The sequence below is a fragment of the Balaenoptera acutorostrata genome, chromosome 3 (genome assembly GCF_949987535.1).
Source record: "Balaenoptera acutorostrata chromosome 3, mBalAcu1.1, whole genome shotgun sequence".
Classification (NCBI taxonomy): domain Eukaryota; kingdom Metazoa; phylum Chordata; class Mammalia; order Artiodactyla; family Balaenopteridae; genus Balaenoptera; species Balaenoptera acutorostrata.
In genome coordinates, this window is record NC_080066.1 from 137,152,761 (window position 1) to 137,296,939 (window position 144,179).

The window sequence follows — 144,179 nt, forward strand, 5'->3', positions numbered from 1 at the left end:
TTATACTCCAATAAAGATGTTAAAAAATTAAAAAAACTAAAAAAAATAGTATGGGTTAAAAAAAGAAAAAGAGTCTATTAGCAGAAAATAGGCAAATAAATTAATAATAACAGTATTAAATTGTTGTTTTTATTATTAAACAGGTTACATGTATTTATCCTTACCATGTGCTAGACACAGTTCTGAGCACTTCAAATGTCTTAACATTTTTAATCCCCACCATAACTCTTTGAAATACATACTATTCTTATTCTCATTTACAGTTGGGATTTAATATTCATATAATATTCATTATATGCAGCTTTTAAAGAATGAGATAGTTTGATGGGCTGACATGGAAAGTCATCTGTGATATAGTGTTATGCAAATAAAGAAAATCATAAAAGAGAATATTTAAGATGATTACTACCTTCTTTGCTTTTACAAAAGGTGTATACAAAAATGTTTGTAAACATTTGTATACATGAAAAGTTCTGAAACAACAAACTAAATTATTGGTAGGGCTTTCTCCAGGGGAATGAGAGTGGAAGTGATGAAGAGAGTGACATTTTCCTTAATATACTTCTAAATTTTTATTTAAAACATAAATATTTATTCTCATAATTGAAATATTATAGCCTTAAAAGAACAAAGAAGAATAAAATTACCCTACTTTTATACAACTAATACTTAGGAAGACAAAATATAATCCAGCTGGAAAAAATCCACAAGCCACCTAACAGAAGCTGATGTATATAAGCCAAAAGATATTTGTTATTACCTTAGTCAAGGTTATATGGATAAAAAAAGTGGGGATGCTTGTGAGCAAGGTTACTCAACAAAGAGTGAGAAGTACAAGTTTAGGGGGTATAAGAGAGCAAAAGGTATTTATCAGTAAACAAAGGAAATTAATTTGATGAGGTGAGATAGTCTTAATATTTAGGATTTGATTCAGTAGGCATCAGGTAACTACTGTAAGTTCTAAGGCAAGAAATGACACGGTAGGTCACAGAATTTAAGAAAAATTCATCTTACAAATGATGTAGATGACGTGGCAGGAGAAAAATGCATAGGTGGTTAGAGCTACTTCAATATCAAGATACAAGATAACTAGAACCAGGTCTAAGAAATGGAGGGGAAGAGACATATCAGGACAGTTCCATCCTTAGACCCAGGCAAGACGGCTGGGATTCCAAGCTTTAGAGGGTTCTACGTATCACAAAATTCAAAAAAATTAAATTTAGTGAAAAGCACATGGACATGTCTTTCTGGATCCAATGCTCTGCACCAGCATGGCACAACCCATAGCTCTAAACATTCATGCTGCCAACTAACACTGCTTAGGCCCCAGGGAAATACTTTTCCACCTTTCTTGCCCCATACCCTTAAAACAGAATGCAGTGGTGTTCAGGCACCTGTGTCCAGCACCATGAGGGTGGTCGGCTGTGCAGCTGAGGCCGCCCTCCTAGAGACAGACACTGCTTTGGAGCACAGGAGGGCTTCAGCAGCAGGACTGCTTAGATTCAAGAGAAGACAATAACTTACAAAGCCTTCCTCCCAGCATGAATGCCACAGATTCTTGCACAGAGAAATATCTTTTCCTAGTAGAGTTGAGCATCCATTTTCTTGCTTCTCTTTGTGTCCCAGTTTGTGGTTTCAGAGTCCTCATAAATTAGTGTATATTGAAAACAATTGCACATGGAAGCTGACGAACATTTTGCTATATTCAACAATTCACTTACTCTTAAATTTGAGGATCTAAATACAACACGTTCGTAAAAAAGATCTTTCACTGCTGCTAATAGTTTCATTTTGACAAGCGTAGTTAATGAAATTGAATTCATTTTTTAAAATTAAATTTAAAAGGTTAGCTTTATCTAAATAATTTTGCTTTAAAATATGGAAATTCATTACTATTTGTATTTTATCTTTTAAACTTTAATATGTAAATTTAAATATTTTAGAAGAAAATAACTTTTTGGAAGACCTATTAAAACAATTTCAATTTTTCGAACTAACTTAAATGTTTCAATGTTTATTTTTACGTTAAGTTATATTTTTGCTGAAAACATTCAAAATTTGTACATTTGAATGCATTTTATTTTTCAGTCCTTTAGATCATCCCTGTTAATAGAAAACCAATTATGTGAAAATCTTCATTATAACAACATAATTGGTGATTTTGCTGAAAAGAAGACAAAAATTTTAATAAATATATACACAATAAGTTATGAAATATGTGTATCTTTATTTTATTACTCACCTAAACACTGCCAGCTCGTCAACAATACACCCAGATATGTGCAATTATAATTAATGCACAAAAGCAATGTCAGTTGCCTTTGACATTTTGCCAACTTTCAGTCACACATAAACCATAGCTTCACTCACACTTTTCTATTGTGTCATTAGGAAGGTATTATTTGTCCAGGCAAAAGAGAACATTTTGTTCAATAGTTTGTGAGCTCAATTTTTTATAACTTTCAAGTATTTAGACACAGGGTGTATAGGCCACTATTATTTTACTCTTGCTCTGGGTCCCTCAAATGATAGAGGCAGTCCTGGATTCCAAAGACATTGAAAAGAAAGATATGGGGGAGCATATAGGATATAGGGTACGGGGAGCAAAGGAAATAAAGACAATCAGAATAAAAAAGTTTATGAGGGGGTTGGGGTTGGTGGTGTGATGAATTGGGAGATTGGGATTGACATGTATACACTAATATGTATAAAATAGATAACTAATAAGAACCTGCTGTATAGCACAGGGAACTCCACTTCGCTGTACAGTAGAAACTAACACAACATTGTAAAACAACTATACCCCAAATTAAAAAAAAAAAATCGGAAACTTCTTTAGAGAGAGTAGCATTTTGAATATATGTATAGTGCCTTTGAATAGTATTATATAGATTCCATGTAGTTTTCTCCATATCTGTAGGTTAAGAAAATGATTAACGGGACTTCCCTGGTGGTGCAGTGGTTAAGAATCTGCCTGCCAATGCAGGGGACAGGGGTTTGATCCCTGGTCTGGAAAGATCCCACATGCCATGGAGCAACTAAGCCCGTGCGCCACAACTACTGAGCCTGCGCTCTAGAGCCCGTGAGCCACAGCTACTGAGCCCGCATGCCACAACTACTGAAGCCCACGTGCCTAGAGCCCATGCTCCACAACAAGAGAAGCCACCACAATGAGAAGCCTGCACACCACAACAAAGAGTAGCCCCAGCTCGCCACAATTAGAGAAAGCCCGTGCACAGCAACGAAGACCCAGCACAGCCAAAAATAATATAAATAAATTATTTTTTTAAATGATTAGTATATTTGCCATGCCTTGCTACTGTTCAATAATATTAAAAAATAAACTAATCATGTTGACCTTAAAAAAAAAAAAGGAAGATTATGAATCTGGTGGTCCCACTGACAAGAAGAGGGAAGTTGAAGAGGATAACCTGAATCTTATCTGTCTTGTCATAAAGCCTGGTGAGTTTGGGTAGTTGCAATCAGTCATCAACTTGAAGTCATAAACTGAGGAGCTACAAAATCAGAATCAGTACCATTAGTCAGGAATAGCAGAAGGATATCCTCGGGCATCAGCCCCATTAGGACACCACTAGTATAGCAGTCCCTGATGGGCAATGACTAGATGAACAGATGTTCTGTTGGGTGGAATTAGATTTAGGTATTTCTACTATGGATAATTCCAGAGTGGTTCTTTAATAGAAATTTCAGAAACATGGGCATTATCTCAGAATTTCTGAATCACACCAGGGGGGTTTTAGAAGCAAATTTTACTACATAAAACATCTAGATCTTTCTTGTTACTGTACTGAAAATCACTTCTTTTTCTCTCAAGTAGCCTATGCATCTGTGCATTGTCTTACATTATGTGGGCTCTGTTGCCCTCATCTTCATGTCTCTACATTTTATATTGAAGATACATTTTTGTCTAAGGTTGCCGAACCCTTTAGAAAAAGGAACTAAGCACCGTCTACTTGGCCGCAGGTCTAGGACTTGGCTGGTCACTTTTTGTTTCTCATCACATTGGCCCACCACCCAGGTGGTCACAGCCAATGGCTGGGTGGCCGCACACTGACCATTTTACTTTCATGGCCCCAGTCCTGCTGGTCTAATTGATCTCAGTCTCCTCCAGCTTTGCCCTACATGAGGCAGCTCTGGATATGGTCCCTGCAGATTTCAGCGGGGGGAAAAAAGAAGATCTCAGCAAAGAACCATGAGGAAGACTACCCCCACCCAAGCATGTAAAAGCCTTTTCCTTCCTTTCACATCCATCTCTCCCCATTCCACCCCTAACTACCACCACCCAAGTCTTCAGGAATCTCCCAGGGTCAAAGCAGTGCTTTTGGCAACTCTGACCCACATCAGGCAGTCTTTCAATACTTTTAACCCTTTAATAGACTGTCCTACTCATTTTTTGAGGTTAAGATGTAGCATCCCTAACCCCTACCCACGTTCAATTTATGTTGTTTTTTAAAAAATTCAGCTCAATTAATCATTTCTGGGATAAGCCTTATTAACATGAGTATTCCCAGTCTCCACCCACACTCTCCCACCCATGCACACACACACACACACACCCATCACCCCTACCAGCTGAAAGAATGTAGTCCACTTCTCCCCACTCTCTCATCCTCTAAGCATATTCCGGCATTTGCCAAACCAGTTTGGGCTCTTTGAGAGACAGAATTTGAGGAATGAGTAGACAGAAAAAGGACCCAAAAGAAAGAGGAAAATGGGGAAGAATCTTGCTAGTAGGGCCACCTCCATTGCTCTCCTTTGTTGTAAAAAATCTAGGGGATGGGAAAAGCAGAAAGGAATTTTTTTTAAAAAAGAAGCACGAACAGTTTAACTGGTCTACACGATAAAGAACAGAGGAAAGGAGGAGGTACAGAGAGAGAAAATACCACAGTATGTGGGATCTAGAGATTATTTCTGGGGTAGGGTTGGTAAGTGAGAGTCTTTAGAACTGCTGTGGGGTATGGAAGAAGAGAGAAGGGGAGAAGGGATTTTTGTCACTGTGGGATATGAAATATACCCCCTAAAATGCTCTTTAAGTGATTTAGTTAAGAATTAGAATTCTTTTAATATCTTGTGGTTGCTGGGCTTCCCAGAATATAACGCCTCACAGAGACTAGGTTAATTGGGCCTTAGTTAATATTTAAGTTACATAATTATAAGCCTCTGGTTAGAAAGGTATTATCAACTCCTTTTTACAGTCCACAGGGTGAAGCTCTCCACACAGAAGGAAGAGCAGGAACAAAGGCACAGAAATATGTTCAGGCAACAAGGAAAGTTCTAGCCGGCACAGCGATGAATTCAACATTTCCCACTGACATGCTTTCCTTTTTTTTCCCCGTTAGGAATCTTTCAAAAACCAGCTTCAAATGTTTCTTACCTTTCCAGGAAGAAAGATAGAATTTCAAAATGATGACCTTTCCCTACCTGAGAAAATTTACTATAGGAAGGCTTGCCACACTCTATTCCTTGGCCTGGTGGTGGATCATTGGGCTAAACATTATTTATTTTTGCAGTTTTCTGATGTGTGTGTGTGTGTATTTCACAACAAAAAGGCTAAAAAATATTAAAAGCATTTCTTACCACTGTGTTGGTCACTAATAATTGAAACAACTCAAAATGCTGGGGAAAATGAAAGGGCACTTTTATTCTCTTTGATAATCTGAGAGTTGGGGGAACCACTCTTAAATTTGGAAACACCTAGATTTTCACTTTCACTGTGCCTCTCTCACTCAGTTGAGAACACCGGAAAAAGACTGACTCACTTTAAAACTACTCGTTACACATTTAAAATTGAAGAGGACTTCCCTGGCACTCCGTGGTTAAGACTCTGCGCTTCCACTGCAGGGGGAACGGGTTTGATCCCTGGTCACCCTGGTTGGGGAATTAAGATCCTGCATGCCGCATGACCAAAAAAAAATTAAAAATTAAAATATAACAAAATTAAATTGAAGAAGATCCTGGAAATCCTTACCAAATACTACCCAGCCCCATTATTGTCACTTCACTAGTGAAATGCATGTATTTTTTTACCTTAATAAGGTGATCTAGATATTTGCTTATAACTCTCCCATGTTTATTATTTCAAGCAGTGTGGATTTCCATCTGTCAGAATTTGAAGTCAGATTCCAAAACAGGCCTAACTGAACAAGAACCCATGGAAATTGTTAAGACCCATTTTTCCAGAAGGATATAATCCAGCCCTAGAAGCAGCCACAGTCTAAGTATGCCAGATTTGGGGATAAAATCCCTTTTGGTCTGTGAACGGGGTTGAAATTTTAATCAACTATTTTCTAGCTCATAGAATCCCATATGGTGTTGGGTCATTTTTACCTTGGGAATACTTTGACGCTGCATGTCACTTTTGTTTCTCCCCCTACAGGAAAGCCACAACACCCTCCTTTATGTGAGGAGCTGCACTGGATGGAAGCTACTCCCAAGAGCCCGTTGTTATCTGCTGGCAAAGCCACCTGAGCAAGTCAGGCGTGAGTAGTTTCCTTGCTAATGGTTTGGCTTGTCATGGTTATGCACTGCTAAGTCTTTGTCAGGAACAGACCTGTTGCCAGTGTTTGTTGTTCATGGCTGTTGTTATTAATTTTCTTTCTTCCCCTCCCCTACAGCAATCACACTCTGTTGTAAATGGAAAGAACTAACAAGGAAGCTGAAGGTTGCTCTCCTTCCACTGGCTTGCAAGAGCAAAGGGAGATGAGATGCAGGAGAGAGGAGAGAGAAGAGTATATCAAACAACCTCAAGAAAGGAAGTTTCACTGGTATGAATTCCTAAGTCTAAAGCAGTTGTATTCTACCTTCGCTGCACATTGTAATCACTGGGGGAGATTTGAAAAGACTGATGCCTGGACCCCTTCCCCATGATTTCACGTGTCTGGGGATAGACCTAAGTATTAGAAGTTTTTTTTAAGTTCACGAGATGCTGCTGATGTGAAGTCAAGATTGAGAATCACTCTTCTAGACTCGGTGAGTCAGCACAATGATGATCACTCTTGAATCATTTCTATCTTCCACTCAGACTCATTGAATTGTACCCTCTCCATCATCATGGGACCGTGTTACATTACAGCCATACAGGACCTGCAAGATCAGCTAGTCTTGCCTGCTTTTGAGGCAGCTGTGATGTGACAGAAAGAGCCCTGGATCTAGGTCCAGGGATTAGACCCTCCTGTTCATAGTTAAATGAACTAGACAAATCTTGAACAAGACACTGCATCTCTCTGTGTTTCCTTTTTCTAAGAAACTGGACTTCAGGTAATTCAGTGACCATTATGAATATACCTAACTCAGTTTCAGGCATATGGTAATGTACAGTTGCTCAGTAAATATTTTTGTCTTTGTTTCTGTTTTTATAGAGGAGGGCACTGCACCCCACAAGGATAAAGTAATTGCCCAGAGCTCTTTCTATTATATCTAAGGCCATCAGCAGTTTTCTTGTTTGGATGTATTTTTTATTTAATTGGACCCGTTGAAAACGTATCATTTAACTCTTCCCATTGGTCACCCCTCACCCCCTCCCCCTATCAACATACAAACACATATACTCACAAATGTGGTTCAAGAGGATCTACAGTCCAGGGGCAAACAGATAATTTAAAGCTGCCTCGGGATTTCTAGGGCTTGGACTGCTCACCAAATCCCAGCTCTGAAAACATTCCACTTTGAAGTCCCAGACAATCTATCTATATCTCCTCCATCTACAAAATGGAAAAATTCCACCAGAGATTAATTCTTGCCTGCATAGCACTTTAAAGATTAAAATGCACTTCATAAAAAAAGCAAAGCATTAACCATAGGGCAGGATAGGAAAATTACCAAGGGAAGAGGTAATGGCAAGTGAATCAACCAGAAGGTAAGCCTTTGCTAAGAATGAGCTACACAATTGATATAAACTTAAATTTCCTGTCTTGATCCCTGCAGTATCTGTAGTTTGCCTGATTGAAACTTAACTAAAATCAAATTTCCAGGCCAGGCTGTTGTGCTTATATAAAGGGCAAACCCATTTTTTAAATTAGAAAAATGCAGGGTAACTTAATTCTTAATTCTTAGGTGAACATTGGAGCACTTTTTCTCTTTCTCTCCATCTCTCTCTCTCTCTCTCTCTCATGTGTTGATCTTTACATTCAAACATGTCATGGCTGATGGTGTTTTAAGTAATGCATTAGTACAGCTAAATATCTATCTGTGAAAAAGGCCCTTTTCTCTAGTGCCAAAAGTGCTTAGGGACGGGAATTCCCTGGCAGTCCAGTGGTTAGGACTCCGTGCTTCCACTGCAGTGGGCACGGGTTCAATCCCTGGTGGGGAACTAAGATCCCACAGGCTGTGCGTGTGGCCAAAAAAAAAAAAAAAAAAAAGTGCTTAGGGGCCATCAAATATTTCGAAAACAGCAAGCACCATCAGGTACCAATACAGACTCTCGTCCCTTACTATCACCCAAAAGATCCCAAAGTTCCCAAAATGTATCTTATTTGGTCAAGTACATTCTAAATCAGGTACATGTTTTCCAGAAAACTGCAAAATCAGCTAGGAGAATATTTTTTACTTGATATTGTAAAGTTTGTCTTTCCCGACTAACTATATTTCACACTTCCACAAAAGGTGCAAGCCTAACTTCTTTCAAGAAATCTTTGCTGCTACAACATACACTGGAATAACTACTCTCCAAGTTTGTGAAATAAAAAAATAACAAAAAATTTTAAAGAACAGTAAAAGGTCAATCTGAATATGACAAAAGTAATGATTGGCTGCCGTTGCCTGCCTAGCCCTGTTCTCAAAGAAGCTGGAGGGTGGGAAGACAGGCTGCTTGGAAGGAAAAGAGGAACTATGCAGGTAACCCCATCAGGAAGCAGGGAAGCCAAGGTGGTCACCACATCCCCAATTTCCTTGGATTGAGCTAATGAAACGGATGCCAACTTTCTGGGAGATTCCTGGAATTGCTACCTCTTTCCTGGAAGTCCCATCAACCACAGGGCCCAGAATCATTCCAGGTATATTTAAGCTGGAGTGGACAACTGCCACCAGGTGGCACCAAACTGCGGCCAGGACCAGGGCGGATTAAATGGCAAAGACCCCTGTAACTCCCAGATGGCTAGTTGGGTAACCTCACTCTGGTCATTTCATTAATCTTGCAATATGACACCAGGTTTTAAGCAAATGAATTTGTTGGAACATGCTTCTCTCATCATGAAGAGAGTTTTACTCTACTTATTATTGTACTCAATTTTATTATCCAGTTACCTTTGAGTTTGTGTATTTGAACCCCCAGCCAAATTGCAAGCTCACTGAGAAAAGGAATCATGTTTTCTATCACTCTTATATATGCCACAAGTTCTAGTGTGGTACAGATGAGGGTTAGATATTGAACAACTGCCAGTTTTATTGCATTGCTGAAGCTTTAGTACAGTATGAACTATCTCAATATAGATTTCTTACTTGTCTACCATAGATACTCTTCCTGCAAATACATCCCTACATACATAGGAGGCCCTGGCACTTGACTCTATCATTGGCCAGACCTTCAGGATACAAGCAGCTCATTCCTTTATCAGAGAAGTAAACAAAGGAATGAAGTATCTTTATTCGAAATATCTTTGGATTCCAGTGTTCAGTTATAAACACAACTTTCTACTTTTTCTGGTTTTGCACATAGCTACTTATCAAATGGCTATTTATTTTTTCCTATTTTTGCTTAGTGATCAAGGAAAATAGAAAACACACAAACACAGACACACATAGTGTCCTTCTCGGAAGGAGTCACCAGCACAAAAGTCTGGAATGTGCTTGGCTTTGCACCCATCACAGCAAGGCATTAGAAATATTGGATTTAGTGTTGTGTATCCACAGATATAAAATTAGGCCGACAGAAGTCTGGATCTGGGCCTCACTCCATACTGCTAACTTGTAGAGCACTGGTAGCCAAAAGGGTTTGGAACGGTTGTCTCTCTACAGATGCTGCCATTCATTTCTGTGGGAACAGGACCACTTACATCTAATTACAGTTTCTGCTTAAATTAACAGGACAGATATGACAGCAAAAACTTCTTCAGACTAACTGGTAGGGAGACCTTTAGCTGACACAGCTTATGAAGTAGTTGGCTTGCAGCAAAGTAATGTCAATTTTAAAAAGTAATTTAGAATTCATATGATTCCATCCAACAATTTGCAGCAGCCTGAGAAAAATATGGGGGGGGCAGCTGAGGAAGCAGGCAGGAGCTTCCACCATTTCAGAAAGAAAAATAGATTATCTTACAGAGTCAACAATTTTAGACAGATTAGGTTATTTTATACAGCACCATTATCAGCTAATAAGCGGTGAAGCTGATGTTGAAACCTGACAGTTGAACTTCAGAGCCCTTGTTTTTAACCTTGACTGCCTCCAAGGATATCTAAAGCCCTAACTCGTGTTGAAAATGCCACTAACAATGAAAGGGGATTCTGTGTCTAATACTGGTTTGATGACAGTTTTACTGGTCTTCTTTCTGACTAGTCAACTTTATGCTGTGGGATCCAAGATGAATTGACCCTTCAGAACTCCACAAATCCCTAGAATGGGTCACTAAGTAGCCTACAGAGTTCATTCACTGTTAAAATTGGCCTCCACCCAACAAAAGGTGCCAGGCTGCCCTTGAGAAGGGACATCCCAGCAGATGCCCAGGGTTCATAGAATTTACCTCCAAAGTGCCTTCTTGCCTGTTTTACACCATCTCTTTCAGTGCTCTAAACCTATCCTATCTACCTAACCTGCCAATTCCAACCTTTGTCTTTGCAACCTGGGCTCTGATTACCATCTCTCTTTACCTTGATCAAACAACCTGGCAAACAGCGACTTTGGCACAGGGCAGCCCGAAGCCATACACTGCCCCATGGACAGCTCTCACCTGGAACAGACCAACCCTTCAATTACTAACAGACATATGGTGGATTGGGATGCTTGTTTCACTTGGAGTCTAGAGAATGACAAGGAGGGACCCAGTCTTGTTCTTTGTGAAAGTAGCTACTAAAAATAGAGTTTGAAAAAGGTGTTGTAGGGTTTCACAGCATGCTAGATATAAGTATAGATATATCAGATACGTAGATGCAATATATGGATATATATGCAAACATGCTATATATTTCCATGAGGAATATACCTCATTTAAAAGTTGTATTTTAAAATGAAGCAATTAAATTAAGTTCTCTTAATTGCTCAGCCTAATTCCTGATGTGAGGACAGCAAGTCCCTCATTTAAAGGTATAATTCTGGAGCCTAAATCATAGGAGTCAGAATCATAAAGCTTCTTGTCTACAACTAACTGACCTTTTTATTTTTTATCTGATATAATCTTCTACAGTTCAGAATAACAAATTTATTCCAAGAAGCCTCTAGATCAGAGGTCAGCAAACCACAGCCCATGGGCCAAATTCTGGCCCACTGCCTGTCTTTGTAAATAAAGTTTTATTGGAACACAGCCACACTTATTTGTTTACATACTGTCTACAGCTACTTTCACTCTACAATGGCTGAGTTAAGTATTTGTGACAGAAATTACACGACCCGCTAAGGGAAAAACTCTGTTTCCTTTTTCTACTCATAACACTTCTGACACCACTTCCCCACACCAACCAGTTCTCCAACTCTCCAAACACCAACTGGGTGTACCACAATTCACTTCCATCACTAACTACCCAGAGTTAGTGCAGACCCCCGGGTTAAGGGCTCAGTTTCAGGAGACTTCCATCACTTCAGATGCCAAGCACAAGTCTCAGGTTGTTACCTATGCTTCTGACCAACAGGTTATAAATTGGGGGTTCCTGCAAACCCTTCCTCAGGTTCGACAACTTGCTATAATGGCTCATAGAACTCAGAGAAACACATAGATCTACTAGTTTATTATATAATAAAGGATACAGATGAGCAGCTAGATAAAGAGGTACATAGGGTGAGGTCTGAAAGGTCTCAGGCGCAGGACCTTCTGTCCTCATGAAGTTGAGGTGTACCACCCTCCCGGCTTGTGGGTGTGTTCACCAACATGGAAACTCTCCAAACCCTGTAGTTTAGAGATTTTTATGGAGTTTTCATCGTTTAGGTGTGACAGAGTATTAACTCCATTTCCAGCCCCAGAGGATGGAGGGTGGGGCTGAAAGTTCCAAGCTTCTAATCATGGCTTGGTCTTTCTGGTGATCAGCCCCTATCCTGAAGCTATCTAGAGGCCCCCAGCCACCGGCAATCTCATTAGCATACAAAAAGACACTCATACCACTACAGGGATTCCAAGGATCTTAGAAGCTCTTGTATCAGGAACTTGAGTCAAAGACCAAATAATAGAACAAAGGATGCTCCTAGCACCCCTATCATTCAGGAAATTACAAAGGTTGTAGGAGTTCTCTGCCAGGAACTGGTACAAAGACCAAATATATTTCTTATCATACCACGCCTGCAAGACCTGAGATATATGCTTTATGACCCTTCTGACCCTTTACAGAAAGTTTGATGACCCCCTGGCCTAGATGAATAACACAGGACAGCTTATATGAATAGCTCTGCAACAACAAAAACGTAGCCTCTTGATAGGTCCACTCTAAGACTAACAATAACACCATATCTGATGTCTGAATTCAGGACAGACGGTTCCAAAGAGCTAATTTTTTAATTCATACACTTCACACTCAAATCATTAAAAACTCAACCTTGAACTTAAATACCAAGACATTTTTGCCAGTTACTTTCTCCAGGGGGTACTCAAGTTATAAAATAAAATCATCATTCTTTATTCACACAATCTCAGACTAGAATGAGTACATATTCGCCTGGTTGACTTAAACAATGAAGAATAACTGAAAAAAGCGCAACTCATAGGGTTAATATAAGATCTCCATTTCTTTGGAGGTAAAGAAAAAAGAGTTGGGGAAACAGTGACAAAGTTTTATTTCTCGTTAGAGGGAAAAAAATACTGCTTCCATCTAATTTAAATAATTATTCAAATAGCATTTGACTGTGTAATAATGAGATAGGTCTGTAAGTTAGTGGTTTCTAACCTTCTAAAATCTCTTCTAAACACAAAAAATAATGATAAAACACGCACAATGAACCAAATGAACACACTTTTACCTGTGAACTTAAGGAGGACGTAAAGGGAGCTTCCCAAGCTCACACTGTACCAGAGGTGAAGAAGCAGAGCATGGGAAGTTAATAAAGTATGTGCTGGATTCATGACTATATATAAAACCATCTCCAAAACCTTGGGCACATGTATTAAAACTGTTCTCTTTTGAGGAAAAAAACCCAAAAAAACAGTTGTCCTTTTTGAGTCTGGTTCTCATTTTGTTCATTTTAGTCACTTTTCAAAAGGTGTTTGTTTTATTGATGCTAGACTATTGTTTGGATTACTCTTTTGGTTGAGGGGAAGGAGAACAAAGTTTGCAGCATCTCAGGTATATAACTGCCACACTAACACTCATTGCTTCAAGGGAGGAAGAAAAGGGTTTGGGCTGGACATCGCAAGAACTGATTTGAGTCTCATCCCCATTTCTGTCAAAGCTGTGTGATTTTAGACCTGCCTACTCTGTGCCTCAGGTTCCTCATCTGAAAAACGTAGATCATGAAAGAAGTCCCAACCTATCAGAATGCAAAACTGCAGGAATAAAATGAGGTAGAAGATAAAGAATAACTCTTAAAACATTGAAGATTTAATAAAGATTAACTTTTTCTCCCAGGGGTATACTACCTGTATATTCAATTCAAGTCATCAAACATAAATTGAACATCTTCTTACCTCAAGTGTGCCGACAATCTTAATACAGAAAGCCCCAATTAGTTTGGATGTATCAAGATTTGCAATTGACTCCTGTTTTCTCCCAGTCCTCGTTCTCAAACAGGGCTGGTTAAAGTTCTAACCTTTTGTGGGGAGAGGCTGAGGCTTCAGGGGAAAACACTGGGAAGCTGGGAAGCAGAGAGTGGGACCTCATAACCGTATATCCTCCGAGCCCAATCTCCCACCATTGGGTCAATGCAAGGAAAGGTAATTATCTGGAAAATTTTTGGAATTGTTATCATAGTCTTGTTAGTCCCAGAGAGCTACAAGACCCAGAATTATCCCCACTGATATATAAGCCAGAGTGAAATATCGCCACAGGTGGTGCCAACCAAAGTTGGGAAAGGGATGGATTTGGATGGTTCATTTTTACCCAGAACCCAGCAGCTAGTTGAACAAGCTTGCCCTGGCCATTTCCTTGGAACACTGTGACTCACAACTCAGCCAGTTTATTTTTTCAGCCATCATTTGTCACCTTATGATGAGTAATGATGACAAAAATTAGGTTAATAAAATGGGAGTGAAAGTAAAAGATCACTGGCTCTCCCCTGAAGTATTTGGTGGTGAGAAAATGAAAGAATCTAGCATATTGGCTTTAATGGTAAAGCTTTGGTGAAGGGCTCATTGTTACACAGTAGAATCTTGAATTTGTGACCAAATGAAGAGGGGATCTTATTTAATATGGACCTATCTCAGTGAATCCTAGAGTTGAATAACAGAAAACACCATTAAATTTGTAGGTCCTGAATGGGCCTTTTCAATTAGAACCTTCTGAGAAACAAACTTTTAGGGCTCAAGACCAAAAACAAGATAAGGAAAATATTTTTCCCAGGTCTCCCTAATGTTACTACTCAGATATTAAAACCATGGTGGTGATCATATGCAAAACAAGAAAATATACGATACTGGACAGTGGTAAAAAATTTACTCAGATCTCCAGCACATTTTGAAAGCAGAAACTGACACAAAACCCTACTTAGAGAGTGAGTATGACCAACAGTCCCTCAGATAGCCACTCCGGTAGGTAAAGAAAAAACGATAGAAATGGAAATTTCAGCCTTCAGCGCACTGGTACTATCCTCCTTCAGGCCACCAATATGTGTTATGATCAAAGGAAAGGCAATTTAAATTTGTTGGGCAGAATTTTTTTCCCCAGCCTATGGGCAAGGCTGTTTTATTTGCTTGACCCTCTCTAGTCCTAAAACTATTTATGGTCAGATATCACCAAACGTGTGAAGAGCCACAGAACAAAATTACATTTCTTTTAACCAAGGGTAGGGGAAATAAGTTAATTTCATGCTATTTCTTGAGGTCAGATAACAAAATGCACATTTACCCAGGAAGAGAAATCATACACTTTTCTTCCCAAAATTGTTCGGCCTGAAAGTAAAGGCAGCTGAATCCAGGAAGTTGATGAAGCAAAGCGCTGAGGGAGCAGTTAGCTGGATGGAGAACCCAATGCCAGCCAGTCAGGCTGCTTTCAGAGCACAGGGCCATTGATAATGGCTCCTTCACTGGGTGACTACAATAAGGTACCTAAGAGAAGCGCCTGAAGATCGTCATTTCTACTTCCAATGAAGTAGAACCCAGGAGAGAACACAGGTGGTCACAGCTTCCTAGGTAGCTGCCTTCTACATCAGTGGTTCTCAAACTTTAGTGAATCAGAATCACCTGGAGGGCTTCTTATAACACAGATTGCTGGGTCTCACCCCCAGAGTTTCTAATTCAGAAGATCTGGGGTGGAGCTGATGATTTATCTGCATTTTTAACAAGTTCCCCTGGTGATGCTGCTGCTGGTGGTCTGGGGATCACACATTGAGAACCACTGTCCTAGATCAAGACAAGGACAGCCTAGAACAGGAAAGGATAAACAAGCCCCAATATTTCCTATTGAATTGTATTTGCATAGCAGATTCCATCATACCACACTGATGAACAGCCACAAGTCCTATCAATAAAGTTCTTAGAGAGTGTCTTGGATTGATGTTATAGGAGATTCTCACAACCCCAAGGAATTACAGACCACAAAGGGGTCCTCTAAGGGCTTAGAGATTGGTGGACCCAAAGCTAAAATGATAATCTTGAGAGGAAACTCTGGTCTTTTACCTTCAAAGCCACGTGGCTCACTCTGATTATCACAAACTGAAGAGCCCTACCCAAGGTCAAATCCACCAACCCAACAGTCCATACAAATCTCTCTGATGTCAGATTCTGGGGCAGAGCACCCAATGAGTGATGTGCCCAGAGGCTGGTGATGATGAATCTTGAGCCGTGGCTTCAGGAAGGCCAGAGGATGATCTCAGCACATTTGTTCTGAAATGATCCATAGACCAAGAGCAGATGTCTGAAAAATATCCCTGGGCTTCCCTGGTGGCGCAGTGGTTGAGAGTCTGCCTGCCAATGCAGGGGACGTGGGTTCGAGCCCTGGTCTGGGAAGATCCCACATGCCGTGGAGCGACTGGGCCCGTGAGCCACAACTACTGAGCCTGCGCCTCTGGAGCCTGTGCTCCACAACAGGAGAGGCCGCGACAGTGAGAGGCCCGTGCACCGCGATGAAGAGTGGCCCCCACTTGCCACAACTAGAGAAAGCCCTCGCACAGAAACGAAGACCCAACACAGCCAAAGATAAATAAATAAATTAATTAATTAATTTTTTAAAAAAATCCCCCAATAATCCATCCCCTTTCATCCTATCCTGAAGAGCTTTAATAGGCCCTCCCTGTGAGAGGGCCGTGGAAGGGGAAAAAATCCTTTACACAGCATGTTATATAGTTTATAAAGCAATTTTCACATATATTGTCACTCAATGCTCATAATTCTGCCAGTGTATTAGCATCGTCCCCATTTTACAGATGAGGAAAAGGAAATCAACAAGATTTGCCCAAGGTCAAAGACTTGAGATTCAAACCCAGGATGCACAAGTTCAGTGCATGATGCCATACTGCCTCTCAGAGGCTGTGGATTAGAGGTAACGTAGCAGCCCTGGAAAATGTTCTAAACAAAAGTCAGGAGGACAACCAACAAAACTAATTAAAATTCTTCATGCCAAGTAAAGTGACAAGTGAACGGGTCAAGGGGCAAACTATTTGGCTAGCAAATGATGGAGAAGCAAACTAAAGCAAGATAAAATTGGATTGGTGTTTTATAAAAGGATATTTACACAGTGATTTTACAATAACAAAATATGACTTATTTCTCTGAGGGCACACTTCAAGGTTCTTATATAAACTGTCTTGAGGGATCCTTAAGCAAATACCTCATTTACCACTACTCCCATAGATATTTTAATACTCAATTTTGTGCTAGTTTTTATTTTAGGATTTTCCAGGTAGAATCAGTACTACAGGAATTAAAAGTGCTTTGTTAGAGGTGGTCAATTTCCGAAACCCAGTGATGTTGAGAATGCTTGTTAAGACAGTTTTTAAATATGTATTCATGAAGATGCACTTTTCTCATAAACTCACTCTCCTCCTCGCTTCTTATCTCTATGTCCTGGGTCAGAGCCAGCCCTAGGCAAAATTGACAAATAGAAGTTTATTTTCAGCACCACCTCCTCATTCCTAATCTCCATTCTCCCCATCTTTCTGTAAAAACCCCAGGTACTTCTTCCTACTTCCCTTTGCCCAAGGATTCAGTTTTCTTTCCTTCCCAATCAAAATCTGCCCTCCAGAAAGGATATGATCAAATTTTTCACACTCTAGACCAGTGATTGCCAACTTTGGCTGCACATTAAAATTACCTTTCATTTTTAAAAAACATATACTAATGCCTAGGCCCTACCCTAGACCAACTGAATCAGAATCTCTGACAATGAAGCCCTGGCTTCAGTATTGAAAAAACAAAACTAACAAACCCTCCAAGTGATTCTAACATGTAGCAAGGGTTGAGAATCACTGTATAGACATTAATGGGGAGGCTTGTTGCACTTTCTGGAGATAGTTGTATTTTATACCAAATAACAAAGCCTAAACGGTGAGATTTTCAGGCAGGCCACAAGACTGATGCAGAATAGAGGGAGAATTGGAAAGAGAGAAGAGCCCTGTGTTGAAATTGCCCCCAGCCTCCTATGGTTCTCATCTCCACTAGTGAGTTTCATGGAACTGGACATTGGAGGGTCCTTCGAACATGTGTATTTGGCTTAGGATTGTTCTATCTCACGGTCTACTTCTCAGAGACACTGCCCTTTGACTGGTGTTCATGCCTGCACTTAGACCCTTCAGTTATCTCTATTTTGTCTCCAAGCTGTCAGATTATTTTTCTTCTTAGACCCAAGTCAAATGCCTGCCCATGATTTCCAGCACTCAGCTAAGGGAGTAAGAGGCCCCAATTTATTCAACATGGTAAATGCTGTGGGATGGTTCCTGGGTCTTCCTGTAAAGAGACGGACTTAAAATGAAAGAGACGTCTCTTTCTGCGCAAGTCTCATGGGGTGGCAATTTGGTAGGATCATCAAGAAAGCTGGGTCTGGTTCTCAGCTTGGTGGGCTCTGCACCACAGTTTTATCATTGCACCTGAGAGTGATCAGGCCTTCATGAGGTGGCTCATACACAAATTGTAACGCCACCATATTCATTTTTATTGAGATCTTTGATTGCCAGATGGACTACTCCTGTTGGCTAGCTTATACCTTAGCTTAGGAAATTTAATTAAAGTCAAGAACTTTCTTACTGAGAATAAAGGTAGAGCAAAGGTACATAACAAAAAAAGTGCCTCCACAATATGTTTCCTGAGACCCTACCTAGAAACTCTAGAAAACCAGAGATTCCTATGTTTTAGCCATACTCACTGCCTCTCCTTCTCCTTTCCTTTGAAACAGAGACCTGCTTTCTGTGCATTAGATTTGGGGAGTGGCAGAAGGATCAATCCAAGAGAATACCCTTGTTGAGGAGATATTGCAAAGAGTCAATTACCTGACATCTGATCTAGTTTCCTCAACTAGACCAGTGGTTCTCAAACACTTCTGCACATTAGAATCACCTGCTAGCTTTAAAAAATCCTGAGACCTAGGTCAAACCTAGATCAGTGCCCCTAGGGGTGGGAGCCCACGGCATCAATATATTAGCTCTAAAAATACCACAGAAATGTGTTGCCAGTGAACTCAGGTTATTTTTTAAAACTGCCCCGGGGTGAGTGCAAAGAAAAGTCAACTTTGTGAACCACTGAACTGTATCTGTTAATCCAATTAGCACATCCACGTCAGAGTCCCTTCCTCCTCAGACCTGGCTGGAAATAAATCCTTATTCCCTTTTTGTCTGCCATCCTGCTTAGGAGGGTTCAGGGTAAGGAAAGTTTATATTTATATGTCAAAGTCTTTACATACTTTGTTCCATCAGTTCTGGACATGGGCTGCACATCCCAATCCACAGTGCTGAGCTTCCTGGGTGCTAGGAATCTGAAGACTTTAAAAACTCTTCAAATGCGTTGATTCAAAACTAACTAGGGTTGAGAATCGCTGAGCCATGGAGATCAACCTGGAACTTGTGACATCTTTTGGCACTTTTCATAATAATATCCCTCTTTATACAGAGTCAGATTATGGAGTGGACCAACCAGACCAATATCTGTGGTACCAATATATTAGAAGTGCTAAAAATACCACAAAATGTGTTGCCAGTGAACTGGGGTCTCTATACATGCCTCCTAACATAAAGGGCAAAATGTAACATGGTCCCATTTCTACTGAAATACATAAGCTTTTAGAGGAAATTGAAAGGGGGAAAAGGAAGCATTCTTGCCAGTGTTGACCCCTCCCCACTAAACAAATCTTGAACAAGTATATTCGACATCCACGGTGCTCACATAAATCAATCCAGCCCTAATTTCAAGTCAGATTTTCACTGATGCTATTTGGGTGGTTTGCTTCCACATAGAACATATGACAAAATAAAGTCAATGGCACTGCCATTTCTTGAGCACTTACTACACACCTGATGCTAAGTCTCACTTCAACTTCTTACTTGCTTCTCAGCAAAACTTCTCACTTGTAAGGAGAGTACCCGTTCATTTATTCATTGATTCATTCAACAAGTATTGACTACCTGCTGCAGAAAAAGGTAGTATTTGATATTGGTAAGTACACAGGCTTTGGAATGAGACAGCATGAATTTGAGTCCCGTCCCCGTGAGATATTGGCTGTATGCCTTTGGATAAGTGATTTATTCCTTCTGAGCCTCAGAGTTTCTTCCTCTGTAGAATAAGGATAATAATATCACCATAAAAGAGTAGTTCATTAAAGGACTGAACACAAAATCTGATAACTATTCAGTAAGAGTCATAGCATCAGAAACTATTATCACTACTATGCACGCTAACTGTGCTGCTAGGCTGGGTGCTAGACACCTTTATCTTATGAGTCAATTCACCCATCTATTTGTTTATTCATCTATTTAGTAAGTCAATGCATCAACAAATCATTTTTTAATGCTGTGCTAGGCTGTGGGAGCTCACAGGTAAGGAGGAGACAGATAGTAAATAAATGGTGGAGACTGGAGGTGATGAGAGCTGCAGTGGAGGTTTGTGTGTGTGTGAAGGGTCCTCTCAGTGTGGAGGGAGGTGCCAGGAACCTTGCCAGGGGCAGGAGACAAAGGTTTCATGGCGCAGGAGACATCGGAGCAGCATCTCCAAGGAAGAGTGCAGCCAGTAATGTGAGGATGTGAGGGAGGGAGGGGAATAGCATGCCAGGGAGAGGGAAAACCACGTGACAGGATAGGTTGCTGGGATGATGGCCATCGCTGACTGGAGAGGAAGGTCCTTGACTTTTCCCCAGATTTGGCATTCTGAGGGGTTGGGATTTAATTTTTGAGCCTGTAGACTTAGGTCTACCTATTATACTTCTCAGAAAATCCTCATTAAGATTTGATGAGTTAACCTATGCAATTCTTATGAATACATTGAGCAAAGCTGTAGGCAAGTCGTGTTTTCATTTTCGCAATCACTCAATCATTTACTGGCAAGAAACTGAAGGTCCAAAGGCAAAAAGGAAATTTGGGTTTAATAACTGTTTGAAATGGATATTCCAATATGATTTTCATACTATTTTTCTATTACTTGGATTTATTTTATTAGCCTTTAAATATCAAACACATGATTCTGCAGCAAAAATGGGCTTTTGAAATGTTAACAGAAAGAAGTATTATCAACATTCACTTATTAGGTTAGAATATATATATTCTAAACACAAAGGTTCCCATCACTGGGGTTTCTATAGGAAGAAAGCACTGCTAGCGCAGCTACAAAACAGACCAAACCTGTAGCCCTTTGTGTCACTTACCCCGGATCCAGAAGCTGCAAGGGACCCTTTCTGAACACTTCTGCACGCTCCCAGCAGCCAGAATGTCTCCTGGGAGGTATATTTTATACTTAAATCTGGATTAAACCAAGATAAGGGGAAAAAACTGACTTTACAAGACAGTGACTGTCTCTGAAAATTGGAGTTGAGGGTAATATTTATTTTCTTTTTATACTTTTCTGTATTTTCCAATTTTCTGTAATGAACGTGTTTTACTTCTTAAAAACTTCCCCCAAATTACATAATTAAAAACATCATAAAGAGAACACAGGTCAAACACTAAATCACTTGGGCTTCACATATAGCTCTCTCTCTCTTCCCTTAAGCCCATTTTGCTTTGTTTAATTCAGTTGTGACGGAGACATTAACATTAGTGATTAAGTGCCTCAATAAAAACCACATTTATTGTTACTGTTGTCAAATTCATCTGTTAAATTTCATTTCTGTTCATTTCCTTTTCTTAGCTGTATCATGTTTTGGAATTTATAACTTAATTATATTTTAGTAATGTGTGTTTTTAAATCAATTTATTGTCACAAATGAGAAAACAATAGGAATACAATGGCTGAACACTGATCTTTTTCTTACGAAAGCTTCCCTAGAAACCTTGTAATAGGCGCAGTAGACTTGGAGGTAATTCACTAAAATTTCTCCCAAGAACTTAAAACAAACCACACAAAGCCAGTAATGACAACATTTTAATCATGTGGAAATACCAATGGCTAATATTATACTTTAAGAATCAAATCAGGATTATAATATAATCTTATAGACTGCTTCTTTTCTCAAGAAATTAAATTATAGGGAAAAAACGTCATCTGGTCATAGCCTTACACAGCAAGAAACATTTTAATTGTAAATGTCTCTTTTAGAGCCTTTAAATTTCAAAAAGATGAGGAGGAGGATGGATCCTGTGTACTTACTAATCTGTAAATAGAGTACCAGGCCAGGAATCAATTCTGAAATGCAGCATCAATTGCATAGGCTTCCACTTAGTTTTAGTTGAATAAAAGCCCTACTAGATACGCAAATAACATCAAACTTGCCAGATTAAAGAGAGGCCCCTCATACTCTAAATCATGATTGTCAATCATCACCCAGGATTAAGGGATATATTTTAAAAACCTAAAAGCAAGCGCTTCCTTTTAACTTCTGCCTACTGCGCATTTTGGATTATCGCCCAGAAATAGTATTACTTGAAACAAGACTGCCTCCCTCCTACCATCTATGAGAAGTGCATTGTTACCATCTGCTGTTGTCTATTTGGAATAAAACTCAGCGAGGCATGCAGCTTAATGTTCAGAGCCCTTCAGCAGACTCTGCTTGTGTTTAGAATGCAGCTTCACATTTAAATGGAGCTGATTTTCGGTTTAGTCAGTGTTTTCTCCACATTGCTATCCTCCCCACCAGAAAGAAGCAAATTAGTCTAAGGACTAAGACGACCACAACATATTCACATTGTAAAGTGGAAACTTCCTTTAAACCCTGCAGTGACCAGTGAAGCCTTACTTGTATACTCTCCAGGTTTATTCAGGTGAATAAGTTTTCCCATTTTGTATTTTCTCATTAGCATTACCCTCTCCAGACATATTACTTTCATTATTAGAAAATATTTTCTTTTAAAAGGCATGTGTTCTTAGAAAATAATACCCCAAAGATGTGATCATCAAAGGGCCTTGAATATAAATATAATAGGGAACTTTTAAAAAGAGTTATAATAGGTCTAACAAACAACAGATTTTGTGAATTTGTATGAAAGAGATGTGCAAATAATATCTCTAAAGTATACACAAGAAACTAATAACAGGTTTCTTTAGTTAGGGGTAGCAGGGAGACAGAGTCTGAAGTGGGAAAGACATTTACTTGTCTATACTATTTTGTGCTTTTTATTTTTAACATAGAAATGTATTAAATATTTTTATAAATAACCAATAATGCGGTTATTTAAATTGTGAAAAAGAAAAAATATATACTGGTTCTTTAAATTTAAAACAAAATCACATTCCAGGACTAACCTTATCAAGAAACAACCTTTTAATAAGATTATTAAAACAAAGTGTTAATTTATGAAAAGTTCAACATTCTATTAAATTGCTAACAAAACACTGAATTACAACCCAACAGGTTGCTTCATTGAATTCATTCATCTACTCCTGGCAAAGACATTCCAAATTTGAACTTAATTAATATTCCTTCTTCTGGTTTCCATAGTTTCTTTTTAAACATGAGTACCAGTAGAAACTGGCAGTAACTTCACCCATGTTCTCAATAATAACCCCCTCTGGCTGTCAATATGTATGAAAAGGGAATTTTTTTCCATACCGAGAAGAGCCGGCATTTTCATGTCTATTGTTTAAAAATATGCTGGTAACATTTCTTTCTCCCTCTTTTTTATTTTGTGTATGCAGTTTGACATACTTAACTCTTTCCCTGCCCGTGGTTCTCACAATGCTCAGCTGAAAAATGAATGTTCAAGAGCAGTGTTGCCATACTGGATCCTAATAATAGCCTCCCATTCTGCCTTCCAGGAACCTCAAAAGAGCAGTGGTTGATGAAACTGGGGCCTGACAATTAACTGTTCTGGCAGAAACCAATATCATGGCTTATTGGTTTCTAAATGTAGCTGGGTGCAAAAGACTCTTGTTTCTGTCCTAACACCTAAATGAAGATCTCTCTTGGCCACTGTAAATGGCCTTTATCCTAAGGCCAGGTATTTTCCTATAGCCCAAAGCAAACAGAAGCTGTCTCAGACATAGTCTGGTACCTCTTCTCTCTGCCTCATTTCCTCTTGGGTCCATGCTTGTCCTTGCTGGGCTGATTGTCCTCTATGAGTCACAATGTCTCCAGCAGTATGCTGCTGGGTTCTGGCTGCATACCAAAACATCTCTGTGTCCACTTAATTTTAGTCTAGAATGTTCACCTCTTTCTGCCATGGTGCTGTTGCTACTTTTAAGATTTTGCTCTTATTTTTCATCTAGCTGCTCCATCTCTGTGCATTTGCACATCCTACACTGCTGGTGAAAATATTTCTGCTGACTAAATGGGTCCGTTGAGGTTTACAATAACATTTACAGTCTTCTTCATCTGGGATGAGCTTCATTTTCCTTGGTTTGCACAGATCAGGCCTGGCCACACATCACATCAGCCCCCGTGGTCCCTGCTTGTGCTGCTCTTTGCATTTAGTCCTCAGTGGCCGGGGTGTCAAAGGTACATATGTAGACCCCACCCAAGAGGCCATGGGGTCACTGACCTCTCTGGCTACTTCTCTTTGGTCTTGCTGACAGCCATGGTTATCCCAACAAGTAACCACACAGAGCAGTCTGTTCTCATGGCCAGTACAGGCTTTGTCTTATCCACTACTACTCTAACTTTGAGACTCACTGATCCCTGTATTTTCCCCCCAAAAGGATTATTTATCCAATTTCAATGGGTCTGAAGGAGAAGAATAAACTTGCAAGCAAAGGATGGCCAGAAATACAACATGCCAGGAAACAAAAAGACTATTTTGTTCCTAGTTGTGTGTTTCTCTGGAACTTTCTCCCTTCTATGATTTTAAGTCAAAAGACAAAATGCTGATTTTTAACATTAAAAAAATGTGCCTTGCATCGAAACTGCTGTCCCCCCAGAAAAGGCCTAGGAATAAATTAAAATAGAATTTAAATAAAAAAGAAATGTGCTTACCCTAAATAGAAAATATCTATATAATATCACCAGAGGACATAAAAACAGATAGAAAAGCATACCATCTTCTTGAATGGAAAGAACTTAATAACCTAAAAATGCCAAATTAATACACCAATGTAATGCAGTTTTCAATTAGAATCTCAACACACATGGCAGACATGCAAATTGTGCATACATCCTCTGCTTATACACATACTCCATTGTCCCATCAGACTTCACTTAAAAAACATAAGTTCAGGGGCTTTCCTGGTGACGCAGTGGTTAGGAATCCGCCTGCCAATGCAGGGAACACGGGTTCGAGCCCTGGACAGGCAAGATCCCACATGCTGTGAAGAAACTAAGCCCATGCACCACAACTACTGAGCCTGCGCTCTAGAGCCTGTGAGCCACAACTACTGAGCCCGTGTGCCACAACTACTGAAGCCCATGAGCCTAGAGCCCGTGCTCTGCAACAAAGAGAAGCCACCGCACCGAGAAGCCCGCATACCTCAACAAAGAGTAGCCCCCTCTCACTGCACTAGAGAAAGCCCAAGCGCAGCAAGTAAGATCCAATGTAGCCAAAAGTAAATAAATAAATTTATTTAAAAAAACCCAACACATAAGTTCAAGGACAAAATTATTAAGAATTTCAAGATGATGTCAGCAGAGCATTAAACCAAGTGCAATCCCTTCTGAGTATGGGCCTTGTGTAACTGCACAGACTGCACACATATAAAGCTGATCCTACCATATTGAAAAGAGAAGCTCTTCCTTGCCAACTCTTTTTCTTTATAACCTGATCTGTTTTTTTTTCCCCCAAAGCACTTATCGCTTTCTAATGTACTGCAGAATTTACTTATTAATTGTATTGATTCGCTTCTGCTGCTAAAAGGTAAGCTGAACAACGTCTGGGACTTTGTTCACTGATGTATCCCATGTGCCTAGACCAATGCCTAGCACATAGGTGTTCAGTAAATATTGAATTGAGTGAATGATAAACCCTTGAGTGCTGATAGGGCCTTTATCCTAGGCTAATAAGACTCTGTAGACGTAGAGTTGTGTGGTGATTCATCACTGGAAACATGCCACGTTGACTTCTGAACTTTGGGCACCCTTCCATAAGAGCAAAGGAGACACTGAGGCCTCTCCACTCACACACTTGTATTGCTGCTCTTTTGCAGGTTTGTAAATTGGGTCAGAGTAATCTTAAAATGAGTTCAAGTCGTTTTTATTGCTCATCTTTGAACGTGGATCAGGCTTTGGGTCTGGCCTAGCCCAACACTTAGGCAACATTATTACTAACCGGCCTATGAATTCTCACCCACTGGCTCTAAATAACAAAGGAAAGGCTTACTCCCTAAACTCTTCATGTTGGTTCAGGTATTTTCATCCTCTGCTCGTGCTATGAAGGGTCACATCAATGTTCAACTTGTTGCATATTTAAATGTGAAAGGTATGGATTTCTTTAAGAGTAAGAACAAGTTTGAGAAGCTACCCAAATCAAAATTCATAACATGTCTACTAACAGAGTTGAGCACTGAGCAGGATTACTGCGATTTTCCACTTTTTAAATGTACTGGTTTGTTTTGTGAAATGATCTGGCTTTGAGGAGCTGCTGGATAGTTTGGGTTCCTGGTAGTAGATAAATCCATTATATTCTGAGATGTACCCTTTGTTTGGGGAAAATTATTCAGGATGGTCTCTTGTTACATGAAAGTAATAGTTCATCAGTTAATCTTGGAGAAACATGTGAAGTCGTCACAAGTCCAAAGCCAGATGTTATCATCTGAGCAGCTTATTTTCCAAGAAATGTAACATGGTGGTGGTTAGGAGTACAGGTACCAATTGCTGACTGCCCATGTTCAATCCTGGTTCTAACTTCCCCTACCTGGGTGAACTTGCTTTAGGTTTCTCCACGCCTCCACTCTTTTAACCATAAAATAATGACATTATTAGTATCTACCTCATAGAGTTTTTGTGTAGATTGACTATATAGTCATTAAAATAACATCTGACATAAACGTTCCATTGAGTGTTAGCTATCATCATGAGGAGTTCTGTTTAGCAACCAGATGTGGTGTTGGCTGTGCTGGGCTCTTGAAGCACTGGAGAAATGCTTTCCTATATGTATATTTAGATAGGACTCTCAGTGTTCCTCTGTGGTGTTATTAAAATGAACTAACTTGGGCTTTGAGAAATCCACTCTACTGTGACTTACCATCTAGTCCCTCTCTCAATCATTTTAAAGCAGAAAAATGAACGGGCCTTGGAATCAGGAGTGTGGGCATGGGGCAGACAGAGCCTCTTTGAGTCTGGATTTGGCACATGAAAGTTCTTGGAGAGTTTTGTTGATGGGCATTAAATTAGCCTCAACATCTGGGAGCCTGATAGAAAGTCCATGGGGTCCCTGATATTGAATTCAGGGCACATGAACCTGAGAAAAATCACTGCCAATGGCAGAGTAAACCACTTTTGCTGCTGTTCTTTGGTTATCCCCCAAGCATGCAGTAAAGCTTTATTATCCTCTACAACCTTAGGTTTGGGGGAATTCAAGGTGTTGGATTGGAATTCTTAGAATTTTAGTATTTTTAAAAAACTGACCTTTTGTAGACCAAGCCAATAAAGCAGGGGTACACTACGTACATATTTCTGGTTATACTGCATTGTATATTTCTGTAATGTCTGGAGTATTTAGAGCATGTATATATTACTTTAGAATGAGAAAAGAGAAAAAATATTATATATACACACATGGGTTTTAATCCACCTACACAGGAATTACTCTAGTAGGTCTTATCCTCTGAGGTCATATAAATTATTCAACAAACAGCACAAGCCAGGAGGTGTATTATATCCAGAAAGTTCTAGAAAATGTGCCTCTAGATTTTACATTATTTTTAATAGCATCATTAATGGCTATGAATGCAAAACCAAAGTAGTTCTGTTTCAATTACTTTAAATAACCTCTTAATTAGAATATAATTTAAATTCAGAAAAGTGCACAAACTGTAAATGTACTTTTCTATGAATTATTACAAAGTGAACACACTCATGTAACTGTTCCCTGATCAAGAAATAAAACAATACCCCAGGGGCTTCCCTGGTGGCGCAGTGGTTGAGAATCTGCCTGCTAATGCAGGGGACACGGGTTCGAGCCCTGGTCTGGGAAGATCCCACATGCCACGGAGCAACTGGGCCCGTGAGCCACAATTGCTGAGCCTGCGCGTCTGGAGCCTGTGCCCCGCAACGGGAGGGGCCGCGATAGAGAAAGGCCCGCGCACCGCGATGAAGAGCGGTCCCCGCACCGCGATGAAGAGTGGCCCCCGCTTGCCGCAACTGGAGAAAGCCCTCGCACGAACCGAAGACCCAATACAGACAAAAATAATAAACAAATAAATAAATAAATAAATAAAAGAAAATCCTTTAAAAAAAAAAAAAAAAAAAACAATACCCCAGGACCTAAGCTCTTGAGCTACCTCCTCAGACACTACCTTTCCTTCCCTTCAAAGGAGAGTGGAATTGCTGGGTATGCATATGCAGTAGAAAATAGCAAATAGTTATCCAAATAGCAATATATCTGTTCCTACCAGAAATGTATACAAATCCCACTTGCTTCACATTTGCCAATACATGGAATTGTCAAGGCTTCTTAATTTTTGCCATTCTGTGGAATGTGTAATAGTATCTCATTGTGGTTTTAATTTGCAATTCCCTGATAACCAATGAGGTTGAGCATCTTTATATCTATTGGGTGCTGGATATCCTCTTTTGTGTACTGTGATTCAAATCTTTTGCCAATTTTTCTATTGAAATGTCCTTTTCTTAATGATTTATAGAAGTTATTCATACGTTTTGGACACTAATCTTTTGTCAATTATGCATATTGTAAATATTTTCCCTACTCTCTTTGGTCTTTTCAACTTAACTCCCACCAACAAATTTCTTCAAGAATCTTCATGCTTTTAAATCCAGTTCCCCAATCTCTAGCCTCCAGAGATTCAGAGGCTCTTTCTGTCCTGACCTTCTCACTCCTGATTGCAGTCTATTCATTTTCTGCCTTAGCATGACTGGGAGTTCCTAATTTATACGTAATTCAAGTTAGAGTTAATTCTTTCTGTCACTTGCAAAGATAGTTTTTCCTATTCTATTACAAATATATTTGCCTGTTATTTTTCAGAAGCTTTATTATCTTTCACACTTCGGTGCATAAACCACCAAGAATTTGTGTATGGTATTAAGCAGGGAGGAGGGATCGAGATTCATAAATATACTACTCCTCAGCACCAATTTTATCATAAATCAAGTATCCATGTATGTGTCAGTCTATTTCTGGACCCTTTATTCTGCTCTATTGGTCTATTTTTCTATCCTTTTGTCAATATCACAGTCTTAATTACTGTAACTTTTTAATAAGTGTTGGTATCTAGTGGTGAAAGTTCTCCAAATTTTTCTTCTCTAAGAATATCTTGGCTATTGTTGGATCTTTGCATTTTCATATGAATTTCAGTCAGTCTGTCAATTTCCACAACAAATGAGCTGGGATTTTGATTAGGATTTTATTAAGTCTATAGATCACTTTGTGGAGAACTGATTTATAATGTTGAGTTCTGATCAATAAACATAGCCTTTCACTCCCTTTAATTTCTCTCTGTAATGTTTTAGAGTCTTATGCATAGAGGTCTTACATGTCTTTCACTAGTTTCATTCTTAGGTATTTGATGTTTTTGTAACAGATAACATTTCAAAATTATCTTCAAATTGTTTATTGGCATAAAGAATAATTTCTATAGTTAATCTGTAGTATATAGATTTTGTAACCTTGTTAAATTCACTTATGATAACTTATCTGTACTCTTTGACTTTCTATGTACATAATCACAATATCGGCCAATAATGAGTTTTATTTCTTCCCTTCTGCCTTATACATACATACATATATATATATATATATATATATATATATATATATATATATATATAATTATTTTTTTGCATTAGTGTATTGGCTAGGATCTCCATTATGATGTTAAACAGAAGTGGTGATAGCAAGCATTTACTGATCTCAGGAAGATAGCTTTCAAAACTATGTTACCATTACTAATCAAGGAAGTCATCTAAGCCTGCTTTCTTCACAGGAAAGTCTTTAATTACAGAATAACTATTTTTAATAGATATAGAATTGTTAATATTTTCTATTTTATCTTGTATCAGTGCTAAGTTTTTAAATTTTTTTGAAGGATAATCTTAATCTATTTTTTAAAGTTTATTAGCAAAGAGTTGGTATTATTATTATTTTTTTAAAAGTTTTTTTGGCTGTGTTGGGTCTTCGTTGCTGCACGCGGGATCTTTGTTGCAGTACGTGGGCTTCTTTCTAGCTGCAGCGTGAGGGTTTTCTCTCTCTAGTTGTGGCATGTGGGCTCCAGGGCATGTGGGCTCTCTAGTTGTGGCACGCAAGCTCAGTAGTTGTGGCACATAGGTTTAGTTGCCCCGCAGCATGTGGGCTCTTAGTTCCCAGACCAGGGATCGAACCCGCATCCCCTGCATTGGAAGGCGGATTCTTTACCACAGGACCACCGGGGAAGTCCCGCTTTAGTTTTCTTTTTAATGTCTGCAGAATATGTACAGAAGATTCCCTCTTATTTCCTGAAATAATATTCGTGCTCTTTTTTTACTTGATCAGTCTTGCAGAGGTTTATGTTTCATTAGTCTTTACAATAAAGCCAATTTTTGTTTTTATTTATCCTGTTTTATATTTTATTTTCTGTTATTTTCCTTCCTTCTTTCCTATGTGTTTAATTTGATGCTTTATTCTAACTTTTTCAAATAGATTTAAATAGTTGTTTTCTGCTTTTCTTCTTTTAAATACATTCACATTTAAGGCTTTAAATGTTTCTCTATGCTTTGGCTGCATCTCACAAGTTTTGATAAGTTGTATTTTTACCAGTCAGTTCAAATATTTTCTAATTTCCAGTGTAATTTTTTTTGACTCCTGAGTTATTTAGAAATTGTTTATTTTCCAAGTGTATGAAAATTTAGTAAACTTTTATTTCTAACTTTATTCCACTACAGTCACAAAACATACTCTGAATAATTTCAAATTTTTGAAAATTGTTAGGACATTATAGACCTAGCACATAGTCCATTTTGTAAATTTCCATGTGTACTTGAAATGAATTTGTATTCTGTGGTTATGTATGACTATCATTTGCTTTTTTATAATCTCCTTTATAGAAAAATCAAAATATTACAATCTATTTTAAAAACACATTTCTCTGTACTGATGAAAGTTAAATGTGTATTAAAATTAAAATATTTACTAAATATAATCACAAAATTTTAATGAAATTTGTATCCACTATTTTCTTAGTTAACAAAAATATTCAATATTCTGTAAATGATCTCTTTTGATCAAAGCCATTAGTAATCACAATGAAAATAATTTTATTTCATTGTGTTAAAAAATTGCTAAAGCAGAGTAAAAGGCATCTGATAAAAGGATGACAATGTGTGAGTTTTGGGTTTTTTAAAAATCAGATTCAGAAATAAATTACCTCTAAAGGATTTTGCTAATCCTTTGGTTAACTATTAGCCTGCTTAAGACAACTCAGTTATGTCAAACTCCTAAAAGATCCAAAAATATGCCTTCAAAACATGTCTGAAATCCATCAAATACAATTAATTTGTGGTATATCCATAATTTGTAATTATACTTTCCACATACTATTGCCAAGGAGTCATTTGTTAACCTTAATGAGGTAAACATGCTTTCTTTGGGATTACAGTTAAATATGATGGCTGAGAACTGTGTTATAGATCTGCAGTGTCTTCCCATAAGAAGATACTTGACATCCTCAAGGTTAAAGGTTAAAATTCTGGTTCAGAATCGGGAAGCATTCCTAGCATATAAACAGTCCAACTATAGGAAGTCATACTTCCCAGCTTAAATTTTCTAGAGAACTGGTGTCATTCCATTTGAGTCTACCCATTATATCCATACATTAAAATGCTAGAAAGCTTTCTTTTTTGCTTTAAGTAAAAAACAAAAACTCAACAACTATACATTATCAAAGTATTATTCAAATTTCAAAATCATTCCTCTGTTTCAAAGCCATAAAGAAGGGATGTTTTTCTTCTCCCACCATTTCTAGTATTTCTGAAAAAATGATGATTAAAAAGTTTAAAAAATTTTACATGACCTTAACCAAGTTCTCTTGGTGAGAAAATAGATGTTCTTCCAGCACTCATTGACATTCCCCCTAAACCTACTTTTGCTAATGTACATAATGTAAGTAAGTAATGTTGGTATTCAACAAGATATGTAAGCTAAGAATCTTGGAATCATTTTTGATTCCCTCTCTTCCTTGCCCTCCACATCCAATAATCAACAATAGATAAGTCCCATTGGTTTAATCTTCCAAGTGTTTCCTGAGTCCATCACTTCCTCTTCATTCCTGTGCTACTCCCCCAGTTCAGGCCCTCAGCATCCAGATTAATGCAGTAGCCTAGCTTCTGCTCTCTTCTGCCCTCTCACCCACAGCACACATTCCTATCAGCCGCCTTTTTAAAGAGTTGTTCATGTCATTCACCTACTTAATCATTAATGGTTGGTTCTCTATTATTTTTATGATAAAGCCTAAACAATTAGCATAGCATTTAAAACTCTTAATAAACTAGCCCTGACCCAAATATTCCAGGCTTTACTTGCCTTTCTGACAGACCACATACCCTAAGCTCTACTCACATTCAGTGAATACACCAGTGACTCATGCACCACACCTTTGCAAGTGTGAGTCACATCTACCTGGAATGCCCCTCTACCTGTTCCATTTCCTGAAATGCTCCTTGACTTTTAAAAGTCTAGTGTGAAATCTTCTTGGAGGTAACAGAACAAAGTGGTTAAAGCACTGGCTCTGGAAGCCTGTGGTTATAGTTTGAATTCTGACTCTACTATTTCTTAGATATTTAACCTCTGTCAAGTTATCTAACTTCCCTGTGCCTCAGTTCCCTCATTTGTAAAATGGGGATAAAAACAGTACCTACCTCCCACTGTATTAAGCACAATAACAAATGTATTATTAGCAAGGTGTCTGACACATAATAGGTGTTTAATAAAAGGTAACTTTAATAGTTTTAATTACCTACCCTCCCCAGCAGCCCACAAGTTTAGTAACAGCTCCCTGTGGACTCTCACAGTACTTGGTTCCATGCTACTGTTATAGCACTTATTATACAATACTATCATTGGTTGCATACATTAACTTTCTCACTAGGCTACACTCTTGAGGGCAGGATCTTATTACTTAATCTTAATATCCCTAACTTCTAATACAGTACCGGACAAAGGACAACATTTCAATAAATGTTGGTCAGATGAAAAATGAGCCAATGAGGTGATCCCACATAGGACTGGAAATACCTTCAAAAAGCTGACAGAAGTGGTGAGGATGAAAACCACAAATGTCTTTTCTCCCCACTTTACAACACTCGCACAAGGTCACATAATTAGCAAGTAACAAAGCCAAGATGCACATCTGCCTTTTGTCTGATTCAAGAGCCTTAGCTCTTAACCAAAGTGGTGTACGGTCACTGCAAGCTGGCAGCACTGGAGGAGGATCTAGCTCTCAGATACTCTCAGTTGGGCTCAGACATGACTTCTTAAGCTAATCTATTTCTGACATCACTATACACTCTCAACAGAATGCCTGCATTTGGAATTACAGAATTTTAGCCTTAGCAGTGATCATAGAGCACTAACAAGGAAACTGAGGATTAAGTACTTTGCCCATATATAGACTCCTATTTCAAACGAAGTTTATTTTAAGATGTATTAAATCCAGTCTAGATACAGACTCCTTTCTCATATAAAGTTGATCTTACTTAAATATATTTTTATTTGCTGGCCTACAAAACAATTTTATGATCATTTTTCCTTTGAATTTTATTAGTAATAAAATACCAATATCCTATTGGTATTTAGTCCTTAATGGTCAGATTTCCTTTCTCAGAATCAGTTTCTCTGATGTACTTTATCATTAATTAACAACTACTCATAGTAGCAAGGACACGTATTATAGAAAAACATATGATATGATTTCAAATTTAATTCCTTAAAATATAAGCCTCGTGTTTTTGGCATAAACACTTTACCCTTCTCAATTCAGCTTTATTAATTTGATCACTACAATAAAAGAAAATACACCAAAAAAAAATAGTTGTTTCTGAATGATGAAATTATGAATAATTTTTATTTAGAATTTTTAAATCTTTACATGTTTTCTGTAATGACTGTTTTCATTCCCCCAACCTGTCCTAAAGCCAAAGCCTCAGAGGCTGAGTGGAGTGAGGAAGTCCCCCTCCTGCATGGGGGAAGAGAGAAATACAATATGGGGTACTGGAGCTCAAGTGAGGTGAAAAGGGTGCCACACAGTAAAGTGTATGTGTATGTAAATTTAAAACATATACATGTATATACACACATAAAGCCCTAGAGCACCATCCACTGAGAAGGAGTGTGGCACCGATATCTCAATTATAAGCACATCTCATGCACAAATTGTTGTTTCTAAATACCAATTTCCACTAAAAGGCAGAGAAACAGCTGATTCCAAAGATGGGGCAGGTAAGTACAAGGTAAGTTTGGACAAACCTGTGTGCCCAAATGTAAGAAAGTACTTAAAAAACGATGGTAACTTGTCAAAGGACACAGGAGCCAACTTGAAAGGGCTCCCATTGACCAAATGTGGGATGATTTGAGATTCAAAATAAATAACAGATTATAATCCATTGACTAGAAAACCGTGAATTCATACTGATATTAATAACCTGAAATTTTGATTAGGAGCAGGATATATAAATAGCTTCAAACTACCTCCTCACAAAATACTTACAAAGGGAGGAAGTAACTTTACAGTGAAGAACCCTGATAGATAGTACCTTAAGCAAGTGATCAAAATGAGTATCATCAGAAACAGTGCACTGAAATTGTGCACTACCTCATAGGATGCAATGAGAACACAGAATTGCTTTTATAATACCCCTGCCAAAAAAGCACAACTGGAATCTATTCACAAGGAAACAGATAAATCCAAATTTAGGGACATTTTACGTAATAACTGGCTTATAATCTACAAACATGCCAAGGGTAGTAAAAGTCAAGGAAAGACTGAGGAACCACTCCAGAGTGAAAGAAACTAGAGACACTACAATCTAAGATAACACATGAATTTGAAGTGGATCCTTATAAAACATTATTGGGACAACTGGTGAAACCTGAATGGGGTCTTAGGATTAGATGGGAGTAATATATCAATGTTAATTTCCTGATTTTGATGGTTGTATTGTGGCTATATAGGAGAATTTCTTCTCTTTGGAAACACAAAAGTATTGCAGGGTGATGGGGTATCACGACAGCAACTTACTCTCAAAGTGGAAAAATTTTATTTGTACAATGTTTACAACCTTTCTGTAAGTTAGAGATTGTTTCGAAAATTTTTTTTTAAAAAGCAGAAAGCAAAAAAATGAATCAATAGATTCTTATTATTCTTAAAGAGCTGATAAAAGAATTCAATGATTAAAAAAACAATTTTAATGACGAAGTCTGTCCAGTTCCTGGGTCCACTGTGCACATATATGTTCTTTAAAACTGTTTTAGTTTTGTGTCATTAATTCACCCAGAAATTCTTCTCACACATGACTTTCAGAATCTTAAACACACACACATACTCACACACTCTTCCTGTTAGTTAGGACAGTGACATGTTCATAGGTGCTGTTCAGTAGAGAGAAGCTATGTGAGTTCTATTTTTATCAAACAAAAATGTTTGTAAGTATTACTATAAAAATAACTTCTCCCCCTTGTGGCAAAAATTGAAAATACATTCTACTGAAGAATCCTAATATAGAGGCACTTAGTATTATTCCTTATAAAGTATTTTCACATAATTTTATGTGAATCCTCTAGCACACAGCATTTGCAAACAATATACTTAAGACGTAGTTTCACAGTTTTCTTTAGTTCAGCATTGTCCAGATTCTATCTGGATAATATTCTCTATAGCAAAAAGCTGCAGGTTTGATAGACTGCCACAACAAAATGTCAGAGTTCAAAGAAACCAAATTTACCCACAGTATAAAGATTAAAATGACAGGCAGGTAAAAAGGGATGGCCCCATTCCAAGGCACCTGCCTATTTAAGATTATAGGGGCATCAAGAAGGCTTCCTACCTCTCAAAGTTTAATCTAAAAAATCTGAAAGTCCACCACTGGAGATTAATTCCTTGGAGTTGGTTCCATCCAATCTTCAAACTTAGTTTATTAATATGAAGATACTCTGGAAGAAAGACATTTTCCTTCATTTAAGATTGCCAATGGTGAAAACAAAAGGAAGTCACTCATCTGAGTATAAATGAAACTTAATTTAACTCATTCCAGATTCTTATCCCTATTCTTAACCCTCCATACTTCTTCCTATTAAGTGACCAGTCACTGATAATTCTATGTTTTATTGACCTTCCAGTGATTATAAAGTAACTTAAGTGGTTTTTGAAAGTAAACTTAATTCCAGTTTCAGATTTTTAAATTAAAAGTGGCTCAGTTGCTGCGCGTCTGGAGCCTGTGCCCCGCGACGGGAGGGGCCGCGATAGAGAAAGGCCCGCGCACCGCGATGAAGAGCGGTCCCCGCACCGCGATGAAGAGTGGCCCCCGCTTGCCGCAACTGGAGAAAGCCCTCGCACGAACCGAAGACCCAACACAGCCAAAAATAAATAAATAAATAAATAAATAAATAAGAAAATCCTTTAAAAAAAAAAAAAAAAAAAAAAAAGTGGCTCAGTTGGATACTGTCTCTTCAACACAGTAATATAAATATTAGTATCTCGGCTAAAATGAATTATTGACAATTTTAATACATGTTGCACAGTACATATTAATATAGGAAAATACATGTTAGCAGCAGCATAATGTTGACCATGTTCTAATCCATTCCACCTGCTCAAATATTAGTGAAAATAATTATATATTTGTAATGCATCACTGCTGTCTAGCGCAAATCTATGCCTTCTGAATAAATGACTTTCCTCTGAGCTTGTTTGCTGTTTGAAGTATGATTGTTATATATTCATATTTAAATTAGCTTTGTATGGTGAGGCAGACTGCAACCTTCTAAACCACTTAGAAAATGAGCAAGTATGGTTAATTACTTGTCTCTCCCCCACAAAAGTGTTATTAATCACAAGAACTGAAGTTTAGTGTTACCTCCCAGATAACTATGTTAAAGTATACAGGGCCTAGTTTAAAAATATCAATCTTGTTAAGCCCAGGGTTATCAACCCAGCTGCTTCAAAACACCAATTAAAATTCTTACTCTCTAATGTGTCAGGTTTCTCTCCTATATACACTTGAGGGTTGTTTCTCCCCTAAATTTGGAAAGAGAAAGATTGATCAGTGGTAAGAATAAAAGTTAAGAGTTAAGGCAATTTTAAAAATATTAAATATGCAATATTTGATTACATAAAAATGACTGCCTATTGCTAATACACTGAGTACATTTTTCTCCATGTTTTCACTCCAGCATTAGCCATTTAAAAACTACCAATGCACTAAATAAACAACAGAATTGGCAAACTTGTGACACTAAAATAGTCTGTTTTTGAAGGTAGAAATACTGATTTCTTCATATCTTTCAAGGTAGAGTTGTCATTCACTCCCATGTTACAAAATATTGTACAAAATACCTGAAGTCTTTCTGTTGCAAAAATTATTACTCAAACAGTATTATGATTATGCAAAATAACTCACTGAAGAACTTTTTGATGGAAAGATTTCTAGTAGGTACACACTTAATAGTCAATTAAAATTTCATGACCACTCATAAAATTTTAAAAACCAAATTTTATAAAAGTATGACCACACACCGGAGACACTACGAAAAAGTCTAACAGTAAATTAGATATTAGCCCTGTATCTCAACTTCATAATCTAAACACTACAACGAGAACCAAATATTGGATGAAAAGAAAATTAGACTCAGCAAAACTAATGAGCCTATCAAACAATATTTTATGTTGCATAAGGAGAAGAGTGTATAGAAGATAAAGTGTGAGAAACATTCAGGTTTCTATCTGAGTCTTTTACTTAGCTGTAGAATTTGAGCAGATCTACTTAAAACTTTCTGTGCACGGGGTCTGTCAAATGGAGATAACAGTACCCTACTCCTAGGGCTCCTTTGAAACCAAATGAGATAATGTATGTAAAGGGCTTAGCACAGTGCATGGGACTAAAGTCAATAAATATAGCTATACTTTATTATGCATCAAAAATTTTTAAATGCTATTTTTACTTTATGTAGAATTATTTACAGTAACAATATGGACTGGTCTTTTCCTCCGAAGTACACGACGTATTTCAGGACAGACTTCTTCAAGCAGAGAGAAGTACTACAGGGACTGAATATAGTTAAACTAATTGGATGAAAGCTCAAAATGCTTCATATGTCAAATTCTCCACTAGAAATCACTATGCTTCTAGAAAATATGTCATACTTCTGAGTCAATGGGCAATAATCGGTAATACATAGAATATTTTTGTATTTAAAAAAAAAAAGTTAAACTCCCAGATCAATTCCTCATAAGAAGTATTCAGCTACTTTGGTTAGCTGTCATTTTTAATATCATAACTTATAGAAGCTAGACTTCCTTCTTAAACCTGTGTTCTGTATTTCACTTTCTGTGTTATGAAAACATAATACACTCAAGCTTTTTATCGAGTGTTTCTGCATTTCCTAAAAACGCAGTGTTTAAGAGTCTATTATCGATTTCAAAACATTATCTAAACATTGCATGTTAGCTCATGTGAAACTACGGAAAATTATAAAGATTCTCCTTATTCAAATGTTGACTAAAGTTACTGATATACAAAGTTCCATTATCGCTACCTAAAATTTTACCATGTGCGTATGAAAAACATTTACTTATTGACCATCTCTTTTGAGCCATATATTTTGAGCAGAATTTTGTAGTGCCCATTAATATGAAAAATACTTTCAAAATGAAATACAACGAATGCAAAGAATGCATACTGCTTTATACAACAAATTATTTTTTCTTAGAGAAAGACGATCTGTTTCTAATTTTGATTATATAATCAAGTATTTTTCTGCTTAAAAAGGAAAACCTATGCTATGAAAAATAAGAAACATCTTAAAAATTTAAATAAAAAATAATTTATAAAATTCAGTATGAATGTCCTCAAAATGTAAAAATGGAGTGAAATAAAAAAAAAAACAATTGCAGGGAATTTGTTTATTGAGCATTAATGTTAACACTTCTAAATTAAGTAGTCACTTATGAGTTTTCTTTGTTACTGTCCTGTCAATGGACATAATGGAAAATATTGCACAGAATTCAAACATGGAAATAATAATTAACAAAATATCTAAGCAACAAATATATGTTTTACATTTAAAAAATTAATCCAAACAAAATAATTTGAAGCACTTTTCTGATTTGGAAGTCTTAAAGTGTTCTCTCATGTTTTATTTGATATTTTTTTCCCTTTTTTATTTTTTTATAAATTGACACTGTGTACAAAGAGTTCAAGTGGCCAGTAAAACTACTGCTTTAAAATTGTTGGCTTTAAGTAACAGAGGTATAATTTGAATTCACATCAGAGCTTTCTAAAACGGCAATAGTACAAGCATATGACTTTCTCTAGTATCCAAAACCTGTTCTGGCTTTCCTTTGGCTAAGGAATAGAAAACTAGACAGCCTTCTAAAGCTGCCACAATTTCCTAAAATGCTTTGATAAAAGTTGGCATACTTCATTTCTCTTGCTTACCCTGATAACACTGGGCTAAACAGAAAATGAAGAAAATTCAGTCAATAGTAACTTAAACAGTAGCTAGCTCGCTCTGGACCTGGAAGTTTTGGTAAAGTTGATGAACATTCAGAAACATAATCTTAAAATTAGTTTTCCAAAATTAGGCCAAAAAGCCTACATTAAAAGAAAAAGAAAAGTCAAGAATGAGTTGAACATTAAAGTTTATCTGTTCCTGAAGACTATGAAAAACACAATGAAAGCTGAAACACTACATATAGCTAAGAATGCATTCTCACAGAGCAAGTTTATAGTTTTTAGAGTAAAGATCTTTCTAAATTTCTGCTTGATGTTTAAAATTTTATAAGTGATTTATTATGCCACCATATTAAGCCAATTCAATTAACTACATTCAGTAGGAATCGCTTCAGAAATGCCTTGAAAAAGGTAATGACAGAAACTATAGATTTAAAAAGCAACTAGTCCTTGCAAAGTTTATCTCGAGACTTAGAATATAATGCTAACTATCAATTCCCAATTCCTCTTAAAATAGAAGACTACCTGCATGTTTAGCCATTCCATCTTATTCCAGTTTTGCATAAAGGTAGAAATCTTAAAGGACTGTATTGTTGCTAAACACTGTCAATACTTCTCATATGTACCATTTAGACTATACCTCATTTTTTTACTTCCCTTATAATATTAAAATAATGAATAAATATGGTCCTTTAGTTAAGATCCTCCACCTCATCTTAAGCGAAATATAAAATAATTTTATTAATTTCTTGCTAGCACTGGCTTAAAAATCTGTTTACCAAATAAGAAATTGTAAACTTTTAAGTTTTTTTTTTTACCCAGAAAGCAGATGTATTCTGATCCACTGCTAATACCTACATAAAACATTTCATCATTTTAGTTTTGTTTATAACATTTTTCTTGGAATAGTATTATTGTTGTACCTCAGAAAAATCCAATCAACCAACTACAAAAATTATGCCCAATTGTTAATTAACCTTCTGAAAGAAGCAAAAAGTTCTCTAGAAAAACCTAAAATAACCTGATTCACAATTACCAGTGCTGAAAATTGATAAATAATAATGTAGTTTTGCTGGATTTTACCCATCTTTAGTGCAAAATAGGATGGTGAAATTTCCCAATGGACTATGTTAAAGAACATGAACCAGAACACTGGTAACATCTCATTTGCCTTCTGACACCAACATTTTCCAGGATGAAAACAATGACATATAGCTTTACAGAGTTTCAAATTTATAAGTTCAAAAACGGAATTAAAATTCAACTTAAGGGAAAAGAGCAAAATATGCTTAGTAGTGTCCAAATTTCAAAAAAATCTCAAGGGTAAGTATGGCTGCTGTTTTTCTAAACAGTCATCATTTTTCAATAAAATGTTGGCTGTATCATAAGAAACCGCCTGTGCTTTCTATCAACCAAGGCCTGCTGAAGTACAACACACTGCCCTTGTAAATTCAACCTCAGCTGAAATGTCGAGCAAGGCGGGCAGATCTATAGTCAGCACGAAGTTGTACGAAGGAGTGAAGAATGTTCTTGTCCAGATTAGCAAGTTGTTCTCCTGAGCAGACTTGCTTTAAATTATCTGGGTTTACTACCAGAAGATTGCAAAGTGCATGCAGAGTATCAAAAAGCTGTAATACCAGAGGAATCTGAATTGAGATAAGAAAAGGAAAAGAATAACATTGAAACAAAATAATGTTTAGTTTTACAATCAGTTTGTAAATTCTTCTCACTTACGTACTGTTATTCAGGACTTAACTAATGTTGGAGAGTTCAACGTTAGAATTTTTTAAAGTTCCTGAAGTGTTAAAACTCAAATATTTCACACATTATAAAACTCACTATAATCTTTTTGAAAAGATTCATATTATGCCAATTTTCTTAAATAGTAATAATCATTTATACTTTTGTAAACTAGAATTAGTTATCATTGATTTAGCAGGTTTCTTAAATAATTTAAACATTAAGGGAAACTGATTTCAGAGAGATGTACATGAAGAAAGAACATATTTTCCTGATATCTGATATATGCAGCATTAGTCATGCGCGTTATTTAATAAGGTCATTCGGACTATGGAACTGAAATATGGCCTTGTCTAAAATAAAGCTCAAAGCAAAAATATGTTAATATTGAGAATATGACTGCAACAATACTTTTTCAGTTAGGAAATGTTAGATCTGTCTCACTATAATGTCAACAAAAGTTATAAACTTTTCACTAATGATTATAAGTCAGTACACATTTTTTATGATCTGACTTATGTTCTTGAACCTATTTACAAGTTTGATATTTGTGAATACATACCTTGAAGTCTTTGGCACACTTCCTATATTCAGCAACATCACAAATTGCTAACATGCCACCCATACAACTATAGGAATATTGTTGAAGATGCTCATAAATAAGTCGATGAAAACGTACTCCAAGTTCCATCAAAACTGTATCCACATTCTTCCCATCCATGGAATTTTTAATCTTCTCCACTTGTTTTCTTACATAAGCACAGACTTTAACACAGGCCTGTAAAAATTTTTTCTATACTTATTACATAGAAATGTGTATCAGCTTATTAGCTAAGGAGAAAATACATATAGTTTCTCATTAATTAATCTCTAAGTATAAAAGAAAAAAACTTGGAGCAGAATAAGATACATCAATGAAATGTTAACAAAAGCACAAACAAAGCAGATATTCTTACTAGCATACTGAATCATTTTACTCACATTAGTATACTGAATCAAAACATTGTTTTCATCTTCTGGCTTAAAATCTGTTTTCTTTTGTTCTGCAGCCAAGATATGCTTCATTTGTCCAATCATACAATTTAATGTCCTAGAGAATTGAGAACACCATGTATTTGATCCATTTAATTTACTTTATATTTACTTTTATTTATATTATTTATAACAAATTAAATTTAAATTATTTAATTTCATGTCACCATGAGACTATTTTACTATGGGTATACTTTAGATTTTAAAAAAGTAAATTCTAGGTCTTGACATCAAAGACCTATTAGTTTTATTAGCTTCCTACTCAAAACACAGGGCAAAGATTCATTTGCCCATTACTCTATTTAAGGAAATCTTAAAGATCTTAGAAGACTGTCACTAATTTGTTTCCTTAACAACTATATTTGGAGAATGCTTAGGAAGGCAGTAAGATAGAGGGGCTTATGAGGAATGGCCAAAGTTTAGAAGAACAGGTGAGAAGAACCCGAGTTTCGCAATCTAAGGACAAGCAGGAGGCTGAACAAGTGGTACTGAAGACCCAGTTGAGAAATGAGAGTATGTGTTTGTAATGGCACGAATAATGTTTGAGTTACGCGGTATTCTCCAACAGCAATCAGCCATATGGTTATGGGAATAAAAGAGTCTGCATTAATCCAGATTTTAGGATCTGTAAGATAATTATGGTTAAAGGAAATAAATTTTAGGGTAATTACGAGGGAGTAACTAAAGAGATGGACCAAGCAATCTAAGCACAACAATGAATAAAATAAAGCTGGGAAAGGATAATAGATTGGCAAAAGACAAAGATATTAAGGGCTAGAGTTCCTGTAACTAACTTATATTCAAATATGTTTTCTTGAATAGAAGAGAAAGGAGTAGAATTACAGTAAATAAAAATATGCCCAAACCTAGTAGCATGGGCTTTAGAATTTGAGTCCCAAATATCCAGCATTAGATCTTGAGCAAACTACCTCATTTCTTTAAGCTTTCATTTCCTCACCTGTAAAATGGGAATAGTATTTCCTACTTAAATAAACAAAATTATACAGGTAAAGATCCTTGTACTGTGCCCAGCACATAGCAAATTCTTGATAAATATTGAGTTGGCCAAAAAGTTCGCTCGGGTTTTTCATGTTACAAAAACCCAAACGAACTTTCTGGCCAAACCAAATAGTAGCTATTGTCATCATCAATAAATAAATGCCCACCATCATCTCAAAAGACAGAGATCCACTGCTCCATATTATGAACAGGTAATTAACTACAATACACATTACAAAAATTTTTTGAATGTAGAGTCTGCATTCACTTAATGGAAGTTACTTTTAGAAAATCAGTATATTTATTTAAAGCATTTCAGATATTAGCCTGACAGTTCTAACTGAAAATAAAATCCTCTATGTTACATACCATTTTTAAGGAGTTTGGAGAGAGAGGGAGAGTGAGAGGGTGTGTGCACACACGCATGTGTGTGTGTGTGTGTAGGAGGGGTCATTTACAAAAAAAGATTTTAAATAGAATCTGCTTTAAAAGTAAGTCTAAACATACTGACTTCCATAAATAATAAACCTGGAAGCCAATAAAAACAACATTCTAATAAAGATGAAAGCAATATTTAAAAATAAAATCAAACGTTATAGCAGGATGGTGGAATTAAAATAGACTTTTTTCTTCTCTGAAAATCATTTTCATGTTGTTACAATGGTGTTTTTACAATTTTAAAAAAATGCAAGAGATAGCACAGGGAGATCAGCTCGGTGCTTTGTGACCACCTAGAGGGGTGGGATAGGGAGGGTGGGAGGAAGATGCAAGAGGGAGAGGATATGGGGATATAAGTATACATGTAACTGATTTACTTTGTTGTACAGCAGAAACTAACACAACACTGTAAAGCAATTATACTCCAATAAAGATGTTAAAAAAATTTAAAAATAAAAAAATAAACACAACAAAAAAAATGCAAAAGAAATAGTAAAACTAACAACTTGCCTGTCAATGCCAGTATCTAATTTCATCTCCATCTGTTCAATTATTTCTTTTTTCTTCTGAAGGCATTCAGATAACTTAGGAGAAGAGCTATTGAATGTTTAAAGGGGGAAAAAGATCACATTAGTAGCCTTACAATTCTAACAGTTTTTCATAGGCATATGTGTATTGCTATATACCTACACACACACACACACATTATTTTAATTTGCTCACCAATCCAAGAAGCATATAAATAGTAAAGTAATTATTTAGTATTCACTATGCCCAATTCATTACAATACTCACGCTAGGAAAAATTAACCAGTTAAAAGAGAAGGAAGAGGAGGATTTAGATTTATTACTTTCATCTGTGAGGAGACATCCCTTTAGAATATAAACATGTGATTTAGAAATTCTGAAATTATTTGGTTTCCTTTTTAATTAAATTTCTGGTATATCAGTAAGAAAAATCACAAAGTCTTGAGAATACAGCAAATTATAATAATTAAAATTTGGAGACTAACACCCAATTCAATTGTATTTAGCTTTCCTATATTAAAAAAAACGAAAAACAAAACCAACTTGGTAACCATATTTACCTTCTGAATATTACCTAAATGTCAAAAAACACCCAAAATATTAAAGAATATGCAACCCTAATAATTACGTGAATTCTTTGTTATGTGACATTAGAGCTCTTTAAAAAGTAAATTTCCCTTCAAAATGTGATTCAGGGATCACAAGTAATCTTTATCTTTGAGATCGTTTCTAGACTATTTCTTGGCATATCAACGTTTATACAAAATGTCTAGAATTGTATCTTCTATATGAATATTCTTCCTCTTTAATTATAGTACTACACATACAATTTTAAAAAGCATGTTCACATATACACTACCTTATTTAATCCTCACATGCTTTAAAAGTTCACATAAATTGATAGGAAGATATAAACTAAACCTTATTTAATGCCTCATCAAAACCTGTCCTACTGATCTCACAAAATTGTTATTGTACATCTTTTTATTATAATAAGTGGGAACAAGCTAGAAGTTGTCTTTCATATCAGATTTAGGTTTCTGACACATTCAGTAAACTAAAATTAATACCACAGAAGGAATACAGGAAGGCAAAGAAGAGGAAAAGGGCTTTTACTTATTTCACACCCTCCTGTTCCTGTTTGATGTTTTAACGAACATCTATTACTTTTAAATTTTAACAAGAAGTAGAATATTATAATATTCATTGAAACACCAATGAAAATCAGACAATTTGACTAACCTTATTAGTGGCATAAGGTGATCATTAAACTGCTTGTCAAAAAGATGAAAAACAGTATTGGCCTGGTGCACAACATCCAAAAAATAGAGATTTGCATTCCTAGAATCCGAAGAAGGAATTCCTAAAGTTGGAAGGCATGTATATGTTAGAATCATATTAAAGAAATTCATATAAGCAACAGAAAAAAGAATGTGGTTTTATATATACAACATGCATAAAAGTAACTGCTGTTTCATTAAATCAGCAATAATTTTTGTGGACAGAAGAGTAAAGTTAAGCTTGTTAATAATTTAATAAAATTCATCCAACGTTTTTACGTCCAAATTTTCACTATCTACTCAAGTCTTCATTATTTGCGGAGATAAATAAAAAATAAATAAATCAATAAATGAATCGTCTTGGACTATACCTTCTCCTTCCCTTTCCTGCCCTCCTATGCCCAATGATTCACATGAGCCATGAATACACTTCTACCATTTTTCTTATAACCAGGCCTCATTACCTCTGATAACAGTTAAAATAATTTTCTTATTAGTATCCTGGTTCAAATCTCCTTATCTTTGATGCTATATATTGTTGCCATAATAATGTATTAAACATATTTCACTCACCATGTTCTCTACTATTTCCTCAAAAATAATTCAAAGTCTCCTCACTGTCAACATAATAAATTCCAGATTTTCAGCACTGTATTCAAGCCACTTCACATTCTGACCCCAAAACAGACAGCTGATCTCTCCAGATTTCAGTTTCCTCTTTTGTTAAGAGAGTAATAGTTAAACTCTAAAAGTCCCTACTAACCACAGACATTTATGTTTCTAGCTAAAGTTCAAAGACATAAGGGGCTAGGAAAAATACTCACAGAAAATGAGAAAACAGAAGTTTAATACCTAGAGTTCTTTACAGGAGGAGGATTTTTTTTCAAAGTTTTAAAAATGGAAAATAAAGGTGTTTTATTTTCCCATAAACGACAAAATCACCAATTGATAAGAAAATTAAAGGCTCCAATACAAATTTACAAGAGAAAAAAATAAAGTCAATACACATGTAGAAAATACTAATCCTTGCTATTAATGAAAGACATGAAAAGGCAATAGTGATGTGTGTTTTTAACCACTAAATTATTAAAGTTTTTAACGAATATTCAGTGGTGTGCAGAAAAGCTGGTATAATCATACATGCCAATAGCAGTATAGATTAGTGGGAAAAAACCACTTAGGAAAATAGTTTATACGTATAAAAATTTTTTAATTTGCAATACGCTTTGATCTGGTAATTTCACTTCCAGAATTTTATCCAAAGAAAATAATTCAAAATAAGGAAAACACTTTAAGCTCTACAATGTTCACTGTAGCATTATTTATACTACTAAATTGCTGAAAAGATCCAAGATGTCTAATAATAGGGAGTGGTTAACTTTATAATATATATGCATGACAGAATTTTATAAAATCATTAGAAATAATAGCAGTATGTACTAACTAAATAGCTGCATGGAAAATGTTTATGAGTATAAGGGACATTCTCATCCTACCAGGAAATTTTCTAAGCCCTTCCAAATTATGAATACTGCTATTAAAATGAAGAAGCTAGGCTTCCATACTAGCTAAAGAACAACTCTTTCATACCATATAGAATCAAATTCATGTTACTTTTTTATTATCTTCTTTAATCTTCACATCTTTGAGGTGGATATTGTTATCCCAATACAAATTACCACATTAGCTTATTTGTAAATGACAAATGTTAAATACTTGATGTCAAGTTTCTGCTGTATGGGGTGGAGGAGGGGGGGAAGCAGGCTACAAATGCTTATCTACGTCCTGCAGGTTAAAAAAAAAAAAAGAAAGGGTAAGAATAAACCACAAGGTTACTGAATTATGGGTAATTTTGCTTCAACCTTAGAAAATTTATGGAATGATGTTATATACAGTCAAACATTTTTGAGCATGTGCCATGTGCTTTCTAGGTGCTAGCCTATAATGGCAATTAGGACAGATAAGATTCCTAAGACAGGTAAGATTCCCATGAAGTTCACTATTCAAGAGAACTTACATGCTGTTCTCTCTACTTAAAATACTCTTTCTCCAAATACTCAATTTACTCCTTCACTTCATTCAGCTCTCTGGTTCATGTCTCCTCAGAGAGGCCTTTTCTGACCAGCCTTTCTAAAAAAGCCCTCTGCCCCTGAATTCCCTATCCTACCTCCCATTACTATTCTCTATCCCTTACTCAATTTTATTTTTATTCATTGCACTTACTAGTCATTTGTCTATCTTTTCCACAAGAATGTAAGCTGCATGAGTACAAGGGTAAGGACTTAAGCATGTGTCCAATGAATGAATTCTGGTGAGTGAGGCAGATATTAACAAATGAAAATTTCATTGTAACAAGTGCTATGAAAAAAGTTAATTCAATGATGAAATAATGCATAACTAGGCTGGGAAAGGGGTGTCACTTTTTAGCTAAGTCGATCAGCAAAGGCCTAAGAAGGTAGCACTTTAGCTAAGATCAGACGGGTGAAAAGCCAGACATGAGAAGAGCTGAAGGAAAAGGATTGGGGGGTAGGGAGATACCAAGTGCAAAGAACCTGAGTGAGGAAAATGAATGAAGGCCAAAGGGGCTGGGGTAGTAAGGGGAAATGCAACATGAGATGAAGATGAATATATAAGAGGAGGCCAGATCAAAAGCTATACTTTCATGAAGAGTTTCTTGTTGTTTTTCCCCTAAGAGTAACAGGAAACCACTAAAGGGTCTTAAGCAAGAAATTTTAAGACCCTTGAATTTATAACATAACTGTTACATGGAGTCAGTTATTTGGAAAGGTAAGAATGTACACAAAGAGACCAGTTAGGAATGGATAGAGATGATGATCTTTAAATCAGGGTGGCATCAGTGGAAATGGAGAAAAGGAGACGAATTTGAGTTATGTTTGGCAGTATACAGACAGGATTTGCTGATAGACTGGCTATCAGGTTTGATGAAAAGGAGAATTATGATAACTCCGGGGTTTGGGCCTTGAGCAAACAGTAAATAGTAATGCCTTTTAAAGACATGGAAAAGAAGGGGAAAGGAAGAAGTTTAGGTGGAAGATAAAGAGTTTCATTTGGCATATATTAAATTTGAGATGCACACAGAACAGGTGAGAGAGGTCAAGGAGGCAACTGAATTAATGGGACTGTAATTTAGGGAAAAAGTCATTATTATCCTATTAATACCAGTAAACCCAGAAGACCAAAAATAAAAGAAAAAATTTTATATGAATCTACTCCTCTCCAGGCTTATTTTGAAAAGGCTTACTTTCCTTTCTAAATCTTACTTTACTCAACTGTCTCAACCAGAATTGCTGTCACTTCCATTTCTGCTCCTTTGGCATTTCATAGCTTACAGCACTGTGTTACATTCTTCCATACACTGTAGTGACTTATGTAGCCCTGGTCAATGTAAGCAATATGAGAACTGTGTCTTTCTATAGCTTCTAGTATCTGACAAATCCTTGTTACAGAAGCTCAAAAAGCATTTCATTGCACTGAACTGCTTTTGACAGATAGAGTTGAATATATATAAAACAACATTATGCATACAGTTTAACCGAATAGGATCAAAGGAATTTAACACGAAGTATAACACAAATAAATATACTTACCAGCAAGTCCTGTTTCCAAGGCATAATCAATATGTTCAATACATAAAAATTCCACAAGAATGGTAAAAATTCTAAAGGCATTCCTTGGTAAATCAGAAGGATCAGAGAGCTTTAAAAACAAAAACCAAATATATCACTCCTCAAGTTTACCTTTTAAAAAAGGCAATACTTTTTTTTTTTTAGCAATCAACTTTGTATAAGACATAGTCAGTATTCAGGTATCAAAATGATAACTTAAAACTCTTCCTGCCCACCCAAAATGCCTTCCTCATGTACATAGTTACAATGCTCCGTGTCTGTCTACAACTCTCCTGGCTTAGACTAGATCAATGTTTTTCTGACCTGGATTGTAACCTATTAGTGGATTGTAACAAGAAAGAAAGAGAGAAAAGAAGAGAGAACCAATAGAAAATAATGTCTAAAGTACACATTAAAACCAAATATGTTTTAATGAAATAAACACTTACAAACATACACACACACATAAATACATATAAAAAATGTACACTCAACTGCCATGTAAAGTGCCTTTCTTATTGTGAGTCACAGTAAAAGAATTCTGAGAGCCACCAAATGAACAAATGCTATTCTAGTAAAACTCAGAACAAAAAGGATTCTTTATTTTATTGGAGGGTAGGGATGGGAAGTCAATAACAGACACACTATAAAATACGACAGGCTCAAATCCCACCTTCATCACTTCTTGGTTGAGTGAACCCTTGAGATGTTATTTAACCCCACCAAGCCTCAATTTCTTCATCTGTAAAGTAGGAATAATATTAATAGTACTTATATCCTAGCCTTGAGGTGAAAATAAAGTATGAAAATGCATGTAAGGTATTTTTAGCTCAGTGTTTGGCATATAATAAGTTCACAATAATAAATTTTCATTTTGATGTTGATGTTGCTGCTGCTGATTAACTACTTAGTAAAGGAATTATTAGTAATTATGCTGAGAAAATTAAATCCCTCTTTAAAAGTTAGAAAATTACCTCTCAACTTCTTATAACTGCTTCCTATATTATTTATCAATTGATTGTTGCCTATTTGTAGTCTCCATCTGTGATCCACTCTCAGCGTAATGGGCACTGAAGTGCATAACCCACTTTAAATTCCCTAAATCTCTACTGATTATAAATACTAATTTGGTATTACTCAATTCCCTTCCTGGTCTTCTTAATACAACCCTAACCTTTACCCTTCTCATCAGTCTCTCTACCACAACCCTCACCTCCCTTCTTTGCTCACTGATGCTTAACAAATGTCCTTAGCAAGCCACAAAGAATAAATTTAATTTTTCACATTCCTCCTCTCTACATCCGTACATTCATGCATAACTCATTGAAGAGGTAGACTGAAAATGTGTAAGGATATGGAAGACATAAACAACACTGTTAATCAACTGGACCTAACTGACATTCATAGAATACGCTATCTAACAACATCAGGATATACATTTTCTTTAAGTATTCATAAAACACTTACCAAGATGGATCATATTCTGGGCTAAAAAACAAGTCTCGATAAATTTAAAATGGATTCATATCACACAAAGTATGTCCTCTAACCACAACGAAATCAAATTTAAATCAATAACAGAAAGACATCTAAAAAATCCCCTAATATCTGGAAATGAAATAACATACTTCTAAGCCACTCTTGGGCCAAAAGAAATCAAAAGGGAAATTTAAAAGTATTTTGAACTGAATGAAAATAAATACAACAAATTAAAATTTGTGGTATGCAGCTAAAGCAGTACCTTAAAGGGAAATTTATAAGACTAAATGTCTATATTAGAAAATAAGAAAGGTCTCTAATCAATGTCTCACCTCCACCTTAAAAAACTAGAAAAAGAAGGGCAAATGAAACCCAAGTAAGCAGAAGGAAAAGAAGTAATAAAGAGCGGAAATCAATGAAATACAAAACAGAAAACAGAAAAATCAATGATACCAAAAGCTGATTCTCTGGGGAAACCAATAAAACTGATAAACCTCCAGCCAGAATGATCACACACAAAAAAATACCAATCATCAAAAATGAATAGGAGACATCACTATAGATACTACAAACGTTAAAAAGATAATAAGCTACTATATATAAACAACAAGGTCCTACTGTAAAGCAGAGGGAACTATATTCAATATCTTGTAATAACCTATATTGAAAAAGAATATATATATTATATATATTATGTATATATAACTGAATCACTTTGCTATACACCAGAAACTAACACAACATTGTAAACAAATTATACTTCAATTAAAAATCACACACACGGACACACACACAAAATCAATTGACCATAAAAAAAAGGGATAATAAGGCAACACCATGAACATCTTAATCCCAATAAATTCAACAATTTGTGTGAAATATACAAATCTTAAAAGACACAAACCACCAAAGCTCACTTAAAAAGAAACAAGTAACTAAAATAGCTCCATATCTACTAGAGAAGTTAATTTGTAGTTTAAAACCCTCACAAAGTTAAAAACTGCAGGCCCAAATGACTTCACTGGTGAGCTCTACCAAATATTTAAGGAAAATATAACACCAATTTTCATAAACTCTTCCAGAATATTGAAGAGGAAGGAACACTTTCCAACTTAATCTATGAGGCAAACATTACCCTGATACCAAAACTACACAAAGACATTACGAGAAAAAAATACGTATACGTCAATATCCCTCTTGAAGGCAAACACAAAAATTCTTAACAAAAGTTTAGCAAACCTAATCCAACCATACATAAATAGGATAATACATTATGACCAATGGGGTTTACCAAAGGAATGCAAGGTTAACATTTGGAAATCAATCAATGTAATCCACCACATTAACAGAACAACAACAAAAAAAGCATTTGACAAAGTCTAACATCTAATCCTTATAAAAACACCCAGAAAACTAGGAATAAAAGAATTTCATCAATCTGATAAACACACCTATGAAAAACAAATGGGACCTAATTAAACTTAAAAGATTTTGCACAGCAAAGGAAACCATAAACAAAACTAAAAGACAACCTACAGAATGGGAGAAAATATTTACAAATGATTCGACTGCCAAGGGATTAATTTCCAAAATATACAAACAGCTCATAAAGCTCAATATCAAAAAAACAAACAACCTAATCAGAACATGGGCAGATGACCTAAATAGACATTTCTCCAAAGAAGACATACAGATGGCCAAGAGGCACATGAAAAGATCCTCGACATCGCTAATTATTAGAGAAAGGCAAATCAAAACTACAATGAGGTATCACCTCACACCAGTCAGAATGGCCATCATCAGTCTATACATAATGCTGGAGAGGGTGTGGAGAAAATGAAACCCTCCTACACTGTTGGTGGGAATGTAAATTGGTAAATGTAAATTGTAGCCACTATGGAGAACACTATGGAGGTTCCTTAAAAAACTAAAAATAGAATTACCATATGATCCAGCAATCCCACTACTGGGCATATATCCAGATAAAACTATAATTCAAAAAGTTACATGCACCCCTATGTACATAGCAGCAAGACATGGAAACAACCTAAATGTCCATTGACAGATAAATGGATAAAGATGTGGGGGGTGTGTGTGTGTGTGTGTGTGTGTGTGTGTGTGTATATAAATTTATATATACAGGGGCTTCCCTGGTGGCACAGTGGTTGAGAATCTGCCTGCTAATTCAGGGGACACGGGTTTGAGCCCTGGTCTGGGAAGATCCCACATGCCGCGGAACAACTAGGCCTGTGAGCCACAACTACTGAGCCTGTGCGTCTGGAGCCTGTGCTCCGCAACAAAAGAGGCCATGACAGTGAGAGGCCTGCGCACCACGATGAAGAGTGGCCCCTGCTTGCCGCAACTAGAGAAAGCCCTTGCACAGAAACGAAGACCCAACATAGCCAAAAATAAATAAATAATTAATTAATTAATTTTAAAAATTATATATACATATATATATAATGGAATATTACTTAGCCATAAAAAAGAAGGAAATAATGCCATTTGCAACATGTATGGACCTAGAGACTATCATAGTAAGTGAAGTAAGCCAGACAGAGAAAGACAAATCTCATATGATATACCTTATATATGGAATCTAAAAGAAAAAGAAACGACACAAATGAACTTATTTCCAAAACAGAAAGAGACTCACAGACACAGAAAACAAACGTATGGTTACGCAAAGGGGAAAGCGGGATGCGAGAGGGATAAATTAGGAGGCCGGGATTAACATATACACACTACTATGTATAAAACAGATAACCAACAAGGACCTGCTGTATAGCACAGGGAACTATACTCAATATTATGTGATAACCTATAAGGTTACATATTTATATGTATACATATATATGTATACATATTGCTTTGCTGTACACCTGAAAGTTACATGATATTGTAAATCAACTATATGTCAACAGGGACTTCCGTGGTGGTGCAGTGGTCAAGAATCCACCTGCCAGTGCAAGGGACACGGGTTCAAGCCCTGGTCTGGGAAGATCCCACATGCCACAGAGCAACTAAGCCCATGCGCCACAACTACTGAGCCTGAGCTCTAGAGCCCTCGAGCCACAACTACTGAAGCCCGCGCACCTAGAGCTCATGCTCCACAACAAGAGAAGCCACCACAATGAGAAACCTGTGCACCTCAACGAAGAGTAGCCCCCGCTTGCCACAACTAGAGAAAGCTCGTGCACAGCAACGAAGACCCAACACAGCCATAAATAAATAAATAAATAAATAAATAAATAAATAAATAAAACCTATACGTCAATAAAAAAAATTTAACAAAAAGAAAAACCTACAGTTAGCATCATATTAATGATAAAGACAAGAATAATGCAGGGTATAGGGAGGGTGGGAGGGAGATGCAAGAGGGAGGGGATATGCAGATATATGTATATGTATAGCTGATTCACTTTATTATACAGCTGAAACTAACACAACAGTGTAAAGCAATTATACTCCAATAAAGATGTTTAAAAAAATTTTAAAAACAAACAAACAAACAAAAAGAATAATGCAAGGTGTATGCTCTCGCCACTTATAGTCAGCATTGTATTGGAGGTTCTCACCAGGGCAATAAGGCAAGAGACAAAACAACAGGCATCTATATTGAAAGGAATAAGTAAAACTGACTTTATTGGCAGAAAACATGATATTCTATACAGAAAATCCTGTGGAATCTACAAAAAATGCTATTAGAATAAGTGAGTTTAGTCAGGTTGCAGGTACAAAATCAACATATAAAAATCAACTGTATTTGAGAACTCAATATTGCTAAGATGTCAATTCTCCACAAACAGAACTATACATTCAAAGCAATTCCAGTCAAAATCCCAAACTTTTTTTTTTCCCCAGAAACTGACAAATTATTAGACTTATATGAAAACGCTTTCTATGGTAATGTTAGAGGACTCACACTACCTGATTCAAGATTTATAGTTACAGTGATCAAAACAGTGTAGTATTAAACTTCCAGAAGAAAACATAGGCAGTACGCTCTTTTCCAGAAGAAAACATAGGCAGTACGTAGGTCTTAGCAATATTTTTTTGGATCCGTCTCCTCAGGAAAGGGGAACAAAAGCAAAAATAAACAAACGGGACACAATCCAACTTAAAAGCTTTTGCACAACGAAGGAAACCATCAACGAAACAAAAAGGCAACATACTGAATGGGAAAAGATATTTGCAAATGATATGCAAGATAATGGGTTAATATCCAAGATATATAAAAAACTCATACAACTCAATATCAAAAACAAAAAACCTGATTAAAAAATGGGCAGAGAATCTGAACAGACATTTTTCCAAAGGAGACAAACAGATGGCCAACAGGCAGATGAAAAGATGCTCAACATCACTGATCATCAGAGAAATGCAAATCAAAACCACAATGAGATACCACGTCACACCTCATACAGAAAGGCTATCAAGTCTACAAACAACAAATGTTGGCAAGGATGTGGAGAAAAAGAACCCTGTACAATGTTAGTAGGAATGTAAACATTCCTAGTGGCACAGCCACTATGAAAAACAGTATGAGGTTCCTCAAAAAACTGAAAATAGAACTACCATATGACCCAGCAATTCCATACCTGGGTATATATCCGAAAAAAAACAAAAACACTAATTCCAAAAGATACATGCACCCCAATATTCAGAGCAGCATTATTTACAATTGCCAAGATATAGAAGCAACCTAAGTGTCCATCAGCAGATGAAGGGATAAAGAAGATGTGGTATATATATACAATGGAATACTACTCAGCCATAAAAACAAAAAAAATTTTTGCCATTTGCAGCAACATGGATGGACTTGGAGGGCATTATGCTAAGTGAAATAAGTCATACAGAAAAAGACAAATACTGTATGATATCACTTATATGTGGAATCTAAAAAAATGCAACAAACTAGTGAATACAACAAAAAATAAGCAGACTCACAGATGCAGAGAACAAACTAGTGGTTACAGAGCAGGGGGGGCAGGGGGCAATGTAAGGGTTGGGGAGTGGCAGGTAGAAACCACTGGGTGTAAGATAGGCTCAAGGTATTGTACAATGTGGGGAATATAGCCAATATTTTGTAATAACTGTAAATGGAAAGTAAACTTTCAAAACTGTTGAAAAATTTTAAAAAAATTTTTTTTTAAAAAGAAAGAAAACTTAAAGGAAACAAAAGAAAGAAAATATAAGAGGAAATCTTTGTGACCTTAGGTTAGGCAAAGATTCCTTAAATATGATACCAAAAATACCTTCAATAACAGAAAAGTGTTAAATTGGGTATCATCAAAATTAATAACTTCTATTCTTTGAAATACTCTTTAGATATGAAAAAGACAAGCCACAGACTGAAAGAAAACATTTGTAAATCATATATCGAATAAATGAATTTTAACCAGATATACAACTGTCAAAAAATAAGAAAACAGACAACCCAATTTTAAAAAATGCACGCAAAATACACCAAATAATATACATGAATGGCAAATAAATGCAAGAAAAGATGCTCATCTTTAGTCATTAGGAAAATGCAAACTAAAACCATAATAAGGTATCATTACATACCTTATTAGACTCTAAAATAAAGACTGATCATACCAAATGTTGGAAATCATGTGGAACAAATGCAACTCTCTCATATACTGCTGGTAAGAGTGTCACATGAAACAACTTTGAAAAACAGTTTGGCAGTTTTGTAAAAAGAATTACCATATCACATCATATAGCTACTCAGGAGAAATGAAAGCACATGTCTGCATAAAGACATATGCATGAATATTCATAGCAACTTCATTTGTAATAGTCAAACAATGGAGCCAATCTAAACTGCCATCAATAGGTAAATAGATAAACAAATTGTGGCGTATTCATTAAATAAAATACTACTCAGCAATAAAAGAACATACGAATTAATACACACAACATGAATGAATTTCAAAACATTTATGCTGAGTTAAAGAATCCAGAAACACATGTATACAGTATAATACACTATAATCCCATTTATTAAAAATTCTAGAAAATTAATCAACTTCTTGAAAATTCCTATTTGGCTTTCAAGACTCAGTCCTGAAGCATCCCCTTCTTTTTGAAAATGAATCTACAGTGAAGCAGATCAGCAGTTGCCCAAGGACAGAAATGGAGGCGAAAGGGAGATTTTAAAAGGGCAGAAGGAAACTTCTGGAGGTGATGGATCTGTTCATTATCTTGACTGCGTTATAGTTTCACAAATGTACACATAATTTACCAAAGTTATCAAATTGTACAGTTCAAATACATGCAGTTTATTGAAGGTCAATTATATCTCAAAGTTACTAAGTTTTTTAAAAAGAAAGGAAAAAAACACCAATCTGCTCATTACACTGCCCTTTTTAATATCCTTTAAAGTCTCCATCATCACTTAACACGGTCAAGTCCAAATTTCTAAGTATGGTATACAAAGAGTTTTTGTCTACATTTTCAACCTCCTGACTTATTACTCTCCCCACATCCTTTTTTAGTTCAAGCATTTCATACTGCATGATTGATATTTGTATATGTCTTTGTGCACGTAATTTTCTCTATTCCTGAAACAGCTTGCCAGAATCATCCTCTTGAAGATATCCTATTTAGCTTTCAAGATCCAGACCTCAAATGTCTCCTCCTTTTTGAAATCTTTCCTGATACTCTTTCTCAATTCCTTAACCAGGCAGAGCTGGTTGTTTCCTCTTTGGTCCCAGCAGTGTTTACCTACCTTGCACTAATTCTTTTTATGTCTACCTCTTTTCTCCACACTAATCAAAAGTAATGTAAATGTCTTGTATTTATAACCTCAATGCCTAACATGGCAGATGGTACAAAGTAAACACAAAATAATGTTTGTTGGATCAGACTGCAATGAATTAAACTGATTTTCAATCTCATGACTCTCCAGACAGAAGGTCATGATTTAGACCTAGTTGCTGTGATTCAAATAAATATGTTGACAGCTTCATGTTTGATGATCCGATGCTTTAGAAACATTTTAATATATTTCCAGTATTCAGAAAAGTACAGATATTACTGTACCAAATATACCCATCACCTACCCAGATGTGTCATATCTTAACATTTCTCCAAATGTACTTCAGATTTTCTTCCTTTTGGGGGGCAGGAGTTGTCCAACATTATACATCTAGATAACGTCCCTTGGGTATTCCTCCCAAGGCAACCACTACTCTGAAGTTGTTTACCACACCCATGCTTGTGTATGCTCCTTAATAATATAAAGTATTGTTTTGCTTTTTAAAATTTTATGTTGTGGTATACTGAATATATATCTTTTCCCCATTTTGCTCTTTTCACTAAACATTGCATTTTTGAGATTTATTCATGCTGCTGATACATGTAAGTCTAGTTCAGTCATTTACACTGGCATATAGTTTTCTAGTATATGAACAATGTCAGTTTATCAATTCTCTTTATGGCACACTTTGTTTGTTTCTAGTTTTTCACCATGACAAACAACATAGCTTACGATGTCAGACATGTCATGTGCACCTACAAATTTCTCTAAGGAAATAACAAACTACTCTCCAAAGTATACCAATTTTTACTTCCATTGGCAGTGTATGAGAACTTCTATTGCTCCACACCCTTACCAATACTTAGTATCAACAGACTTCTTAATTTCTGCCAACCTATTGAGAATGACATAGTATTTTCCGTTTTAAGTTTCATTTCCCCACTAGTGAGACTGAATATCGTATTGATAATTTATATTTTCTGTATTTATGTGTAGTCTTTGACTTGTTTTCTATTGATTTATATGTATAATTTATATTGATTTACTATCTATCAATATAAGTATACAGATGATATACATCAATACAAATAAAAAATTAAGACTGCTTCAACTCTCAACTTCGTACTTAAGAAGTATATACCTCAGTTTCTTCCTCTGTAAAACAGGAATAATAACCACACAGAAATGTTACAATGATTAAGTGAGTTAATAACATACCCTAAAGTGCTTGGAATAGTGCCTGGAACATAGTATGTGGTATACAATTATTAACCACTACTATTTGTTTTATAAATCTTCTGTTAGTAATATTGGTTACAAATACCTTCTCAGAGGCTGTGACTTATCTGTTACTTTGTTAAAGTATGTTTGTGGAAGAAATTCTAAATTTTAATGGAGTCAACTTTTCCTTTCCTTTGATATCTGTGTTCTTAAACATCCTTCTCTCCCTAATACTCTATTTCTTTATAAGATAGGTCTAACTTTCCCTTTCATATCTTGCTTTAATATCTCACTAAAGAAAATTTGATACGCTCAACTTTAAAATTATGTTAAAATATACTTCTAAATAATTTAAAAATAATTCTGTTCCCCAAGCAAAAATCCTATTTTTTATTACAATAAACAATTGTTCCTAACCAGAGAAAAATTAAAATACACAACTATATACAAATAAAATAAATCTACAATTACTCTTACCCTATGACATCTTTCAAAGGCTTGCTTGGTTTCTTGTAAAAGATTAACCACCACTTCTTGGGATAGGAAAGTCTCTCCATGAGTATCGATACTTGGCCCCAGTGGTAAGTTGGTACGCTGTCTAATTCTCTCTTTCAAATCTTGAATACTAGTGCATAATACCAACAAATGAAAAAAGAACACTACTATACATAGATTTCAATTTCAAATACTCTCAAACTTAGTATACATGAACTAAGAAAAAGAAAGAAGAAGAAACAAGGACCAACAGCCAGGAGACCTAAAACTTCTAATTTCAGTAAGTAGTTCTGTAAAGTGAAGCAAGCATTAATCTCTAAACAGAAGACGTTCGTCTGAAAAATGAGTAGATTTGGAGTTATTATCTCTAAAGTCTCTTTCAACTCTACAATTCTGACTCAGTAGCCCAAAACTCCTTGTCTGGTTTCCTTAGGAAGTGGGCTTTTCCAAATAAGTTAATATTCCAGATAACTAAATGGTCCTGCTTAAAACAAACTTTAAAATTTTAAAGATTTTTAAACACATTAACCATTTAAACATATTGTACATTTCATTATTATTAAACATAATTTAGCTTTTCTCAATGACTGAGGGTCATTAAGAACATTTATTACATGAGAGTATCTTTAGAAAATTACATTTTTTTTGGTCCTAGAATATACAGCTCCAGACTGTGAACTAATTTTTCAAAAAATTCCTATGATTGTTTTTTAGTTTTTCTCTTTTACTTGCTACTGCCTTTCAGATGTCACTTCTTATTGCTAATTATAATCTCTCCATGATCATTATTTAATATATGACAAACTGGGAAACAAGAAAATGATTTGGGTGTGCATTATGTGAACTGTCAACTCTGATTATATGGCTCCACAGAGGTCATTCTGATTCATCCTAAAATCAACTCAATTCCAGATAGTTGAGATCTAGATAACTGAGTTGCCACCAATTCTTACAGCAAATAATTTAATTTTATTCTAGTAGGTAAGTACATTCACGTTTTAATGTATTACTTAAATAATTTTATGCCCAAGTCATGAAAAAGCTCAGGGTACAAAACTGTGAACTATCTGCATTTTTCTTTTTAACCACACCTGCAATAGCAGCAATAAAACAATGTGCTTCCTAGTTAATAACATGGAATAATTTACTCAGTCTAAAAAAAGGAAGGAAGGAAGGCAGGCAGGAAGGGAGCGAGGGAGGGAGGGAGGGAGGGAGGAACTCTTTATGGTACTAGTATTCTGCTTTACATTTTAATAACGTTATGTAGGAACATTTCAACATGTGGCTCGAGAGAAAGGATTTGATGAATGGTGTAAACAAACTGTATTAAAAAAATTCTTCACAGAAAATTCTAATGACTATCAATATTTCACAAGTTTGTCCAAATATAATAGCTTTTAGTATCTTTAGTTTTAACTATAACATTTAACAAAAACACTTACCCTCCTGTGCCAATGGATCTCTTTTGATGGTTTTTTGAATCATAATAGCGCTGTAGGATCATAGCACTTCTGCTTTTCAAATATCCAGTCTCCACTTCAATATAGTTCTCCAAATAGGAAATGAAAATGGACTTGATAAGCTTAGACAAGAAAGTCTGTTTATCAGTACCTAAGTTAAACTCCATCAACTTGCTGGAAAGATTTGTGGTTCTTTTCATGCAAAAGGGAGAGAAAAGATTAATGTATATTTTAGGTATAGTAACAATATTTAAGAAATACATATTTTTATAACGTGACTTTTTAATAACTTATGTTACACCACCATTTCTTAAACCCTGGGAAGTTACTTAGGATGCAGACAGCAACTGTATAGGGTTATATATATTAAGTAGAATGAATATTACAAACAACATCGTGGTTTTGAAAACTACCATAAACTCCTAGAGATGACTCAGGAGAGAAAACTGAGGCAACCAACCAGACTAGAAATGGCAACAGTGGCAGAATGGCTTCAAGTATGCCATTCATGACATGGTACACAAGTCAAAATACTGAGAAGTCTATGCGCTGTTCATTCTCTTCAGTCTTTGTCCCTGGACTTTCCTCTAATTTTCTGTTTCTCACTGTTCAAGATAGGCTCACAATAGTGCTGTTGTTGAGATGGACTTCCTGATTATAGTTACTTTTGAAAACCCTCTTCTCAAAGTGATGACAATAAAGGAAAGCAATAGAGTTGGAAAAAAAACTCCACATGAAGCTTCTACAAAGTATAACACTGCCATTTACAAAAGCACAAGACAAATTTTCACATCAGACTTAAGTTTGAAATTGTCATATAAGAGTTTGTCACTCTGGGGGCTTCCCTGGTGGCGCAGTGGTTAAGAATCCGCCTGCCAACGCAGGGGACACGCGTTTGAGCCCTGGTCCGGAAAGATCCCACATGCCGCAAAGCAACTAAGCCCGTGCGGCACAACTACTGAGCCTGCACTCTAGAGCCCATGCTCCACAAAAGAAGCCACTGCAACGAGAAGCCCGGGCACCACAACAAAGAATAGCCCCCGTTCGCCGCAACTAGAGAAAGCCCGCACGCAGCAACAAAGACCCAACAAAGCCAAAAATAAATATAAATAAAATAAATAAATTTAAAAAAGAGTTTGTCACTCCCTTTCTCAACTTTTAAAGTTTTAACTGCAGATAAATGTAATTATACTAGTTCTTAAAGAAAAAAGTTAAAGAATAATGAACTAGCTTACAATTAAAATCAGAAACAAAATTCTCAAGTCTTAAACAAGGTTTTTATATTTCATTAGAGTACATTAATATAAAGCATAATATCCGATTCCTTAAGTTAACATGTTAAGAATGCTGCTCTTGTACAATACTAGTCTATACAGTCAAGTATTTAATGCTAAAAGGTATATTGTTATCTGACAAACTGTTATTCAAAAATACCTGAATACTTCCCCATTTTCTATTTGAAAAAAAGAAAATGTGAGATATTACCATTTTCTAATAATTAAAAATATACCTTGTATATAAATCGTAGAGACTTTTGAGATACTGCTCTGCATCGGACTTCCTACATTCTTCTAACTGGTCTTTCACAAAGCTCTAAAAAAAAAGTCAACATTCTGTCAATTAAGTAAATATTAAATTATATAGCCAATTTTTTTTTTCTCTAGAATTACTCCACATTCTTGAACTGTTCTGAATTAAAATCCAGTGGAAAAGGCAATGCATAGAAAAGAGACCAATATAAAAAAAAATAGGTTTTTAATTTTTACTGCTTCTCGTATTTACTCATACATCTTATCAGTGTTGGGAATAAGCATTAAGAATCTCAAATACCTTGGGGCTTCCCTGGTGGCGCAGTGGTTGAGAATCTGCCTGCTAATGCAGGGGACACGGGTTCGAGCCCTGGTCTGGGAAGATCCCACATGCCACGGAGCAGCTGGGCCCGTGAGCCACAACTACTGAGCCTGCGCGTCTGGAGCCTGTGCCCCGCAACGGGAGGGGCCGCGATAGTGAAAGGCCCGCGCACCGCGATGAAGAGCGGTCCCTGCACCGCGATGAAGAGTGGCCCCCACTTGCCGTAACCAGAGAAAGCCCTCGCACGAACCGAAGACCCAACACAGCCAAAATAAATAAATAAATAAATAAATAAAGTAGCTATAAAATTAAAAAAAAAAAAAAAAAAAAAAAAAAAAAAAAAAAGAATCTCAAATACCTTGTCTTTTGAAATCTGCCTATCCTGCCTCATGAAGTACATTGGGAGAAAAAATTAAAAATCCCAAAAAACAAAACCTGAAGCTATATCAATATGGTCAATTCCTTAAAGCAGCTTTTCCAAAACTGTAGTTAAAGTAACACTACTGCCCTTTAAGACATTACTATAAAATTGGGAAATGCTGTACATTACATCTCCACTTCTAGAGAATCACAATACATATTAGTATCTTTAAAGGCTATTAAAAGTCCTGAATTGTGTTTTAAAGACAACACTTATTTAATGTTGCTCAATCAATTGGTAAACATAGTTTAGGAAATGTTGCCTTAAAGTATAGAGCTATGGAAGCCAAGGTTGTAAATGAAATTCCTGTGTGTTTTCCTTTAATCTTAGTACCATATTATAAAAAATTCTACAGATTGAGCTTGTAATTCTTGTTCAATTTCAAAAATGCCATCTATTGGTCGAGGTAAGAAACCAATAAAAATTAAAACTGAGGCTAACTTACCACAACCTGATACACATGTAATTTCAAACAAATGCTCTGATGACACTGAGTGATGAGCACCTTTTTTCTTGGTGAAGAATAAAACATTTTTTTTTTTAAAAGCATGACACTGTCACTCCTTTCTCCTACACTTAATAAGTGGATTACTATGCCTAAGGATATTACACAAATAAACTAAATTTTAAAAACTTTTAAAACACAGAGGAAAAAAATCACATATTGCCTTAAGTACTTAATCATCGTTTAAAATTACCTGTAGTTTGATTTCAAATACATTTTGAATAAGTTTAGCCAGTACTGTTTCTGGATTACTAAAGATATCTCCAACTTGTTTGTTCACCCGTTGACAGAGTATTGCTGCATCTTCAAATATATCATTTCTCAAGTAAGCACCCTAAACAGCAGAGGAAATTTCATTGAATATATAATTTTAAAATGCTTTTTTAAAACACAAATTAGCATAAAATAAAATAAAATCCAATAAAGTGTACTGTTATGTTACCTCCTGGCACTGCTTTATATAAACATCAACACAATGGGAATAACCCTAGGAAGAAGAAAGAAATACACATCACTGTTGTGGTTCAATTATAACAATAATAACAACAATGTCAATAAAAGAGGTATTATATGTAATAAAGCTATGTCTATGCCTCAATAAATGACCAACGGTAATAGCTACTCTCTGGTTCCTATATTCCAAACTTAAGGTCAAGCTTTCTGGCTTTTGAATTATTTCATCAAATGTCAGACTGGAAAAAAAAAATACATTAAACACCCCGAAGGCAGACAATATGATTTTCTATATCAAACTATGTAAAAATTCAGTGAAAAAATATTAATATTATTGAATATAAGATCCTTATTTAAATAATATTAACTACCTAAAATTTAATATCATTTCCGGAGAAAGATACAAATGTACATTCAAATTATTCCAAATAATGAAAATTATCACTGACTCATACAACCAGGGAAAAACAGAGACTATAATACATAGAATTCATATAATCTCCGCATTCTTTAAGACTAATCTGCATTTTAAATTTTTACTATTTACCTTAAAATGGAGTAAAACAGCTGCTACTTCCCTCATTCTGGTGATTTCACCTCTTCTTTGAGCACCGGTAAACTCCTGAATCAGTTGGCATTCTAAATCATGGTATTTACCTAAAAATAGAATGTCATTCAGCTACAATGAGACAAAGTATCCAAGTTATTTATGAGTATATGGTTTCTTTATAAATATAATGACTACGAATCTAGCTTTCTTTTAAAAGAATTGCAAAAACTATATGAGATTATAGGTAGTGGATCAAAACCTTATAATATACTGTGGTATATAAACCTATATTTTCAAGACCAAAAAATCTTCCCAACTGGTAAAACAGGTGAGCTCCTACAGTGTGACTGCCATTTACCACTGCTATGTAAAAAAGCAGCTGGCTGGCAAAATCGTTCTCAATGGTGAAAAACTGAAACCATTTCCTCTAAGATCAGGAACAAGACAAGGCTGTCCACTCTCACCACTATTATTCAACATAGTTTTGGAAGTTTTAGCCACAGCAATCAGAGAAGAAAAAGAAATAAAAGGAATACAAATCAGAAAAGAAGAAGTAAAGCTGTCACTGTTTGCAGATGACATGATACTATACAGAGAATCCTAAAGATGTTACCAGAAAACTACTAGAGCTAATCAATGAATGTGGTAAAGTAGCAGGATACAAAATTAATGCACAGAAATCTCTGGCATTCCTATCACAAATGATGAAAAATCTGAAAGAGAAATTAAGGAAACATCCCCATTTACCAATGCAACAAAAAGAATAAAATACCTAGGAATAAACCTACCTAGGGAGACAAAAGACCTGTATGCAGAAAACTATAAGACACTGATGAAAGAAATTAAAGCTGATACAAACAGCTGGAGAGGTATACCATGTTCTAGGACTGGAATAATCAACATTGTGAAAATGACTATACTACCCAAAGCAATATACAGATTCAATGCAATCCCTATCAAACTACCACTGGCATTTTTCACAGAACTAGAACAAAAAATTTCATAGTTTGTATGGAAACACAAAAGACCCCGAATAGCAAAAGCAGTCTTGAGAAAGAAAAACGGAGCTGGAGGAATCAGGCTCCCAGGCTTCAGACTATGCTACAAAGCTACAGTAATCAAGGCAGTATGGTACTGGCACAAAAACAGAAATATAGATCAATGGAACAGGATAGAAAGCCCAGAGATAAACCCACACACATATGGTCACCTTATTTTTGATAAAGGAGACAAGAATATACAGTGGAGAAAAGACAGCCTCTTCAATAAGTGGTGATGGGAAAACTGGACAGCTACATGTAAAAGAATGAAATTAGAACACTCCCTAACATCATACACAAAAATAAACTCAAAATGTATTAAAGACCTAAATGTAAGGCCAGACACTATCAAACTCTTAAAGGAAAACACAGGCAGAACACTCTATGACATAACTCACAGTAAGATCCTTTTTGACCCACCTCCTAGAGAAATGGAAATAAAAACACAAATAAAGAAATGGGACCTAATGAAACTTAAAAGCTTTTGCACAGCCAAGGAAACCATAGGCAAGACAAAAAGACAACCCTCAGAATGGGAGAAAATATTTGCAAATGAAGCAACTGACAAAGGATTAATCTCCTAAATTTACAAGCAGCTCATGCAGCTCAATATCAAGAAAACAAACAACCCAATCCAAAAATGGGCAGAAGACCTAAATCGACATTTCTCCAAAGAAGATATACAGATTGCCAACAAACACATGAAAGGATGCTCAACATCACTAATCATTAGAGAAATACAAATCAAAACTACAATGAGATATCACCTCACACCAGTCAGAATGGCCATCATCAAAAAATCTACAAACAATAAATGCTAGAGAGGGTGTGGAGTAAAGGGAACCCTCTTGCACTGTTGGTGGGAATGTAAATTGATACAGCCACTATGGAGAACAGTATGGAGGTTCCTTAAAAAACTACAAATAGAACTACCATACGACCCAGCAATCCCACTACTGGGCATATACCCTGAGAAAACCGTAATTCAAAAAAAGTCATGAACCACAATGTTCACTGCAGCTCTATTTACAATAGCCAGGACATGGAAGCAACCTAAGTGTCCATCGACAGGTGAATGGATAAAGAAGATGTGGCACATATATACAATGGAATATTACTCAGCCATAAAAAGAAAAGAAATTGAGTTATTTGTAGTGAGGTGGATGGACCTAGAGTCGGTCATACAGAGTGAAGTAAGTCTGAAAGAGAAAAACAAATACTGTAAGCTAACACATATCTGTGGAATCTAAAAAAAACAAAATGGTTCTGATGAACCTAGGGGCAGGACAGGAATAAACACACACGCATAGAGAATGGACTTGAGGACATGGGGAGGGGCAAGGGTAAGCTGGGATGAAGTGAGAGAGTAACACTGACATATATACAGTACCAAATGTAAAATAGATAGCTAGTGGGAAGCAGCTGCATAGCACAGGGAGATCAGCTCAGTGCTCTGTTACCACCTAGAGGGGTGGGATAGGGAGGGTGGGAAGGAGATGCAAGAGGGAGGAGATATGGGGATATGTGTATATGTATAGCTGATTCACTTTGTTATAAAGCAGAAACTTAACACACCATTGTAAAGCAATTATACTCCAATAAAGAGGTTAAAAAAAGAAAGCAGCTGCCTGGGAAAAACCTTCTGGATGTCGTTTGTGATAGCAAGAGACAGGAAAAATCTTAAACCTGAATTTATGGAAAGGGTGAGCAGAGTTATAAAACTCTTCACTAGTGTTCAGATGCCTTTACTACAAACAATGGCAGATTCAATACCAAGGTACACCTTAAGACAACATGTGGTATTTGATTCACTACATTCTTGAGCCTATTACGGTACACTTTTGGGAAAACAGGTGGTCTCTGAACTTCAATGACTTCCCAAAACAGTGACTTAGACTACCACGGGAGCCTGCAAATATAGCAGCCTTTCAAGAAATCCAGAATGATCTGCTTAAAATACAATCCAAAGATCAAGAATCAAGCTATCATGTAAGGAGTTAAATAGGTACTGAAATGGTCATTATGAGCTAGCTTTAAAAAAAGAGAACCTACATTAGAACTGTATGTATGAATACAAAAAAACAATCCCCAAGATACACTGTTAAATTAAAAAAACAAGGTATGGAAGCTATTTGTATAGCATGCCACCAATTATTTTAAAATAAATGTGGACAGCAGAACTAAATTCTACACATTATATACACGATTTATGTCTTATGCTTGTATATCCATAGAATATTCTGGAAGAATACCCAAGAAATTGATCACACTTGTTTCAAGGAAGAGGAATCAAACTCAGGGGTGGGGTGGGAGGATGACATTGTTCCCACTCTCTTCTTTTACTATTTTCTTTCTTTTATACAAGTAGTTTGATTACCTATCCAAAACAGTTAAATAAATAGAACCCCACTTACTTGCAATTTTGGATTTAACTTCGGAAAATCTGAAAGATAAAAACCAATGATGAGGTTCATTATTTGTGACAAATGTACCATAGTAATGTAAGATGTTAATACAAGGGGAAACTGGTTTTGGGGGTACATAGGAATCCTCTATACTAAATGTCGTCAGAAAAAAAGGAAGGAGGCGGGGGAGGGAGGGAGGGGAGGGAAAGACAAAGCCAGAGGGGAGAGAGTACTGATAGTAGGAAGCATGCCATGTAACAAAACTGAATTTGGGCAATCCAGATGGGGTATCTGGTTCTCACTGAGGAAATTCACATTGAATAACCAATTCCTCCACCCCTTTTTTTTTGATGTGGACCATTTTTTTTTAGTCTTTATTGAACTTGCTATAATATTGCTTCTGTTTTATGTTTTGGTTTTTTGGCCCAGAGGCATGTGGGATCTTAGCTCCCCGACCAGGGATCAAACCTGCACCCCCCTGCATTAGAAGGCGAAGTCTTAACCACTGGACTACCAGGGAAGTCCCACCAATCCCCTTTTAAAGGGAGGAATTCTGTATGAGGCATTAACAACCCAGAAGGCCCCAACAACTGGGTTATTGTCCCTCTCATATTCACCGGCATTTTAAATTCACTTGATATTTGTCTATTTTCCCCTCAGTTGGGATTTCCTCATATGACGTTCCACTATTGTTACTTAAAGAAAAACAACTATAAAATAAGCATATACAAATGAGTTATTTTAAAACTAGAAAAATAAAATAGAAGCCATAAAAAGGACCCAGTAATGTGCCTAGCATTCAACCTCTGCAAATTCAAAAACTAAAATATCACACACTACCATACACTAGAATTTTTTTCAAATCATAAGTATCAAGGGGGAATGCACAACATGGAAAATTAATGTTGAGAGATCTTATGTAATTAGTTTGAAGAGACAGGAGAGTGGGTGGCAAAAGAATGCCAAAGACAGATGAAGAAGGTAATAATTTAAAGATCTATACAAAATTGATATCAAAGTCACAGTGGATCACAGAGTATGTTAGGCCATATTGATCTTTGTGAAAAAATTAAACTTGATTAGGCTATATATTCAATTCTAAGGCTTGATATGCTAAAACAAAACTGTAAGAGAAGCATGTAATTGAGAAGCAGGAGAAGATGAGTATATGCCTGTGTGTTTGTAGGGGTGGGAGACAGATGAAGCCAACAATTATGATGCACTTATTGTGAGCCATACATTTTACCCATTTAAGTAAATGGTTTAACTCTGAAATGAAGTTAAAGAGAGGTTTTTTGTGGGTGACATTAAAAATCATTGTTCATAATGCTGGACAAGTATGAGATTATTAATAATAGCTAAATGATAGATGCTTATTACTGCTAATCCTTTATGTGATACAAAGTTCAGAGTAAAATAAGATATATTTGGGGGTAGGGAATTCACTTTCACTCTATGTTTGGGACATAATGGACAAGCTTTAAGTATAGCAATACATTTACATTCTACCTGTACCTCAGGATTTTCAAGTATTACCAAAAGAATAAAATGATTCACTTTGTTATAAAGCAGAAACTAACACACCATTGTGAAGCAATTATACTTCAATAAAGATGTTTTAAAAAAAAAAAAAAAGAATAAAATACGTATATTATCTGTTAAAAGGGAAGACATTTTTTCCAGATATTTAAATGGGAGAACCACTGTTAACAAGATTTTATTATAGAGTCTGACATTCCATGAACTAAAGGAAATCATGAAAGAATTTCCTTCTCAGTGAAGTTTCTTTTAGGATGAAACCATTAATACCTAACTTAGCAATGGCCCTAGGGTCTTGCATCTAAAACAGGATTTCTTAACCTGAAGTCCCTAGGAAGGAGCCTACAGATAGGCTAAAGGGTCTAAAACTCCATGAAATTGTATACAACAGTCTGTGTATCTGAATTTTTTAAGGAAATTTCATAGCTTTCACCAGCTTTTCAAAGGTGTTCAAGACCCCTAAAAGCTTAAGAATTCTCATGTAGACAGAAGAAGAAGGAACTCAAGAGCCCCATGTTTAAACTTTCTCTGTCCCCTTCTAGTCTGTTTATCAAAGTCCAGAAAAAAAGAAAATTCAAAATCTTACTCCAATTTCAAAATTCTCCATCAATTTTTTTCAAAAGAAAAACATAAGATTGAAATTATTTCAAGATATATCATTAAATTTAGTTAAGATACCACATTTTTTTCAATCAGCTATTACATACTGTACCTGTACAAAGGCTGTCCTCAATAAGTTTTTGTTGAATTAATGAGCAAAATCATACAGGAAAAAGTACAATTTTATTCTATACACTATACCATATACTCAAATTAGCTCTTGAGAAATAAACTTGCCTATCAAAAGGTAACTCCTGGGCAATTAGGTGCAACTTCTGAATGATGTCTGCTGCCTCCTTTATCTATTAAAAAACAAAAGCAATAATTTAAAAAAACCTTTATACATATCAAAAAATAATTTTATATTTAAAAATAGTAATATTCTTCTATGTATGCCCAAACACTCACCCAAACAATTTTCTTTAAAAAACACAACAAATAAAATCTTATGAGCAACAGGAATACATCTGGGGTATCACCAATAATGAGTCAACAAAACATAAACATTTGTCATTATTGTACTGAAATCTTGTGATTTTATAATGCCACAATCCCTTCCCAATGAAACCTGCAGTTCAAGTTTACTCAGAAAAAATTCAAATCACTGATTGCTGAAAGCAAGTTTAAGTATCTTCTGAGTTTGTGAAACGATAAACAAGATTTATGAAAATAATTCAGATCATACTGCTGTATATATCCCATTTTAAGTGAAGAAAAAAACAACAAAATGCCTGTCATTTAATGAACATATCAAGTTATAAAACTTGTTATAAAAGCAAAGATTAAGTTTAATATGAAGTTTCTAGAATGGAAAATGGTACAGAAATGTTTGTACTTATTCAAGTTGTCGAACTAAAGGATTTAGGCAAGGGGCCCAAAATTCTTAAAATGCAGACATTTGTGCTTATTCACACTAATGTATAGGGGAGTTATATAATGTTTACTTTTTAAAACAAATTTCAAATAAGTATTGAGTTTTATTTTGGCACACCTTTAATTAAATGATTTTATGATCATTCACTTTCTCTTACACGAAAAAAAAAGAGAGAGAGAGACTCATACAAACGTGAAGGAAGAGCTGAGAACATTAACACAGATCTTTCTAACCGAGTACTCATGTGAAGTCTGGCAAGCAACTGTGGAAAACAAAAGCAGGACCAAATGATATTGTTGTTTTGCCCAGCAATAGTGAATATAGATAGCGTTTCTGCTTCAGATATCTCTTCTCTCCTAGTCAGCATGTCACTGTCATTTTCAGTTACCAGATGCTCACTCTATTCTACTGAACATGGGCACAGATACCACTGCATTATCTCTTTTCACCATGCCATTTAGTTGTACTAGCAATGCCCACCCTTTTCTCCTCACCGATACTCCCTTCAGAAAGGACCTACATACATGTTTTATGTTCCTATCAGGAGTTTGTTCTTGTTGTCTTAAGAGATGCAAGTCCCCATTACGTAGTATTTGAAAACTTCACTTAATATAGTAAGAAGTATAGCAGAGTAAACAACACTTGATTTTATGGAATTCCCACAGGTAATTATTTTATAAAAATTGTTTCAAGCACAAGTAGCTCTTAAGGTCATCCATCAGTTGAAATATACTATAAAAGTACAGAAGCTTTCAAAACCACAATCTAATAACTTGCTTACATCTGCTACTGATGTTAGGGTAAGATGAGAGACCACCGCTACTGATGTTAGGGTAAGGTGAGAGACCACCACAGGTTAAAGATAATCAGGGCCATCAGGCATTATCTACATGAAGAACATTAAGTTGTGATGCTAAGAGAAACAACTAACATACTTTGTAATGACAGAGGTAAGAGGGAATATATATACTATGGCCATAAAATGGGTTTTTTTCCCAGAGAAGAAAATTAGAAGATTCTGAGAAGGAAAGATTAAAAAAAAGCAAAAATGACTATGGAGCAACAAGAAAAAGGAAAAAGATGTGTTGTTATCTTTTCGCATTCTAATTCCTTCCACAATCACACACCTCCCTAACTACATGGGTGATTCTCCTTTTCTTTCCATTGGGAAGGTGGCTGGCACACAGTGCAGAAATTGAGATAGTTAGAAGTTTATCTAATAATTAGCAATCTAATACCATATATGATGTTCCTAAGTGTAGTTAACTGTGATAGTACCAGGTCAGAAGTAATGATTCAACAGTAACCCAAAACTTATGGGAGATATGAGAGAAAAACAAGACAATTGGGAAAAGAGGACTAGAGTATAAGAAAAAAGGAACAAGATGAAAGAAAACGGGATATGGTAGGGAGTGAAGCAAAGGAGAGAAAATAAGAGGAAGTAGCATAAGCACTGTTAGCTCTACTTGCTCTTCAAAAATTACAGACAGCTAGTGACCAAGTGAATGAAGTAGCAAGAATATGAAGATTTTTTCTTCTTCTTTCAATCAAAATCTTAAAAATTAAGAGACAATAGTAATACCATGAACTACACAATTACTTGAGGATAATTAAAATGTTTAAAGAAAAGTGTAAAAAACATAATTTCATTATGCAAAACATTACAAGCAATACAAATCAGGGTAAAAATATGTGTAATCAGTCAATTTTAAAATATTTATTTTTCTCTAGATTCTAAATGGCTGCCTTGAGCTGCATCAAATAAACAGACCAACTCACACTGGGTAAAATATCTGCATTTTGTTTATAACAAAACATAAATATACTCTACAATCCAACAGGTATAATCCAAGGTAACCCAAGGTATAAGACTTGAATTATATACAATTTTATATATATACAAAAAAACATTTTTATATGTATAAATATGTACTTTTATAATACATTAGAAATATGTTTATATTTAGGAAACATAAAATAAAACCATTCCATAAACTATCTTGAAAAACAGTTCAGTGTTCAAGCCGTGTGTGTGTGTGTACACTATTATATATAAAAATCACGTGACTATATAAAAACTAGATATTGCCAGTATTTTACAAGTGTTTAAGTATGATAATGTTCTTGATGTTAATCTTATCAGTTCTACTTTATATTACAAATATAATTCCTGAAACTCATTATTTAAAATACTGCCTTTTCTTCAGAGGAGTTATCTCTACATATGTAACCATTCCTTTCAAAGATCTCTAAAAATTATAAATTCTATACCCCTATATAGTTCCTACTCACAAAAAAATGTGTTGCTTAATTCAAAGTGAACTTCAGTACTACTTAGTTTTTAAAATTCCACTATCTGAGATATCCCATGGAGTACACTCAGAAAAATTCTGGAAGACTGTATTCAACATATTAGTGGACAATGTCACTATGTGCATATACGATCCATAAGAATGTCTATTTTTTCATGCATTTGATTTTTTTCCCCCGAGGGGAAGAAAGTGAGCTAAATAACCTCTTCCAAGATTGTACAGCAGCCAACACCATGCAACCTTAGACCAGGATTAAGTGACTAGTGCTATGAAAAAGATTAACATGAACAATTAATTCAGATTTTTCTATTCTCTTTGATCTAAACTATGCTTTCATTCTTTGTAAAAGATCTTTATTCAAGTAACAAAAACTAGAAGCTCTGAATTCCTTGCATAGAAAGATACTTCAGCTTGTCAATGATTTAGGTCAGACCACCCCTCACCCAATGGAATGTGACTATCAAATTCTGTTAATATTAAAAGTCAATTATGAAAAAGAAATATTTATTAAAATAGTTACCTCAGCATTTCTAAACCATACAAATTTCATAAACAAAAATGCCAGGCAACCCAACTAAAAATTTGAATATATATATACTTGATCAGCAATCTGTAGACAAGTGTACATTTCAGAATAAAGACTTTTAATAAGTCAGCTACTCAGTGACTTGAAGTCTGACTCTGGAAAGTAATAACTGTAGTTCATAATTAGGGCATTGTTATTAATGCTATAATTTGCTTTTATCCTTCTGACAGTGCTCACCTTTTCAGAATTTGTAAAAACATCAGATTTCAATTCTCCATCTAGAAACTCATTAAAGTATTTCATCAATTTCTGAGCCTCTACTGCCCGTTGTCTGGGTGTGTTTACCCCCTCCAACTGGTCTCCAAGGTGACAGACCTTGGTTGCTACATAGCTGATGTGCTCATCTAGTTCCTGGAAATGTTGGAAGGCAACCTAGAAAAAATGTGAACAAGCATAAAATACAATCAGAGAACCCAGATTAACTACTAATACTATCATTATTACCAAGGGGAATCTGCATTACAAGTATTTGGAATCTATCACCTCAACTACTTAAAAACACATTCTCTATCTTATGTAAATTACTGACTTTATTATTTTCTAACAGTTATACATGTTTAAGTGAAGGAATCTAAACATATGAAATCTGAGCAGAAATCAGCTTGCTAACCCCTAACACTAAAGAACAAACAGCCCCTGGGAGGCAGCGATGCTAAACATGCTCTTCTAGCTACATTTACAAAGGGCAATCAAGTTCCACATCAGGTCCAGGCTGTGAAAGAGGTTCAGAGGGTCCAGATTAAGTTTAGGGCCTAAGAATGGCTAAGAAGCTTGGCCTACTTACCCCAGAGTCAGTCTAGAGATCTAGTTTTACTCCCAAATGGACTGAGGAAGAGTTCTGCACATGCTTTTCCCAATTACACCAGCATTCTCATTAGGGTATATACCTCATGACTTTTGTGAAACTTCCCAGACCAGGTTTCCTCTAGGAAAAAACTCCATCCAGGCAATAGTTGGTCTGGTATTATTATTTTACTTTATGATTAAATGAGAATGCAAATAAATACCTAAATGTCCAAGCTAATCACGACCCCCTAAAAATACAGGTCTACTGAATTATCATTCTTAAAAGTTTGCACTGTTAAAGAGGAAGCAAGGACCACACTGTAATGGATACCACCCCGTCCTAAGGGAGTACTGTGATCCCAAACCAACACTCAGTAGGCAAGCAAGTGCACCAAGAGTGCCTGATAACAATTCATTAAGATTTTATCCCATGAGATGGGAGCAGTATAAAGAAACCTCAACAATTACTATTGCACTAGATTTTTTAAAAAAACTGAAAACTGAACGGAAATAAAGACATTAAAGCCTGTATAAACTATTCATTATTTAACTAAATGTTTACCTGATTGCTTTTCTGGAGCTCTTGTACCTTCTTGGCAAATTCCTTAGCTTCTTTCTGACACTGTTGCTCTAGTTTCTCTACTTTCCTTTGAATCCTTTCATCCATTATCTGGAGTTCTTGAATATGATTTACAAATTCTTCTAATAATCTAACAAAGGAAAATTAGAATATGTATCAATCCATCTATAACTGATCACTAGGAAGTGACCAGTTCACTTATAATTGTAAATAAAGTATTAGTGAGCATTCCTTGAGGTAAGGATGAACATGTTAATTTTCTCTTCAGCATCCTGTTAGGGATTATCTCCGACATAAATGAAAACCTCATAGGGAATCTCCATTAACCCCCAGAATTGAAACCAATTTTATAGAAATAGTTAAAAAGGTAAATCGTACTATATAAAAATAATACTGTGCATTCCAGGGTATGGTGAATTTTTGTTCCCCCAATTTACACCGATACTTAAAACAACATATTCAACATGTTTTATTTTAGAGGTATAGCCAGCCATTTCTAATTCATTACTAATTGGAGAAAATATTAAATTCTCAAAATGCAATAAAATCCCTTCCTCCATATCACTTAAAGTCCTTCTCTAAAATAAAAGAAACATAAAAGGAAAAAAATAAATCTCAAACTTCTAACGCTTCTTCCTTTTATTGGCCAGTTGTTAACTCCCTTTACATGAATGTTGAAAGGAATTCCAACAGTCACCTCTATTCCAGACACAAATTTGTACTAGATTGGGTCTATGAAAAAGAAATTTTTACTTCACCTTTTAGGATCAAAAGCTTCAGGTCCCCCTCTAGAGCCTCCTCCTGGGGTTCTCCATACAAGACGTTCAATATACTCATCTGCCACAAAAGGCTCCTAGTTTACAAAATAAATGTTCTTTTAAAAAGTTTCACAGGCCATGACTTAATACTACTTACAAAAATGAAACAGTTTATACCATGTGAGAACTTAAAATTAAATTACTAATTAAACACATCTGTATTATTAAAATGTACAGGCTTTTTCAATTTAAAAAAATCTTCAATAAACAAATTACTTAATGAAAATTAGTATATTAAAATATTAAAGAGTATTATGAGCAGGAACATACCAAAGGAAAAATGAGCAAGGGACACAAACAAGTTATAGAAGAAATACAAATGGCCAAGAAACATGAAATATATACAGCTTCACTAGTAATCAAATAAGGTCTAGTTATCACTTTTTTTTTCTTCTTTTTGCCTCACAAACTGACAAAGTTTTTCTTTTTCCTTAATTATAATATGCATACAGGAGAGGATAAGCTGAAATTCACTCTCATTATTGTTAGAAATGTTAAAAGGTACAGTATTTTTGGAGGACAGCAGGTAACATTTTGGTAACATCAAAGTACTACAAATGCTCATACCCTTTAACCCAGTAATTCTACTTACAAAATTCTAAGGGAAAAAGCAGATATGAACACAAAATTTTTGTATTATATATAACACTGAAAAATTATTACACAAATATTCAACAAAATCATTATTGAAAAATTATAGTAAACTTACAGGATAAAACAATTATGTTCCTATTAAAATCATGTTGTAAAACAATTTAATGAAATCAGAAAAAAATGCTCATGTATAATATCTGATATTAAAAAAGCAGGACAGGACTTCCCTGGTGGCACCGTGGTTAAGAATCCGCCTGCCAATGCAGGGGACACAGGTTTGAGCCCTGGTCTGGGAAGATCCCACATGCCGCAGAACAACTAAGCCCGTGCGCCACAACTACTGAGCCTGTGCTCTAGAGCCTGCACGCCTAGAGCCCGTGATCCGCAACAAGAGAAGCCACCACAATGAGAAGCCTGCGCATCACAACGAAGAGTAGTCCCCGCTCGCCACAACTAGAGAAAGCCCACACGCACCAACAAAGACCCAACGCAGCCAAAAATTAAAAATAAATAAATAAATAAATATTTTAAAAATGAAAAAAATGAAAAAGCAGGGTAAAATTTTCTAAACTTTCCCAGAAAAAAAGAATTATAAAAAAAGAATATCAGGGTTTCCCTGGTGGCACAGTGGTTGAGAATCTGCCTGCCAATGCGGGGGACACGGGTTCGAGCCCTGGTCTGGGAAGATCCCACATGCCGCGGAGCGACTAGGCCCGTGAGCCACAACTACTGAGCCTGCGCGTCTGGAGCCTGTGCTCCGCAACAAGAGAGGCCCGCGATACTGAGAGGCCCGCGCACCGCGATGAAGAGTGGCCCCCGCTCGCCGCAACTAGAGAAAGCCCTCGCACAGAAACAAAGACCCAACACAGCCATAAATAAAATAAAATTTAAAAAACAAAAAAACAAAAAAAACAAAAAAACAAAAACTTTAAAAAAAAAAAAGAATATCAGAGTAGAAGGCCCAATCAAGAAAATAAACATTCAAATGTTCACCATCGGCTGAGAATGCATTTTTTAGACTAATACACACTAATTTACATATTTTCCATATTACCCTCTTTCGTACAAATAGATATCATATATTGCCTCCCACTTAGCATGTAACTTAAACTGATAGCATTTACTGGCGATTCCAGTTTGAATTCTTCTTATCCTTACCATCTAAACCTTAGGCACAAGGAGCTATTCGTAGTTTCCCAAAGTTACTATTAAGTTTTATACAGCAGTGAAAACAGAGTGATTTAAATCTCAGCTCTGCTCAACACTGCTAGTCATCAGGGAAATGAAAATCAAAACCACAATGAGCTATCATCTCACACCTGTCAGAATGGCTATCATCAAAAAGAACACAAATAACAAATGTTGGCCAGGATGCGGAGAAAAGGGAACCCTCCTACACTGTTGGTGGGAATGTAAATTGGTGCAGCCACTGTGGAAAACAGTATGGAGGTCTCTCAAAAAACTAAAAATAGAACTACCATATGTGGAGCAATTCCACACCTGGGTATATATCTGAAAAAAAACAAAAACACTAATTTGTAAAGATACATGCACCCCAGACTTCCCTGGTGGCGCAGTGGTTAAGAATCCACCTGCCAATGCAGGGGACACGGGTTCAAGCCCTGGTTCAGGAAGATCCCACATGCTGCGGAGCAACTAAGCCCATGCGCCACAACTACTGAAACCTGCGCACCTAGAGCCTGTACTCTGCAACAAGAGAAGCCACCGCAATGAGACATCCGCACACCGCAACAAACAGTAGCCCCCGCTTGCCACAGCTAGAGAAAACCCGCATATAGCAATGAAGACCCAACGCAGCCATAAATAAATAAATAGATAGATAGACAAACACGTAAATTAAAAAAAAAAAAGATACATGTACCCCAATGTTCACAGCAGCATTATTTATAATTGCCAAGATATGGAAGCAACCTAAGTGTCCATCAACCGATGAATGGATAAAGAAGGTGTAGTATATAAATACAATGGAACACTACTCAGCCATAAAAAAGAATGAAATTTTGCCATTTGCAGCAACATGGATGGACTTGGAGGGCATTATGCTAAGTGAAATAAGTCAGACAGAGAAAGACACATACTGTATGAAATCACTTATATGTGGAATCTAAAAAATACAAGCTAATGACTATTACAAAAAAGAAGCAGACTCAGAGATATAGAGAACAAACTAGTGGTTACCAGTGGGGTGGAAGGGGGGCAATATAAGGGTGGGGGAGTGGGAGGCAGAAACTACTGGGTGTAAGATAGGCTACAAGGATGTATTGTACAATGCAGGAAATATATCCAATATTTTGTAATAACTGTAAAAAAATTAAAAATTCACATTTATCCAGGTGCTGACATGTTCGAAGATTAAATCCTAAGGATGAGTTAGCTATGCTGCAAGGTAAAAATTCTGGCCCTCTAATATACAATTAACTCATTTAGCGAACATATCATTTATATAATCATACCTGTAGTCTACCTCACTTCTCTTGAGACAAAGAGTTGACATGTCTAACAATTCTTAATTTACATATATAAATTGAGAAGCAATGACTCAAAGAAATTTATGTTTAGAGCTACTTAGAACTTTAGAAAGTCTGATAAGCACATGAAATACCCCTAAATTATGATAAGATGGTGATGACAGCTGATTTTTTAAAGTGTCTACTATGTACCAGATATGTGCCTAGCATTTTACAAACTTAATCTCATTTAATATGTACTTAACAAGTCCATGAGGTAGGTTCTATTAATGTTGATTCATTTTATACCTGGGAAATTATGTGATACAAAAAGGCTATTTAATCCAAGATCACATATGCTTATCTGATTTCAAAAGTTCAAGCCTTCACTTCTGGTAAAATAAAGAGTTTTTTTCTTTAAAAGGGGTTAAATTTATTTAGGAAGTAGCAGTTCTTCAAAAGTCCACAGTACTAAGGGTAAACTGGGACAAAGTGAGAGAGTGGCATCGACATATATACACTACCAAATGTAAAATAGATAGCTAGGGGGAAGCAGCCGCATAGCACAGGGAGATTAGCTTGGTGCTTTGTGACCACCTAGAGGGGTGGGATAAGGAGGGTGGGAGGGAGGGAAACGTAAGAGGGAAGAGATATGGGGATATATGTATATGTATAGCTGATTTACTCTGTTATAAAGCAGAAACTAACACACCATTGTAAAGCAATTATACTCCAATAAAGATGTTAAAAAAAAAAGTCCACAGTACTTTCATTAAATTATATAGTAATCGTGCTCCTTTTCCCTGTCATTTTTTACGCATAGATACTTGTGTAAATACAGTACTTAATAATCTTAGTTCTCATGTGTGGTTTTTTGTTGTTGTTGTTTTTTTGGCCACACCATGTGGCACGCGGGATTTTAGTTCCCAACCAGGGATCAAACCCATGTCCCCTGAGGTGAAGCACAGAGTCTTAACCACTGGACCACCAGGGAAGTCCCAGTTCTCATGTGTTATTAATTTCATTTATTAGTTATTGAGAGTAGTTTCAGTTTTCAATTCAACATGTTACACTGTTCATTAATCTCAACAAACCAGTTTTATTAAATTATATGTCAAAAAACTTACAAATCAACAAGTATTATTGACAGTGAAAAAAAAGCAAGCATTTTTTCATATGAAACATTTTCAATTTTCTCAAAATACAGTATTCCCTCATTCAACAAATATTAATTGAGAGCCTACTACATGCTACTCACTATTCTAAATATTCTTAAGGGCAGGAGAAAAATCTCTGCTCCACTGGATTTCAGGGAGGAGAGTAACAGACAAATGAGCAGATACATGAAAACGTAATAAGAACTATGAAGAAAGCTAAACAGGATACAGACGGATGGATAAGAGTGGAATTATTTTTAGTAGAAGTGATCAGGCAATGCCTCTCTAAGAAAGTAAATTTTGGGCTTCCCTGGTGGCACAGTGGTTAAGAATCCGCCTGCCAGTACAAGGGACATGGGTTCGAGCCCTGGTCCGGGAAGACCCCACATGCCGCGGAGCAACTAAGCCCGTGTGCCACAACTACTGAGCCTGTGCTCTAGAGCCCGTGAGCCACAACTACTGAAGCCTGTGTGCCACAACTACTAAAGCGCATGCGCCTAGAGCCCGTGCTCCACAAGAGAAGCCACTGCAATGAGAAGCCCACGCACCATAACAAAGAGTAGCCCCCGCTCGCCGCAACTAGAGAAAGCTCGCATGTAGCACCGAAGACCCAAAGCAGCCACAAATAAATAAATAAATAAATATTTTTTTAAAAAAGTAAATTCTGAACAAAGAACTAAATGCAGCTAAGGAATAAGTCATCTGGGGAAGGAATGCTCCAAGTACAGGGAACAAACTTAGTATGCAAGTAATGACAAGAGGCCAGTGTGACTAGAGCACAGTGAGTGAAGTGGAGAATAGTTGTAGATGAGACCAAGAGAGGTAGTGAGAATTCACAGCTTGTACTAAGGTCTTGAAGGATGTACTATAACATATTCCCCATTATTGACTGAAGAAAAGGCCAGGTTCCCAGGAGGAAGGACTCTGCAATATGCTGGCAAATATATGCAGTAATGAATCTACTATTCCTTCCCCCAAAAGCAGTTACAACAATTTACTTGAGTAACTATATACTAGGGAAAGGGAATATTCAAACTTTTTGAGGTCTGTTGTATACAGGGTCCTAGCTGACATTCTTGATTGACTCAAAGCACCATGGACTCAAGAGACATATGGGAGGAGGACATATGGGAGCCAAGTAATAAACACATTCCTAGCCAAAGTCAAGCTCACCATCGGTCCAATGGGCCATTAGCCCAACTAGTGGCCATTTCCCCAGTTTGCAAACCTTTAATAGGAACAGACACACCTGATGGCCAATGCAACTTCCACACTGAGTCCTTGGTTTATAGAGTAGGAACTATTATGGTGGGGAAGTCCAAGTAAAAGTCTCTGAAATTACCCCTCCCTACTCAATGTAGTAACCAAGTGGAATGGCAAAAATTAGTGCCACTCTTAAAGCTCTAAAGCAAGGATCAGCAAATTTTTTCATAAAGGACTAGACAGTATTTTAGGCTTGAGAGCCAGAGTCTTTGTTAAAACCATTCAACTCTGCCTATGTTATACAAATGTAACCATAGGCAACGCATAAACAAATGGTCTAGCTATGTATCAATAAAACTTTAAAAACAGGCAGGTATCCCATGGGCTGTAAATTTGCCAACCCCCATCTAAAGGATGCAGGGGTAATGTTACGTATCATTTTCTCATTTAATTCATCAGTCTGGGTTTTGCAGAAACCACACAAATCCTGGAGAACGACTACCTCAATAATCAACCAAAAAGTAGCCCCAGTTACATCTGCCGTGCCACATGCGGTGGCAACCTCCGAGCCTCATGCTATATGGTCAATGATTTAGCTGATACATTCTTTTCTATCCCTACTAGCAAAGAGGATCAGACAGTTCATGGTCACATAAAACTGACAACAGTGTACATTTACAGTTTTGCTTCAAGGCTATGTGAACTCTCCTACCCTCTATTATAACATGATCTGTACTGTATGGACATTCTGCAGAACATCTTACTGATTCCTCATATGAACTGACATCATGCTAATTGGGCCAAATGAGCAAGAACTGGCTAGCACACTGGAGAAGCTTGGTAAGACACACGTGCTCCGGAGACTGAGACATATACTCTATAAAGATTCACGGGCACAGTGTATCAATAAAATTTTTAAGGTAGACAGGGGAGGCTGGGACATCGCATCCAAAGTAAAGGACAAACTATGGTACCTTGCACCTCCACCACAAGGAAGGACACATAACACCTGGTAGGCCTTTTCAGCTTCTGGAGCCAACATATTCCACACCCACTCTGGCACATATTTCAGGTAACACAAAAACAGAAAAGGGATCTGTGGAAGAGGGGGCCATACAACCTAGCAGACCCAATAGTATTAAAGAAATCAGCATTTACTAAAGTATTAAAGTAATCAGTGCCAAGAAACAATGTCATGTGAAGTTATAGCAAGCTCCAGTGGGATAATCACAACACAGATCCCTGGATTGTGAAGCAAGATCATGCCATTTGCAGCAGAATTACACATCTTTTGAGGAACAACTCCTAGTACGCTTCTGGACCCTGGCAGAGAAGGTACACCTGACCACAGGACACGAAGTGACCGTGCATCCAGAATTATAACATGAGGTGTGTTCTAACAGACTCCCCAAGTGGACCTAGGAACTATCCATCATAAGACGGAAGAAGTAAATCCAGGATCAAACATGAACAGAACCACAAAGCAAACTGCCTAAGCAGGTAGCCCAAACTCCCATGTCTTCCACTACTATTGCACTAGCATCCTTCCCTCAGTTCACATGTATGGCCTTATGGGAATCTCTTACAACCAGATGACAGAGAAGGAAATAGCATGAGCTTGGTTTATGAAGAGTTGGCTAAGCATGTGGGTGCCAAATGAAAATGGACAGCAGCTGCAATTACAACCTCCCTCAACCGTGGCCTTGAAACTCAGTGGCAAGAAAAAAAAAAATCCTCCCAAAAGGCAAAGCTTTGGGAAATACACCTGGTCATCCTCTTGGATGGACAGAAAACTGACCTGCAGTTAGAATATATATGGACTCACAGACAATGGCAAAGGGCCTGGCTATCAGAGGAAAAAGACTGGAAGAAAGAGAACAGGAAAGTCTGGGGTACAGGCATGTGAATGGATACATGAGACTGGGCATGAAGTATGAAGATCTTAGTACCACGTGTTAATATCCACAAGAAGACATCAACCAAGTAGACAAGATGACTCTGCCAGCTGACACCAACCAGCCTCTGCCCAGCATTAGCATATTGCGCACATGAACAGAGAGAACACAGTACAGAGATATGGCCCCAACAGCACGAGGTCCTACTTAGCAAGGCTGATCCATCTAGTGTCAAAGCCAAAGATCTAGCTTAAGAGTGCCAGAGACCAACTCTGAGCCCCTAAAACAGCCTCATCCTTCAAGTAGGCTAATCAGCCATGTGGTAGCAAGTTGACTACACTGGGCTCTTTCCACGCTGGAAGAGTAATTCATTCTAACAGGAATAGAAACATTCCAAATTGAGTTTGCCTATCCTCAGAGGAAGTGTTTGTTCTCCTGGCACAGGATCTCATATATCAGACCATGGGACCCATTTAACAGCAAAGGGGGTGACCATGGGATCAACTGGTCATATCATAAACCATACCACCCAGAAGCTGCCAGTCTGATAGAGCACTGTAAGAGCCTGTTGAAGGTATAACTGAACTACCAGTTCAGAGACAATACTCTATAAAGATGGAGCACTATCCGCCAAGATGCAGTATACATTCTGAATTTAAAACCTTTACATGATGCTGTGTCCCCAACAGGAAAAACACATGAGCCTGGGAACAAGGAGTAAAATCAGAAGTGGCCCTGCTCATCATGACTCCCAATTTGTTCTTGCTATTCCTGCAATTCTAAGGTCTACAGGGTTAGAGGCCTTAATCTCCAAAGGGGGAATACTTTTGTATGGGAACATAATAAGAGTCCCAATAAACTATAACTGCAAGTGCTGCCTGGGCATCAGGCTGCTTTTATCCAGGGAATAAAAAACAAGAAGAGGAGTGACCATCTTTGGCAGGGCAACTGACATCATCAGAGGGAGGCAGGGTGGCTACTATACAGAGGGGTCAGGGAACAATGTTTGACACACAGATCTCCTTGTAAGGATCTTGTGATACTCCCTTGACCAATTCTGAAAGTACACGGACAAGTGTGCAACCCGGCCTAAGAAGAGTATGGTAACCAGTTAAGCCACCAAAAGCAGCAGACATACTAGCTGAAGGTGAGGGGGAGTTAGAACGGAGAGTAAAAAATGTAAAGTGATATCAGTTGCAACCTGAGACCACATGCAACAGCAGGGGCCATAGTTCATCCCACTAACCACCTTCTAATTTTCCTCCAGGATAAGAACCCCAACTGGAGTCTAGAGGAGCTACCCCCCAAATGTATGTGAAGACACGGAGTCTAGTGGCACAGGGGTGGTCTGCGGTGGACATGTGTCATCCAGATCTCCCTTCAAGAAGGGTCTTGCTCTAGCTGCTAGCAGTGCTGTCAGCACAGAACCTTCACCTGGCAGTATTTTCAGGGATCCTCTCAGCTGCAGAGAGCCACTTCACTCAATGTCATACTTTTCTCAATGTGGTCTATATCCAATGACTAAGTAAGACGGGGATATAAAGGCCTGACCACTTTGGTCAAAAGCAGGACAACTCTGATAGGTAATTTTAGTTCCAGATCTTCCCATAGGGATCATCACCACTGTCACTGGGCCAGCATTGTACTGCTACTTCTCCTAAGGCCCAATCTTGCTTCTTTACCCTGTCCTTTCACATGTATTTATCCCAAGGGTACTTTCTAATAAATATTCTGCACACTAAACTCTGTCTCAAAGTCTGCTTCTCTGAGAAAACCTGCAACCCTGTACTAGTCTAGTCAAGAGATGCTAATGACTCAGATGAAAAGTGGCAGTAGAGGGGGTACTGTGATGTGGCCCGGTTCATGACATTTTTAAAGACTGTACTCATACAAAGTGCTGATGAATTGGATGTGGGGAGAAATTTTAAAAGGCAATCATGATCACTCATAGAGGTCTGCAGCCTGAACAGCTGTATGAACGGTAAGTGGTGCCACTTAGTGAGACTGGGGAAAGAGGTGGAAAAGGGAGAAGGGACGTAAGAGTTCTATTCTGCATATGATATGCTGAAGACGCCAATTAGACACACAAGTGAATATGCAGAGCACAGAGTCAGAAAAATAAGTTTGTATTACAGGGAAGAAACTGGCGCTAGACATAATCTTAGAGTTATTTAAAACCTCAGAACAGGATGAGCTCATCTAGGAAGAAGAAGGGCATGGCAACATGTGGAGATAGAAGGAGGAAAGGGATCCAACAAAAGACAAAGTAAGGGGGACCAGTAAAGGAGGAGGAAAACTTAGGAGACAACAGCATCCTGGAAGCAAAGTTCAGGTTTCATCTTCAGAAGCAATCAAATTATCAACAAGAGTTTAAGATAAATCAGCTACTCATTCCAATGGAATGGAAGTTCCAAAAAAGCAAAAAACAAAACAAAACCTTTGCTGCTTATAAAACCAAATAAATCCCAATAATTTACTTTCTAATACTTAGCATCGCTGCAAAGGCATTTACAATGAGAAAAAGATAGTCAAATTAGCAAATTCTCCAAGACCTCCAAATGACCAAGTCCTCCTAAGAGGATTCTCAAAGATACCTGTAAACAATTACCCCAAAAATCTTTTAGAATTTCGTGAACCTGACAAAGGTATATCTTAATCTCTATTTTTCTGTAGTAGTTAAAAGCAAACGTCCAAAACAAAAACAAAAATCTAAGTATGTACTACAAAGATACTATCATATTAAATTCAACTTTACATAATTGATTACTGTGTTGATCTCTTAAACTGATTTCCTATTCTTTACAAATGCTACCAATTGTAATAAAAACCTGGGGTTTGTGGTCATTTCTATTAAAAATTAAGACCTCAAGCCCTTGGACAGGAACATAAATCCCTAATTTAACATTGTTTCCTTGAGAAAATCCAATCAAATGTTTATATTTTCTTACAGTAGCTTTCCGAAAAATAGATCCAATAAAATATGTTACAGCCACCCACAAACTCAAAGAATCTATAATATTTTCGCTTGCTTGGATTAAAAAATAAGGCTCAGAGGATTTCAGAGAGAAGTATTTGTGTCCTATTAAACCAACTAACAGGTGGGTTCAAGTACTTCCTATATAAGGGGCTTTTCTTAAATTCATTGTGCAGACCACTGCCAAACTAATCTTTAAAACACTATTCCCTTTTAGTCAGAAACTTCCCTATGCAATTCCTAAACTATGAAGTTTACACTCTTAAGTCTGCCCTTGAAGTTCTTATATTGCACTACCTAACCAAATTTCTTTGCACCCCAAAATGAACAGGTACACTACCAGCAGCCTCCTCTAGTCTTATTTTCAAACCCATGCTACTTCTGCTTCCTTACCCGTGACCAGGTAACTCAACCCACAAGGATACTTATGGGGAAAGGGTTCTTTCCCTAGATGATCTCCACTGATTTCTTCACTCTTAACCCCTATGAGGCTTAAAAATTCAAATGCCAACACAAAACAATATATTACTGCCATTTTGTCATTTATTGTTTTATAGTAACATTTGTAAGTTTTTCTCTTCTCCACACTTAAATTGAAAGCAAAGGCAGGATTTGTCATACACTTCTCTAGCTTTCCAGCTGTGGTCAACAGAACAATGTTGAGCACACCATAGATGCACAATAAATCAAACCACTTGTTATCGGGGCCATGGCCAAATCCCCTGCACAGGATCTTGAAAATCAAGACTTGCTTCATAGATCCAAAACCAAAAAGGCAGGACCACCACCTTCCACTCCAGAAATAAAAAATAGGCATTCTATGGTGTTATAAATCCAAGATTCTACCAGAAACCAAATATGAACTTTATGAAATTCTGGCACTGGAACTAAATGAATTTTATCACATTTGGCTCTCCTTTTTAACCACATTTGATTTGATTTTCATGAGACTACGTGTTTCATGGTGGATTTAAATGAATTACATTTACTGAATATTGATTCTTTTGAAAAGCACTACAAACGTTTCGTTTCGTTTCAGACTGGCAAAATGGGATTCATCCTACCCATGGAAAGGTAGAAAGAAAGCACACACAAGACAACTAAGGGACTAAGTGATAAGCGTACTAGGAGCATCTTCTGTTCCAGTGGTCTTCAACCGTGGTTCCTGACAGAGATCTCCTAAAACTCTTGTAATTTCCTGAGTGACAAAGGTGATAGGAGTGGTTTACACACAACTCCTAAATCCCTTGGAATCTCCTGGGTAATAGGAGCATCGTTTGTCCTACTGAAGCAACTCTTGGTGGGCTCCTGTATGGGGACTGGTCACCAGAAAGATAAGCATGATTAGAAGCCTGGAACTTTCAGCCTCACCCCTTATACTCTGGGAAGGGGAGAAGGGCTAGAGATGAGTTAATGATTATCCCTACATGATGAGACCTCCATAAAAATCCCTAAAGTGTGGGGTTCAGAGAGCTTCCAGGTTGCTGAACACATCAAGGTGCTGGAAGGGTGGCAGCACCCAAGAGAATGGAAGTGCTGCACTCCTTCCCCGTATCTTGTTTTATGTACCTCTTCCATCTGGTTGTTCCTGAGTTTTATCTTTTTATAATAAACCAGTAATCTAGTTAGTAAACTGTTTTCCTGAGTTTTGTGAGCCATTCTAGCAAATTACTGAATCTCTAAGACGGGGTCATGAGACCCTCCAATTTATAGCTGTCAGTCAGAAACACAGGTGACAACCTGAACTGCAACTGGTATCTGAAGCGGGGGCATCTTTGTGGGACTGAGCCCTTAACTTGTGGGATCTGATGCTAACTCCAGGTAGACAGTACCAGAATTACAGTGAATTGTAGGACACCCAGTCAGTGTCTATTGGAAAACTGAATTGAATTCTTGTGGAAGAAAATCCCCACACATCTGGTGTCAGAAGTGAAGTAATATTGAGAGTAGTGGTAGAAAGAGTTCTTTTTTTTTTTCTTTGACTCCCCCAACTAGATTTTTAACTCAAACCATCTTTTAACTCCAGTACCTGGAAGGATTTCTGGCCTAGGGTAGGTAAGGTAAGGTAAGCTAATGTTTACTGAATAAATACATTTTCTCATATACATGATACTGTAATTGGTGGCGAGGTTCCAGAAACACTTGTTTAATAGCTAATATGTCTAAAACAAGTAGCATTTCAGCACACTTTAGGTAAAGGAGTGGTCCTTACTTGTACATATCATGTTCATTAAACATATTTAACTAGTTAATTGAACAACAGAATAAGTCTTTTTCAATAAGTCTGTTTAAATAGCTTTTGTTACTTAGTTTGTAAATCTAAGAGACATACATATGTTTTTACACAAACGTGTTCTTAGCTATTCAAATTCTAAGCTGGAAGTCAAACAGCCATTGTCACCACAGTCAAATTACATGACCTCAAACACTACTATCAAGGCATCTACGTTTACAAGAAAGAAAAAAAAAATCAAATTCCTAATCCTGGCATTTAGGACCTCTACAATTAAACCCCAATTACCTTACATGGCACTCCTCTTCTTCATGCATGCTATCTTTCAGCTAAAATGAATTCTTCCCTTGTCTCTGGGGTCTACAGTTACCTCCCTTTATATCTTGACTTTTATCGTCTTGTCTGCTTTATATATATATATATAGTTATATATCTATCTTCTTTCCCCTTATTTAACAGTAAGGGTGAGTTCTATATACAATTCAACATTTTCCAAAGTATGTTCCATAGAATTCACAAAATTAACAGTAGAAAGTAAAACAGTCTCATGGTTAAAAAAGTTTGGGAAATGAACTTCTTAGAATACTTAACATACTAAGGTATACTGTAAATCTCTAATGAAGCAAAGCATGCCCATACCCTTGGGCTCTGAACCATTTGGGTTTTTTGCAGCACATCTCATAGGATTAATATGTATACAGCACACCCTTTGAGACATGCAGCCTCATTAACTTAGTAGGTACTCAACAAATATTTGTTGAATGAATGGGTAACGGACCCTACTTAACAAAGAACTTTCCCATAAAGGTAGCTTGCCCAAGCAGAAGAATAGCCATTGTCTCCAGAAGAATGACAGGAGAGAAAAATAGCAAGTGAGAAGGGAGTACAATGTTCTCAGTAGTGCAGTGAAAAGAGAGGAATACTTATGACAACAAAGAAAAAATCTACTATCCCCGCCACTTTTTATATGCAGAGGACATAATCCAAACCACATAGGAATTCCTGTTTAGAATGTCCAACCTGAGGTGATCATTTAGAAACACTGCAGACAGAACTTTTAAACCATTTCTGTCAACTGAGGAAATATCCTGTAGTTTGATTTTGTTGTATGAAGGTGTTTATGTTAAAAAGGAAGTCTCACAGGACCAATATGAAGATTTTAAAAGAAATAGGATTAACACTTACGAAATTTCATGGATTCAAAACATAATTTTGTATTGAGTTAATAACTTCTCTTTCAATGTGAAAAAATTAAAACACAATTCAGTTTATTGGTGCGTTAAAGCCAGGATGCAAAAACTAAATATCCTTGACTACATCCTGACCTCTGTTTTCCACAGTTCTCCAGCTGTGACTAAGAAAGGGAAGCAAGAGGGCTTCCCTGGTGGCGCAGTGGTTGAGAATCTGCCTGCTAATGCAGGGGACACGGGTTCGAGCCCTGGTCTGGGAAGATCCCACATGCCACGGAGCAGCTGGGCCCGTGAGCCACAATTGCTGAGCCTGCGCGTCTGGAGCCTGTGCCCCGCGACGGGAGGGGCCGCGATAGAGAAAGGCCCGCGCACCGCGATGAAGAGCGGTCCCCGCACCGCGATGAAGAGCGGTCCCCGCACCGCGATGAAGAGTGGCCCCCGCTTGCCGCAACTGGAGAAAGCCCTCGCACGAACTGAAGACCCAACACAGCCAAAAATAAATAAATAAATAAATAAATAAATAAATAAGAAAATCCTTTAAAAAAAAAAAAAAAAAAAAAAAAGAACTACAAGTCCCCCATGGAAGAAATACAAGGGGTATTTGTTAAAAAAAAAAAGAAAGGGAAGCAAGAGAAAAAGCACTCCCTGACTTGTCCTACAACCTAGGTCCTAAGGCAAAAGCAACAGGAAATGGCGGTGACAAACGAAGTTTGGTTTTTGTTTTCTTTTTTCCCTTCTCCCTCTAAAGCAAAGAGACCAACTTTTCACTTAGGGATGAAAACTTATTCAAGAGTAGAATCCACTGTAGGGATGAAAAGATAAATACACTTCTTAATCATGACTACTAACCTTTAATTGTAATTATTAAGGTAATATGCTTTTTAAAAAAATTTATTTATTTATTTATTTATTTTTGGCTGCCTTGGGTCTTCGTTGTTGCGCACGGGCTTTCTCTAGCTGCGGCGAGTGGGGGCTACTCTTTGTTGCAGTGCACGGGCTTCTCACTGCGGTGGCTTCTCTTGTTGCAGAGCACAGGCTCTAGGCACGCAGGCTTCAGTAGTTGCGGCACGCAGGCTCAGTAGTTGTGGCTCGCGGGCTCTAGAGCGCAGGCTCAGTAGTTGTGGTGCATGGGCTTAGTTGCTCCGCTGCATGTGAGATCTTCCCGGACCAGGGCTCGAACCCATGTCTCCTGCATTGGCAGGCAGATTCTCAACCACTGCACTACCAGGGAAGTCCCTAAGGTAATATGCTTTTAATTTTGATGAAACAACAAACTACATATGGTCAGGAAAGAGAAAGTCACATGCGTTAAGATCCATAAGCATGTTCAAGGTCGTTCTACGAACACTGTAGACACAGGACTAGTCTGTCTCTATCATCACTGGTAAGTGAATATTACCTGCTATCATAACTGGAGTCACTGAGTTAACTTAAACCCTAATTTAGTTTAACTACTTTACTAAATGGCAAGACCCTAGAAAGCTAAATATACTACAGATATTTCTCTACCTCCTCTCCTTCCCCCATGGTGGGGGCGGGGGGAAGAAATCAAATATATTTTCAAGGAAGTATACGTGGACTCATGGGATCAAACATTTTAAGAAAAAAAAGACAACTGGGAATGTCAAGCAGGATTCATAAGCCCAAAGGTTAATGCCTTCTGAACTGTATGACAAAATAACAGTTTTCTATTAATAGCTGGCTGGTTCCATATTTCACTATATTACAGACTTCAAGTTCATAAATTGTTTTCTACCTTTATAAAAATGTGAAAATAAAACAAGGAACTACAGAACTATTTAGTATCTTGCTCAGGAACACACAGTAAAAGCTTGTAGCAAAAAGAATGTCTCCCTGCTCCTGTGTCAATCAATAAACAGATGGCACAATTTTGGAGTTAGAGTACTTAATGGAATAATATATCCCTACACTTAAATCTGAGGAAATGTAATTAATATTTCCCAATTCTTTCTTATAATTATATTCCTTCACTCATAAATTACTATTTTATTACAACTTATTATAAAAATGGCATACACTATTCCTCAATAAATGCATTATCTATCCAAAAGCTGACAGAAACCCAAAACATAGTTAGCTAACAAATGAAAAGTTCCCAGTTGTTATAGAAACCGTGGCATTCAAATTTTAAGCCAAAAAAACAAACAAAAAAACCCACAAAACCTGCTGAATCTCACGCAGAAAAAAGGATCCAATTTTCACTTATGGAGAAATTATCTATTGTCAACTGCAGTCTTCTTTCTTAATTATTTCTTACACTTTTTATTATTCAATATGAAACACAAGCACACATCAAAAAGGTTCTTCCTTCCCCTTCCTTCACATCTCAGTTTTCATTTCTGTCACAAAAGAAGATCCCCTACACGTTGTTAGGTGGTCTAATTAGAATTTTCCTATTCTATTATCTCAAGCATCACAGCTTCTCACACTGGATTTCCCTAAACTGAATTTTAAGTTTTAGAGACTGAAAACGGTCCAAGAAACACATTAGAATCTCACTGTCTCACGCGTTAAGGACTCTTTTTTTTTTTTTTTACATCTTTATTGGAGTATAATTGCTTTACAACGGTGTGTTCGTTTCTGCTGTATAACAAAGTGAATCAGCTATATGTATACATATATCCCCATATCCCCTCCCTCTTGCGTCTCCCTCCCACCCTCCCTATCCCACCCCTCTAGGTGGTCACAAAGCACCGAGTTGAGGGGGGGTTATAATACACTTCAATTCCTCAAGACCCGAACACAAATGTTAATTTTCGTTTTGACTTCCTTCAGTCGGAAGGGTTTAGTAGGCCTTTATCGTCGTAAGAAATACTACAGCCTTTTCAAATGGAAGAGTAAATGCTAGGCAAGTGAGCGCCGTTTCTAACACTGGCTAACGGGAGTCATTACTCAACCACGAGAAGCGCCTAGTCGTCCCAATCTCAAGGGGTGGCCCTAGAATATCACGCGGGGTTCCAGGCGACAAGACGGGGCTCGCCAGACCTGGGTCAGGCTCCGCTTTCCGCGCCCCAAGTCAGCCCTTCCCACTCTCATCCCGAGTTCATCTTCCAACGCCCAAACCCCGAGGCTCCCTTCCAGCCGTGCGGACAAAACCAACGCTCCTCCGCTGGGACTCCGGGCTTGCTCCCCTGCCCACCTCCCCACCCCGGTCCCCAAGCCACCCCTCCCCCTTTCACGCTCCGCCCGCGCCGACACGGGAGCCACCACCCCACCCCTTGCCACCTTCCTTCCCCAGGGCTGCTCCCGAAGCCGCGAACGCCCGCTCCTCTGCCCGCCCACCTCGCTGCTTGCACCTCGGGCCTGCCACTCCCTGAAGAGCTGCGGGGACCCACCTCGAAGAGCTCGGCCGTCGTGGCCATCCCGGCCGGCTGAGAGGCTCGCCTCGCACTGGATGCCGTCTCTCCTTCACATGCTGCGCCTCAGCGGCGCCGCGCACAGGTCTCCGCTCGGCTCGCCAACTCCGGCTCCCGGCTGCCGCGGGCCGCCCCGCTGCCCACAGAGCCCAGGCGGGGCGGGAAAGCGGCCATGAAGCAAAGCCGAAGACGCCTGTCAGCTGCCTCCCGGCGCCGCCCGCGCCGCTCCCATTGTCACCGCCTCGTACGCCGGAAGTGGAGCTGCGCCCGCCCGGGTGGCTGTTGGGAGGGGCCGGGGAGGGGGAGAGTAGCAGGCGAACCGCGAAGAGGCTCCCCGCGCGGGCTAGTGAGGAACCGTGATCCTTGCGGGCTACCGTCCCGGAAGTGGACTCGAGAGGAAGAAAGTAGCAGGGTTGGTGGGGATAAATAGATTTCCGGAGGTTTTAAGTGCGGATTAACAGAAGTTTTTGTGGCGTGTGTTGTCCAGCGCGGACTCAGAGGTTTTAGTGACTTCACCTGAAGGAGTTAGCTTCTCTGCTGAGCCCGACCTGTCTGTGGTGGGGCAGAATGTGGCTCTAGATGCGTGAGCCTCGGGGCTTCTGGTAAAAGAAAACGCCTGAGAAAGCCGGTTTGCGCTCTTCTTCGGTGGCCACCTTAGAGAAGAGCTGATGCCTTAGTGGCTTATCATGGCCCAGCGGGCAGTGTGGCTCATAAGCCACGAACCGGGAACTCCACTTTGTGGCACCGTCAGATTCTCCAGGTAAACGCAAATCTAAATCCTCAGGCGTGATGGATCGGACAGATGGATGGTGTTGCGTAGTTTTGTGATGCTGTGTATCCCTGGTCCGACACCTGGGCAAGTTACTTAACATTTGTTTCACCTGTTATGTGGAGATTGTAATAATACTACCTCATAGTGTTGTGAGAATTAAATGAGTTGACGCCTGGCACATTTTAAGTATTATTTTCTCATATTAATGTTACTGTATCGTAACTCCACCTACGTAAGATGTGGAGATGACGAAAGGAAAGGAAACTTCCTGAGCAGTAAACATGTTTCACATTTTTCTACTTTAATAAAAATCATTCAAGGACATTTTAACTCATTTTTATGTAAAGTCTTTGCTGAGCAGTATCAGGCTGTTACTTTCATCTTGTAATTATTTTTCATTCCCAGAAATTCTCAGATACTTTACTTTAAAGTTCCTAATTGTTGAAGAAAATTGAAAAAGTACAAACAATTAAATTGAATACACTTTTTAAAAATTGTGTGAGCTGATCTGTTTCCACTTTTAGAATTTGCCACGTTTTATCAAACTAGCTCTGTGAAGAGAATATACAGTAACTCACTGTAAAATATGGGTGGCAATTGAGTAATCTGTTTCACCTTTTGTTCTCAGTGGTGGACAGTTCTTTCTTGCAAACATTCATTCTTCCCTGAGAAAAGCTCTATAGTGAAGTAGCTAGCTCTGAATCCAGATTGAGGCTGACAAAGATGAGTGTAATTTTAAGTGAAAAGTGGTAGGCAACGTGGATATGAAAAATTCCCTCTTCCCTACCTTAACAATTTTTGTTACTGAAGGCATCGAGCCTTGGAGTTTACCATTTTCTCTGGGATACGTGGCTTACATTTGTTGTTCTTGTTGTTGTACGTCAGTAGGTTAATAATAATCTTCAATATGGTTCATCAGCCTTATTGGTCCATCCATCCTAGGTACTCCTGCTTTACTTATATATTCCCTTTGGTATCTTTATCCTTTTGTTTGTGTGTTTGTGTATGTATTTTTCAAATTATACGATTAAGTGTGCTGTAGATGTCATTCCCTTTTCTTACGTTTGTCAGATTTCTCAGCACTATTTTTCAGAAACATCCAGGTTACTTTGTGTTCATCTAGGGCAGCACTGTCCAATAGAATTTTCTTCAGTGATGGAAATGGGAGATGTTCTAAATCTATGCTGTCTAATATTGCAGCTACTGGCCACATGTAGTTGTTGAGTTTTTGAAATGTGGTTATTGTAACTGAGGAACTCAGTTTTTAATTTTGTTTCATTTTAAGTTTAAATAGCCATGTATGGCTAGCAGCTACTGTACTGGATAGTGCAGATCTAGGCCATTGCACCTACTTGCTCTGTAGTACTCCATGGTTTACATCCGCCACATTTTACATCTCCCCTTCCCCTGGTGATGATCTCCCAGATTGCCCCCAACTCAGCTATCAAAACGGTGCTGCAGTAGATAACCTCAGACAGTTACATGGGGGCATATCTATACTGATTTTGGCTAAATATTACCAAGTAATTAGCTCCTCAGAATACTTTGACCAGTCTACACTCTCAGCAATATCTCTATTCTTTCCTAACACTTACTCCACTTTTTGCCAGTATTGGTGTAAAGAATATCTTACTTTCGTTTGCATTTCTCTGTGTAGCCAAGGGCCTTTAGGTTTCCTCTTCTGTTAATTGCCTGTATATATCCTTTGTCTGTTTTTTTCTTCAAGAGTTGCTGGTTTTTTCCTGTTAACTTGCAAGAGTTCATTGCGTAATCTTGATATTAGTCTTATGTCATTTTTAGGTATTATAGATATTTTATCTTAACTTATTGTCATTGTCAATTTCATTGACAATTGGTAATTTCATTACCCTTGGTTAAACAGAAATCCCTAGTTTTGTTGCAGTCAAAGTAGTTAGCCCTTTGAGGGAACTTGTTGAAGTCTTTCCCTACCCTTATTTCCCAAAGATATCTTCCTACATTATTTCCTCTTGACTTTATCATTTTCTCTATTATATTTAGGCCTTTAATCCATCTGTAGTCCATCTTTGGATGTGGCGTTAAGTAGGAATCTCATTTTGTTTTTCTCTATGCTGTGGCCCAGTTTTCCTAACATCATCTTCCAAACAGTGTGTATTTTCTTCACTGATTTCTGGGGCTGTTGATAGTAGTTTATTATGTCTCCCATATAAACATTGGTCTGTCTCAGTTCTATAACTTTGTTCTTTGCCAATACCATAGTGTATTTATATCTGTGGCTTTGTAGCTTATTTTAATATCTCATAGAGGTAAAATTTTTGTACTGTGTACAGTAATAAGTTTCTTGAAGAAGTTGTGCTTGTTTTCAGAGTTCTTTCCCACTGTGCTTAGAATATTTCAAAAGAAAAATTCTTTTTGCTTGGGTGGACTTTTCAACATCTCTATGAAGGCAGCAAGTTGGGTTCAGATAATTCATCTGTCACTTATTTATCCTATATCATTGAATGAATTAGTTAGGTTTTATTTTTTTTTCTGTTTTCTGACCTCCTGGGGCCAGAGTTAGAGCTAAACAGATATGCACTGGCCTGTTATCCACATATTTGCCAAAGGATAATGGCCATCACTTAAGATTTAAGAATGCAGATGATCTTTCCTCTATCTAGCTACTTTTTCCCCCACAACAGAACTTGATTTAGATTCTGGTTTAGAGATTTGCTGTCTGGATAGATAGTAACAGTACCAGCTTAAGTCTAGCTTAGGTTGGTATTGTTCCCTATAGTTGCAGAGCCATTTAAAGTTCAAGTCCTGTTTTAGAAAAGGCCTAGAATAACTCTGAAATGACAGGTTGAGTCATCTGACAAGGTATTTATTGAACATATATTGAGACATTCTATAAGGTCCCAGACAAACTTATTTTTACAATTTCAATCATGAAATTCTTACACTTAAGCGAACTTTAATTATCCTCTAGAGGATAATAGTCTGGACTAGAGTTCAGTCCAGAGTTTTTAACTATCCTTATCCAAAGACTAAGAGAAAGAAGTGGCATTCACCTGCTAGGCCATTACTGGAGGGCTAGCTAATTCTTCCCTTTCCTCAATCAAGAAAATGCATCAGAATGTAAATGAGTGAGGTTCACTAATACATGGATAACTTTGAATACATTCTTATTTTTCTTTTTTAAAATTATTAATAAACACCAATATTTTTTTTTAATTTTTATTTATTTATGGCTGTGTTGGGTCTTCGCTTCTGTGCAAGGGCTTTCTCCAGCTGTGGCAAGCGGGGGCCACTCTTCATCGCGGTGCGCAGGCCTCTCACTATCGCGGCCTCTCCTGCTGCGGAGCACAGGCTCCAGACGCGCAGGCTCAGTAGTTGTGGCTCACGGGCCCAGTTGCGCCACGGCATGTGGGATCCTCCCAGACCAGGGCTCGAACCCGTGTTCCCTGCACTGGCAGGCAGACTCTCAACCACTGCGCCACCAGGGAAGCCCCAACACCAATATTTTATTAGTAGTATTAGTGAATTAGTAGAAAAACATTATTTGGCTAGGTCTGTTCTTGATTCTTGATGAGAATTGCTTATATGTTCTTTAACCACTCCTTTATTTTACAAATAAGAAAACAGACTTAGAGAAGTTAGGCAATTTACACAGAAGTTAATAGCAAATAAATGACTTTGTTGTGGACTTTGGAGTGTTGAGATAAGGAATCAGGAAAGTACTTTTTTTTTTTTTTTTAATTAAGAAGATGTGATTTAACATTTTTGTAAATTTCTGTTTCCCCCCAAAAAAGAATGAATTAGTAACTTACTGTTCAGGATAGAGCATGCAAACCATGAAAGATTATTCATTTCATTCTTTTTGTTATCTCATAGTATCTTCCAGGGCCATAGAGATAAACCACTATTACTAAAATGCTCTTACATGTTTTTGTAGGGGTTGGCAAGAAGACTCAGGGTACCAAGTGTACTCAGGGTACTAGTGAATCCACAATGTGGAGGATTAAATTGAACCACTTTTTTCCATCCTACTCTACTAAGATGGAATCAGAAAAAAAGTCCTGTGGTGGGGTGGGAGAAATTTATGAAGAGGGTCAAAAGATACACTCTTTCAGTTATAAAATAAATAAGTCATAGGGATGTAATGTACAGCATGGTGACTATAGTTGAATTATACTGTATTGCATATTTGGAAGTTGCTAAGACCGGAAGTCTTTTTTTAAATTTATTTAATTTATTTATTTTTGGCTGTGTTGGGTCTTCGTTGCCGCGCGCACTTCATTGCGGCTACTCTTCATTGCAGTGTGCGGGCTTCTTGTTGTGGTGGCTTCTCTTGTTGTGGAGCACGGGCTCTAGGAGCGCGGGCTTCAGTAGTTGTGGCGTGTGGGCTCAGTAGTTCTGGCTCACGGGCTCTAGAGCGCAGGCTCAGTAGTTGTGGCGCATGGGCTTAGTTGCTCCGCGGCATGTGAGATCTTCCCAGACCGGGGCTCAAATCTGTGTCCGCTGTATTGGCAGGCAGGTTCTTAACCACTGTGCCACCAAGGAAGCCCCAACAGGAAGTCTTAAAAGTTTTCATCACAAAAAAAAAAAAATTTTGTAACTATGTAAGGTGACAGATGTTAACTAGACTTACTGTGGTGATTATTTTGCAATGTATACAAATATCAAATCATTATGTTACATACCTGAAACTATGGGTTGGCCAAAAAGTTCCTTCGGTTTTTAAGTAAAAATAAAAGACACATTTTTCATTTTCACCAAGGACTTTATTGAACAAGGTATTCACTGTTTTGTTCCACTACCTTCTGCCATTTTTCAGGCAGCTTCATAATTCCATCTTCCCAAAACTTTTTATCTTTTTGAGCAAAGAACTGTTCCAGGTGCCTTTTACAGTCTTCCAGGGAATTTAAATTTTTTCCATTAAGAGAATTTTGTAAAGACCAAAATAAATGGAAATCCTGGAAATGTCTGGTGAATACGGCGGATGAATCGGAACTTCCCAGCCAAGCTGTATCAGTTTTTGCCTAGTCATCAAAGAAACACGCGGTCTTGCGTTATCCTGATGGAAGATTATGCGTTTTCTGTTGGCTAATTCTGGACGCTTGTTGTCGAGTGCTGCTTTCAGTTGTCCTAATTGGGAGCAGTACTTGTTGGAATTAATTGTTTGGTTTTCCAGAAGGAGCTCATAATAGAGGACTCCCTTCCAATCCCACTATACGCAACATCACCTTCTTTGCATGAAGACCGGCCTTTGGTGTGGTTGGTGGTGGTTCATTTCACTTGCCCCACGATCTCTTCCGTTCCACATTATTGTACAGTATCCACTTTTCATCACCCATCACAATTTGTTTTAAATACAGAACGTTTTCGATATGTTTCAGTAGAGAATCGCACGCGGAAATACGGTCAAGAAGATTTTTTTTGCTTAACTTACGTGGAACCCAAACACCAAAGCGATTAACATTATCAAGCTGGTACAAATGATTTTCAACACTTGATTTGGATATTTTGAGTATGTCTGCTGTCTCCAGTGTGCTATAACGTTGATTGTTCTCAGTTAATGTCTCGATTTGATTGCTATCCACTTCAACTGGTCTGCCCAATGGTGGAGCATCGTCCAGCAGGAAATCTCTAGCATGAAACTTCGCAAACCACTTTTGACACGTTCTGTCAGTCACAGCACCTTCTCCATACACTGCACAAATCTTTTTTTTTGCGTTTTAATTGTGTTTTTACCTTTCTTGAAATAATAAAGCATAGTATGCTGAAAATGTTGCTTTTTCTTTCTTTTTCAATATTAAAATGGCAACACAGAAATTCACCAATTTTGATTTTTTTTTAAATGAACACTGATATGACAGCTGTCACAATACAGTCTAACAAAATTGTTTCCAATGAAGTTAAAGACAACTAAGCACTACTAGAGCCACCTTATGGAAAAAAAAGAATGAACTTTTTGACCAACCTAATGATATAATGTTATGTCTAAATTATACCTCAATTAGAAAGTGGGGAGGGAGGGAGAGGGAGGAAGGGGAAAGGAAAGACAAGACAAGAAAATCTTTGCAGCCTTACCTGTAACAACAAAAGAAGTGATGTTTCTACCAATGGGGGTCCAGATAGATTGCAGGTCCTTAACCCAATGGAATACTGTGCAGCTGTAGCTTTATGTGACCTAACTTGGAAAGTGAAAAAAGTAAGTTTCACTGCAAAATGTATCATTCTGTTTTTTTAAAAATGACAGTGTGTTTATGTTTATGCTTTAAAAGCGTTGAAAACCCTCTAGAAGGATGAAACACTAAACCCTTGGCAGGGGTTACTCCTGGAGGTAGGATTGAGTGGGGAGAAAGATGTTCCCTGTGATTAAAAAACAAAGGAAAGGAGGAAATAAAAAGTAAAATTTTTTTAAAAAGATAAGAAAGAAAAATAAGTCCTTATAGATGCCTAAAATGTATACAGGTATACACGCCTTGCTTAAGTGCGAATCTGAGCAGCCAAAGACTAGGATTTTGAATTAGAACCAGGTACTCTACCCATTTAAAAAATTAACTAAATTGAATTTTTTAAAATAATAGATAATGATACTTTATCATTTGAGATATATCAAGTACACAACAGGTAGTTGTTTTAGTAAGAATTTAACATGTAATATAATATTTTTTTGGTTGTGGTTTTTGTGTGTTGGTGTATGTATTTGTTATTGTGTGTTTTGTTGTTATTAGTGTTTGCCTTATGTTTTGTGTTTGTTTTTAGGTTTTGAACTTCAGTTTTATTTTACTTGCAGGAATTAATTATGTTTTTGTTTCCATTAATACAGACGGTATCCAACTGTTGAAAAAAGAGCCAAAGTCTTCAATGGAGCAAGTTATGTGCCTGTTCCTGAAGATGGTCCCTTCCTTAAAGCACTGCTTTTCGAACTGAGATTATTGGATGATGATAAGGACTTTTCGGAGAGTCGTGATAGCTGTTCACACATCAATAAAACATCCATTTATGCACTCCCAGTAGGAGGTGAAGAACTCTGGCCAGTTGTTGCTTTCTTGAAGAATGGCATGATATACGCTTGTGTTCCACTGGTTGAACAAACTTTATCCCCTCGTCCACCATTAATTAGCATTAGTGGAATTTCACAAGGCTTTGAACTTCTTTTTGGGGTACAGGGTTTTCTTTACTCAGGTCAAAAAAATGACAGTGAGCTAAATACAAAATTGATCCAGTTGCCCGACTTGCTTCTACAGGCTTGTCCCTTTGGCACTTTGTTAGATGCCAACTTACAAAATTCATTGGATAGTATTAATTTTGCTTCTGTTACTCATCCACAAAAACAGCCAACCTGGAAAGCTGGAACATACAAAGGAAAACCACAGGTTTCTATTTCTATCACTGAAAAGGTAAAATCCATGCAATACGATAAACAGGATATAGCAGATACATGGCAAGTCATTGGAGTTGTCACTTGCAAGGTGAGATTTTCCCTGGTACTTGTTTTATCATACCACTTAACATTTATGGAGAAAAGTAAAATTTGCCGACTTTATTTTACATCATAATGTGACATTCTTGATTCTTATAAACAGCAGTCATTAAATGTTATGTTCACGTGAAATTTTATAATGTTATCTTTTTGCATTTCTTACTAATTATACTGGCTATATGCATTTGACCCTTGAACAATACGGATTTGAACTGCGTGGGTCTACTTATACATGGCTTTTTTTCACTAAATACGTACTGCATTCAGTACTATAGTATCTGCAGTTGGCTGAATCTACAGTTGGTTAAATCCACAGATGCAGAACCTTGGACACAGAGTGCTGACTGTAAAGTTATACATGGATTTTGACTGAACAGAGGGTCAGTGCCCCTAACCCTCGCATTGTTCCAGGGTCAACTGCATTGCTGTGTAATGAATTGACCTGCTACCACAACCAATAAACATTTATTATACTCGTAGTTTCTGTAGGTCAGGACTTCAAGAGCAACTTAGCTGGGAACTTCTAGTGTGGAAGTCTGTCACAGTCAAGATTTCAGCTGGGGCTATAGTCACCTGAAGGTATGACTGGAGCTGGAAGTTCTGCTTGCAAGGTGACTCAGTCACATGGCTGGCAAGTTGGTGCTGATTATTGGTAGGAGACCTCAGTTCCTTTCCATGTGGACTTCTCAACAGGCTGCTTAAGAATGTTCTCACAACTTGGTGACTGCCTTCCCTTTGATCAAATGATCATACAGACAGACAGCCACATGAGGCACAAGTGAAAGCTATTCTTTTTATTACCTAGGCTGAAAGGTCACATAGTATCACTTCTACCACTTTCTGTTCATCAGAAGCAGGTCAGTTTGTCTGGTCCACGTTCAAGGGGAGTGGGATTAGGCTCCATCTTTTGAAAAGAGTAGTGTCAAAGAATTTGTGAAAATATTTTAAAGTCACCATAGCTATTTTCCATTTTTCCTAGAGGGGGTGAAATTGACAAATCTCTGACTTAATATCTGAAGCCATTTTCAAGGGCTCATGTTTTATTTAAGCAAGTCACTAGGTTAATATAGGGTTCTGTGGTTTAAGGTTAGGTAATAGGAAAAGGCAATGAAAATAACAATACAGTTAGCAGTGATCAGTGCCACATTCAATAATGATCAAAAATAGAGCCCCTCCAAGAGAATGTCTACAAGTGCATATTAATATTCTCAGGTGTCTTTGTTTTTCTGTTATCTTCCTTTATTCTCTGCACTTATTGATATAAACTTTTTATATATCATATTAAAGTTGAGTAGTTAAGTGCAAATCCAATATATAAAAGTAGATTTCAAGAACAGAGAATTAGAAGAGTCCTGGCAGACAAATTGGGTCTTTTTTTTCCTTTTTAACCTTAACGTGACCTAAAAATTTATGTGCCTGTTTTAAACTCACTTCTATTTTGATCAAAAATACATTCCAGTTATTAATTTTAATAGAAATAATTATCATAAATGTTTCCAAAATTAAGGTGTTCACGGATTATGTCATTCATACCTCTTAAAGCTGTTGAATCTACGTTTCTTGTAAGTTCTGTAAAATGTAAGTAGGAAAATTCACCGTCTCTGTTTTTCATTCTGTAGTAATGAACAGGGAATATGTTATATATAATTTAATACTAATTAATATTATGCTATTTAAATAGCTCATTGATAGGCTGACCCTAGTTTATTGCTTCTGGGAATTTTAGATTGGCTCCTATTCTTGATCTAATACAAATGATCATGATGGGAAACTTTCATCTTTAAAAAACTTTTTTCTAAAAATAAAAATAGTGAGGGTGTACTGAAACTCATGAACTAAATGTTTCTTTAGGGTTGTATGTAAATAGTATAACTGTTAGCCAAACCATTTTTTAAGTATTTAAAGGAGTTTTATTGTGAAGCCTATTGTAAATGGAAATACTTATCTTCATTTTATCTCAATCCTAGTAGGAAACCTGGTGAACCAAAAGCCAGTGGACTGAAGTTCTAGTCCTCATCCCACCACTAATTTCTGTCTCTTTGGAAGAGTTACACAATTTTTTCAATCTTTTCTCATTTTAAAAATTAGATAAGTACCTAGGTCCCTTCTGTTTTTATAATTCCTAATTAAAAGTCCAGATATATATATGCCAGATTGGTTTAAAGGGTAGTATACAGAGTTCTTCTAGAATGGATGTCCTCATCCCGTAGTGAATGGCTAGTGCTCTGGTATTTCAGCTGCCTAGATAGCAGATAATTTGTTGGTTATTTCCATAATGGTTGCTGTTTCCCTGATTCCTTTAATTATGTTAGAGTGTTAGAGAATAATTTAATAAGTATAAACAGAATATTTAAAAATTTTGATACTATTTGCTACTAATATTTGTTCATATATTATCTCTATAAATATCTGCCAAAAAATAAAACTTTTTTCTTTAATTCTTGCTATCCACATATAGAGAGTGAAGTAGCAGATGATTTAAAGTTGAAAATACTAAAATGTTCTTAAGTTTCATAGTAGTTATTTGGCATTTTTATTATCAAATGGGATTGATGTTATTCTAACTATCACTGAAAGACTTTTATAAGTCACTAATTATACATGGTACTGTTCATAATGCCTGCCTGCTCTCTAAATGCTTGCATTATACAGCAGATATATTCATGAATTCACACATATGTCAAGTGGTAGATAAAAAAATGAAACATTTCCTATTAAAATTGCGAACCAAAGGTACGGTTCGTAATTATAAAAAGATATCCATTCAGCAAACATTATTGGAGTATCTCTGGCTGCGTTGGGTCTTTGTTGCTGCACATGGGCTTTCTCTTGTTGCAGAGGGCGGGGCCTACTCTTCGTTGCGGTGCGCGGGCTTCTTGTTGCGGTGCGCGGGCTTCTCATCGCAGTGGCTTCTCTTGCTGTGGAGCACGGGCCCTAGGCGTGCGGGCTTCAGTAGTTGTGGCATGTGGGCTTCAGTAGTTGTGTCTCACGAGCTCTAGAGCGCAGGCTCAGTAGTTGTGGCGCATGGGCTTAGTTGCTCCGCGGCATGTGGGTCCTTCCCGGACCAGGGCTCGAACTCGTGTCCCCTGCATTGGCAGGCGGATTCTTAACCACTGCGCCACCAGGGAAGTCCTTGGAGTATCTCTTATACTTAGCAATGTACTGGGCACTAGAGATACAAAGAAAAATATAATAATTCTTGCTTTCAAAAACTTAAAGCTTAAAGAAGGAAACAAACAGGGGCACAGACGTTTGCTCTCACCTCTAGAGAGTGGGCAGTTAATGCATAATGCAGACTATGTATATGATAGTGGAACTAGCTGCTTGCATCTGGAGCTAAGCATTATACCTACTGAATTCCACCAACTCTTAAAATATTGTACAAGTCTAGCCAAACAAAACTTGTCAGTAAGCCTTATATGCCTCAATTGGACAGTTGTAATTGGGTGCTTTAATAGAGGTAAATGTCAAGTTTGAGTTATAAAGGAAGAGCCTGACTGCCCACCGCCCCCCCAGCACACACACAAGTAAGGTGTATCAGTCTGGCTGGGTCAGAAAAAGAGCCACTACAGATTTATGGGAGTAAAGGTGTTTAGTATAGGCATGAGGGCTTACTCACGTATAGGAGGAGCTGGGAGAATAAGTCTCTGATCCTCTGACAGTCCCCAATGTGTCTCCAGCATTACTTGCAGGGTAGAAAACGATTAAAGAGGTAGATGGGAACCAAACAGCAAAAGGCTTTAAAAGTAATACAAAACTGAGGGGGAACTATTGAGAGGTTTTGACATGGATACGATATAATTAGAATTATGTTTTATTAAGATAGCTCTGGCATTGATGAAGGATGGATTGATTAGAGGAAAGCGAGTCTAGATACACTTAGAGGGCTATGACAGAAATTGTAAGGGCCTGTACCAGTGTAACAGGAATGAAGAAAAGTAGCTTTTTAAGGGTTTTAAATGTAAGCAGAGGGCTCTAGGAAGGCTCTCCTGGTCTCTGGCTTGGGTGTCTGAGAGCATGATAGAATCATTAACCAGAACACAGAAAGCAATGAGAATAATACCTTGAGAGAAAAGTGAATTAAGTTGTGGAAAGTGACTCAGATAAATTAAGAAAGGCCTCATTCAGAAGATGTATGCTTCAAGGATCTTGGTAATATCTGTTTGTTTGTGTTGCAGTGTGATTTAGAAGGAAGTATGCCAAATGTTACCATCAGCTTGAGTCTCCCCACCAATGGATCTCCACTTCAGGATATTCTGGTTCATCCTTGTGTGACATCTCTCGACTCTGCCGTTCTGACTTCTAGTAGCATTGATGCAGCGGATGATTCTGCATTTAGTGGGCCTTACAAATTTCCACTCACTCCACCTTTAGAGTCATTTAACTTATGCTACTACACTTCTCAGGTAAACAACCTTGGAGAAGTCGGGACTTTGCTAATCTTATATTTATGAATTCTGTTGTAAGCAAATCATCCATACTTTTGGTCCAAACAAGAACTTTTCATGAGTTATTTACCAGAAGATTCAGATTGTTTCCCTTCAATCAGTTATTGATGACCCATTAAGCTACTGCTGATCTGGGAGGGTTGGGGAGTCAAGATACAAGCAGGGCAACAGAAACGGTGGGCGGGTGTCAGTGATCAGTATGCCTAGTGCATGTTCTATGTTGCAGGTCATAGAGAACCTGGAGGAAGGGAATCTGAACAAGCAGGAGTAGGAAAAAGAATGTATCACACACCTCTGTAAGGCACCTTTCTCATCTCTGGAAATAGAAAGAGATGCAAGAATCCCTGACCTTAGAAGGAATGTAGCTTCATCATCTATTATCAAAATAACTTGGAGTAACCCATTAGTCATTTAAGTCATATCTGTATGTAATGACTATATTACTGCAAGGCTTTTTTCTCCATCACCACTGATATTTTAGACCCATTAACCTGAGAATTATATAAAAATGTGTTTATGTTTGTTTCCAGGTCCCTGTGCCACCAATTTTGGGTTTTTATCAGGTAAAAGAGGAAGAAGTACAACTAAAAATAACAGTTAATTTAAAACTTCATGAAAGTGTGAAAAATAGTTTTGAATTCTGTGAAGCTCATATACCTTTTTACAACAGGTAGGAATAAAATAACATAATGCCATGATATCTGCCTTCTTTAGTACATTCCCACTGCCCTATAATAAATTGTCTTGGTTTTTACCTTATTTTTTTTTTTTTTTTAAGGATTTTCTTTTTAATTAATTAATTTATTTATTTTTGTCTGTATTGGGTCTTCGGTTCGTGCGAGGGCTTTCTCCAGTTGCGGCAAGCGGGGGCCACTCTTCATCGCGGTGCGGGGACCGCTCTTCATCGCGGTGCGCGGGCCTTTCTCCATCGCGGCCCCTCCCGTTGCGGGGCACAGGCTCCAGACGCGCAGGCTCAGCAATTGTGGCTCACGGGCCCAGCCGCTCCGCGGCATGTGGGATCTTCCCAGACCAGGGCTCGAACCCGTGTCCCCTGCATTAGCAGGCAGATTCTCAACCACTGCGCCACCAGGGAAGCCCTACCTTATTTTTAAGATCTAAAAATTTTATGTTATTCAAACGTATGCTGATTCTGAACCAAAACATTGTCATAAAAATAATCTCTTTATTTTTAAATATCATCATTTTTCTGGTTAAACTACTTGCTAGTAAATTATAAACTTCAGCCAGTGTAGCTTCTTCAGGGTTTATTTTACTACTGGCTTTATTTCTAGCAATTTCTCTGTACTCAATGTACAGATCAAGCCCAACTAGAAAACCTGGTGAATTAATATCATAAGATTACTTCCTTATCAGTTCTACTTTTAAGTTTGTCCTACAGAATAGTTCTTTTCAAAGGATACATAAATATATAGTAAAATCACAGTTTTAATGTTACGTCAATCTATGTGCCTGTATTAATACATTCTGCATGACTTTGTAGTTATCTTTAGAATTAATAATGAAATGTATAGCATCACCAAAAAAATGTTTATTGTGTTTCTGTGTTTTCTGAGATATAATATTCATTATTTATTCTACTGTATTCTGCAAACTTGAATACAGATCTGCTTTTATGTTGTCCTTGTATTAAGTAACAGTAGCAAGATTTGACTTACATCTCTTAAAACTGTTATATCTATGATTATTTTTTTCTTTCCATTTTGTCCATTTCTTTTTTAAAGAGGTCCAGTCACACATGTGGAATACAAAGTTAGTTTTGGCCAGCTTGAAGTATTTCGAGAGAAAAGCTTATTGATCTGGATTATTGGTAAACTAGGTTTTGTTTATTTTTTTTTCATTCATTTGCTGTAGAATCTATTTAATTTATAATAATTGATTGATGTATTTCTGTTTTTAGGACAGAAGTTCCCAAAATCAATGGAAATTAGTCTTTCTGGAACTGTAACTTTTGGAGCCAAGAGCCATGAAAAGCAGCCATTTGACCAGATTTGCATTGGAGGTACAGCATATTTAAAGGTAAATATATTTATATGGCTCACTACATTAGAAACCTTTCCTTTTGTTCCAAATTGCTTATATCTAATTGATTTTTACTGTTTCCTAACTTTTTTTTTTTGAGTTCTGTTCTTTTTGTCTAAGTCCTCTGTTAGATTTTAGTAAGATTCTTTTTGTTTAGTAATCACTTTCTATTTCACTTAAGACTTTAAAATTTTTAAGGTGAAAGAATTATGTAATACCTAAATACCTCAACTTAACCTAGTTCTACCCAGCTCTTAGATATCACATTTGAGATTTGTATACAAAGAATGTAAGATGTAGTCTTTGCCCTCTAGGGATTTTTCAATGATGCGTGTCAGTAACTGATCAGGACTAACTGCTTTTGGTCTTTCAAAAAAAAGACTGAGCACTTCCAACCAAAGTGGTCAAGGAAAGCTTTGTAGTAGAGATGGAGTTCAGGCAAAACTCTGAGGCTCAGGTAAGCATCGATACGAAGCCTTGAAGATTGACTCTCGTTTGTATGGGTGAAGAAATGACTTAATCACAGGAATGAAGGATAACAAGGCATGTTTAGGAACCAGTGCTAGAAACAGTAGTCACACAAAAGTCTGAATAAGTGATTTAGGTCTGGATTGTAGAGGATTTGAATCTGGCTTTCATTGCTTTGTTAGAAAATGTTATACTTTTTTTGAGTACGGGAGTGGTCCTTCAGAAAGCGATACTTTATGAGGATCAATCTGAAATGGATGTGAGGAAGGTGAGTGAAGAAAAAAACTAGAGACAAAGAAACTATTTTTTAGCTATATTAGTATTCCAGATGAAAGGTAATAAGTTAATAATGCTGAACTAGTGTAGTGTCACAGAAAGAGAAAGGAAGGGAGGAAAAGGAATAGAGCTGTGATAAAGGTATAGCCTTTAATCTCACTAATTATGTAGAAAGATAAGAAATAGTTTTAAGTCAAAGATGATGTCATTAAAAAATTGTGACTTAAACCAGACTTGAAGCTCCAGGAGGGCAAAGACTGTGTGAATCTCATTCATTCACTGTTTTATTCCCAACATCTAGTTCAGTACCTAGCACATAAATATTTGATGAATGGATAAACATACTTAGAAGAAAGTTCTGTATCTTAGAAGAAATGTGGAGAAAGTTGGGAGGGAGTGGGCTTCATATCACGTATGTTGCTGGTAATAGCAACTTACCCCAGTATAGGTGTCCAGTAGGTGGCTAAAAACCTAAAGCTTGATTCTCAAGAGAAAGCTCAACTGGTCTTAGGATCTAGGAGTTATCCATGGAGAAGAAATAGTTGAGGCAGTAGAAATGAATAAGGTCAGAAAAAGATAAGAGAAAATAGGAGGAAGGTTCAAAAGGATCAATGAGGGAAAGCAAAAATGTGATCAGAAAGGTAGCAGGAAAACCTAAATAGTAGTATCAAAGAAATCAGAGAGATTGAAATCTGTATGTAAAAGCAACTAGGGGAAATGGTAGTGAAGTCAGAAGTACACTAGTGATATTCATTTCTTCTGTATTGGCTTCAACTATGTCCATGAGCTTTGTTTCAATGATTATTATAGAAATTCCCTCTTCCAGATGTTTTTCAGAAAAAAATGTGAGATGTTACTATACTGTATGTTTTTCAAAGGTAGGGATTATGACTCTTCTATTCATTTTCATTACCTAACCAGTTATAGTCACATCAAAAACGTGTAGTACGTATTTGTGTTCAATGAATACATTTATTTTTATAATATCTAGTTGTGTGGAAATCAACCTTGTCATAACTTCCAGCATCCAGAATTATACCAAACAAGCAAGCAAAAGCCCTTTACTATTAGATAATTTGAGTTGCAATAGGGAAAAAATTGCTCAGAAGATCTGAAAATTACATCTATGCCTATGATCAGTTAGTTTGGCAATCAAAAGGAGAAAGACAGGAAAAGAGAAATTTTCAGGGAAGGGAGAAGGAAGAAAAGTATAGAAAAGCTATCAGGATATTGCCAAATCAAAAGCTTTTAGCAGCAAAGATGAGAATCACAGCAAAAGGAGACAGGAGTTCTGTAAGAATAGACCTTTCATGGTTCATGTGAATATCACTGTGGCTCAGAGACAGCCGAGCACTATGCCTTCAGAGAAGGTACTAATGGCCCTCTCTATTATAGCCCAATATATTAATTGGCATTTATACTGATATCACCACATTATCCGTTAAATCCAGGAACTTACATTCATTCATTACATTCATTCATTACATTTTAGAAAGGTTAGTTATGTAAAAGTTAAATTTTAGTTTTCTGAAAAATTAAGTAGAGCGTTTCATTCCCTCCAAACACCAGATAAACTGGTGTTTCTGTTCTAGTAATTATTGTGTTCTGCTAAAAGGTGTATAAAAGAATTAACGATCTGAAATCTATCACAACCACATAGCCTTAGAGATAGGAGAGAACATACAGAACACCAAACACCATAGGGGAAGGAGCACCAGCTTTTGTAGTCAGTCAGGTCTGAGTTCAAATGCCAGCTCTACTGCTTACCTACTGGGATGCTAAGTGTTTCCATCTCTGAACCTCAGTTCCCTCATTTGTAAAATAGGGATACCTTGCAGTGCAGATAAGAGTTTATATTAGTGAAGGGCCTGGTACGTGTTAAGCACTTCATAATGGCAGCCTTACAAAGAAATGGCCCTAATGCAAAAGGGAAAGGTGAGTGTATATGTGTGAATATGTGCACTCTCACGCACACACACACAGTATTATTTGTGATTTTTATTTTGTGAACTCTGAAATAAATTCCTAAACTTGTGTCAAGGGAAAAAAATGTGAGCATCATTTTTACCAAATAATCACCTTAATTTGGTACATTTCTCTTCTTGTTCTAGCTTCATTTTAGGATCTTAGATTACACACTCACTGGGTGTTATGCGGATCAGCATTCAGTTCAAGTTTTTGCATCAGGAAAACCAAAAATAAGTACATGTAAGTTGTACAGATTCAAACTAACTTAAGGTAATTAAAGTGGTGTTATGTTATTATTAACTAAGATAAAATTAAAATGTGACAGAAAAAGATCAGAGAATAATACCGATTTATAAGAATTCTGGCCTAATCCATCCTGTGTAACAGTTTATGTACATTGCCCTCTGCCTTCTCCTATTTGTAAAGTGGTCTGGATGAGCAAGGATTGACATAGAGGTGGGCTCTAGTCTAAAGTTGGATTTGCTTTGCTCTGCTTATAATTTACTCTTTTACTCTTGGGCAAGTTAGTGAACTTCTTATTTAGTTTCCTCATATATAAAACGGAATTAGTAGTAGTATTTACCTCACGGTTGTTAGGAGGTTTAAATAAAATCATATCAACCATGCACTTAGCATAATGCTTAGCATGTGGGATGGATTCAATAAATGTTAAGTATGATTATTACTTAAAATTTTAAATATTTTTAGCAAATGTTGTAGTCAATGAGCATTATTTAGTATCCTGTTTTACCAAAAGGAGGGCAAGAGAAATATGTGTGTGTGTGTGTGTGTGTGTACACATGCATACACACATAGTACAAATGGAAATATATGGAGGGGAAACAGAGCAATTTGTAGATGAATTCAAAATTATTAATTCAGATCAAATATAGATATGTGGCATAGAATAAAAAAGTAGCTAGAATGAGGTAGAGTTAGCTAAACATAAGCAGCAACATTTTTGCCTCATATATTAAGGGGAATAAAGCTATTTAGGTAAGTATTTCTTAAACTAAGGGTTAGGGTCCCTAGGAAGGATAAGACAAGACTTCGTACTTTAAAGTTTCTAAAGAATTACAGAACTCAGAACTACTGAATTCTAAGCAATTACCTGTGAATGGCAATAATAAATTCTATGTAGTATAACCAGAATAAGCCATATTCTTTACCTCCATACATCCCTGTGCTTTCTCCTACATCATTTTTTGGTTGCTTTTTAGAGAAATTGATGTATATGGAAGAGTCTTCATAATGCTTTTTTTTTTTTTTTTTTTTTAATGAAGGCACAATACAGTTGTTAGTTTGGACAAACCAGCAGTTTTGTCTAAATGCAAACAGACCAGTATTTTAGGTTGTCTATGGGAAATATGTTGTCTCTTTAGATAATGTTTAAAATATTGTATCTTATTAATATTAACTAAACATATTGTAGTAATTTTCAGAGATTATAATACAGAATGGGATGTTTCAGTAATTCACCTGCTTCTTAATATATGAATGAAAGAGGTCACTTTAAATGTATAATTATGACCAATATTTTATTTTCTTCTTCTATTAGTTTCAGAGCATAACTATCATTTCGTGCAACTATGTAAAAACCTTTATTTTGCCATCATCTTGACAATAAAATCTATATTCATAATATACAACTTAGTTCTGAAAATAGTTTAATAATGCTAATAATATTAATTTAAATAATAATAGCTGATGTTTATTGCTTACTATGTGCCAGGCACAGTTCTGAGTATGTAAGGTGTGCTAACTCATTAATCCTTACAGCACCCTACGTAAGTGTTGTTATCTCCATTTTACAGATGAGGATGCTGACGGAACACACAGAATAAGGTCACATAGCTAGTAAATGGCAGAACTGGACTCAAATCCAGGCAGTCTGTCTTTGACCCTGACCACTTAACCAATATGCTATGTTGCCTCTCAATGTTACTAGGTTCTCAAACTGAACAAACAACAAAACAAAGGCAATGAGGTAATACATCCTACCTCCATCCTTTTCATTATGAAGAAGGTAGAAAAGGCAGAATTGGATAAATAGAGATGTATGGAATAAGAACTTACACGTGTCTAGCTCCAAATGAGCATTATCATCTCAGTTTTACATATCAGAAAACTTTAAAGAGGTTTTCATTTGTCCAAAGCTCTTAAAACAGAAACCTTAAATTTGATCACAACTATAAGAAACCACTGAAGCAACCTTTTTAAAACGTTACTAGGAAGTTGGGTGTGTATTTCCATCTCTGAAACTTTGAATGCATAAAGAATAGCAAGATCAGAATCAGAACTGTGGTGAAGAGGTTACAGAAGGGAAACAATAAAACTATTTTTAATGTTTTTGTAGCTGAAGTAATGGTCTGTAAGAAAAAGAATTTAGGGAAGATGTGAGAAAAAAATTAGCAGATTTGGCATGAGGGATTTTGGCATATATAAGCTAAAAGATGAATTATTCATGTCTTTAATGAAGCCACATTTTTAAAGTGGTGAAAGCTATAATAATGCCTTGATAAAAATTGAATTGAAATGGATATCTCAAAGTATTGCCTTCCTTGAAATAATTGTGTTCCACAATTTTAAATATCATGACTTTGCTTTCTCATTGAATTTTTAAGATAATATAATCTTATCATTTTTTTTTTTAGACCGGAAACTAATTTCTTCTGACTATTACATCTGGAATTCTAAAGCTCCTGCTCCAGTAACATATGGATCATTATTACTGTAATTGTCTCATGTTTAAATGGGATTTATACAATACTAACATAAATTAAATCACAGTCTTTTATTTTTAATATGTATGCATATAACCTATGAGTGAAAATCATTGATTTAATTACAAAATGCTCTTGTTCAATGTTTTTAGTCTGATCTACTTTGAAAGAACATTTTAAAGACTAATGTATCCAATTTCATTACCCTTTGATTTTGCTCAAGTATGTTTTCAGAGCATAAAATGTAGTGATTCACTTTCAGCTTATTCTAGACTAGTCTTGGGTTATCCTGCCATACATGTTTCTTCCTGCCCCTGTAGCAGACATGGCTAATCAGTCACAGCCCTCTTTCTCCACTGAGCCTTCCTGGATATGGGCTCAGGCTCCTCAGTGCAGAGCTGCAGGCAGCTACTCCCAATGGATTGTAGATGGCATGCAAGATAAAAAACTATTTGCTCTTCCAAACCTAAGTGCTAAGTGCTAGTACAATGTGTTGTTACAGAATACCAGAGACCACATGAGAAACAACTTTGTAAATCTCTTGAGAAAACAGCTGATGAAAATGAAAGAAAATTGTTAAAATAGTAACCTGTTTTTAATCAGAACTATCCTCCGGACTAATAAAGAATCTGCATAATTCTATTTTGTTTATCTCTGTTCTGGAGTTACTTTTCAGGCAAGTTTATTAATCTGCCACAATAACATTTTGTTTAGTAAGCATATTAAGAGGGGTGGGATGCCTTCAGAAGATGAGCACCGTGTTTTGTGATTACTAAATATCTGCAGCCAAATTTTTAAAGATAAATTTAGATATAATATTGGTCTTTTCCTGTTTTTTTATAATTCATTAATGAATGAATTCAGGTAAAAATTCAAAAGCTATTTTATGCGTAGAGAGTATCACTTAAATCTTATTTCAGTTCCATGTAGCACATTTTCTTTAAATTTGTCACCCTTGCTTCCTTATTGGCATGCTCTGGGTTTCTTCAGGAACCATCCAGTCATACTCTTTATTCTCTACCTGTCTTTACAATTATTTGTCACATTCTGTTTTCAAAGTAGTTCATTGTCAAGTTGGACTTTAAATGACCATTCAAGAAAAGATGAAATCTCAAGAACCTCAAAACTTATTCCATGTCAAGTTTCTTTTTACAGAACAGAATTAGAAGAGTTATAAAAAAAAATGTATTACAGATTAATATTCAATTAAATTATATCTTGGTTTCTTTTTTTTATGAGTCTCTTAAGGAAAAGCTTAGAAAAAGCTGCTAACTTCTTGAAAGAGAGCTATGATAGTTTGAAAGGAGATTGCATAGAAATTTAGGATTTGAAATGTAATTTTTTTAAATTAAGGTCAATCCTACTCATTGTAAACTCATTTTCTGCAAGGCATTATCATGGCATAATGTTCTATGTTCAAAATTATCCCAAGTAATGAAGAAAATAGAGTAACTTCCAGACCAGGACTTCAGCTTGTTATTCTAGGTTAATCATAGATAATCAGTAGTAAAAACTTTCCTTTTGAAAGAAGAAAAAAATCATTCCCTTTAAGTTTTTTGATCTCTCTTAAACTCAAGGAAAGCTTAACATTTCACTTATATTAATGGAGCCATTTGTACATCTTGATTGTATAAGTGTTTAACAAAGTACACTAAAATAGGGAAGAGGCATTTATCTAGTGAGTAGGCTGAGATTCAGTATAATAATCCCCTAGGCAAAACTTTATAAGCATTCAGAAAAACCAATGAATCTTTGATCTGACATTTCTAGAAACCTGAGGAAAATCTAAGAAGTACTGGAAAAGTGTAGGGACAATGGGGAACCTGATGCCATCTCTTGCCATTCCATTCTAACATAGCACTACAGAACTAAAACTAACTCATGTTTTCATCCTGTTGATATCAGCTGGGCACACTATGATGCTTTGATTTTGTCTAGAAACCTGTCACTTCAGGATAATTTCTGAAGACAAAGTCTGTTTCCCGTTTGGTAGGTGACCTGTTTAATGTTTTCTCTGTGTCTGGGAACTCCTTAGTGTAATTAGCGACCTTTGAACCCCACAACTAATCCTGAGCTATTTTGTATTCCTTACTCATCTTTAAGGCTGGACCTTTCTTTTCTTCAGAGTCCGCTGCCACAATTAAAGAAGAAACAGCTGCATTTCAAAGGGATTCCGATTCCAGAAGCTTAATCGTGATTGACATGTTCTTATTCTAAGCTATAAGACACTCTAAGAGTCCTTTCTTGGGTTAAAACTTCAATCATTTTCTAAAATATTATCTCGCTATGGATTTTATTCATTTTCTTTGATAACTATTCTTTGCATTTTTTAACTTGAAAGATGCTGTGTGTTTGCACTGAATATGAGCACCTTCTTCCAGTTAAAGATTTGGATGGTGTCAGACAGCTAGATGCAAAGTTGCTAAATTCCCTTTAGTGCCAAAATATGACTATGAAATCTGATGTCTATCATATGGGTAATTATTCTTCAGTAGACCCAAAATGTACAAAAAGTGTTACATTTCTGAAAATGTACTCAAACTTTTTAAAGTCAGCAGTACCCTTATAGCATAAGATAATCCCCTTACAGTGGTGGGCATTTTTTACCTTTTACTTTTTAAATAATTGATTCAAATGTCAGGTTTGAAGTAAATAACCTTATCAGGAATTCTTAAATTATTATTTTTTTAATTTTTAATCATTAGTCTTACAAAATTAATTTTTTCACACCAACTCAATAATTTCAGTGAGTTAAAATTGTGGTTTTATATATACATTGTATGGTTTAAGATATTTCAAAGCACAATTTAATACATAGAACAGCTACTAGTATTTTTCCTCTAGTTTTTATTATAGTATTTCAGAATCCGTTATAGATATTCGTGGACTCCTGCACCACCCCTGGGAGGAAGGTAGGTCGAGTTATCATCCAGAGTCTCTGCAGGGACCGCTGCCACAGCAGAACGGTTGTTTCTAAGACAAAGGTCAGAAAAGGGATGTTAATAAACAGTTCTCAGGTTTAAGGGACTTTTTTAGGATTACATCTTAAATTCCAACAAATCAGATTTAGGAGTTACTGAAAGTGAAATTGATCCATCCCTCATCCAAACTTTGCAATACTTTCCTGTTCTGACATCATTTAGATAGTTAGCTGTATTATCAGATTAGAAACCATTGTACCAGGCTGCTGAAAGGAAAAGGAGGCAAAAAGCTAAACATGGGATGAATTCTGAACCTTTTAACCTGGCTGAAGTACGTTGGTCCCTGTTATGCAAATACCTTCAATCCTCTGCTAAGTTCAGTGGAAATAATTTTCTTGAATGACAGGTTTATTCAGCAAGGATTCAGTTGGTGATTAATCCCCCTTTGATCTAGGGTATTTCACTTAACTACCAGTTACCTCGTTCTGACAAAGTGCAACTGAGATTAGGGAGATCACTAGAACACTACCAGGGTGTGCGTTTATTCTCTATAACCTTTTAAAGCAAGGGCCAAGAATGCAATTTATTTTCAGTATTTGAAGATGTAGAAGTCCTGTCTGCTAAGTTAGAAAGTCAATTGAATACCAAATGAAGTTTATTTCTTATGTAATAGAACAAACATTTCTTTTTACTTTGCCTAACAATGATTTTAGAAAACATAGGCTTTGAAGAAACAAAGACCACAGTTTAAGTATATCTTCTAGTTTTGTTTCATATACTAGAGTGTATATTTATTGGCCCTGAGATAACCCAAAAATCAAAGCTACAACTTACGCTGAGAAAATGCTTCTATTTTATTAAACTGCACAGTTTCTCCCCATCCGCCTCCATTAAAAAATGTCATGGTATGTGGTAAAGAAATCCAATTGGGGAAAACATGTCGCAATACACAATTATTCATCTTAAGACTTCTGATTTCGAAGATTTATTTAACTTTGTCCTTTCTTGAGGAAAAAGAGCTTGTTGTGTTCCCATGGTGAATCAAGATTTTTTTCATAAAAGTACCATTACAAAAATACTTCAAACTAATTATTTTAAGTTATCAAAATAACCATTTTCGACAGTACTGTTTACTATTTTACTATTTTTTTCTGCCTTTTTCTCATTTAACTGGGTACCCTTCCTCCATAACTTTAAACTTTGAAACATTCTATGAAATTTTGCACAATATTTGAAGAATAAAATTGTAAGATGTGTTTCTTGACTAGTTTTATTATTATAGACAGCATTTTTTAATGCTTTGTAATTGTTCATTATTCTAGTATCAGTTTGCAAGTTATGTATTAGGATAATTTTCTTATACCTTTTTTTTGGCTCAAACTTTTTGTGATCCAATTTCTAAATTGAAACAGTGACTCAAATAAATGCATATCTAACTTATGTTTGTGCCAAATGAACATCTCTAGTTTGAATTTATTAACCAAAATGTTTCTAAATATCTTTTGATAGCAAGTTACTTAACCATGGTAAAATTGAGGATCAGAAAAAATATAAGATGGAAGGCAGGATCCCCTGGCCATGTTGCTAAGAAACTAGTATTTTTAATAATTAACTTACTCTACGCAGTAAATTTTTAGTAATAAAATGTTGCAATATATTTTGAAATATGCTATCAGAGAAAGAATATATTTATGTAAGACATAGATGTATGTGTGTGCGTATTTATATAATGTTTTATGTTAGTGTGTCCAACTTGGTGGGTTTCCCTATGAAATATTTCATTATCATGTCAGAGGAAGAAGAATATTTAAAGTTAAATATTCAAATGTCTTCCCTGCAAACACAATGTTAGTAGTAATGAAGAGGTGCATAAAATGAATATTGCCAAAGAGCTCTTGAGATTACTCTTATAAAATGTTTAAAACTCTTATGAGTTGAAAGCTTTTCAACTAGCTTCTAGTTTTTTTTTCAACAACTGTTTTATGGATATGATAACATTATTGTCTGTATATAGCCTGGAGCAATGCAATGCCTTATCTGTATTACTAATTTACTGCCTTGTAAGCAGGTTACTTTGAGGTCCAGGTTGACTTTTCTCAGGCCTTGGCCAATCTGTGTAATTGATGGTAGTGTGGTGTTAATATATGATGCGCAGCATTTACATATTGACGGATGCCCTGGGGTGGAAACCACCTGCTGCTGAATTGTTTTTCCAGTAGGACGTGAAAATTTGTATATCTTAATACTCCATTAAACATTTAAAATCAAACTATGTTTCCTCAAAATGTCTTCTCTTTAAATGATAGTTTATGTGAAAAAAAAGGTTATTTAGTTAACACTACTAATAAATAAAAATGAAAAATTATTGTTATCCCTCTTAAATTTTTTACTTTTTCTTTCAAGGGACTTGAGTGCCCTCTGCAGGTTATATAAAGAGATAACTAATGACTATATTTTTAAACCCTGTGATTTTTCCCTTTTAGAAGCAAAGCCTGGTAAGTGTGATCCATTTTATTTATATTGTTAACTTTGTTAATTTGCCAGTGATTGAAGTAAGAGTTTCTTTTCTTTCCCAGTTTTATAGTTTTGTTTAGTGTGACGAATGTAATACCACTGAATTTTCCAAATCACTTAGCTGGCACTCTTTAAATGTTAGAACTATAGTAATACACATTCCCTCACAGAAAGCAGATTGGGAAAACATTCAGCTATTTTGAAATTTACTGAAAATGTGGAGAATAACTTGATTATTTCCCATTACATTTTTAGAATATTATACATTGAAATAAAATAAGCCTTTTCCAGAATGCATCATGTAAATTTTAAAAATTACATGAGTTTTATTTCTTAATCTTGTTGATGAGTGATGATTGTGTTCAAGCTCAAAACACGAGGCTACTTAGAATTTCTTTAAACAAAGTTAAGATTGAACAGATAGCGCTTTGGTATTATTGTTGCATAGGTCCACTAACCAGAAAGAGTATTTCCATTTGAAGAACGAAAGGCAAAGGTTTCGTATCCAAGTCACTCATTTCAAAGAACCCATACTTTCTCAATGAGTATAACAGATTTGTTTCTAAAGGATATAGGAATTCATTTTGTATGTGAAACTATAGAACTGGAGCACCAGTGGCACTTCTGATTCACTTAAAGCTGCCAGGGAAACTAAATATGATGAGAACAAGAGGAATGACTGGATCAAGTTAATAGAAATAGTTCTTCTGCAAGCCACATAATGATCCTGATCATCAACCTTGAAAAGTAAATTAGAACAAGCAAATTGCTGTTGAAAAATTCTTTCAGCGCTCTGCTGTTGCTACTTAGCTAGTCATGGCTCAACCAGAGACAAGGAAAAAATGCACTCAGTTTTGCATTAACAAAGGAAACATTATTAAAGTGAATGTTTACATTCTGTTTATTGAAGTGTTCAAAGAATATTTGTTGCATCTTCAAGCAACCTGCTGTTCTCCCAACTATTACAGTGCATGAGTGATAATAAAAATGAGTCATTTGTACATTTTAGAAAAATAAATAGCATTTAACTTGTGTTTCTGAGCTATCTTACTTCAAAATATTGAAGTATTAATACTTTCTCTTTTAAAGATTTTTGTCACTAGGTAAAGTATCCTATTAAAAAAAAAACCTCCTTCACTTGACTACACCTTTGAATTATTTTCAAATGCTTTACGTAACTTTCCTCCCAGAATCTACAATGCATAAGAAATAATCAACTGAAAATAATTTTTTGAATGAAAACAATTGTGAAATTACTTGAGTGTGTAATTGAATATATAATATGTGCATTGGAAAAATAGCTTGATAATTATGAGAGCTTTTTTGAGCTACATTTATCTTGAGCTACTTCATAAGAAAAAGTTGAGAATTAAACAAGACAGCAATTGAAAGCAGGCATACCAATCTGACATTTAAAAATTTAATAAGTATTATATGTACTGCTAAAATTGGGGGAAAGTCAATAATTAAAAATTCAGAATTTTAGCTTTCATCTGTGGAAAATGAACAATCTAAATCACTTTTATATTTTAGGAGTGTAGTGTTTAATAGGGATTTAAATACCATATTTTACTTGGTCCCTTGCAGGTGTTATTGAATACAATTCAGTATTCTGTAATCTCTTATGGATTGAGTAATTTTTGAAGAACTGTTTTCTTAGATTCACCAAGATGACCAGTTGTCAGTCTTCTGTATTTCAGCCTAAAAATCTTTCTATCACACTTAGCAAAGATTATTAGCCTATGCTACAGGCTCTTGAGAACCTCTTTGCTAGATATTTTATTATTTACCATTTCTATAGTATTTACAGAGCATCATATGAAGTATAGAAATAATTGATAAAAAGTATTTAATTTGAGTTAACCTGGATATTTTCTATTTAAAATGAATATCTTATTTAACATTTTTCTAAGGAACTTCAGTCTTTGTTCATAATCTTAAAAAAAATTTTTTTGAATGTAAAATAAAGCAAATGCCAAGCTTCTAACTCTGCTTTTGCTAAGGAAATCACCAGGAGAAGTGGTTAATAATGCTTACAGCTTGTTAACTGGTAGCAGCAAGAGGACTTTTTAACTAATGTGAATATAAGTGGCTTCAGGCCCATAATTTAAGTATTTCCCTGGTACTAAAATAGTAAGTCATTTAATGTTAAAGGTCTAAACAAAGTTGAACATAACGTATGATTTGGATTTAAAAACTGCTGAGTAATCCAGTTGAAATTGAGACCTTAGTTTAGTCAATACAAACTCATAATTAAACTTTTACTGTGCTCCTATTATATACCATTCCAGAACTAGACAAAAAATAGTACCTGATTTTGAATGGTACATTATAACTCCTGCAATGTGTTTGCACTGTAATATGGAAGACTACTTCTATACATTGTTTGTACAGAAATTGTCCAAAGAGGTGTGATGGTTGAAGTTCACCAGGCAGACAAAGGAAAGAAGGGCATCCCAGGGACAATGTCATATCCCTGGAGGTCTATCTCTCCAAAAAGAGAATCGCAGAAACCCAGAAACATCTAATATAGTAAGTATATACATGCAAGGGAATATTTTTTGCTTCCGGATGTTTGGTATTTGGCTATTTAGATAAATAAAAACTTCTAAAAAAAGGAATTACTATATTTAATTTCCACCTTAATATACAGACATACTAACGCATTCCTAAAGACTCAAATATACACTCACACACTCTGTCTCCCCTCTCTGCCTCCCTTCCTTGCTAATTTTGAATGCATGTTCACATGTGCTCGTATGAGACTTACCTCTGCATTATCAATGAAGAAAATGTAATGATGTATAAATAGGATTATACAGAAAATATATAAGTGAAGAGCTGTTTTATAATTTGTTGATATGCTAATATACGTTATACTCAGTTGATAAACTAATTTTTTTTTTAGTACACCCAGATATTTATTTATAATATAACTTCTGTATTTTTGTCATTACCCACTGCAAGTGGGTAATGCAAGAAGTCATGAAGCAGAGTTAATGCCAATCTAAAATGCCATGGTCTAAAAAGTCATAGCTTTTTAGCATTTTTATTTTTTATTTTTTTAATAGATCTTCATTGGAGTATACTTGCTTCACAATACTGTGTTAGTTTCTGTTGTACAATAAAGTGAATCAGCCATGTGCATACAATTATCCCCATATCCCCTCCCTCTTGAACCTCCCTCCCACCCTCCCTATCCCACCCCTCTAGGTCCTCGGCAAAGCACCGAGCTGATCTCCCTGTGCTATGCTGCTGCTTCCCACTAGCTATCTGTTTTACATTTGGTAGTGTATATATGTTGATGCTACTCTCACTTCACCCCAGCTTCCCCCTCCCGCCGTGTCCTCAAGTCCATCTATGTCTACGTCTTTATTCCTGCCCTGCCACTAAGTTCATCAGTACCGTTGTTTTTTTTTTTTTTTCAGATTCCATGTATATGTGTTAGCATACGGAATTTGTTCTTCTCCTTCTTACTTACTTCACCCTGTATGACAGACTCTAGGTCCATCCACCTCACTACAAATAACTCAATTTTATTTCTTTTTATGGCTGAGTAATATTCCATTGTATATATGTGCCACATCTTCTTTATCCACTCATCTGTCAACGGACAGATAAATTAAAAAACTAAATTTTTTAGTTCATATCCAGTAGAACTGTGGAACACATTCTTAGCCTTGTTTCATTTGAGTATATATATACATACATATGTACACGAGTGTGCATATGTGTGTAAGTAAAACAAAAATGCAAGCTCTAGAGCACTGCTTTTACATATTAGTTTGCAAACTTTACCCCACTTTCCTCACCAATATTTTGAACTCCTTGAGGACAATGACATTCATCTTTGCATCTTTGTATTCCCAGTGCCACTAGAAACAAAAGCTTAGTCTTGATTCAGTAACACAGTGAAATGTTAAATATGAAATAAAGCAGATTGTCCTCCCACCTGAGACAAATCAATGATGTCGAGTGATTATGGTTTTGCATGTGTGTATAAAAAGTCCATTGTGCAAACAGTAGTTCCATCCACATTCAGCACAGGTGATTTCTGCCCTGTGATTGCCATCTCTAACGCTATTTGGAGGGTTTGTCACCGTCTGTGCACTGCTCTTCAGACAGCGTGCAGTGTTTTGGCTCAACCTGTTAGACTAGCAACAGCGGAGGCCTGCAGTTGCTGCCCATCATAGGACACATTCTTTGCAGTTACGCTTCCGTAAACCCTAAAGCATTTGGCACTCTCATCTTAGAAATTCCCTTCTGGAACTCTACAATGGCTTTGTGAGCTCCCCACTATTCACCACAGTCAATCCTGGTTTTGTTCAATATAATATGACCTGGTATGCTATGACTCCCCTCACCTCATAAAGTCACAGCTTTCAGTGAGTCCCATATACTGATGAAGTAGAGTTGCCAGTATCCAAGAATTCCAAGTGTTTATTTGAAAATTTCCATTTATCATAAAGGCAGAATGATGTAGAGGAAATATATAATCTTTGAAGTCATACAGGCCTGATTTCAGATCCCAGCTCTGCCATTTACAAGCTGGGTGGTCTTGGATAAATTACTTAATGTCTGTGGTCTTCACTTTCCTCCAAGCTTCATAGGGTATTGTGAGCATTGAATGATACAGAGTTCTAAGTACATAGGTATTTGACTAGTGTTCATTCCCTTCTACATCAAAGATTAAAAATGGCCTTTTCATGCAACTAGTTATTAGACAGTTATGCCTTCAGACTATCAAAATTATATGAATTGTCCATTTGGCCTTGGTTTTGAATGTTCAGCTGTATATTGTATTGCAGGAATGCCTACTCCATTGCTTGAATGGGTCTTTGGGAGTTAATAAAATGGCTGTAGAAGTGAGTGGGTTTAAGTGTTTATATAAAGTTTGCTAAAGTTTAACAATTCATCATTATTCATGGAAAGACATTTACGCAAAACTGACATATTATAAGGTGACCGAACAGTCATATTCTGCCAAAAGTGGGATTGAATGAAAATAAAATTCATCCACAGGAACATTGAACAAATGCAGTAATAACCCACAAACTATTAACAGAGCTCAATTAACTTCTGGAAGGCTTTTCTTTATAATGTCCAAGATAGTCTGTACCATTCATAACTAATTGCTACGTGTGGAAGTCATTTCTTCATAAGATGAACAACTGATTAAACCTGGTAAGGAAATAAATACATTCAGAATATTCTGACACACATTATTTATTATGTAATATACAGTACTAGACTCTAAGGAAAAAAATGTAAAGATTAAACAAAGTGCTTGCTTTCCCAGAATTTACAATCTGAAAGAAAGAAATGCTTTAAGTACCAACTCTTATCTCTTGAATTTTCTTGAAATTTTTTTCCTAAAAATAATAGAAAAAAATGATTTAATTGACAACATAATCTTTTTTAATGTCAGATTGCTTGATTTATTGATTTAATAAAACATTTGAATCATCAAATTTAGCTTCCTAGAAATCTGAAGTTTTGGATCAGGGCACTTAAATCTTAGTGATGCTAAAAAGAGTTGAAAATAATTTGTTCTCTTTTAACAGAATAGGAACATTTTGTTTTCTTTTATTCTACCAGCCCTTTTGCCCAAATTAGCTCTACTGAATAAAGAAAGTACTCTGAGCTGCAGCTACAGATTTCTAACAGCAGTGGACATATTCCTTCATCTTCTCTAGGCCTGAGTCCCTACCACAATGCAAAGACTGTCTGATACCTGAGAGTGGAAAAGTGAATGGCATGATAAAACCATCGAGGCCTGGATGTGACCCTCAGGAAACTCATGCTGAGGACCACTCCCCACACCCAAGGAGGGAGGAGCTTCCTAACTTCCCAGTCCTGCACCGGAGGCTTCCCTTGGGATGCCCCGTTGATGGTGCCTGAGAGCTTCCTAGAGGCCACATAAACTCACATCTATTAATAGTTATTTCTCTTTATGTTTCTATTTCTAGCAAGCATGCTGGTTGTACATTTTTAATAGTAATATAAAGTTTCCTCCTTAAATCTATTGATAAATTTTAAATGAATACATATAAAGCAAAATATAGAGTAAATAATAGTTCAGGTAGTATTTGGCAACAGAAAAGTTGAAGCTCAAATGGGTACACAAAAGTTACCTTGAGCCTTTTTGAAAATGAAAGATTGACGCTCAGGGAATCTGAAATTAGGATGAGTCTTCATTGTGCTACTTAACATAGTTTTCCAGTAAAGCCCTTGGAGGGGTTAGTAAGCAGTGTGGTCAGTGGAGAATATAGTGTGACTTCCAGGTTAGGCAGACACAGTTCAAATGCCATCTCTGTTTAAGGAAACCTTGGACCCAGCATCCTCATTTATAAAATAGGAATCTTACTTCGTAAGACTGGTGTACGAATGAAATGACACAGCACATACAAAGTGAATGGTACACAGGTGATGGCAGATTCCCCTTGACTCGCCCTCAAATAATGATAGCAGCTGTTTCTATTTTCTTAACGACTTATGAACTGGAAGTAGGTCACTATTATTTACATCCCAAGTATTTTTTTTTTTTGTAATGTGCTAGCAAAATAGGGAAAAGCAAAATATTAAATCCCCACATTTACTGCAGGACAGACAAATTTAAAGTTGTGTTAATGGCAAAGTTAGATTTAGATTTCCATCTAGTTAAGCTAACCAGCCCCACTGCTTCTCCTTAAACACACACACACACCCCACAGGGGTGGGGGCAGGGTGGGGAGAGAGAAGAGAGAATGAACTCATTCACATACATATATATTCTTATTCTTGTAACATCATTTTCCTCTCTGGTCACGAGGAAGCTGAGAGCTGAAATTTTGACCTTTATTAAAGATGTGCAGAGTTTTTCATATATATTTTTTGTCATCTTTGTATGGAATCATTTTATTATTCTAACTTTACTTACCTTTGCCTCAATTTCTCTATCTTTTTATCCTACTGTATCCTATGGTACTATCCTATCCTATTATATTGAACTTTATTAATATTATACTATTATATCCTTTATTTTTAATTTCCTCAAATCATTTTTGGAATGAGGTTGAGAATAATTACATATGCAAAAGGGTGTCATTGATTCACCACTGATAATGTCCTAGGCAAAATTTAAGAAACAAAGATCGGAGAAAATTTAATATGATTCTGAAACTGATTATGTCAGTTTCCTGGTGACTTCTAACTTGAAGTATTTCACTCTTGTTCAAACACAGCTAACTTAAGTTATGCCACCATCATTGCTTTACATCAAAAGCCATTAGAATCCATTTGCCTCTCTTTTAAAAATGGGACTCACATCATCAACAACTCCACCAGTTTCAGGTACTCAAATACATGTTGTCTTTCAGATTAAGCTCTAGAGCTGATTCTAGTGAAGCTATCATAGCAAGTAAGATATTTCGGTGACTACTCTTTGCAAAAGCCTTCAAAGCTAATTTTGAAGCTGCAGAAGGAAAATGAATCTTATGATTGCCTCATTGTATTAAATAAAAAACCATTTTATCTAGCTTAATCAACCATCTTATAGTCATGGGGCTTAAATTTAAGAAATCAAATATTTGGAAGAATATGCCACATGGTTTAAAGGCTATTCACAAAGAAAAAGGAATTCCCAGAAAGATTTGGCACAAAGACAGAATCATGGAATAAGTGTGTAGTTAACCAAGGACTGCTTTGAAGCTCAGTTGCAAATTCTGGTGTGTTTGTTTTTAAATGAATCTCAATAATAAGCACACCCCATATAGCATAATCCTACATGTTTCTAGCAAGCCAAAATATTTTCAGTATCAGGATTTATTTGGGTTCTGTTTGTATAAAGCATAAAGATAAATTTTTAGAATAATAATATGGGGGTCTTTTATAGCAAAGGTCTATTTTGACAGGAAAATTATAGCAATTGTACCTGTAGTGTATCGGACTGGGACTGCTTAAAATGAAGGGGAAATAAAAGAGTATTTGTGCATGTGTTTTCATATTCTAATGTGGGTACTCTCTCAAGAGAAACTAAAAATTGTGTTTTATAGGTCATTCTCATTTTTATGACAATCTTGTGATTACTTGTATTTAATGTTAAATATTTCCTGACATTTTTACTTCAGTTATTTTTAGCTATTCACCCACAAATGCAGTAAGGCTGACATAATTACCCCCTTTAATTCACAAAAGATGTGTATTTACCTATTTGTTATAAGGCTTTTCAAGCTAGCATGCTGTTACTGTGACAAGACTACTTTGAACAAACAGTAGGTAAAATCATATCGTATGTTGCACAGCAACCCCAAGAGCTGAATGTTAATTTAACCAGTAAAGACAAAGTAATTACAATAATAAGAATCCTTATCTTTTGATGGAGTTAAAAATGGAACTCAAATTGTTATGTAACCCATTGGCTTAGTAATCACTAGAAAAAACAACCAATGTGCAAAGTATTATTTGCAAAGTTACAACTAGCTACTAGAGATGCTGGTAGAAGATCTCAGTGTAGTGTCAGTGTGGATATTGGTGGCATACCTGGAGCATTTGACATTATGGAGTGGATTATTTTTTAACACCTATCATCTCCATATGACAAAATTATTTTTAGCATACGAAAGGAACAAGAATTATGGCCAGAAAAGGGGTGCAGATAGTAAAAATTGTCTTTTATTGAATATATATGTACATATGTGTGTATCTCATGTATGTATATATATGCCATATACATAATAATCATGCCAGTAAAAAATACAAAATAAAATATCACAGAACAAATTAAAATGTACTTACTTTTAAATTACATTGATGTATTTTTAAAGGGGGATGAATTTATACCTACATAACAGTTTGTTACAGTAACACAAAATAACATTGCAGTAACTGATAAGTGAATTTTAATAAAACCAAAACATATGCAAAAGGTACAATTTAGACAACTAAAACATACCACTGAAGTAACATTCTATTTTCTTGTTATATTTTAGTTTAAAACAAATGATTAATGATGAAAGTATTATTCTAATTGAGTAAAAGATTAGATGTTTGAAACAAAATTTACACTTCCCAAACAGAAACATTATACCTCAGAGTTAGCATGCTGTTTCACTATTATAATAAAAACTGCCCAGAAAGACCGAATTGAAGCAACCCAAGTTCTACTTCTTCATCTTTCCAATCACTGTGCTAAATTGTTAATTATTTCACAAAAAAAAAAAAAAGCCGCTTAAACGCAGGACTATGTAGTGCCCCAAAGTTGAGAGAGAGAAACTGCTTTCAAAGCAAGCTTTAACAATCTTCAATTGTTATTACTCTGGAAAGGAATGGGTGTAGCCGGGTCCACGTGTGGGGCAAACAGTATAATTGGGAATTCTCCAAATCAATCTACATGCAGGATACAGTGTTTATTAAAGGATAAGTTATCCAAATGTGCTCATTTCATATATTTCAACTCAACAATAACCACAGCAATTGTTTAGAATTTAGACTAAAAGAGAGTTTGGGGGAGGATTATTTCATCACTAACATTATTTGGAATTGTTGGCACATGGCAATAAAAAGCAGACCAACTTTTGGTCAGTTTTGTTATTGTGTTTAGCTTCTCTACAGACAATGCATCCCCTTCTTGCGTACATGGGAAGAGGACCACCCTGCCCTCGACACATCACTGCCTACTCTCCTCTTTACCCGCAAAACATGCTTTGTTTTGTGCCACGTACACCAACTGCAGAAAACATCCAGAGATGTATGGTACCCACTGAAGTATTAGGAACCTGTGTGTTCCACCATTCAGAAGATTTGCTTTTCAAATAGGACTGCAGAGTGAGTAAAGCTTGGCACAAAGGCCAATGGTGCAACTTCTGACCTTGGGGGTGTTCTGTATTTGGAGTTACAGGACCTCCATCCTACCTCTCAAATTACACCACGTCAACCATTCCCTACTCATCCTATTCACGTGGTCCACCCTGATAAATCATTACCTCCAGATTCCAAACGGGGGAATTAGGGCTTGCGAGTTTAAGGGGGGATCTTCTATTCTGATGAGGACAGGTTTTCAAATCCCTTTGTAAAGTCACATGACATTTCTCTCCTAAAACTAAAACAAAAGCCCCCAGATCCAGGCAGCGCTGGTAGCTATGCAATCATGACTACATCATTTACTGTCTGTTTCCTCATCTGAAAAATGCGGGAGCAAGGCAAGATGACTGGGTGATCTCTAAGTCTCTGTCACCTGCTATGCTTCTATTATGCATATAAGACAAATTTTATGTAAACCAAATATTATCATTTGTAGCCACGTAATTTGGGGAAAATAATTTGGATGACACAAATCATTAGCAATAGGAAAGAGTGATGGTGATGAAAATGATGGTAGGGCTCATAGTTAGGAAGGCAAATTCTGGAGTTATAAAAATCTTTCCCTTATAGAATTTTCTTGGTTGGGTCACATACACACACACATATACAAAGACTTTGGTAAATTCTACCTGCAGTTTTTTTCTTTAATTCAACAACTATTTATTGAGCATCTACTATGTTCAGGCATTATATTTGGCACTGGGAATTCAGCAATGAATAAAACAAACCCCTGCCCTCATGGACCTTATACTATATTAAGGAGAGATGGGAAATAAAGACATAAATAAGTGTTGAGAGTTTAGACTACCCTATAACACATATTCCTGCCCTGGCATTCATTTTATGTGGCTGCACTGCCTGCAGGGGCCTTGAACTGACACCATACCCGCAGAGTCACAAGTTCCTGATATGACTCCCCCAATTGTGATAAGCACTCTCCCCCATCTCCCAGGGCCTTCTCCTTGTGCACCCCTTAGATTACACCAAAACTGTACTCTTTCTGGTTTGAATTAACCAATTTAGCCTTCACCTGGGAATCCCAAAGCATTCCACCCGAGGACACTATTAAGCCATGTGCCCTGGGTCCTGCCACACTCCCTCTACCTGCACCCTGACTCGACCTCTCCTCATGGCCCCTCTTGGTGTGTCATGTACTGCCTCCAGGACCTATGAGTAATAAGTTTCTCTATTTCACTTTCCCTGGCGGTTTTCGTTGAACACCTCGTGGCTCACCATCCAACACCCCAGGGCTCTACTTAACAAATGTTAACAAAGTCACAACAATAAGTAAAATATGGAGTATGTCAGTAGTGACAAATTGTCTAGAGTTAAAAAAGGAGTGGGGGGAGGAAGAAGGATGCAGAGGTCCAGAGGGTGGTGTAATTTCTACAACATAATGCACAGTGGCCGCAGAACTTGAGGGTGGAGGTGGCAGGGGGCAAGAGTGAGCCTTCTGGTAATCAGGGAAAGAGCAGCAAGTGCTGTGAAAAGTAGCTACCACACGATTCAGGAAAGGGAGTTGACCACGCTTGTCACAAGGACTGGTGAGGGTGTAATTGGGAAGTACTGTACTTCTCCAACTCAGTATCTTGTTACGAATTAATGATTTTAAAACAACTGGTTATTTCACCAAACACCTAAAGCCTAATTGTAGTCACAAACTATCTCCTGAAACACGGGCAAAATCCACAGACATTAAGGATAATCACGCTTGAAAGACTGTCTCCTAGGCAATACTGTTTCTTAGTAAGACATAGTCTGCTATTCAACTTGCCATTTTTCTTTTCAGCTTTCTCTCAGTCACTATTATTGGAAGTCAGAGGTTGGAAATTTGTAATCCAGGAAACCCCTCTGAGGGTGTTTTGAGGGTTTAAACTGAGAAGTTGCCCAATTCCTGGAGGTGTCAAATCCAGGGAAGGGTGGGGAGAGAGGGCTCTGGGTTGAACCAGTCCTGACCCAGAGTTACTGAGGCTGACCAGGATGCGGGGTATAAAACAGAAAAAGGCATACTCTGGTCAAAGCTAGCTCCAAGGAAGAGGAGTTAGCCTTCATCTAAGATCGGTTTTGTCCTGCTGAGAGAGGCCTCCTTGCAACATGAATGGGGGCTGTTGGACATTCTTCAGCAGCGACCCTGTGGGGCAATAAGAAGCAATAGCAGTATTGGACCGGTGTGATTGAGGTCAGTATTCTGCTTCATTGGGCGGAGCAGGTTTATTCCCCTCTTGCGGTCTTCTTAGCAGAGGTAACAAGGAAGCTACATTACTCACATTGAACAAATCCATATTTTCTCTAATTAGGTTGGTGTAAACATTTCTTGGCTTTAAGCTCTCTTAACCTTCCCTTTTACAAACCACGCCATTCAGCTGATGTGTGTTCTCCAGCAAGCCTGCCAACAATACTTTGTAGTCATCTCTGAAATAAACTTTCATCCTGACTCCCTCTGTTTCCACAAGCAAATGACTCACTCAAATTTCATAGGTAAGAGGTGAGAAAAATGTAAATGTGATTCTTTAAATGTCTCCTTTCGCTTCAGGGAACGCACTTCGTAGGGGCTAATTGTCAGAAAGTTTGTTACCCTGCATCTCAAGAGCTTCCCTTGTATAGCGCCATAGGTGCTAATAGTGAGAAAATTTGTGCCTCTGCTGTGCTCTCTTCATTAAGCTAATGGAACATTTTCCTCTCATTTTCTCCCTAGGGTGGCTGTAGGAGTACAACCTTATAATTGTTGCTCTTACTGTAATTGGAGGTAGTAGGAGTATATATAATCATACTGTCTTTCCTATGTGGTGGTCGTTTACTTATGACCTATTGATAAGAGGTCCCAGCCAGCAGCAGAAGACTGTGAGTATTACATTAGCATTTCCTCATAGGACAGTGACTACTAAACAAAGACTATTATTAATCAGAAAGAACACATACTAGGGATGGCCCATCATACCAAATACTGCAAATACTTGCATACCAAATACTTGCATCGTTACTGCAAAGATTGGCCCCTCTGGGTATCATGGGTGTTTTTTCACTAAAATTAGTGGAGACTTCATCTTACCTTTCTTTAGATATGTGAACTAAGCTTCATGAGTCTTTTGGGGAGGCTCTCGAAGGCCATTGCATACCTTCTTCAAAGTAATGGGGAGTCTTGTTTGGCCACTGAAGTCTTTGGAGTATAATGGGCCTAGAGAAAAACTCACAGTGTAGCATCCACCACCCTGATTCAGGGCCACAGGGCTGCACTGAGTACAGTTTGGGGCCAGCAGGACCCTCCCCAAAAGAGGGAGGCTGAGATGCCCTGGGAACCTGTTAACCCAAATACAAATGAGGAGATCTGCTGAGGCACCAATATCTGTATTGTTACATCTTGACCTCTTACAACATACTTTGATGAATAACCCTTTTACTATCTTTTACAAGATGTAACATTCTTCAGGACATTGAGTATTCTCTGAAAATTCTCCACAATTTGTGTGCTGCATTTGGTCTTCGTTAAAGAGTAACTGACGAGAACTTGCATGTTTACCATTTACTGTTTAAAATAGTTCCATTCAAGGACTGCCCTTTACTTTTGGACAGAAAGTATCTTCTAAGGTCAGTACACAGAGCTCACAAATGTATAAAATTAGGTTGGCATCCATGAGAACATAGCATTGTGTATTCTGCCCCCACAAAGATACTGAACATCTAAGAATTTAATGCTGGACAGGATGCACAGTCAAATATCTCAATTGCTAAAACTTACAGACTGCAAAGAGGTATTGGTCAAATATCTGCTATGTGGCAAGCACAATGCTAAGAATAGTCACAGACATTGTTTCATTTTATACTCCTGTAGCAGGCAGAATAATGACCTCCAAAGCTGTCTGTGTTCTAATCCCTGAATCCTGTAAGTATGTTATCCTATATGGCAAAAAGGACCTTACAGATGCAACTGAGCTAAGGATCATGAGATGGGAAGATTACCCTGGATTATCTGGGTGGGCCAGTGTAATCACAAGGATCATTGTAAGAGGGAGGCAGGAGGGTCAGCATTGGAAAAGAAGATATGACCACAGAAGCAGAAGTTGGAGTGATGTGGCCATGAGCTAAGGAATGTGGGTAGCCTCTAGAACCTAGAAAAGGCAAAAAAAAAATGGATTATCCCTCTAGAGACTCCAGAAAGAATACAACCCTGCTGACCCATTTTGGGCTCTGACTGCCAGAACTATACATAATAAGTTTGTGTTGTTTTAAGCCACTAAGTTTGTAGTAATTTGTTATAGCAGCAATAGGGCACAAATATAACTCCCAACAGCTGTGCAAAACAAATTTATCTCCATTTTGCAGGTGAGGAAACTGATGTTTAAAGGGATTCGAGAGGCTTAGTTCACCCTGCTTTCTCTCACAATGCATAGTGTGTAGATATTTTTGAGGGTAGCAGCTTTCTCTCTTGAAGCAGGTGGGTTCTCGCAAGGTTCTGAAAAAGCTGCAAGATGCATGAGCTGGGTAACTCACTAACTGAATATCCACCCTTTTGTCTTCAATCATCATGTTAGATGATTTCTTAATGAGCTTAGCTGAGTTTTTTACTTTCTAAAAATTTGGCAGCGTTATGAAGATTAATTCAGCATTTCTGAAATCAGAGCTTCTTGAATTACTCTTTCTTTTGGCAAACATCTTCCTTTGTCTCATCATTTAAGTTTAGACTCTAAAACTATTTATATCAGGAGTGAATAAACAGTGTGTGAGGGAAAGGGGCTTGATGTGTTTTCCAGTTTGTTATAGCAGCTTTAATCAGGTAGGGTCTTAGAGAAGGATGTCAACTTCACAGCCCACATAAATGGAGAGCAAACTTTTATATGGTTAACGGTCATTTTCCAGGTCCCTAGCATCTTGTGGATCCCTGAGTTCTGCAGTAAGTCTAGATATAAATGCCTGAGCCACAGGGATTTGGATTTGTTCTGGTTTTAAGTACATTTGGCTCTATAGTAGATATGTGTTCACTGCCCATCATGCCAGCCTTAGGGGAATATTCCTCCCCTTTCTATGTGGTACAAGTGAGGGCATCCTCACCGTTCCCATATGAACTAGGCCTGGCCAATCAGAGTATTCTACCTCCTGACCACAATGATTGGTTCAGAGATCAAGAAGGATATGTGACCCAAGATGGTCTAGACTTAACTGTCAGAGAAGGAAAGATGTTTTCTCTTCCTCTTTGGCAAGGTCTCAGGAAAATATAAGCCTATGACTCATGCATCTTGTGGCCATTTTTCCTGAACTTTGAGGGTCAGCCATCTGCTGCAAGAGAGAATACAGCCAACACCTAGGAGCTGAGAGTTGAGAGTTAGAGAACAAAAACAAGAAAGTTCTGATTTATCCAGCCATCCCTTACTCTGCCCCTGGACTCTTCCGGTACATAAAACAACAAAACACATTTTTCAAACTTAAGTTAGTTGAATATGGATTTGTGATTAAAATAGAATATATATATATATATATATATATTTTTTTTTTTTTTAAGATTTATTGATTGATTGATTGATTGCTATGTTGGGTCTTCGTTTCTGTGCTAGGGCTTTCTCTAGTTGCGGCAAGCAGGGGCCACTCTTCATCGCGGTGCGTGGGCCTCTCACTATCGTGGCCTCTCTTGTTGCGGAGCACAGGCTCCAGACACGCAGGCTCAATAGTTGTGGCTCACGGACCTAGTTGCTCTGCGGCATATGGGATCTTCCCAGACCAGGGCTCGAACCCGTGTCCCCTGCATTAGCAGGCAGATTCTCAACCACTGTGCCACCAGGGAAGCCCAGAATATATTTTTAAATTTAAATTTTCAGAAAGATGATAGCATAACTAAAGAAAAGGTATATAACAAAAGCCTCCTCTTCAGATTGTCCCATCTGCCCAGTTTCCACCCCATAGGTTCACAGTGGTTCTTAAATTTTTACATAACCTACGGATATATTTCATGTTTATACAAGCAACTATAAAAATATATCTCTATTTTCCTCTACTTAACCACAAAAAGTGTTATATTAGACATATTGTTCTCCACCTTGGCTTTTCACCTAACGATGTATCTTATCAATCTTTTCCTATCAATGGTGAGGGAGCTTCTCCACTCCTTTATGGGGCTAGATAATATTACAGGATCCATTTTGATCAGAAGGACCTTGGAAAAGCAGGTTGGTTTTGAGGAGTTGGGTCAACTCTATATGAGGAAACTGTGTAGCTCCTTGGCAAGGATTTCTAGGCCCATTTTTTCACATTTCCTTTTTCATATCTTAACAAGCTTACTATTCCCCAAAGATTAACATCAAACTTTAGGGTTACATTTGCCGTGAAAATTATGAATGACCCTATATAATCTTGAAAAATGAACCCAGGGCAAATAGAAGACTGTGGCTTAGGTTGTAAATTGGAGACCTGCAACTCAATTTGGTTCACAAATATGTTTTCTTTGAAGAGTATTTTAAAAAGATTTTTAACTACTTGCTAATGTTTAAAACTTCTTAATTGGGCTATTTCATATTAATATTTTAGTATTTCATTTTTTATATTTCATTTTTTGTTCAATTATGGATTCATGACTATTTATTTTATACTATGGGTCATACATCCAATACTACCTTATTTATTTTGTTGCCCACATTGTTCCAAGTTTGTCTGTTAGTAGTTTTTTCAGGTCGCTTTTTATTTCCCTTTGACATGCCTCATTTTTTTGTTGTTTCTTTTTGTTTTTTGAGCACTTCCTCACTCTCTGGCACTACAGGATGCTCCAGATTCATGCTGAATATTCTCTGCCTTAGTCCTATAATCAGCCATTTTTCCAAGGAGCCTGGTTCCTTTTATTAGAGAATGTCACATACCCCTAGTTTACTGCTGTGATTCTTTTTTTTTTTTTTTATGACTCTACCCCCCTGTCAACTTAAGAGCTATTTGAAATATCAGGGAAAGAGAAAGATACTGTGAATTTTCCTCAGGATTAATGTAAACTTTGTTTTAACATCTGACTCCAGCTTCCTACAAGACAAAGACTGTATTAGTTGCCCCTTATCTTGGAAGAACAGTACTAGAAATTGGAATTTTCAGTCTTCACCTTGTACCCTTAGAAATATTATTTAACTAACATTTTACAATCCATCTGAAGAATGCTAAACAGGTATTCCAAGAATTAGATTAAGTGATATTAAGTATTTTAAGAGCAGGAGCTTCACAAATATATAAGATCGTTAGCATTCTTAGTCTTTGCATTTTTATTAGGAATAGCCAACAGATTTTATAAATCCCATACCCTGAGTTATTCAGTATGTGCATAGCTAGTGTCATTTTTTTTAACTTATCTTAAGGTGGAAAAAAAGATGTTTTTACTCTACACATAAAGTGAATGACCAACACTACAACTAAAAAATTACTTCAGAAAGGGGAAGTTAACTTAGTCTGAAATCTATACTATATAAATGTGAATGCAAAGTTAATTGTATTTTTTTCCAAAAAACTACATTTGTATTTACAGATACAAGGCTCAACTCAACTGTCTGTGTCAAATGACATAATCTGGTTATTAGACTTATGATGGGATTTAAACATTTTAATGAAAGGGAAAAAATAAAATATTCTTTTGTGTAAGTTAAGTTTTGCAATTCAAAGGATTAGTTCATCTGGGTCTCCAGGTTCTTCTTTTCAACATTTGAGTCTTGAAGGTAGTATCTTGGCTTCAAAGCCTTTTGCTTTTGAATCTAACTTTTACTTTGAAACTAACCAAAAAGAAACTAAGTATATCAGAACCATACCTAATCCCGTAGGAGTCAGCATTGCATCAAGTTTATTAAAATTAAAGACTTTTTTTTTCTCCTCCCCAAATAGGCATCTGGTAATAAAAGGCAAATCAGCTGGGTTAGGATAAAACAGGCAATGTTTTTCCTTCACTAGTTCATTTGGAAAAGTCGGTTTGCTAACTGAGAAAAATTAATGAATTTTACTTGTATTAAAATGAAGCTGGTTGCTTCACGGCAACAGTGCGCTCACTTGAGAAAGTCATTACATTTACGTATTGTGTTTTCATGTACATACTTTTGCCAAAATGTATTAGCAAGGAATATAATATTATGGTTCATGGTTCATGTAGTATCTGAAAAGAATAATTGTATAACTAATCAGTGAAAGCAAAGTAAATGTTCCTCTTGGGTTTGTATAATAAAAATGGAATTAAAATTATTCAGCCTCAAAAATGCAAATATGGGGCTTCCCTGGTGGCGCAGTGGTTGAGAATCTGCCTGCCAATGCAGGGGACACGGGTTCGAGCCCTGGTCTGGGAAGATCCCACATGCCGCAGAGCAACTAGGCCCGTGAGCCACAACTACTGAGCCTGTGCGTCTGGAGCCTGTGCTCCGCAACAGGAGAGGCCGCGATGGTGAAGAGGCCCGCACACCGCGATGAAGAGTGGCCCCCGCTTGCTGCAACTAGAGAAAGCCCTCGCACAGAAACAAAGACCCAACACAGCCAAAAATAAAAATATAAAAATAAATAAATAAATAAAAGATTATTTTAAAAAACGAGGGGATACCACTATTTACTCATTAAAAAAAAAAAAAAAAGCAGGGGCTTCCCTGGTGGCGCAGTGGTTGAGAATCTGCCTGCTAATGCAGGGGACATGGGTTCGAGCCCTGGTCTGGGAAGATCCCACATGCCGCAGAGCAGCTAGGCCCGTGAGCCACAACTACTGAGCCTGCGCGTCTGGAGCCTGTGCTCCGCAACAAGAGAGGCCGCGATAATGAGAGGCCCGCACACCACGATGAAGAGTGGCCCCCGCTTGCCGCAACTAGAGAAAGCCCTAGCACAGAAATGAAGACCCAACATAGCAATCAATCAATCAATAAAATAAATCTTGAAAAAAAAAAAAAAGCAAATATAATGCATCTCTACCAGCAGGAAAATAAAATTTTAAAGGCAAAACTTGTATGTTAAGACTAGTGTTTCAATTCTTCTGAAAGTCTTAGTTTGATTCTAGAACCGATCTCATCAAAATTCACTTCATGCATTTTATAAAGTAATCAAATATTTCACTGTTTAAAAAACAATAAAATTATCATTCCTTCTGCTGAACAAGTTCACTGATATTCAGAACACATTCTGGGGAAAATTAATGCTAATCAGTGTAGTGGTAGCAACCAAAATAGCACTTTAATGTATTAAACAGTAATATAAGATTAAATTCACAGTAAACTCAAGAGCCAATAACCAATATCAATTTAAACAGATTAAATCCTGGGAAAGGGCAAAGGTTAGCAATGATCTGAAGCGATAACCAAATTCTATGGAGAACAATAGGCCTTGTATTAGACAACAGCAACCCCTACCGGAAGCTTGAGGCTGCCTGGGCAGGCATTCTTGGAGGCTGCAAGGGAGGATGGGTAGGGAGAATGGATTTGTGAAGATGCTCAGACCTCCACCTGGCAGGTGGAGCTGCCATGGAATTCATGTGCATCAATCCCAAAATCATTTCTTCTCTAGTACTGCGTAATTACAGTCCTCATGTTCATCACCTCGAATTTTTAAAGAGGAAGAAATTGATTCAGAATGTTTTATTAGTAAATATTTAGAGTGCCCTTTTTTAAAAGAAAGCTAAAATTCTGTGATAAATACCTGACATGAAAAAGCAGTATCTGCTCCGGCAAGGATTTTAATTAGGCTTCCTTGGAATTTCCCCCACAGTGCTCAAAATTGTTCCTGTCCTTAGTGGAGAATGTTTTGGAGGGTGCTTTGATCTGACACCCCAACAAGTATGCATGGTGGCTAAATTTATACATCTGTATACATAAACACACATACACACACACACACACACACACACACACCCATATATACAAACAGCATGTTATCTAAGGTTCAAAGTGGAACTGAGAGAAGCCTGGGTAAGATGGAAGGTCTTCACCATCTGCTTGGCCCTTCCTGTTCAGGTTTATGGCTTTTTTTTTTTTTTTCCCCCTTTATTTTTTGGGTGAGTAACCATCCTTAACAAACACAAGAAGAAATATGAAAACTTTTAAGAAACGGTAAAAGGCAATAATTTGACAAACAGACTAGTCATCTATAGAGCATCCTCTTTTTAAAATTAATGTAAAATGCCCAACAGTATTTTGAATTCAGCAATTCAAATAAATCAAACATTTAAACTGGTTTATGTTACATAACTAAAGGAAACCTCCGTCAAGCTGACTTGCTAAAACATGTTTAAATGTCACAAGCAAGAAGTATAGTGATCAGAGAAATAAACTGAAGAAAAATCAGGAGTGATCATTTTAACAGATGGGGGCAGAGTCATAGAATGGAAGAAAGAAGGAAACAGAAGCAAGGACTCAAACTAGGCTTGGCTTGAATAGAGGCCTAAATTACTGTGGGAAACGATCATAGAAACAACTCTCAGCTTTGCTTTACTTTCCGAACACCCATCCCACCACCTCCAGCACCAAATACTTTAGTTTCGTGACTAACTTGTGAATGGTTTTTATAAAAACCTACCAGGGGGCGCATTACACAACCAAGTGGATCCTGTCTCAGAGACCATGTTCATGTTCCCAGTCAGGAGAAGCTGACTTTCCTTCCTTAGAATTTTTGAAGTGCTTGGAGGAGGCCAGGGGCAGCTGAATTGGTTAAACATTTCCTTTAACCCTCCTGCCTGAAACACAGAATAACATCATTTCAGAAAGGAGTCAGATATCTCCTGGGAGCTGTCTGCAGGTGGGAGCGTTTATTTCCTGAGGCTAGAAGCACTCAACACATTCCTCAAAGAAACAAGATCAAAAGTATTTGAAATTACAAGTGCTTAAGGGAGGCAGCTTAGTAGTTGGAAAAAAAACACTGAGTCAGGACAGAGGAGCCCAGGATCCTACCCTAGCTGTGTGCCCTTGAGTGTCATTCAACCTCTCTGTGCCTTAGTTTCCTCATCTGTAAAAACAAAGACATTTGACTGTTTTTCCAGCTTTGATGGCAAAAGAAATTTTAATGAGGATATAGGGTTCAGACGAGACACGATCTAGCAGTGTTTCATAAAACCATCATTGTTCAAGAAGAGAGTGGGTCCACAGAATCAAAGAACTAGAGTTAGTGATGCATCATCCCTGCATTCACTCATTTATCTATTCTTCAATAGGTGCTTATTAAGGATAAATTTATTATGTGTCAGACTCCAAACAGGAAATGGAATACAAATTTGCATAAGACTCAATCTCTTCCCTCAGAGAACGTGCAGCTTAGTGGGGAAGAAAGACAAATTTGTTTTCACAACACAAGGCAGCGAATCCTCTGCTCGAATATGCCACAGTGGTGTAAGAGCATGTCTGGAAGATCTCAACCAGGGAGCCAAGGGTGAAAACTGTCACCAAAGAATGCCTGGAGCAGCAACACCCAAGTTCCCCCTTAAATCGTGAACAGGAGGTAGCCACGAAGAAAGAAGGAAAAAGGGACATTTTTGGCAAAGTGAGCAGCCTTTGAGCTAAATCCCAGAGCAGGGAGAGAATGTGGTAGGTTCAGGGAACTGCGAGCTGTTCAGTGTGGCTGGAGGGCAGGGGTGTGGCCAGAGAAGGGGCTGCAGAGGGAGCAGGAATGAGCTGCTGAAGGACAAAGCTCATTCTAGCCAGGGTGAGAGTAGGGGTGGGAATAGGACAGAATAGACAGGGTTTTTTTTTTAAGACTGGTGGCCAGAAGACTAGTTAAGAGCCTCTAATAAAGATCTGTACTAAGGCCACAGCAGTGGAAAGACAGAGAAGGGAAGAAATTCGCAAATCTTTATCAAGTAGAATTAGCAGGGTTTGGGGGTTGCTTGCGTTTGGGCGTGAAGAAGAGGGAGATGTTGAGGGTGACTTCCAGATGTCTGGCTTGGATGGCTGGTGCCACTGACAGCCATGCAGGATGGAGATCAGTTAGGGTGGGGGGAAATGAAGAATTCTGTCGGGGCCCTGGGTTAATGAGGAATTCAGATGGAGATGTTTTTAGGGATTCTAGAGGGTAAAGGAGAGATTAGAGCCAGAGATATCGATTTGGGAGTCACCTGGAGCACTGTTCCAGAATCATATCCTCACAGCTCAGTGCCCAGAAAGGAACTCTCTTCTCCCATCTTCCACCCACTTCCCCAACCAAGTACTGAAAAGTCCTGTGGAAGAATTCTGCTGGGCTTTGATGATACACCCAACCCGGTGGTCAAGAGAGTAGGCTGCCATGATTGGCAGCCTCAACTAGGACCGTTTACTTGGATGGATGATTTCCCAAAGGATATAAGAGTGCTGTGCAAAGCAGCAAATGTCCCCAACACCCCTCTTTCCATCATTCATTATCTTCCGGTAAGAACTCATTCTCATGACCACATCCTGAAAATTTATAATTCTGGAACTCGTCCACACCAGAAATTCCATTCTCCCATCACAGCCTTTTCTCATCTCACATCTGTCTCCATCAGCCCCAGTCTCATACTCACACTTAACCTAATCTTCAAGTTCATCAAGGACTCCAGTCTGCAGTCCCTGCCCATCTCCCCAGTATACCATCCTCCTCCCAGCTTTACTTCCTTCCCTATCCAGTCTGGACCACACAGGTCATCATTTTTGGTCTGATTGTAGGTTCATACAGGATCACAAGAAACTCATAGAAGACACTGACCAGCCTGAGGGTGGACCATGACCATCCCGAATTGTCTTTTGGACTCAGACCTGAATATTCACATACTCCGTGATATGTCCTCCCCCGAACCCCTAGTTCAGATGATGCTCAGCTTATTGGCCCGCAGCTACCTCTGCATAGCCCCAAACCAAGTTGTTTTAAAAAAGTGAGGTTGAGTTCTTGGCCAAATCCTCTCCTCTTAGGAAATTCGGAAGCGCCAGTGAAAGTTACCACAATTATAAAATGGCAGCTTCACTGTGCCATTAGAGAAATCCACAGTTCCTGGACTTGATGAGTTACTCCATTTATTTTCTTTTTCATTAAGTAATCAATAAATATCTGTCAAGCAAATATTTCAAGATATATCCATAGCCTTTAAATTTTTTATCCTGTAAGCATTTTAATAAATAGACTAAAACCTTTTTATTCTCTCTGCCAAAGTGCCCAACCAACAGGGACCATTGATGAATATGGTGATAAAGAAAAAGAAGGTTACCCAGTTACCTAGAGTTAAATAGTGATATCCACATAAATGAACAGCCATCTGAAGAAGTAAACCAAGACTTTGTCTATAAGTGTGTGACTTAAACCCCACGATTAGAAATCCCCGCAATTCCAATGAAGGTGATCTGGAAATTGTGTTTAGAAAGGGTAAACTTATGTAGTGAATTATATGGTACTAAAACTGGAGATAGGCTGTATGAAATGTCCAGGAAAGAGAGTGACCTCTCTGAATAACAAGGCTACATACATCTCATCTGATTCTGTTTGTTAGTAAACTTGTGATTTTCTGTGGGCAGTTGTTGTTTGACTATAAAAGGAGAAAATACTGGTTGTGCAGATGGAAATGCACCATCTCCCTAGCAGTTATATTTCTCATTGCCAATTAAAATTTTGGTATTAATTTAGCCACCTCTACTGTGAGTTTAGTTATGTGAGTTGGCATGTCCAGACGCTGACTGCATAGGTTGTTGCAGATTCTGCAAAGCGTCAGGTTTGAAAGTCATGGAGAAACAAATGCCGCCTTGTGGGACCCTCCGGCAGAAGGCTTGCTAATCCCTCCAGTCATACACTTGAACAGGATCCCTACAGGGCACCTTCTGTAGTATTCGAAGAGGAGCCCAGTTGATAAGTCAACAAATAATTATTGACCACACTAAACTTAGGTGTGGTTGTTAGTGAAAATGATAATTCCTATTTGTTGAATGTCTACAATATGCCACAAGTAGCTGTAGGTAATTTATGGAGGTACACAAAAAAAGTATGTAAAATTTTGCCCTTGAAACCTTATTTATAACAGTGTGCTATGGACTGAATATCTGTACTCTTCCGAACTTCAAATGTTGAAGCTCTAACCCCTGGCATTTGGAAGTGGGGCCTTTGGGCGGTGATTAGGTCAGGAGAATGGGGCTCTCGTGAATGGGAGTAGTGCCCTTATAAGAAGAGGCAAGAGAGCTTGCTCTCTCTTTCTCTCTACTCTGTGCCACATAAGGATACAATCAGAAGGTGGCTGTCTGCAAACCAAGGAGACACTGCCCGCTCTCACCAGACACTGAATTTGCTGACACTTTGATCTTGGATTCCTAACCTCCAGAACTGTGAGAAATAATAAATATTTGTCATATAAGCCACGCACCCTACAGTAATTTGTTATAGCAGCCCAAGCTAAGACAGTGAAAAACTAGAATTAACCTAAATATTCAACATACAAAAATAAAGTACAATCCCAATTGGTAAAAACATATAAATGAAAAGACTGAAGAACTACACATGAAAACATTAACAGCCAGAATCAGGTGCCCTTTTTTCTTTATCATCTGCTCTTTTCGTTTATTTATTTAAATTTTTTTCTGCAGCAAACATGTATTTTATAATTGAGAAGTTTTCATTCACTGTTCATTCACAAAAAGAAACTTTAATATTACTGTGTAAGTCTTCAGAATCTTTTTAGATTTTATTATTTCAAAGGAACGTAGGAGTTCTTATAAAGTTTACATTGAAATTTTAGATGAAATACAGTTAGACTGTCTTTTAGGCTTACTGAAGACTTAATTTGTCTTTCTGCTTGCTCAGAGTTGGTCTCTCATTCAAAACAAAACCAATAGAGCAACATCAGCCCAATTTTGCTTCATTACCATAGCAACATAATAGTGACGAAAGTATGCAGCTCCTTCCCTCCCTCTCACATATGTGCCCTGTTACTGTCTCTCTTCCACCTCTCATTCACTGCCATTTTCTTCCATCTAGTTTTCTTCATCTTTTTTCGTATGTTGGCTTCCTTCCTCACCCCAAAATTTATGTGTGGCAAAGAGCCTATGTGGCTAATCAAAATGCCCTAAATTCTAAATGCCAATTTGTTTGCTCTGTTTTTACTCTTCAGGGATCCTCCTGGTCAACCATGAGTAAGGAATAGTTATAGTTTCCCTGGGAAGCTCGTCTAATTCATACTTCTGAACACTAGTAATTTCAATATTCAGACTTAATTCAAATGAGCCCTTAGGCAGAGGAGAGAATGCATATTGGGGGAGCTACTAGCAGTAACTGAGTTTAATTGGACTTTGTTCCATTCCCCTGCTCTCAACTCCCCCCACAGAAATACACAATAAATTCACTATTGATTTTGGTAGTTGAGAAGAGATGGGACTATATAACAGGAGCCATCACAGACAAACATTTCAATTGCACTTAAAATATAATCAAGGACATGGACACTGTTATACTCTATGCATAGGGTGTACAGGTGACCTTGCCTACCAACTTTACTCTGGGCTCCCCTTTTCCTACACCCCTTCTTCCTTCCTATGAATTCTGACTTCTCTCAGGTGTCCGCCCTCTTCTGGGAAGCCATGTCCTTCAGGAGGGGCTAGCACCAGCTCCAAGCCTAGATGGTGAGTCTTGATTGATATAAGTTAATTATCATGGCACTATTCTTCTTTTCTTTTTTTTTTTTTCTTTTTTTTTAATTAATTTATTTATTTTTGGCTGTGTTGGGTCTTCGTTTCTGTGCGAGGGCTTTCTCTAGTTGCGGCAAGCGGGGGCCACTCT

General features: G+C 36.9%; 2 protein-coding genes across 4 annotated transcripts; one reads left to right on the top strand and one right to left on the bottom strand.

Annotated features, from left to right (window-relative positions):
- Nucleotides 1–35,185: 35,185 nt before the first annotated feature.
- On the bottom strand, nt 35,186–93,334 carry EXOC5 (exocyst complex component 5). Of its 2 annotated transcripts, XM_007192918.3 has the most exons (19): nt 93,070–93,334; nt 75,940–76,034; nt 75,164–75,311; nt 73,993–74,187; nt 70,281–70,345; nt 67,914–67,942; nt 64,457–64,566; nt 63,899–63,943; nt 63,650–63,790; nt 62,190–62,272; nt 60,662–60,871; nt 59,202–59,349; nt 49,238–49,346; nt 45,592–45,712; nt 44,332–44,418; nt 42,334–42,442; nt 41,915–42,130; nt 37,127–37,178; nt 35,186–36,094 (listed from the first exon to the last, which is right to left on the bottom strand). In XM_007192918.3, the coding sequence occupies exons 1-19, from the start codon at nt 93,094–93,096 to the stop codon at nt 35,985–35,987; spliced, it is 2,100 nt and encodes a 699-aa protein (XP_007192980.1). In that variant the 5' UTR covers nt 93,097–93,334; the 3' UTR covers nt 35,186–35,984. The 2 variants fall into 2 exon arrangements, with proteins under 2 accessions (XP_007192980.1, XP_007192979.1); XM_007192917.3 differs by lacking the exons at nt 35,186–36,094; nt 37,127–37,178 and adding an exon at nt 37,196–41,258 and having other exon boundaries at nt 93,070–93,333.
- Nucleotides 93,335–93,454: 120 nt separating this feature from the next.
- On the top strand, nt 93,455–113,877 carry AP5M1 (adaptor related protein complex 5 subunit mu 1). Of its 2 annotated transcripts, none has more exons than XM_007192922.3 (8): nt 93,455–93,850; nt 100,656–101,301; nt 105,491–105,718; nt 106,291–106,430; nt 107,503–107,588; nt 107,679–107,797; nt 110,656–110,752; nt 113,167–113,877. In XM_007192922.3, the coding sequence occupies exons 1-8, from the start codon at nt 93,777–93,779 to the stop codon at nt 113,247–113,249; spliced, it is 1,473 nt and encodes a 490-aa protein (XP_007192984.2). In that variant the 5' UTR covers nt 93,455–93,776; the 3' UTR covers nt 113,250–113,877. The 2 variants fall into 2 exon arrangements, with proteins under 2 accessions (XP_007192984.2, XP_057397904.1); XM_057541921.1 differs by having other exon boundaries at nt 110,656–110,782; nt 113,167–113,254.
- The last annotated feature ends 30,302 nt before the right edge of the window (nt 113,878–144,179 follow it).

What these genes read in the sequence shown, in the direction of transcription:
- AP5M1 (XM_007192922.3), top strand. Translation starts at nt 93,777, where the DNA reads ATGGCCCAGCGGGCAGTGTGGCTCATAAGCCACGAACCGGGAACTCCA. An exon ending in CTTATTGATCTGGATTATTG is followed by an intron (nt 107,589 to 107,678) that starts GTAAACTAGGTT and finishes TTCTGTTTTTAG; the next exon opens with GACAGAAGTTCCCAAAATCA. An exon ending in GAGGTACAGCATATTTAAAG is followed by an intron (nt 107,798 to 110,655) that starts GTAAATATATTT and finishes TTCTTGTTCTAG; the next exon opens with CTTCATTTTAGGATCTTAGA.
- EXOC5 (XM_007192917.3), bottom strand. Translation starts at nt 93,096, where the DNA reads ATGGCCACGACGGCCGAGCTCTTCGAG. An exon ending in CGACGGCCGAGCTCTTCGAG is followed by an intron (nt 76,035 to 93,069) that starts GTGGGTCCCCGC and finishes TTTGTAAACTAG; the next exon opens with GAGCCTTTTGTGGCAGATGA. An exon ending in CTGTTTTACTCCATTTTAAG is followed by an intron (nt 63,944 to 64,456) that starts GTAAATAGTAAA and finishes TCTTCTTCCTAG; the next exon opens with GGTTATTCCCATTGTGTTGA.